This window comes from Marmota monax, unplaced genomic scaffold (assembly GCF_021218885.2).
Source record: "Marmota monax isolate L192 unplaced genomic scaffold, Marmota_monax_Labrador192_F-V1.1 WCK01_AAM20220418_F8-fsc00190, whole genome shotgun sequence".
Classification (NCBI taxonomy): Eukaryota; Metazoa; Chordata; class Mammalia; order Rodentia; family Sciuridae; genus Marmota; species Marmota monax.
This window is the reverse complement of record NW_026693010.1, coordinates 2,028,375-2,167,111: the sequence shown is the minus strand read 5'-3', so window position 1 is coordinate 2,167,111 and position 138,737 is coordinate 2,028,375. Positions and strand designations below refer to the sequence as shown.

The following is a 138,737-nucleotide window of genomic DNA, read 5'->3' as shown; positions in this document are numbered from 1 at the left end:
TCTGGGTGGGGCCAGAAGTGAGGAGCAGGCCCTTTCGGGGGGCAGGGATCTGTGCCACCAAGCGTGGGGCCTGAGAGAGCCCCAGGCTGGCAGTGAGCCAGACTTGTTCTCAAAGGCTCTCCCCGTCCGGGCACTTTCCCCAGAGCTGCCGTCCTCAGGCCCCACCACCCTCGTGCCACCAAGCAGCACTGCCACAGGCGATGTGTCAGGGGCTCCGTCAGGCCCAGACACACACCCCCGGGCAGGGCCATGCAACCGGCTGTCCGTGGACCAGACAAAGGCTGCCTGTAAATTGAGGGCAGTGCTGGCCGCGGCTCCAGGCCTGCTGAGGGGATGTGATAATTGGACCCAGTTCTAAGGTGTCTGTCGGGGGCAGAGGGGCAGTAATTGAAGAAGGAAGGAGAAGAAAGGAGCCGGTGGCCACGGGATGCCAACAGCTGGTAGTGCAGAGAACTGGTGGGCAGAGGGCCTGGCGTCCCCTTGGCTCTCTGCCACTGGACCCGGGAGACCAGCCCCACACGGCACCCATGGGCCTCAGCCAGGTCTGGGGGTCCTCAGCCACCTGCCTCCATCAGAGACAGGAGCATCTCAGAGGCCTCACCAACACTGAGCGAGTGAGTGGACAAAGAAGGAGCAGGCGAAGGCCACCCAGACCCCCGGACTCCAGCCAACCCTCAGCCTCAGCAGGCCTCCTTGCTGCACTGGCCAGTGGTGGCCTCTGTGCGGCCTTCCTGCCTGGCCTCCCCCTTGGGGGCATCCTCACTCACTGGCCTGGCCCTGCCCTCTGGCCTCTCTGCAGCACTGTGATCCCAGTGCCCTCAGCCTCCCACCCCAGACAGCCCTCAGGGACTGCTCGGGCCATTGAGGACCACGCAGGACCTGGTGCTCAGGCCCCAGCTGGGGCCACTACCTCACAGCCCACCCACGGCCCCAGGACCGCTCCTTACAGACTGCAGATGCCCCAGGCCTCATCCAGCTCTGCCTCCTGCCCCTAACCCTTGCTCTTCGAGTCCCCCTGCCCCGTGGCATCCTCTGGCTCTGCCAGGGCACCCTTGCCAAGTGCTCTTGAGACCCACAAAGCCCCGGCCTCCCCTCCAGGGAGGGAGCCAAATGATCAGAACACGAAAAGGCAGGTGCCGGAGCCAGCCCCCACGGTGCCTATCAGCCCCACCCTGTCTGTGGTCACCAGTGGGGTAGGTCCCTTCCACCTCAGCCTCAGTCTCCCCTATGAAATATGCAGGTGCCAGCTCCCTGACGGAGCTGAGGGTCAGGATTCCATGAGACGGTGGCTCTGTGGCCCTTGCCAGGCAGGAGCAGCAAAGAACACTCCAGCCCTCGTCCTCCCCGCAAAGCAGCCCCATCTTGGGCACAGGAGCCCCAGGAGCAAGACCTCTGTGGTCAGCAGGCACAGGCGCCCATGTGGCCAGGCCAGTGGGTGGCTTGAACCCACTCAGCACCCCTGATGTGGGGTCGAGCCCGGGGAGGAGGAGCGACTGCCCCCAGTCTCACCCCTACTCCATTGCCCCTCCAGGGGAGGCCCCCGGGCACAAGTTCCCCAAAACAACCCACCACGATGAGTGGCTGTTCATTTCTGCTTTGAAAACTCAACTTCACGCACACTTGTAGGCATATTCCATTTGCTGCTGTGAAGCCCAGATCACAGCCGCACCTGAGGACTGACTGGTGGACAGCGGAAGGGCCTCGAATCACCAGGTACCTCTCTGAAGTTCTCCTGCCCACTGGCGAGGCTGGGGTGGGCAGCTGAGATGGGCACTCCACCCCCAGGCAGTGCCCACCCCGCACCCTTGTGTGCGGCCAGCTGGGAGGGTCCAACCCCAGCTCATGCGGCGGAGGGTGGCCGCTGCCCCTGCACAGGCCCAGGACCAAGCCTGGGGCTCTGGAGCTGGCCACATGGCCCTGGTGCTGGGGCCCTGTGGGCAGCCACAGTCCCAGGAGCTGCTCCTCTTGGGGGCAGTGGGCCCAGCAACCCACTTCCAGGGCCCCAGAGTGTGCACAAGGTGACAGAGGAGCAGGAACAGGCCAGAGGACAGTGACCCCAGCCCTGACAATGTCAGGAGCCTGCGATGCCATGAAGATGGTAAGGCCCCGGTCAACAGAGGAGGGGCCTGTGGGCAGCAGCTGGACTGTTGGCACCACTGCAGAACTTCCTGGGCCTGGGGACAGAGGTGGGGGAAGAGGGGACACGTGGGGACCTGCAGGCCAGTCAGGTCAGGCCCGAGCCCTGTAGATAGTCTGGGCAGGCAGGGCCTCACCCGTCTGTGGCACTGTCTGACTTGGCACCTGTGACAGGAATTGTGTGTCCCCCAAGACAGGAATTGTGCGCCCTGACCCAGCCCCCACAGAGCCTGCTGCTCTTGGACACTGCCCTTTAGAGAGGGAGACAAGGAAAAGGGGGCCCTGGGAGGACCCCCCAATCCAGCCTGATTGGAGTCCTCATAAGAAGAAAGGATCAGGGCCAGGCGCAGTGACACATGTCTGTAATCCCAGTGGCTTAGGAGGAGGCTCAGTTCAAAGCCAGCCTCAGCAAAAGCGAGGCGCTAAGCAACTCAATGAGACACTGTCTCTAAATAAATAAAAAGTAGGGCTGGGATGTGGCTCAGTGGTCAGTGCCCCTGACCCAGTACCAAAAAAAAAGGGGGGGGGGGGAGAAGAAACTGTCCATATAGGGAGAGGCCTCAGAAGGAACTGACCTGCCCACACCTTGATCTTGGACATCAGGACCTCAGAACTATGAGAAAATAACTTTTGTGCATGTGCCCAACCTGTGGTCCTTTGTGTGGTGGCTTGAGTGGACAAAGGCTCCTCTGACCTCCAAGAGGGCACAGACCTTCCCTGCCCCTAGCCCCGAGGGGTTCAGGTCCCCTGGCTCCTCTGGATACTGACCCTCCCCAGGAGAGGACAGAAGCTCCTCAGCCAGCCCCACAAGTGTCCCAAGCTGGGAAGCCCAGGAACCCATCTTCCCCCAGAAGCTTTGCCTGCCCACGGCCCCTGCCACAGACAGGAACCCCTGGTCCTGCTGGACCACGGAGCAGGTGTCCTCAAAGTCGCTGGCCTGCTAGCAGCCCCTCCTTACTTTGGGAGCTGGGCACAGGAGCACCACCCAGGTCTTTCCCTCCCTTCACAGCTGTGCCCAGGACCCCCAGAAGGGCCTGGCTGCTCCCCACATTCCCCACAGTCCCTTCTTGTCACCAGCCTGAGCCAAGATGTCTCCACCCTGCCCTGCTCGGCAGGAGGGCTCCCTAGGACCGATCCCGGGCCCCCGCCAAGTGTCACGCCAAGTGTGCCTCTGATCAGCAGATTTCAGTGACATCAAAGTCGCCTGGCACGCGGTGGAGAGCCCAGCAATGCAGCGCTGAGAAGGGAATCAGGCTGTGGATGGTCCCTGCCTCATGCTGTCACATTCCCTCGAAGGCTTTTACCAGGGCTCTTAAGAGGCCCAGCAGTTTCACAAAAGAACAAATTACGTGCAAATCAGGCTGCTGCGGCTTGTTCTCCCCCCACCCTCCTTAGGAGGAGGGCGGGCAGCCCCAGCACTAAACCTCCTCCAGCTGACGCTGGGAGCCCGAAGAGCTGTCCTGAGGGCCCTCCCTGCCCGGGTGCTGAGTGGGTCAGCAGCCTCCCCAGAAGGAGGTCCATCCACCCCAGTCACACCAGGGCCGCTGTCACCTCCCATCCTAACAATGCCTGCAAGTCATCGCAGTGCAGGAAGCCCCTGGCCTACTCGTCAGCACCTGGAAGCCCCCACTGACCCTCAGCTTTGCTTGGGCTGCCACCACTCCTGGCCTGTCCTTCCCAGCCACTATGAGGCAACAGTCCTGGCCAGCATGCACGCCCAAAGCCACCACCAGCACCCCAGCACTCCCACACAGCACTTCCCACCTCCCCTCTGGATGACCCTTCCACCCCACCCTCTGCACACAGAAAGAACCCAGGCCTCTCAGTGCCCGGAGCACATGGCCCCAGGGCCAGGGCTGCTCTCCTGAAAGAGAAGCGGGTAGTGGCTACACCAAGGTAGTGGTCTGCTTTGAGGGTGAAACACCCCCGAAGGCCTGGAGGTTCTGCCTGGCTGCGGGGGCCCCATCCACAGCTCGGGGTCCTGTACGAGCTCATGCTCTGCAGGGTCCCCGAGCAGCGCCCACCTCAGATGCCCACCCTTCCCAGGACACAGAGCCTTTTCCACGATAACACACTCACACTCTCACACACGCAGGCGCATGCACAAGCTCCTCTTGCCACCCGATTTCCCTGACAGGGCACCCATGGCCCCAGCTCCTCTGAAGGGGCTGCCCCGCTCAGGCCCAGGCCTGACGGTCCCTTGCCCACTGTGGAGTGCTGGTCAGCCTCCTGTGGCGGGCCCTGAGCCAACTGGGCGCAGGCCCAGGATCGCCACGGGACCCCTGAACCCGGCACCCAAAGGGAGCGACAAATCGCTCTGTCCCCCGTGTTCTCTGTCTCCTGCACAGCCCTGGGCCACTCTGAGCCTACACCAGCCTACGCTCAGGTCACCTGGTTAAAGTCCTGGCATCTGAGTTGGGGCAGCACCTGCTCCTTGCTGCCTCACCAGCCCAGCCCCAGGACAGCTGCAGAGAGCCTGCTGCCTGAGTGACGCTTCGCACTGACACATTAGACAGTGTCTCTCATGTTCTGCCCAGTCCTTTGTCCCCCCTGAAGACGCAGAGTGTGTGGACGGTGTCATCCTGCAAGGGAGCTCTGGGCAGGCCATGCAGCGCGGATGGTAGAGGGCTGGGAGTCAGCCCAGAGTCTGCCCACCGGCAGGAGCGGTGGCACCCTGTACCTTGATGTCAAGGCAACTTCCACGGAGCTCTCCCAGGGGAAAGGCTCATTCCATCCTGCGAGCGATGTAACTGCTGGGGTTCTGGGTTAAGGCAGCCCGGAACCCAGAGACCTGCCTTGCCAGTTCCCGGGGCCTCGGTCTCCCCATGGACTGGGACTTTTCCCCTGTGTGCAAGTGTTCTTCCAGCCATCGACGCTCACCATGCAGCCACCCAGCTCTAGAAACTCAGCACACGGTGACACTGTACCCTCAATGTGAATGTGCTGGGGCCCCAGGAAAGGGTCGAGGCCGAAGGCAAGGGGCTCAGGCCACCCCTTCCCCTTGGCAGGCAGATGGTAGCAGCTGGTTCCGAGTCCAGGCAAGCGTGTGAGCTCCCCAGCCAGAAGCCACCCTCGGCTCCCGCCTTGGCCCTCATGAAGGCCCATGACCTTGGGCAAGTCACCTAGGACTCCATGCTGATGGTTTGGTGGTCCAAGGCTGTGGGAGACCAGATGGGCTTCTCCGTGGACATAGCTTAGGCTGTGCCTGGTCGGGTCAGCTCTTGGTCACTTGGCTGTTACTACTACTGCCCTGCACATTGTTGCTGTGTCCACCTGTCTGGCCATCCAGGATGGAGGAGGAGGTCAAGGTCAGCGGCCATGGTGCATCCTCCATTGGCTCTGCCCACCTAAGGAGTGGGGAGGGCCAGGGGAGGAAGCAGGAGACCCAGGCTACTCTCAACCCACCCTGGGGCTGGTCTCACCCGCTCTTCAGAGCTCAGGGGAAATGCCACCAGGAAAGAGCCCTCGCCTGCTGGGGGCCGGCAGGGAATCTTGCCAGCACCCCTGCACCCCTCCACGCCTCTGCCCCTGCTCAGTCTGTCTGCCTCAGGTAGCTGAAGAGGCTCACACCAGACCCTGTCCCCATGACCTGAGAGGCACCCTTCATAGACAGGGACCGGACTTTCAATGACCCACTGTCCTAGGCCTGAGCAGTCATCCTGCCTGGGAGGACCAGGGCAGTTGTGCCGGCCACCCCACCCAGGGACCTGCTTGCCTCCCGTGCAGGGCAGGGACTCCATCTCTGTATGGAGAGGAACCAAAGATACGATCCCAGCAGCTCCCCCTCAACAGCCAACCAGAGCCCCCGCAGCGTCTGCTCCTTCCTGATGTACAAGTCCGCCCGCTCCCCCGCGGCTCCCCAGCTGCTGCAATCAGGGGAGGGCTTGGGGCCAGAGGAGCCATTGCGGGAACCAGGGCTTATTTCTGACCTGAGCAGGAATGGGGGTCTGGGAGGAGACTGGTCACGGCCAGAGCCTGGCAGCTGGCAGTGGAAGGAATGCCCCCCGCGGAGACATGTCTTCTGATTTGAGCTGCTGAGGGCACGTTCTCTGACATTTATGAGGCCCAGGCTCCCCGTAAACCCAGATTCCAGAGAGGCCGACAGCTGGCCCAACCCCTGGAATCTGGGCTGCGGGCTGTTGTTTCTGATGGGTACATCTTCAGCTGCCCCACCGGGAGGACTCCTGCAGCGGGGCAGCTGCAGCCCGACTGCGCACTGAGTGTCAGCTCAGCACCTTGAGAAAAGCAGAGTACCTTCCCCTGGCAGCTGCGGGGACAGAGGCTCTCAGAGGCTGGGTGGCTTTGCCAAGGCTACAAGCCAAAGACAGCCAGCTGGGGTGTCTGCCCAGAGCAGCCCTCTCTGTGCTCAGCACAGGCCCAGGGCTGACTTCCTTATGCATCAAATAATAAGATTGGAGGAAAATTCCCCAGTATGTCGACAGAGCGCCATCCCACGGTGGCAGCCTTGAGGGATGGTCACGTTATCTCTTCTACACTTTTCATTTCTTCCTGCAGCGGCCACCTCGTTTTTACAACAGGAAGTAGGAGACGTGTGGGTGCAGGACTGTGGCTGGACCAGCCCTTGCACCACAGATGCCTGGTAGCTGCACACTGTCTCTTTATCATCTCTAAAGCATGAAGAGAAAAGCAGAAAGCAAAGGGCCCTTCACCTGTCCAAGCTCAGAGCAGGTGAGAGCCCAGCCAGGTAAGCCCAGAGCCCAAGTGCCGCACAGAACAAGGTGGGCTGGCAATGGACCCTCGATGGGCAGGTGGGGCAGAGCCCACTCATGGGCCTCACAAGGGCCTATCATGGGCATCTCCTCCCAAATCCAAGTTCAGTGTGTCGCTGAGCTGAGGGCAGCCGCCGTGGGAGCTCACACCACGGGGACACGCAGACGCTGCCAGTCAGCCTATTCTCTCCCCCTCGATGACCAGTTGCTAAGCACCTACCAGCACAGCACTGGGGACAACAGGGTCAAAACCAGGGCTGGGACAGCTGAGAGTCTGACAATGCCCCGTCCCCAAGCCCAGAGGCCGCACTCTCAACAGAGGAACCAGAGGCCCAGGAGACCTTGTGTGAACTTGCCATAGTGGCCAGACTGCTGTGGCCAGGAGACCTCATGGCCTGGACTCCATCACCACAGCTCCAGGTGGACAGTGCCTGGGGAAGCCACCAGGACCTAGAAAGCAAAACAAACCTGTAAAGAAAAATGCATCGTCCAAGCTCAAATGGCCCTACGATGTCCTCTTCAAATACCATGCCTAGCGCTCAGAGGGGACCACACTGGGAAGGAGGTAGACACGAAGGTCAGGGGCAAAAGCAGAAGGCAGGACCAGGGCAAGACGGGGCTCGAGGACGGCGGAGGCCGAAAGATCCCAAGGTGTCCACAGGAGACCAAAGAGAGATCTGAAAAAAAAACAAATCCAAGGTCTAAAACAGACACTTAACCAACAATGAGAACAAAGTGCAGATTTCATGCAGCTGGAGAGAGATGCACCGTCCAGAGCACAACCCGAGAGGACGGCGGCAGCAACCGCACAGAAGGGAAAGAAAACGGAAAAAATTCCAATTGTATTTAAGCATCAATGAGCAAATATAAAGTGTCCTTTACAAGCATCAAAGAACACTGAGAGTCTAGGAAGTTATATGAGGTCAACAAGAGAGCCCAAAAATCATATTGAGAGAAAATAAAGAACACCAAACAACTACAGAGAACCTGTGGCCAGGTTTCAGAAGGCACAATACTGTAAAGACAGGCGCCCGTCCCTCCCAAATTGCTTGGTTCAATAAATCTCCAACCAAAATCCCAGCAGGGCTTGTTTCTGTGTCTGTGGGGAACTCCTTCGACTAACTCTAAAATGTGCACGGAATTACAAAGAGCCCAGAACAGCCAAACACCACAAAATATGGAGGCTGTGCAGAGAACCAGCTTTCCCGGAAACCAGGGTCATCCTGACTGGGGCATTGATGCAGGGGAGGCGGGTCAACCCAAGGAGCAGGGCAGGGAGCCAGGACGGGCTTGGAAACCTGCAGCCACTTCTTCTGTGACAGCGGCAGGCCCTCAGAGCATGGTGAACAGATCGTCTTTCTGACACTATCAACCAGCTGGCCACGTCGGGGGGAAATGAATTTGGAGCTTTAGTCACACCAGGAGCAAAAGTAATTCAAGTAGATTCACAGATCTAAGTGTGACAGGCAAAGTAAACAGCTGTCGCATGGCCAGAGGGGGTGTGGGCATCGTGACCCCAGAGGAGGGACAGGATTTTTAAATAAGTCACTAAAAGCACCAACCCAAGGGAAACTAAGAAATACCGTTCCTGGGAAGACCCTGCACAAGAGTGGAAAGACAGCCGACCCACAGCCCAACGCACACTGCAAAGGCACCGCGTGCAGGGAGCAGGACGCACAGCCATGATCGCCAGAAACAGGAGAAACCCAGAAACGTGGCCCAGAGACCACCAGGCACGTCCAAAAGCGAGAACCCACACATCACCCACCATAAGAAAGCGTCCAGTCCCCCAAGTCAAGGAAATGCACAAGACCAGGTTTCAGAAGGCACGATACTGTAAAGACAGACGCCCGCCCCTCCCAAATTGCTTGCTTCAATAAATCTCCAACCAAAATCCCAGCAGGGCTTGTTTCTGTGAGACCACAGAGAGAGCCGCCACCTGCCATCGATCCGCAGGAATCTACATTCTGGAGACACTGAGCATGGCGCACGGGGAAGTCCCACCAGCACTGGAGGCTCGTCAGCCGAGCCGCCCCTTGGAAGGGCAGACTGGTGGAGTGCAGGGCTCTGAGGGTCGTGAGCCTGTCCTGGACACTGCTGTCAGGGCCACGCAGCATTAAGCACTTGGCAAGGTCCCAGGCTGCCCCAAGCTGAGGCATCCTCTTGAGAACTCGGCCGTAGCCAGGCACGTGCACCAACACGGCTCCTCGGTAGTTGAAAATGTGCCTCACTGGGCTGGGGTGCGGCTCAGGGTAGAGCACTTGCCAACAGCCAGAGGCCCTGGGCTCCTTCCCCAGCACTGAAAAGGGAAGACAAGTGCGGGAGGGACACAGTGAGGACCTCGGGGACACTGCGGGAGGCAGCCAAGAGCAACTCCAAGCTTGTGATCAATTTTTCCATAAACCTAACAGTGCTCGCAACAGTATGTGAATTAAAAACAAAACAACCCTCTCCCCTCAAAAAGAATCCGAGGACAGAGCCAGATTGGTGCCCTCTGAAGGGAGGGCCAGCAATTCAGCTCCTGAGGTAGGAGCCTGGGGTGCCCACGGGCACCTGCCATCAGCCACGTATTCGCAAACACCCAGACTTCGTCATCAGCAGAGCAAAGTCTGTTAGGAAGCTTGGCTGGACGTCACAACAAAGGGCAGGTGAAAGAAGCCTGAAGCAGGGACCACAGGGGCCCACTGAGGGCTGAGAGCTCCAGGACCCCCCAGGGGGTCACAATGGCAGGGACAAAGGGCCATCAGAGGGAGGACAGGCTTTGTGGGCTTGGGTTGTGGCTCCCCAGACGCACACTCTGGAGTTAGCTGGCTATGGTCTAGGCACTCTCCTGCGTGTGCCTCCCTGGGCTGGGGTGCAGCTCCTGGGGTACACCTGTCACAACAAAATAAGCATCAAAAATAGAGACAGTTACTTTACGCTGCTTATTCTGAGGTGAGAACCGCGCACCCACAGCTTGGGCCACATCCCCCCACCCCAGGGCTATCACGGCCTTGAGCACCTCTGGGCATTTCTGGAAGAGGGTGGGCTGGATAGAACCTCAGCATGGCCACCGAGCACCCTCTGGGCAGGGGCTGCCGCCTGACTCTCCTGCCCCTGCAGAGCTAAGCCCACGCCAGCCCCATCTCCTGCTTCCGGGCCTCCCGCATCTGCATGGAGATGGTGGCTGATGGGGGTGTCGCCATCACCCCAGGGCTCCTGCTGCTCCTCCAGTGCCCACAGCAGGAGGCCAGCGTTGGCCAACAGGAAGCAGCAGTCGAGCGCACGCAGAGCTGACCGATAATTAATGTGAACATTAAAAGCATTTTCTGCGCCTGACAAGTGCTGATTGCTGCTGTCTCCAGGACCCGGAGCCCCCCTCCTCCTGTGGAATCCTCCAGGCAACCAGGCTTCATACCAACTCCCACTGCCTCTCTCCTCCTGAGGGGCTCTCAGGACCTCAGCCCAGGAGAAGGAGAAGGGGAGGGAGGGACAGAGGGAGGACGCATCACCTGGACCCACCCAAGCCAGGACTCCCCGCCCCAGGGCCATCCTCTTGACCCCTCCAGCCCCAGCCTGGACACAGACAGCACCCTCTCTGTGCAGGGAGTGGCAGGCCTGTCCCTGGTAGCTGCAGTTCCTCTACCCCACTCCAGGGAGCAGCTGCAGGGTGGGCCCTGTCTCCTCAACACAAGTGCCCGTCCCCACCAGCAGACCTCACAGCAGCAAGCACACTCCGTGACCTAGCCCCTGGGCTGTCCCCATGCAGCCTACCCAGACCTAGGCCTGGGGCAGCGGACCAGCAGCTCAGGCTGTGCTGCCTGGGACCTGCACATCCCTGGATCCTGGAAGCCAGCGCCACCTGAGGAGCCCAGGGCCTTGATCTCAGACAGCCTCCACCACAGGCTGGACACGGGGGGAGGCAGTGATGAAGGAATTAGTGTGTTCTCTACGGAAAGAGACCAAAACGACCTTACTCACCAAGATGGTGACAATGGTGAGGACAAGAAAGACAACAGCAAGAACAAGGACAGCAGAGGAGGACTGTGATGGTGACGATGGTGACGATGGTGACGATGGTGATGGTGACAATGGTGATGGTGGTGACGGTGACAATAGTGATGGTGATAGTAATGGTGACTGTGATGGTGGTGATGGTGACAGTAATAGTGATGCTGATGATGGTGATGGTCACAATGGTAATGGTAACAGTGGTGATGGTGATGTGACAATAGTGATAATGATACTAATAGTGATAGTGGTGACAATAGTGATGATGATGGTGACAATAATGATAGTGATTGTAATGGTGATGTGATGATGGTGCTAGTGACAACAGTGATGGTGATGATGGGAATGGTATAATGATAATGGTGATGGTGATGGTGACAATGATGACAGTGATGGTGATGGTGACAGGATCTACAGTGACAGTGAAGCTAGTGCTGAGGGTGACACTGATGTCATTGATAATGACAGGAATGACCACCAGCCAGCAATGACAGTGGAGGTTGTGTGGTGATGGAGTTGAGGATTACGGTTGGGATGCTGGTCACATGGGCCACCTCTGCCCATCAGCTGCATGCTGAATGTCCTTGGCATGCACCTGTTTGCGCCTCATAACAGTTTACAGGGGATGGCGTTCCCTGTCCCGTGGGCAAGACTAACAAGGCCCCAGACAGTCGATGTTCTGCAAAGCAGTCACGGGCTCAGGCCAAGCCTGGCTCCCGACCAGGCCTGCAGCTGAGCTCTGGCTCTGGGCCGGAGCAGACGAGCCCTGGTCATGGTTCTCTGGATTCTCTCAGCTGGCCTGGATGGACCCTGACAGACTCCACAGTGATGGGATCGGGTCCCAGACATGCTCAGTGCCCCAACAGAGGCCCCAGCTCACTGCAAGCAACATGCCTGAGGGCTGCAGGGCATCTGGGTGCTGGGAAGGAAGGAGGGCCCCGCCTCTTCTCTGCCATTTGAACAGGAGTCCTCCTGACCCAGGTGTAGCTGGGGAGGCACAGGCGAGGCCCAGCCAGGATGCTGGGAGCCTAGGGGGTCTGGCCTGGCTGGTCACAGCCCTGTCTCCCATTCCTGGGCTCCTGCGCTGTGCTTCCCCAGTCCCTCTGGCCAGACCTCTAGGACCTCCAGTGGACCTGGACTAGGGCCTAGAAGCTGCAGACCTGGGAGGGAGGAACAGGGTGGCACTAGAGGTTGGGCCTCTGCCAGGGCAGCCCAGACATCCCAGACAGTGACAAGGGAAGGCTTGCTAGCCCGGGAGCATCGGCTCATTATCATTGCTAATGCGGATCAATACTCACCAGCATCTGACAAAAACCCGAGGCTCCCAGGCCATCCCTGCCTCCAAAACATCAAAGACCCCCTGAGCTGCCACTAGCCCAGAGCTCCCGCCCAGCCCTCTCCCCACGCCTCATCTCCATATTGTTGCTAATCAAATCATGAGCAAGGATGCCAATCAATAGGCCCTCATTGATCATCTCTTCTCTCTCCACCCCAGCGACATGTGGTCAGCCCTCCCCCACCACCAGCCAGGCCAAGGGGGTCCCGCCCCCCACGGGGGTGGGCTCTTGAAAGGCCCTGATTGCTCATCCGCCAGCCTGTAGCAGCCAGGGCCACCAGCACGGCACCCGCCGCACACCCTGGCTGTGTCCCATGATAAACAGGATTTCTCTTCCAGCTCAGCCCTGGTCCAATTATCCGGCCTGGGGCAGATGATGTGCCTCCCGCTGCTGGCCAGACGTGGGGGTAAAGAGAGGCCGTGAATGAGGATCGCCAGGTCTCCCAGGTCAGCGGCTCCCTGAGCTCAGACACACAAAGGGGCCAGGCCCACCGTCAGTGTCTGGTCCTCGTCCTTGTCAGAGCCAGAGGAAGTCCCCAGGACAGGTCCCTTAGGCTGGCCCCTGCCTCCCTGTCGGTTTCCACTGGGACGCCACCCTCACGGGCCCGCCACACCCTCGGGGACCACACAGAGCAGACGTCGGTGACCGGGACGTCGCACAGTTGGTGCTGGATGGACAAAGCTGGAAGCCAGGCCGGCTTCCCTCAGCAGTGTGACTGTCCACCACTGGGCGTGGTGTGGGCACGCCATGTCATGTGGCACTGCTCACACCAGAAGAGAACCTGGAGCAGGGTGGCACCTGGAGGAGGTGTGTCCACCTCAGGCCCCGCACGCTGGGCAGTGCCCTTTCTGCCGGCAGAGCTGCCACAGGAGAGCCTGGCAGGCTCCGGCCAGCAGCATGGAGAGTCCAGCGGCTCCACACAGCACCCCAGCAGTGCCCCCGGCCAGGCCATGGCCGCCATCTAGGGTCTGGGGCAGCAAGTCAGTGACAGGCCTCGGCAAAGCCCCCCAGGAGATCCAGCTGAGTGCCTCATGCACCTGTCCCAGGGAGGCCTCGAGCTCCCACTCAGTAACCACTTGGGACCAGAAGGTCACCTCTGGAGAGAGGGGAGGAGGGGGTGGGGCCACATGGGGCCTGGGACAGTCTGTGAGGGAACCTGACCTTCCCCAGGGACATGGGGTCTGGGCCACTCCACCCCACTGCAGATAGCAGGGGGCTTTGTGTGGTGGCAGCCACCTGGGGGAGTCCTGCTGCGTCTCTGGGAGGAGGCACTCCCACAGTAGCACACACAGGAGGTGGCCTCAGGGTCTGTCCAGCCTGTCAGTTAGCTTGGTGGTTGCATCCTCCTATTGTCCCCCAGCAGGCCCTCTGAGTGACAGAAGGGCAGGGTCCAGCTAGGTTCAGTGAGGAGCCACCACACAGGGGACAGTTCATAGCACAGGATCAGGTCAAGGGTGGCCAGGGCACTGTGGGGTCGCCACCCACCTCAGGCAGGTCCTGCTTCACACCAGCCCCCCTGGGCTGGGCACAGTGTGTGGGCCTGTGGGAGGAGCCAAGAGGCAGTCCCGGCCACCCCAGGCCAGGGGACAGGAAGCCACTTCTCCCCAGAGCCCTCACGGGGCCCAGGACTCCTCATGCAGGCACCCTACCTGTGGCTGCTCTCCAGGCCACCCCAGGGCCACTGCTGTCTTCCCCCAGGGCACCCCCTTGACCCTGCTCCTCTCTGGTTTGGCCACTCACCAGGTGGCCGGGGCACCTGGGCAGATGTGAAGTCCACTCACCAAGTGGCTGGGGCAACTGGGTCAGATGTGGGGTTCAGGCACGGGGTCGAGTCCCAGCTGAACAGTCACCTCCCATCAACCTCAGTGTGTCCCAGTAAGGGGACAAGCCAGTCCCCCAGGCAGAAGGGACACTCAAGAGAAGGCCAAGCGCCTGGTGCAGGGCTGCTTGCGGGAAGAGCAACCTGGGCTCACCATGAGCCACCAGCCTCCTGGTACTAGCAGGGCTGAGGCCAGGACCCGACAGCAGACACTCTGGGAGCCTCTCGTGGCCACAGCTGGGAGTGGGTGGTCTCTGCGACCCTGAGAAACAAGAGCAGGGGCAACAGCGACCCCAGACCCAGCTGCCTGTGCCTCCCGGGGAAGGTGCTCTGCCCCTGAGCTCCAGGCCCCACCCAACCCTCCTCCCAGTGGCTTGAGGACCTGAGTGTCACCCCTGCAGTCACCCCTGTTCAGGCCATCAGCAGCTCTCCACGACCCCTGGACTGAAGCCCAGCCCTCTAGTCCAGTACCGGGAGCCCACCCTTCCTGCCCCACTGGCTCAGAACCTCGACGAACAGGTTCTTCCTCCCAGGCAACTCCGGTCTCCAGGCCTCTCCCTAAGTCCCCATGGCTGCCCAGTGAGCTTCTGTTGATACTGCAAGACGTCTAGGAAACACACGCGGGCTCCCCACCCCTTCCTCTGAACTCCCAAAGGGACCACCATTATGTCCCACTGAAAACTGCCTCCAGCAGTGGGGACTCCATCGCTGTGGCAAGAGCTGCTGTTAGTAGAATGTGAACCCATTGCCCCAACCCCAGCTGGGTGGCCCTGGGGAGCCACCTGACTCAGCTGGCCCACAGGAGCCTGTCCCCAGGGTCACAGGAGCCAGTTCTGGGGAGAGCCCTCTCTGGCAGCCAGAGGGGCAAGGTGCACAGTTGGGGCCCAGCCACGTTGGCCGCATCCCAGGACGAGTCAGGAGACAGCTGAGCCTGGCCCGGAGGTCAGCAAGCATCCCACTGCAGGAGGCCTGGCCCCCGGGGGTTCCACAGCGAGCCCAGGTCTGCTCCAGCAACCCCTCCCCGCCAGCTGCTGTGAGAATGTCCCTGGCCTTGGGCAGTGATGTCTGCCAGTCCACCTGCCCTGGGGGAGTCCCCTGGCCCCTCCCAGAGGGCCACGCAGGCCCCTCACTCAGGCTGGCTCTTGCAAAGCTCTGGAAACAGTTATGGTCCTATTTTTGTATTCTCCCCTCAAACTGCACCTGCTTGTGGCCCATGGGGTGCGTCAGTGGCTACTGCGGCCTGCGCACCCAGGGCAGGCCTGGGAGTGGGCATGGGACCCCATCTAGCCGCCCAAGTGGGTAACTAACTCAGCACTCCTGGCCTGGGCCCTGGGTGGCACAGCACAGAGGGCAGGACAAGCAGACCCAGTCCCTGGCCCTAGCAGGCGGGTCCCGAGGGCTTCCAGCCACAGGGCCAGGTGCACTCCCAGGGCCAGGCCACTTCCTTCATGCAGCGCTGTGTCCCCCAAGGCCATCACAGCAGACCACCGTGCCCAGCCCAGTAGTGGGGAAGTGCCCTGCCTTCCAGGTGTGTGGGCTCTTAGGGCCCCTCAGAACACATGCCCATGTCTGCCCTGTCCCTCACCCACATCCAGCCACTGCCCCTGCCAGAGGGGGCCTCCAGCACTTTTCCCTGGTCCATCCCTGGACCAAATCAAATCCAGCCCCTCAAGCTTCCTGCAGAGGAGGGGGTTGGTGGGGCTGGGAGAGGAGAAGCTCCACAAATCTCTTCTGAAACATTTCTCCAGATATCAGACCCCAAAATCTCATTAGCAGGCTGAACTCAAGGGAGGGACATGGACAATAAGTGTCCACAGGCACAGGCCTGAAAACCCACAGAACCACGGAGCAGAGGCACATGCTAGTGAGACGTGTATGCATGTGACCACGGGGTTTCACCTCTTGGCTGTGGGGTGGCGGGCTGCAGGCCCTTGACCCGCAGGAGGAGAAGCTGCTGCCCCAGGAGGTGGGTGCAGGACTGGCCCTGCCTGCTGCTGCCTGAGAGGCTCCGGGCACAACACAGAGGTGGCAATCCACTGGGTTCAGCAAAAACGGTCACCCAGATGCCACCTGATTTCCTCTCTGTGCCAGGGTCTCAGGATAGCTGGGGCCCTTCCAAGGCTGGAGGACCCCCCAAGGCCAGCCCATACACAGCCAGCCATACTCCTGCCCACCTTGGGACACAACCAGGGGCCGATGATGACAATGACACATTGTAGCTTCATCCAAGCTGCAGCAGAGCCCCCAATGCCCACACACTGGGCTCGGCAGCTGGTTCTGGGAAGGCCTAATACGGCAGGCAGATGGGCGGGGGAGGGACTGCAGGAAGGCTGCCCCTTAGAGTCAGTCAGGTTGGGCACGCCCTCTACCACAGGGGCCTGCACAAATTACCAAAGTGGGTGGCCTGGCAGCCCTGCCCCCCTCAAGGCCACCAAGTGCCCTGGGCAGCAGTACAGGATACCAGGCCAGAGGAGGGTGGTCAGGGAGGGGACGGATCAGGAAGGGAGGCGGGCCAGGGCTAGGAAGTGGATGGAGCCCCTGTCCTGCTCTCTGCGGGCACACAGCACGTCCCAGAGCAGGGACATGGCCCTTGGCCCAGGGTGCACCTGACTGTACCCAGGGATGCAGCCACCACCAAGCTCAGCAGAGATGTCAGCTGGGGAGCCAGGGGAGCCCGAGACCACGGAAGGAGTGTGGGGGGGGTGTCTCTGACCGCTCCACCTGGCTCTGGGCAGGGGCAGGGCCCAGCCCATTTTGGAGGGTCAGAGAGGAAACAGCTGCTCTAAGGGATCCCAGAGGAGCCTCTGGTCTCCTCTGCACCAGGCCCTCAGGACAGGCTGCACCCTGGGAGCTTCCAGGCAGAGGAAGCAGGGGGCTGAGCTCAGCCTCTTGGGGCTGCTGAACAGCACAGGGCCCGTGCTGGGCTGAGGAGTCCCCAGAGGCGGCCGAGGGAAGAGTACCGCACACTGCCCCTCCTTAGATGCCCGGGAACCACCTGCCTGGGTCAACATCACCTGCCATCTCTGGCTGAATGGAGGGGCGGGCTATGGGCTGCGCCTTGAACCTGCAGAGACCAACAGCCACTTTCCCTTGGATGGCAGGCCACAGCCCGCGGCTGGGCTCAGCCAGTGTTCACAGGTCTGGCTCCTCTCTGGAGCAGGCACCCTGCCCCCTCGAAGGGGTGAACCGCCAGGAACCTCGGCCCAGTGGGGGTGCTCACACCACCAATGGGCCACAGCAACAGGTCAGGGCTGCGTAGGGTTTTTGAAAGATGGACGTCCGGTACACACTGACCACACAGAAATGTCGTGGGACTAACTTGGAGCCATCGACCTCTGCCACAAATTTTTACACACAGAGAGGACTCCGCGGATCATCTGCCTGCTCCTTTTGGGTCAATTCACTCCCCCTCAAACATGCTTCTTGAGGCTTCCTGCGTACCAGACCCAGAAATCCAGGTGGAGGACCCAAAGGGCAGTCACCAGGGCACCCCTAGACAGTGACCTCAGGACATAGGCAGAAGCACTCCCCAAATATCCTCAAAGATTCCCGAGAGCAACCTGAGGCCATCTCCTACTGCCCCAGGCCTGTGCACAGAACCCAGGGGTGCCCAGCGCTCCCCGGTACCAGGGTGACACCCAAGCTGGCGCAGAAGCCCTGCCAGGCAAAGCCAGGCCTGTGGAGCCGAGGCGCGGCTGGGGGCAGGTGACGACGGAGCAGAACTGACCTGAGTGCAGAGGGAAGCAGGGAGGTCTTTTTTCCAATTACCCTGATTCTCGAGCCTGGTTTTCCATGTCAGAGAACAAACGCTGGTTTCCTTATCTCTCCTGCCAGGCCCAGAGGGGCTGCTTCCCACAGCCTCAGGCGGCGTCTCCATGTGAAGTGATCAGAGCCGCTGGTCTCTGCCACCACGGGCTTGCACAGCCGCCCGCAAACCAGCATGTGACGGCAGCCCTTGCGGGACAAGGTGGGTATCTCAGAAGAGAGCTGCCTGGTCCCTGTCCCCAGAGGGCAGACTCCTAGTAGAGCCAGACCCCTGGTCAGACGGCCTCCAGCCTGCCATGCCAGCCACCACAGAGGGCTTTCTGAGCCACCCACCAAAGTGGCCACCAGCTCTCGGCCCCACAGAGAGCCCTCCCAGGGCGGGTGGGTGGACTCTCACCTCTGCTCCAGGCTCCCTTGGGGTCCACCCCAGCACATCTCTGTACGCCCACCAGGGCTCTGTCCTGCTATGCTGTTTGTCCCAGGCTGTCCCCCCACGCCCCTTAGTGCCCCTGCTCTCCCACCCTGGACAGTGCAGGCTGGGGCTGCCTACCCAGAAGCCTCTGCCACTCCCCAGTGCCTGTGCCCACCCGCCCTCACTGCCTCCCCAGCACCCACAGGCAGGTTCACAGCCAGGACCTGGCGCTCAGGGAACAGAGCTCCACACAACAGGAAGGACCCGAGCCCAAAAAGGACCCGGGGTCCCCGACATGACAGGCCCCCTCCTCGCCAGCTATCAATGCCCACAGGGGGTTCCTGAGCTCCTGGAGCCACCTGCTGCCTGCAGTGTGGCCCTGGTGGCCTGCCCCACATGGCCACGCACCCTCTGACCAGCCACGACCCCTCCAGGGCCCCTGCAGAGCCTGTGCTGTCAGGCAGCTCAGGGACACTTAGAAAGGGCCTCCAGGGAGCCTGGAAGAGGACAAGAGTGGGCTCTGGGCCTGGTAGGGCCTGGGCTCTGGGCCGCAGCCCAAGGAGCTAAGGGAAGAGGGACCCAGGGGCCTTGGACAGGCACTTGAGGGGTTCCAGGAACCTCATCTTCTGACTTTCCCCAAAGCACTGCCTTGGTGCCTACAGACAGGCCACGGAGGCTTGGGGCACTGGTGGGACTCCCAGGGACCGAGGGGAAGGGTTCCCTGGCCTGAGGCCTGTCCCACCCTGGATTCAAATCTGTTTCACAGTGTAGCAATACCCCCAGCCCCACCCAAGGGCTTATTTCCTTGTCCCTCCTTCTGCTGCCACAGAGCGGGTCCCTGCCCCACTGTCTCATGCCCAGGGAAGCCTTGCAGCCTGTGGAAGGCTGGGGAAACCTCAGCCGCCCCCATGGGGCCCACCACAGAGCACAGCAGCAGAGGCTCCCACCATCCCGAGATGACCTTGTTCTTCAGCTCCCTTGAGGGTCTCCTGCATCCTGGATGGAGCAAGTCCACCTTGAGAAGGACCCTGGGAGGCCCTGGGGCTGACCCACCTACTGGGAGCAAGCCCAGGCCCCCTCCCGCCTCCTCCCCGAAGCCAAACCTGACTTGGGCTGAGTCAACGAAGCTCCAGCCCCTTCCTGAAGGTGATAAATCCATGGGTGGAACAATCTCCGAGCCCAGGACCCTCGTATGTAGAGGAGCTGGCTGTCAGCAGCCACGGCCTCCTCGGCCAGCTGTGGCCCCCACACAGGCCCTATCGCCATGGGCACAGGCCAGGCCCCCTAAAGTGCTGTTATTTATAGACACAGCCTCCGAACCAAATTGACTCCTGTCCGCCTGCCTTGCCACCCCTCCCATCATGCGGGACAAGGCGGGAAACACACTATATGTTCACCCTCGGCCCCTGGAACCTGTCACCGCACCACCTTATCTACAGTCCCCGTCACCAGCCAGCACAGCTTCAGTGCCAAAGTGGAAGCTTAATAGAATCAGACGGGGATGAACTTCCGCAGACAGACGTGCGTTCCCAAGGGGGCAGGAAGCCACCTGTGCTGCTGTGGCAGCCGGGGTCCCTGCCTTGTGTGACCCGTAAAGGGACACCACTCATGGCCCTGGTACAATGGAGGTTCTGAGCAGCTGCTGAGCCAAACTAAAAGCTGCCTCCCTGGGTCTCTCCAGGAGGCAACCCCACCCCGGCCTGCCTGGCCCCAGCCCACCTCACGGGCAGGCTTCCTGGCCGGCCCCAACCCGCCTCGCATCTGGGACCCCCAGCCGTAGGCCACTCCATGTCCTCTAATCCTGAAGCCCTGACAGAGCCTTTCAAGTTGTTAAAATTCATCACTGCTTCCCCCCCTCGCTCCTGCCACCACCGCCCACCCAATCACCAGCCACCAGGGCCTGTGCGGGAGGTGACCTGTGATTCCGGCCCCTGCGGAGACCTCTGTCGCCACAACAGAGAAGGGGCCCAGAAGGACTTGCCACCAAGAGCATCTTGTAGCCTGTTGTTAAATATTGATGACAGGCAAGAAGGGAGAGGGCTATGCAAATTATCTATCGATGTTCCTGCTACCGAGGGGCCCAGGAGCCGTGGGGGCTGGGCCGCTCTCCTGCCAGCTCTCCTAGATGGGCATCTGACAGGGCCTGCATGGGGCGGGGCTGAGCGGACCCAGGAGACACGGCCAGGCCGATCTGCAGCGGCTGTGCTGAGCTCCTGCCCTGTTGCCCTGTTGCCCTGTTTGGTTTTTGCAGTACTGGGGATCGAACCCAGGGCATCCAGGCCCAGCCCTGCACTGCTGTCTTAAGTGGAAGCATTTGAATTTTTTTAAAACCTTAAAACAATTTTTTTAAACCTTAAACTCCATCCCCAGGGTCCCCTGTAGGGGGTGGTTTCCAGTATCAGTGGTGACATGTGAGCTACTGAAAACCCCCTACAGGGGACCCTGGGGATGGAGTTTAACTTCTACCTCAAAGGCCAGCAGTGCCCCCGGGGCAGGGGATGAGCCCCAGCACTGCAGGCCAGGCCCAGACCTGGCGGGGAGAAGCAGGGCTGTGCAGCTGGGGATTCCTGGGAGGCCCGCCATCCTTCCTGGAGAAGGGCGATGCTTTCTGAGCATTCCCACTTCCCACCGTGTGGCCTTGGGTGCTGGGCACTCTACACACCCTCTCCTCAATCCTGAAACCCTGTGGCCTGACCAGCACTATTGTTCAGCTCACCAGTTAGGCTGAGATTATGCCACTGGGAAAACCCACATCTGCTGGACCCCAGGTCCCTCCGCCAGGCCCTAGGTGCTATGCCTTCTATGTCGGAGGCTCAGGCTTCCCTGACTAAAGGCCAAATGGCCCCTTTCAGCAGTGGGGACAGAGCTTGCCTCCAGATCCACAGCAAAGGACATGGCCCCTGCACTTCCGCCCACACACCAGGCCAGGCTCCATGCTGCTCCCTAGGGTTTGGATCTTGGGGCCTCCACAAAAGGGAGCTCCAACCAGGCCTCCCCAGGGTGAGTCAAAGCCAGCTGATGGAAGGACCCCTTGCCCTGAGCCAAGAACAGCTGGATTCACAAGGCTCATCTCCCAAGATGACCAAGAAAGAAACTGGGCACAGCCACAGGGGTGCTGACTGTGCACCAGCTAATCCGGGCACTGACAGCCCCCAGGATGCAGGGATCAGAGAAGCGCAGTCACAAGCCCAAAGCTGGCAAAGGCATGAAGGACCCCCCAGTTTTGGAAGAGCACAGGTACAGGCTCCCCAACCCCCACTTCCTGCCACAGAGCTGGAGTTCAGACCCCCTCCCAGTGCGCCCCCAGCCCTCCTCCGAGCCAGGCCAAGAGCTCGGCTGTCAGACCTCTCCACCCCCCTCCTCGGGAACCCCCCAGGCCCACCCAAGCCCTGAAGGTCACAGATTGCAGAGCCAAAGGCCTGAGCTCCAGCCCCAGCCCCAACCAGTTGTGAGGTGCAGGCGGGCCCCAGACCAGAGCAGCCAGTTTTCCCAGTAAGTCATGGAAACTGGTCTCATTGTGGTCAACTAGATCCTTTCACCCCCTGGTTCCTCCAGAGCTTTCTCTTGCCTGGGGTGAAGAACAGTATTTTCTTCTCCAAATCTCTCACAGGAGCAGAATTGTGCCTGAAAGGTTTGGACATCTGCCTATTGTCTGTTCTAGCCCAGGGGAAGGAAGGCCCCGAGCACAGAGCAGCTTGAAGCTGTGCGTGGCCAGTCCTGCCAGCAGATCTCCCACCCAGGCAGGAATCCACTGGTGTGCACTGTGCTGGCCAGTGTCCCAGGGGACAGGGATGGAGTCTGCTGAGCACCTCTTCTCCACTCAACCTGAAGCTCCAGAGCCGCAGGTGGCCAGGCTGCTGGGAGAGGGGCAGGACCAGCGAGCAGGTTCTGGAGAGCAAAGGCTCCAGGGCAGACCCACCAGCTGAGCAGCTGGAGCATGTGGCTGGCAGGGTCAGTGCCTCCTGGACTGGCCAGCCACCCTCCCAGTTCATCCCACGGTGTTAAGAGACAGTCCCAGCAGACAGCTGCAGGCCTGAGGTTGAAGAACACGAAACTCTGCGCTTCCCAGAGGCACCCCCTCCCAATGACCCTATTTCTGCATACCAGGACCTGCCCTTTGTCCTATGCACAAGGACCCTAAGGTAGAAATAATTAATACAAAGCACAACTGACAGCAGCTGAAACCCCAGGAAGACGGGGTGTGACTGAACACAACCTGACAGGCAGCTTCTCACCAGCTTAGAGCCGCAGGAGAGCCCAGCTCCAGGAGAGCAGCAGGCATGTGCACCCATCCGACACCAGTCAGGATACACGGAGACTCAGGCAAGGAAGGCCCAGAGCGAGGAGAACCTGGGGAAAGACGGTAGAAGTGGCCATGCAATTCTGCACAGAAAATGGATGAAGAAATTCAATCCTCTTTGAGACTGAATGGAGGTCCCAAAGATATTAGGTCCCCAGCCTGGGACCCCTGCACATGACCTTATTGGTTAAGAGTCTTTGCAAATGTGATTCCGTTTTGGATCCTGAGACAGGGAGGTGATCCAGGTGATCCTGGGTCATCCGGGTGAATCCTAATCACAATCACATTCCTGTTATGCACTGTCCACAGAGGAAGGCCACGTGAAGACAGAGATCCTTCCTGGAGAAGCCACCAGCCGCAAACTAGAAGGGGCAGGAAGCACCCCATGAGCACAGCCGACAGATGCCCTGCCGGGACCCGGAGGCTGAGCTGGTCTTCCGCTGTCTAGAGCTCCGTGCTTGGCATCTGCTCAACAGCCCAGGACAGACAGAGAAGCCCCTCCAGGGTGCTGGGCTACCTTCTGCTGCTGTGTGGCTGACCACCAGGGCTTGTCCTGGAGCCCCGGCTAAGCTCCCATCTGTAGGCCAAGGTCCTGCGAGGCACGGCTGGGGTTCTCTGCCCAGGCACACACCAAGCTGCTGGCTACATGGGGGCCTCTGGAGGTTCTGGGATAGAAGCTCCCAGGCCCAGCTGGGGGACCAGGGTCAGCAGCCGCCGCCCACCAAGTCCTCTGGCCTCAGGTCCCTGACCCGTGAGCTCCTGCCGCCAGTTGGAGGAAACTCTGGCTATAGATGACCTGTGAGGTAAGATCAGGCCCACCACAATCCCCTGATGGCGTCTGCAGATTCCTTGTCCCATGGAACCGTGGAGCTCAGGAGGGAATGAGACCATGGAGCCATGAAGACAGACGTCCCTGATTGAGGAAGCTTCCAACTTCCGATTTGCCAACTTTAGGAACAGCGATTCACATGCAGCAAAAACTGTAGCTTGGACTTGGATCTTTTCCCGCTAGTGATGTGCCATCCACCCTCCTGCTGCTGGGCGTCAGCCAAGATCTCAAGGGCAAGCAACCAGGACCCCACAGGGCGCCATGTGGCTAAGCCGCGAGGAGTGGGGTCCATGTGTTCAACGCACCCTCCACCTAGAACACTTTTAATTCCTGACGGGCTTGCCGGGACGCAGCCCTGTGACGCCGAGGCACGTCTGTGTTCACAAAACAGCCAAGTGTCCCAGGGCCCCACGTTCTCTGCCCATCTTGTGCAGGCCGAAAGCAGAGCCGGGCCAGGCTACATGGGCAGTCCTGAGAGGCTCAGGTGTGGGGCTGGGAGGAGGCATCTCCTCACCCAGATGACCCCACAAGTGGAGGCTTCCCTGGCAGGGTCCTAGCTAGGTGTCCCACAGTCCTCCATGGGCACTGATCCTTGTGGTAGGAATCCTGTGACCACCTGAGCATGAGGCCAGAACTTCCCCGGCAGCCGGGCAGGGCACTCACAAGTCACCTCCCATGATTCTCCAGCCAGGACCTTCTCAGCCTGGTCCTGGTCCATCTCTGGTGGGGCCTGGAGGCCAGAGGCCCAGCTTCTGCTCCAGCTGGGCTTGGGAGGCACCGTGGTCTCCATTGCCCTGGCTGATGTGCCTGCTGTGCCAGGTGCCGTGTGCGAGGTGCATGCAGCCACCCCGGGGTGCACGAGGCCCCTGCACCCTGCACACCCTGAGTTCCTGGGTGCTGCTGGCACCTCAGGGTGACCTCTGCTCCCCCTACTCCCCATGAATGCAACTGTAACTCCACCTGCTACACACCTGGGCCACACGTCTGGGAGCTGCCTGTGACGTCCCCCAGGAGGGGCTGGGGTAGGACTTGCAGGCGAATGTCCCTCTCCCTGTCTCCTGGCTGGGACAAGTTGGCACTCTGCACTCTGCCCAGAGCCTGCAGGGGGCTGCACTCATCGCCAGCCACGTGGACAGTCCACTGAGCCTCCTCTGCTGGCTGGCTCCTTGCACATCTCCCCCACCCCCCGCTTATGTACCCGAGCCCCAGATCATCCCAATTCACCACCTGCCCTGGGATCTGGCTGTCAGAGCTCACCCATGTGAGAAGCCACCCTATTACTCCATTTGGTCCTAACAAGGGCAGCCCCTTTTACAGTTGAGGAAACTGAGGCTGAGAAGCAAGATGAACTGCCAAGACCACCGCTCTAGTGGTTTCCAAGAGCAGCAGCGGCTTCGGGCCTGGCTCCAAGCCTCACCACCACCCCAGGGCCCGCTGCTCTTCCATGGCCGGCTTTGCCAGTCCTTCCTTCCTAGGCTCTGCTTCCCCTGGACAGTCAGTGACTGGCCCTGAATGTCCACTTCCTTCGAAGCAGCCAGAGTCCTCGGACCAGCTTGTCCCTGTTGAGCACAGGCTGACCTCGATCTGACCCAGGCACAGAGCAGCCGGCTCCCTGCCCACCCTGAGCTCCCCGAGGTGGTCACTGGGGCCTGGGCTCGTGCCACGGCCATGTTGCCCTCCGTGGTCACCTGTGGGCTCCTCCTGGTGGGTGGGCAGGGTCATCTGCCAGGCTGGAGCCACAGGGTTGGTGCCCTAGAAAGTCCGTCCTTGAACATGTAGCAGTCGCAGCACATGCTGCATGATCAACCCGCCCTCACGCAGGACCTCTGCTGGCCCCGTACATTCTGCCCTTCTTTCAGGGATCCCAGTCCCATGGTGGGTGCCTGAGAGGAAGGTGGGACAGTTGCACCCGCTGCCTGCTCAGAAGGGACCCCATGCACCATGAAGAGGCTGGTCCATCCCTTGAGTGAGACCCCCGGGGCCCACATCTCCAGCGATCCCCACCCCGAGGAGCCTTCGTCAGACACCTCCCTGCTGAAGGTCCCAGCAACCTAGCCCCCAGCACAGGGTCAGCCCACCCAGGTGGCGTCAGAACCTCAGCACCCTTTGCTGGGTGCTGGCTCTGACTGGGGACCCCAGAACTACCCTCCTGGGTCTCCCCATGCTACCCGGCTCCTGGCATGGCCTGTCCCTCTTAGGACCCTGCACCTTCCTAGGCTGGCTGAGACTTCCTGAACCCTCCTCGGCCCACCCAGCCCTGGCCTGGGGCTCTGCCATGTGGGGACAGACCCCTGACTTGCTGCTGGCCTGCCCCTCCAGAACCTGCTCCCTGAAATTCTAGATCACAGGGCCCCCAGAGCTTCTCCGCAAACCCCCGATGCCGCCACCCTCTGGAATGGGGTGGGGACCCTCTTTGGGCCTTCCAAGGCCCCAGTGCCCTGTCCTCCCTGTCCTCCTGTGAGACTGCACAAGGGCTGGCTACTGGCAGGGGGGAGAGCTGCCGCTTGGCCCGGCACACAGTGACTGAACCCTCACGGTGACATTTTTTCAGCAGAGCTGTGATTAAGATGCGTTTGGGAAGCACTTACGAGTGCTGATTAGACTTCACGGTTTCCATGGGGACTCCCTTCAGTTCCAACAGGAGCATCGCCATCCACAATAGCAGGCCCTGGACAGAGGGACAGTGCAGACAGCTGGCCACAGCTGGCCACAAATCCAGGATGCCCTCCCTGATACTGGGAGACCCAGGTGAGGCTGGTCGGCATCTAGGAGGGGCACCCAGCCTCCTGCTGCCCAGGTGAGTGGGCACCTCACATAAAGGCCAGACCCCGAGGCTGGTGTGGGGCTGGGAGAAGGCAGCATGGGGATGGCAGGCCCCGGGAGTCCTGGCCAGCATCTGGGGGCAGTGGGGTGCAGTCCAGGAGCCAGAAGGGGTAATGGAGAGAGCCTGCGGGTCCATGAACCAAGGCCCGTCCTCCTCTGCTCTGGGCTGACGCTACCTACAGAGCTAGCACAGGGAGAGCCCAGTAGGAGGGAGGTCTCCCTGTCCCTGAGCCTAGCCCTCTTCTCCCTGCCGTGTCAAGGCCCTGTGGCACGTCTGTGCCTTGGGTCTCACCTGGCAGGCGTGGGGGCTGAGCAGGCTGTGGCTCCTGGTGAGGCAGCAGCCCTCACCACACCGTGCACACACATGCTCATGTGTTTCTTTACGTGTCCACATGTGTGTGCACTCACCTGCACGCGTGCGGAAGCACAGGGACACACAGGCACACGGAGCAGGCCTCCTCTGGGCGGCGGGGAGGGTCTAATTGCTGAGTTTCCATTAGGCTGCCACCGCCCAGGCTGGACACATAATTGGACTTGGCGCTGCGGGTGGCGGAGGAGGGCTGCCTTTGATCCCCGGCTGGGCGGGCGCAGGCCTGGGGAGGCGCTCAGGCCTAATTGGCGTCTCCTCCCTCGCACTTGGCCCGCTGGGTGCTTTCATCTGAGGACAGGCAGGATGCACGCTGTCATCTCTCCTCCCAGGCCCCGCGGTCCTGAGGAGCAGGAGCTCCTCCCTGTCCTGCCCGGAACCTGTCCCCACCTCCCGCCCGTGCGGGTCCGTGCGGGTCCCCACGGGTCCTGCCTGCTGCCCTCACCCACGCCGCACTGAGCCTGCAGCGCCTGCCCCAGCAGAGCAGGAGTTATGCTTGGGCTCTCCTTGCTTACTGGCCAGCCCTCAGCCGCACTGTCCACTCCACAGGGCCAAGATGGGTCTTCGCAGTCATAGCTGTTGCCCTGGGGTCTACAAGAGCAGCAGTAGGGGCCGGACCAGTCAATGAGTGACCACCGCTGCCAGAAGGGGACGCAGAGTCCCAGAGGAAAGCACGGCGAAAAGCCCCAGGGGGTCAGGTCAGCCCCAGCCTGGGCTCCAGACCTCTCTGTGACCAGGAACAGCATGGGCCCAGCCTCTGGTCACTCCTGGCCAGCCCACTGTGGTGCTAAAATAGTGTTCCAACCCAGCTGGGCGTCTGTTCTGATGCCCCCAGATTCAGCCACCCAGAAAACCAAGCCTCGGACATGCACAGATCCCTGAGCAGAGAAGTGGCCCGCGGACGGCCCTCCCACTGACTCGCCTCCTCTGAGCCCTGCAGTTCTCCTGACACTAACAGAGTCAAGGGCTGGGGACTTCGGATGGAGGGAAGAAGTAACCCAGGGCCTCTCTCTCACTCCCCTCTGCCTCAGCTGCTCTGGTCAGCTTCTGGGATGCAGCCCTCCTGGACAGCAGCCGAGAGCCCTCATCCACACTCCATCCCCTGGAAACACACATGTGGCACAACAAGTGACAGAGAGAGGAGGGGTCGGCAAGGGGAGGGTGCTGGCCCCCCCGGGCCTCCTCCCCATCCCCCACTGGACTTTCCAGTAACACCAGCTCAGGTCCTGAAGCCACTGCCCAGCTAAGCCCACTTGAGAGACCTAAGACAGAACCAGGGCAGATGTGACCACAGCAGGGGGCCCAGTGCAGGACAGCCCCCTCGACCCCCACACTCCTCCCAGCCCTGCCCACTCTCTGCCCATTATCTCCAGTAGGTCCAGCTATCGCTCTGTCCTCCCCAGGACAGAGCCCCAGGTCTCTCTAAGGGCCCACAGCACTCACCTACAAAGGCCTGGCCGTGGGATCCACAGGATGGGACCAAACCTGGGCAGGGTCTTGTTGACAGAGGTGCTGGGTGGACGGAAGGAGGGGAGCACTTGGGTCAGCCTTCGGCCACCAGCAGCAAGACACAGACGGAGTAGATTTTAATGAAAAGAATCTTAGGGGCCACATCTGGTGGTGGCCTTCTTGCTGGCAGAGCCCTGAGGTGGCCTGGGGCACCACAAGGCAAGAGATAGGGTTCAGCGTTGGTGCTCCACCCTGAACTAATCCTGTCACCTCCCAGAGGTCCCACCTCTAATGCCTAGTCAGATCAAATTTCCACCTTCTTAATACCTCACAATGGAGGCTAGATTTTAACCCATGAACCCCCGGGAACAGTCAAACCATGTCCCAACCATATCAGAAGGATGAATGAATGGATGGATGGAAGTGTGGATGGGTGGATGGATGGGTGGATGGAGGTGTGGATGGGTGGATGGAGGTGAGGATGGGTGGATGGAGGTGTGGATGGGTGGATGGATGGAAGTGTGGATGGGTGGATGGAGGTGTGGATGGGTGGATGGAGGTGTGGATGGGTGGATGGAGGTGTGGATGGGTGGATGGATGGAAGTGTGGATGGGTGAATGGAGGTGTGGATGGGTGGATGGAGGTGTGGATGGGTGGATGGAGGTGAGGATGGGTGGATGGAGGTGTGGATGTGTGGATGGAGGTGTGGATGGGTGGATGGATAGAAGTGTGGATGGGTGGATGGATGGAAGTGTGGATGGGTGGATGGAAGTGTGGATGGGTGGATGGATGGGTGGATGGAGGTGTGGATGGGTGGATGGAGGTGAGGATGGGTGGATGGAGGTGTGGATGGGTGGATGGAGGTGTGGATGGGTGGATGGAGGTGAGGATGGGTGGATGGAGGTGTGGATGTGTGGATGGAGGTGTGGATGGGTGGATGGATAGAAGTGTGGATGGGTGGATGGATGGAAGTGTGGATGGGTGGATGGAAGTGTGGATGGGTGGATGGATGGGTGGATGGAGGTGTGGATGGGTGGATGGAGGTGAGGATGGGTGGATGGAGGTGTGGATGGGTGGATGGATGGAAGTGTGGATGGGTGGATGGAGGTGAGGATGGGTGGATGGAGGTGTGGATGGGTGGATGGATGGAAGTGTGGATGGGTGGATGGAGGTGTGGATGGGTGGATGGAGGTGTGGATGGGTGGATGGATGGAAGTGTGGATGGGTGAATGGAGGTGTGGATGGGTGGATGGAGGTGTGGATGGGTGGATGGAGGTGAGGATGGGTGGATGGAGGTGTGGATGTGTGGATGGAGGTGTGGATGGGTGGATGGATAGAAGTGTGGATGGGTGGATGGATGGAAGTGTGGATGGGTGGATGGAAGTGTGGATGGGTGGATGGAGGTATGGATGGGTGGATGGAGGTGTGGATGGGTGGATGGATGGGGGTGTGGATGGGTGGATGGAAGTGTGGATGGGTGGATGGAGGTGTGGATGGGTGGATGGAGGTGTGGATGGGTGGATGGATGGGGGTGTGGATGGGTGGATGGAAGTGTGGATGGGTGGATGGATGGAAGTGTGGATGGGTGGATGGAAAGGATAGGTGGATGGAGGTGTGGATGGGAGGATGGATGGAAGTGTGGATGGGTGGATGGAAGTGTTGATGGGTGCATGGAGGTGTGGATGGGTAGATGGAGGTGTGGATGGGTGGATAGAGGTGTGGATGGGTGGATGGATGGAAGTGTGGATGGGTGGATGGAGGTGAGGATGGGTGGATGGAGGTGTGGATGGGTAGATGGAGGTGTGGATGGGTGGATAGAGGTGTGGATGGGTGGATGGATGGAAGTGTGGATGGGTGGATGGAGGTGAGGATGGGTGGATGGAGGTGTGGATGGGTGGATGGAAGTGTGGATGGGTGGATGGATGGGGGTGTGGAAGGATGGATGGATGGGGGGATGGATGGGGGGATGGGTGGGTGGATGGATGGATGGATGGATGGACAGATGGATGGATGGGGGTGTGGATGGGTGGATGGAGGTGAGGATGGGTGGATGGATGGAAGTGTGGATGGGTGGATGGAGGTGAGGATGGGTGGATGGAGGTGTGGATGGGTGGATGGAGGTGTGGATGGGTGGATGGAGGTGTGGATGGGTGGATAGAGGTGTGGATGGGTGGATGGATGGGGGTGTGGATGGGTGGATGGAAGTGTGGATGGGTGGATGGATGGAAGTGTGGATGGGTGGATGGAGGTGAGGATGGGTGGATGGAGGTGTGGATGGGTGGATGGAGGTGAGGATGGGTGGATGGAGGTGTGGATGGGTGGATGGAGGTGAGGATGGGTGGATGGAGGTGAGGATGGGTGGATGGAAGTGTGGATGGGTGGATGGAGGTGTGGATGGGTGGATGGAGGTGTGGATGGGTGGATGGATGGGGGTGTGGAAGGATGGATGGATGGGGGGATGGATGGGTGGGTGGATGGATGGATGGATGGATGGACAGATGGATGGATGGGGGTGTGGATGGATGGATGATTGGATGGAGAGGTGAATGGGAAGGTAGATGGATAGATCAATAGAATGAAGGGAGAAAGGAGGAGAAGAGGGAGGAGACGGGATGGTACCGGGGGAGAGACTTCCTGGAGAAGGCCCCCCTGACAGCCTCTCCTTAATGGCCTTCTTGCTGCCCAGCCCCCAGGAGACAGGGCCTGTAAGGCGCCCCACCTTCCACTGCAGCTGTCCTCTGACACCGGCTTCAACACACCGAGTTCTGTGGGCCCAGCAGCTCTCTGCTTGTTTTCCCATGTGGTGGGACAAAGGGGACAGGGAGAGTCCCCCAGAACCCCAGCAGCAAGTGTGTGAATCAGGCCTTCAGAGGCCAGGGCGATCACCAAGGGGCTTGACGTCACCTCCGTGAACACAGGACCACGCTGGCAGCAGGAGCCCCAGGCACGGCCAGCAGTCAGCTCCCGCCAGCCCAGGGTACCCCAAACCCAGCCCCTGCTGCCCCTCTGCTGCCTCCTGGGCAGGGCTGGCTGTGCCCTGGCTGGGGGTCCCACATCTCAGCCTGGGGACCCAGAGACCCCCCATGAAGGGAGCCTCTGATCCAAGGGTCCCAGGAGGTGGCATCCTGGTCCCACCCTTCCAGCCTTCTATTCACTGCACATCTCCCAGGGAAAGGCCAGGGGCAGAACTGGGTGCAGGGAGGACAGAGTGACCCAGGCACGTGACCTTCCTGGGGGAGAAGACCATTCAGGCACCTCCAGCACAGAGGTGGTCAGACCCGGCAGTGGGCTGGGCGGGGGCCACACTAGGGGAGCCAGGCCTCCTCTGGGACCTCCTGGGGGCTCTCAGCAGGACTTGGCCTCCTTCGTCCAGCCTCTCCAAGGACAGACCTACCCCGAGCCAATGATGCCACAGAGGAGCCAACTGAGTGGCGCTGGATCCCAGCTTGCACATGGGGGACTCAGGCTGAGGATGGGCACAGGCAGGGGTGTCTCAAGTGGCATCACCAAACAGCCTGTGGCCAGGGAGGGCTCCTCTCTACCCGGGCCCAGGATTCCCCGAGGCCCAGCTCCCCCTCAGGTGCTCACCTAGGCAGCACAAGATAGGTGGGCAGGGGCCTGGGCCTGGGCCTCCCCTGGCAGGGGAGGACACAGACAGCTCCTGCCCTGAGCATGACAGTCCCAGGCCCAGCACCTGCCAGTGGGCCAACCCCATGCCCAAGCAGGTGAGACCCCAGCCCAGCAGGTCCAGCTGCAGGTACCAGGTCTTTGAAGTATCAGGCCCAGATCCTCAGAGGCACCTGGCAGAGGGGGGCCTACAACTGCCCAGGCCTTTGTCACCACCAGGGCCAGGCTCCTAGGGCCACCTGAGCCCTGGCCACACCCTCCCCTGTACTGTGGTGGTGCTGAGGCTGCTGAGCAGGGGCTCAGAGGCAGGCTGAGGGGCAGCGAGGGAGCTGGGGGGGGTCTTCCAAATACAAGTCCTGGGACCACCACCCCCATCCCTCCCTTTAAAGGGTGCTGCAATTGGAAACCCAGGATCCCACAGGCCCAGCTGCAGGGACACAAAGCACCACTTTCGATCCTTCAACAAAGACAAGGCTGGACGTGGCCCCCTAATCCACATCCTATCCCTGGGGGCTGCCCAGGTGCCCAGCTGGGCCAGACCTCACTAAGAGGCCCTAATTGGCAGGTCTGGCCCAGGGTGGGTCCCAGGGGTGTCTCATGGGGGACTGACGCCTGGAGCGCAGGTGGAGAGAGTGACGGGCTGAGCCTGGGCAGGGCCTGTCCCCTGCCCTGGATGGAGGGGGCCTCTGGGGTCAGGGACCCTGCCACGCAGCTGTGCCTCAGACCCTTGAAGCTCCGCTATGGTTCCAGAAGTGGGGGTCCATCAGCACCCGTTCAGTCCCCTAGAAAGGGTTCAGGAGCAGTGGACTGTACTTGGCCTGCTCTTCCCTTGGTGGTGAGGGCAGAGCAGGGGGTCTGCAGCTCCACAGGTGTCTTAGGCACCCAGCCCTGCCATCCAGGGAGACCAAAACTACAAGGTTCCCTGCTTGAGTCCCCTTCCTGGCCAGCTGCATGTCTGGCTCTGAGGCCTGCAAGGGTTACTACCCAAGATGGCACAAAACCCTACCCTAGGCTCCTAGGCCCCAGGGGGCCCCGTCCTTGGCACTGCTACCCTCACACCAAACCCCACAGGGACAGCCCCTGCATTTCCCAGTCAGAAGCCCAGGGCTCCTGGCCCCTCCCTCCCCCCAGTGCCCAGAGGTCCCTCTGTAAGTGCTGGCTGATCCCATCTCCTGGACCCATGTCCCCTTGCCAGCCTCTGCACCTGACTCTGCCCAGCCCCAGCCCTAGAGGCCACAGCAGGTCCAGAAGGTCATCCCGGAACACCCCCTTCCCCACCCGCTGAGCTCTCCCACTGCATCCAGTGCTGGCCACATTCTGGGGACTATCCCAGAGAATATGCCAGCCCCCATGTTCCAGAAAACAACCCCCAGCTCGCCTCTGCCATGGAGGAAGCAATGGGCCACCTGCAGGCCCAGAAGGTCCACCCAACCCAAGCAACCAAGAAGACCTTCAAGGCAAGCGACCAGCAGGAACACACCCCCGCATGCACACGCAGGCACACGCAGGCACACGCACCCAGCACACAGAGCCAGACACCCTGCCTGCTGGGACACAGGAGGGACAGGGCCCTGGCTGCGTGCTCAGGGCAGCCCCACCCAGCCCTCTGTGTGACCTGCACAATCCCCCACTAGGGTCTCCAAAGACTGGACACCCCAAGTCCCCCCTGCCTCACCTGGTGGGTCTGTGGGCATAGCACTGGTGACCCTCCCAACAGGGCACTCAGAGGAGTCATTGATCATCCTAGGGCAGCTGGAGGGGCACTGAGCCTGGGCAAAAACCTCCTCCTTCTGTCCATGGCCCACCTGGACAGCACCCACAGTGAGACCAAGGCCACACGCTCCTTGGCAGGCACGATTTATCCTCCACTAATGCCCCGTTGACCTGACCAATTAAATCTCTCAGATTTCATCTGTCTCTAATAGTTAGCAGATGAAGGGGGAAAGCCCTCCACTGGCCTGACCGTCCCAGCCCCGGGAGCGAGTGCACAGAGCGGCTCCGCTCCCTCTAGGAGAGGAGTGTTGCTGGGGACCCCTCCCTCCCATGCAGATGCCCGCGTTTATCTGCGGCTTACAGGCAGGTCACCAATAGGATTAGGAAAACATTTCCTGAAATGGAAAGGAACAGGATTTGATGGGAAAACCCAAAGATGGTCCAAGGCCCATTTTTCTTTAATGATATTTCTGGGCAGGGGGTTCTCTTGAATGGCCTCCTGGGGTACGCCCCCAGGAAACCCCCCACACACAGGACAAAAGCCAGACAGAGCTGGGGACTTGATAAGAGCGGAACCGAGGTGAGAAGAAAGAGGTCTGCGCCAATTACACCATCGATCCTCCGGCAAAATTCACTTAACGGCTTCACTGGGGGCTCGATTGCCAGCAATGACTTAATCCTTTGCCCTGGAAGTCCATCCTGGGGCCTCTGGGAATGGCCCTTCAAGCCCTGGCCAAGGAATGACCAGCTGGACACACTGGAGCTGCCAGATGGCACGTGGGCCTGCTGTGCTCTCCCACGGGCTGGTCACCTGCCCAGGGGAGTCTGATTCATGGGGGCTGGCCCTGGCAGCCCCCACAACAGCTGCAGTTTGGCCCCTGGGGTCCCTGGCCCTGAGTGCCGTGGGTAAGGCCCCAGAGTCTCTGTGGCAGGTGTCCTGTGCCCGCAGTCAAGCCCCAGGTCCATGGCAGGCTCGCCCGCTGCGCTCACCTATCTGGCCAGGCTGTCCTCACTCTCGGCCAGACCAGCAGCCACCCAGGCCCGCACGCCAGCCTGGGCCTCCTGACCTGTCTCCTCCAGCCCCGCCATCTCCTCTCCGTGCCCAGCCCACAGGTCCTGTCCTCTCCCCATCTAGAGGGAGTGCACCCTGCAGTTCTGGCCAGACAGCTCAGATGCCACCTCCTCTGGGCACCCTTTCAGCTCTGTCCCTCAGTGGAGGCCCTCACAGCACCGGTCACACTCAGTCCCTCCACCAGACATCTGCAGCCACGGGAGCCTGGAGCAGGGGTGGACAGTGTGCTCGGAGCCTCAGGCCACGAGACCCAGCCCAGGCCTGCCTCCCTCGGGGTGGCCAAGCTTCCACTTCTGGCCTCCTCCTCCCCACATGAGCCCCAAGAGGGTCAGTCAGGATGATCTCAGGCCCTCCCGACCCCAAAGCCCCTGAGCCAGGTCTGCCTCCACCTCTCACCTGCCCAAGAGCCCTTCCACACCTTCTTGGCACATGCCATCGTCACCCTCGGGGCAAAATCCCTGGAAAGCAGATCCCTGGAAAGCAAAATCCCTGTCCCCAGATGTGCTGTGTGGGGTCTTGGCTGTAGGCTGGGCAGATGCAGTGTGGGGCCGTCTCACAGGGCAGGGAAAGAGGCCACTCCAGCAGTGGCAGGCCTGGCAGGGAGACCAGGGGTCAGAGCCCCAGGCAGGGCAGGGGGAGGGCAGGAGGCACCCAGCCAGGGGCAGCATCCCACAGGCCCCTGTCCTGCTGAAGTCCGGGCATCCCAAACACAGAGGCATCCGACAACTCCCCAGAGGGCCAGGGGCCTGGGAGCTCCACTGCGGCCTCGCCAGGGTGTCCCCCAGCTTTCTGTCACTGTGACCAACATACCTGGCATAACCTAAGGGAGAAAAGATTTATCTGGGCTCATGGTTTCAGAGGTTCCGTCCACGGTCGGCCAGCTCCATTGCTCTGGCCGGAGATGAGGCAGAGCCACGTGGTGGCAGAGGATGGCCACTCAGCCCACGGCAGCTGGGCAGCAGAGAAAGCAAGAGAAGAAGGAGCCAGGTCAAGAGGCAGTCCCCAGGGACACACTCCAGGGACCTTCCTCCAGCTACACCCCACCCAAAGCATGCCTGCCAGGGCGGTGGGAAGAAGCAGACCCGGCCACACCTTACCCTACAGCAAAGGACCGGGGACCTGGCTCTCCCCAGTGTCGCCTCAGGCCAACCCCGCTGTATCCAGCCAGCCGGAGGCCAGAGGCCACAGAGTCCTGGCGCCCAGCAAGACCAAGACGGTGGGGGTCCCCACTGTGCCCTCACCACAAAGGCCAGGCCCACACGGGGATGAGGGTGAGGAAGGTCAGGCCCCAGCCACACAATGACACCATGCCTGTGCACCTCCCCCGGGAACAGCCTGCTGCTGGCCTGGTGTCAGGCAGGAGGACAGGAAACAGGCTGAGTTTGGATATGGTCAGGGGTGGTGACCTGGACAGCTACTGCCCCAGGCAGAGCAGAAAGCAACAGAAGAGAACATGACTCCCTGTGGGCTCTGCCCAGGGACAGACAGGTCCTGAGCTGCTCCCATCCGCCCCACAGAGGGGGGACCCCCACCCCGCCAGGCCTGAGGGGAGAGCCTCCTGGACACAAAGTTCTGCGTCCACCATGCAGCCAGCATTCACTGCTCAGGACGAGTCCGGCTCCAGCTGCCCCATGTTTGCATAATCAGCATCTCACAACACCCCAGCCCGCCTGGCTCGTAGCACCCAATGTGCGGTGCCGTGAACACGCAGGAAGCTCTCCCGGCTGCAGCCAGGCCCCCAGAGCCCCTAGGCCCAGAGTGGAGTGTGGACACCTGGCACTGGCTCTGTGGGAGGGGAAGGGAGTGTGGGAATGGGTGACCTGGGGGCTGGGGCTGCACCTCAGCCCCCAGTTCCTGCCAGGACTCCCGAGCTGGACCGGCACCCTCCACCACATCCATGGGTCCCGGGCCTCCTGCTTCTGGTCCCGAGCTCAGGGTTTTCCATGTCCGTGAACTGGGCTAGTCCTGGGCAAACAAGGAGGGGCCTCAGGACCACAGGGAGCCCAGAGAAAAGGTGGCAGCCCCACCTGGCACCTCCAGAGCCCTGCAAGACACTCATTATGGAAGTGATTAGTGACAACAGCTTTGAGCTGGAGCAGGACGGGCTTCTGGACCAATTAACCCTAACGATCCCCAGGCGCTGACCCTGCCCCGCCCACCACTCCAGGCCAGGAAGAGTGCTCCGGCTTCCAGGGCCCCAGGATTCCTCCAAGGACCTGATCTTGGCCTGGGGGCAACAAGTCCCTGGCCCTCTGGGAAGGACTCTGGGTGGACAGCATACACATTCAAAGGGCAAGGGAGGGCGTCTCCCTGAAGGGCAGCTAGCTGCTCCTGCTGCCCTCGGCAGGCCCCCCCCCACCCCCGCTCCACCGCTCCACCGCCCACATTGCCACATGGGGGATGCAGCCCCAGCCCCCAGGTCACCCATTCCCACACTCCATGTCCCGAGGGTCACCCTCCTGAAGGGGACCCCTAATCCCATCTCAGGGTGAGACAGAGGTTGGGCCTGCACCCGTGTCCGGCCCCTGCCCACCCCACGCTGAGGCTCCAGGCAGGGTGGAGGTGGCCTGGCAGGGCTGGCCCACAGGCAGGGTCTCCACTGCTGCCCTGCCCAGGCAGCATGATGGCATCCACTATCTGGCGGGGCTGCTCAGCTGGCAGGGCCCTGAGGCGCCAGGCCCGGAAGCGAGTCTGGGAAGGGAGCATGGGGAACCCCAGCTTCCCGGCCTACACTGAGGGGTGAGCAGCATGGGGCAGACCCAGGGCCCAGGCTGGGGCGAGGCCAGTTCTGATTAGGCTGGGCTGCCATTGAGGCCCTGTGGCGGGTCCAAGGCACAGGTCTGGACTTCGAGAAGCATACTCAGCTGGAGGAGGGTGGGATGGGGCGCACAGGTACAGCAAAGGTACCGCTGAGGGCTGTCATGTCCCAGGCTTGGGGACACATGCAGGGGGAGGGCTGGGTTTCAGGAAGTCTCAGGACTGCCCATTAGTCCTGCTGCCAGTTCTAGCCCCTCACTCCACTGGCTTCTGACGGAGCCCCTGGGGTGTGGGGTGCACAGGCTGGGGATGCAGCCAGGCCCGGGCAAGGGGACCGGTTCCCACAGTCCCCAGTGTAGAGGCAGTTGAGGAGGCTGGATCTGGAAAAGGCTGGCTGGACCTGGACCCTGAAGGCCAGGCAGAGGGCCACAATGACCATGTGGCTGGTGCTCTGGGCCGAGTTAGGCCTCCTCCCCAATTCCCATGTGGAAATCCTGACCCCAGGACTGCAGATTGTGACCAGGTGACTAAGATAAACTGCAGTCACTAGGGGCCTGTGACCCAACATGGTGTCCTTATAAGAAAAGGCCCAGACACAGACCTGCCAAAGAGAAGATCCTGTGAGGACTCGGAGAAGACACATCTGCCCCAGGAAAAGGCCCCAGGAGCCGGGCTTCGGCCTCCAGGACTGAGATGAGCCCAGTGTGTAAGCCAGGCCAACTGTGGCAGACAGCGGTACCAAGAGGTACCAAGGGAGGCTAAGGCTGCCGTTGGCCAGTGAGAAGGCTCACGCCACTCTGGCTGGGGACCCGGCCCAGGCCCCCTGGGAGCCTCCTCTCCCTCCCACCCTCCTCTTCCGATCCTCTCTGAAGTCCCTGCTCTCAACAGGGCACAGTCACACCCGTGGCTTCGCCCCTTGCCCTGCCCACCCCACAGCCCAAGGACCTGTCCAGGGAGGCAGAGGCCAGTCCCCAAGAGCCCCATCCAGCCTGGCTCCAAGTGCCCAGCAGGGGAAGGCTGGGGACAAATCTCCTTCCCTGGCCCACCCCAAACCAGCCTCTTGCCAAACACAGTCAATAAATTATTCAGTTTGCAAAATGCCATTATGTGTGAGTTTACTTAATTGAATAGAATAATTTATGGTAAAATCTGGGGAGAAGAAGATCGATGAGGAGTGGCATAGAGGGATGATTGAGTTTCGGTGAAGGCAATTTGATTTTTATCCCTCATTATAATAATGTTAAGGGGAAAACATCAACTTGGGTCAGAATCAATATTTGCAGAGTGGCTGGACCATGAATTTTAACTGGAGGTGGTGAGGAGGTGGCCGGGCGCATCAATAATTAATGCCGCGTCTGCCGCCGCACAGTGCGGCTGGGTTTGGGTACAAATGCCTGCTACCCGCGGACTTGCTGGTGATCATAAAAGATAATTTAGGAACAAGTCTGTTGATGACGCGTGTGCAACACGCCCAGTGTGATTCAGGACGCAGCTCCATGGCTGCCCCACAGACCACCCCAGACAGATGGTGCCCAGAGCACTGCTGCTCCTCCTGCGAGGAGCCCTGGGCCAGGGAGCCACGAGGCCCGGCCACCAGTGTCAGGTCCGATTCCCAGCTTAGCCCCTGTCCAGACCCCATCCCACCTACCGCCCTGCACCCCTCACCCCCAGAGGCGCTGGACCGGCAGCTTGGCGGGAAGGCAAGTCTGAAAGGGGAGGAGCACAGGGGCCAGGCAAGAGCACAAGACCCAGGGCAGGTCACCTGTGCTCAGCAGCCTCCATCCCTCCCCTGGAGAACAAAGTGGCATCCCTGCCACCCTGGCTCTGGGTCTGAGTGCTCTGGCCCCAGGAACTTCCTTGGCTAGTGTGTTCTGTCCAGACCCCACCCACCCCTGCCGCAGGTGTGCGTGCTCACACCTGTAGAGAGAACACAGGCGTGGGAGATCCCCAAGAGCAGCTCACTAAGCCCAAGGCCTCAGCATCCTGCCCCCTGCACCAGAGCCTCCCTCCACACCCCACAGCCTTTCTGCACCCCATTTGCTTGTGGCTGCCCCCAGGGCACCATACAATTTGACTTTAGACCTGACGACAGCCGTCCCCTTTCATAGATGAGAACACTAAGGGCCAAGGAAGCAGAGGGCCTTGGCACCAGCCTGGCAGAGCCAGCCTCAGGTCTGCAGGATGCCATCTTCCACCCTCATCAGACAACCTGGCTTCCCCAGCGCCACTCCCCAGGGGCAAGGCTCTGCTCTAGAGTGGGGCCACCACAGCTCTGCTGACCTGGCAAAGAGCCCAGTCACCATTTCAGGCCCTCTTGGGGACCAGGGTCCATCTGCCCCATATGGAAAGGAGCTGCAAGCTATCAGCCTTCCTGGGGAAAGGCCTCCAGGGGCCTGGGCACACTGGGTAATGCCAGGCCCTCTCCCCAGCCCTGGGTCCAGAGTGAAGGAAGTCTTGGTTGTCAGGACTAGCGGATGCGGAGGTGGGTGGATGGGTGGTAGACAGAGGGAGGAGAGATGGGTGGATGAGGGATGCAGACATGGTTATACGGGAAATAGGTGGGCAAATGATTGACAGAAGGAGAAATGAAGGGTGGGCGGGCAGGTGGGTAGAGGGGCATATGGGAGAGAGGACTGGCCCTAAAAGGACGCGGACCATACTAGTGCAAGCCCCTCAGGGGGGCTAGAGGTGGCGACCCAGCCGCCCTCCCCAGCTTCTAGTGGCCTTCCGGCCAGCCAGCATGAAGCAGCCTTCGGAGGAAGCCCAGTGTGGCCGAGAGCGCTGCACCCCTCCACCTACACCGGTTCTCAGCACGAGCAGGCAAGGGTGGGCCAGGGTGGGCAGATGCCAATAAAGGGAGCCCACGCCACTGTCACCTGTCACACAAAGGATGAGAGAAGCAGGCAGAAATGGCCTGGAGGGAGACGCGGGGCAGGGCAACGGCTCCAGATATGAGAGACCCTTGGTCTCAAAAAGGGAACAAAAGCCACTGAACCAGAGCCCCTCAACTGCTGACACCATAGTGCCCCGTGACCCTGGGCCCTGACCCTGGTCACCCCTGGCCCATCCCCTCCTCCCCCAAACTTGAGCCCCCTCCCTGGAGAGCTCTGTCCCCACCTGGAGCCCCCATTCCCCCACTGTCCTCCTCTCCCCACCCCCGCCTGCATCCCACGCACACCGACCCTCCCGGCTGTTTCCCGGGCCCCTGATGTCACCTTCCTCCTGCCCCGCCAGAGTGCGGCGCACATTCAACCACTAGCTCTCCGAGAACAGCACCTCACACACAAGTTCAGTATCAATGTCACTGTGGGAAAGGTGCATGCACACAAATCACAGACTAAGAACAAGTGGGTTCGTGGCCATGCCTGCAATCCCAGCGACTCTAGGCTGAGGCCGGAGGATCCAAAGTGCAAGGTAAGCCTCAGCCACTTAGCAAGACCCTATCTCAAAATAAGAAATTAAAAAGGGCCGGGGTGGAGCACTACCGGGTTTGATTCTCAAAACCACCAAAAAAAAAAAAAAAGAAGTAAAAGGAGAATGTGTACCATACTCTCCACTGTGGACTCCACCTGCCCGATGGTCATAGGGACTGGCGGATTCACGTCTTCACAGCCAGCCCCGTCGCTGCCATAAATGTGATCCGACAAAGGAAGTCACATCTTTCTTTCAAATGAAGTCATTGTCACTAAATGTGATGTGTGACTCACTGTTCGACCATCTCCAGCCTGCACACAAATTTAATTCATTCAACCAGCGCGCCGTGCCAACCCCCCAGACTCTAGTTAGCTTCCACGCTGTAGCAGGGATCGGGACATGATTTGATTCCACGTTATTTAATGACAAATGTGTTTAGCAACTGGCTTGAAAAGCTTTAAAACATCACTGCGTCTTGCCAGCCAGAGGAGCTGGCGCCCAGCACAGCTGCCTGCAGAGGAGCACAGCCTGTGTCTGGGTGCAGAGGCCCTCCCAGAGCTGCCCTCAGGACACCACCTGGGGCCATCGGAAGCACCTCAGCCTAAGCAGGTCCCCAGACGGGGCTGCCACACCAGAACCGTAGGGCTATGCCGCCCACCAGCTGGGCCTCCTCCACCCCTCCTGGGCCTGGCACCGCCCACTCTGCCCATCTCCCAGGCTGTGCACTGCCTGCTGGAAGCTCCCAGCCCCACCCAGCTGCCAGCTCACCCCCAACACAGGCCTAGGGAGTTAGAGCAGAGCAGGGACACTGTGGCCTCTGTCCAGCCTCCTGCAGAGCAAGTGCCCAGGTGGTCTCACACGCTGACCGCTGCGTCCTTAGGCAAGCAGGAACCTCTCCTCCATCCTGCAGAAGAGGACATAGCAGCCCTGCCAGTTTAGGGCTGAAGACCCAGTCCAGGCCACTCCAGGGCCCATGCTGGGGTGACATGGAGCCACACACCTGCTGCTCTCAACCCAGGTGCCCAGCCAGGTGGCGTCAAGAGGGACTACTGCTCCAGGAGAGCAGAGCCTCCCTCCTGAGCTGCAGGGTCGGCCGAACCTCTGCAGAAGCCATTTCTGCCACCGTGGACTTGACCCTTTACCAAGTGCCCACGATAAATGCCCAGGTCTCAGCCAGAAGCCACAGGGGGCTCAGTTTTTTTTCCTTAAATAAAAGAACATCCATAAGAGACATAAATCGCCTTCCTCCTGCCCCTCCAGGGGTGCTGGAGGTGGCCTTCCGGTGAGGCGCGGGGAAGCAGGTTGCCTGGTGAGGTGGAGGATGAGATAGGTGAACAGCCACAAGAAACATGAGTCAGACCAGCCAGGAGGCAGCCGGGGGCCGACCGGCCGCAGGAAGCAGCTCGGAGCAGGCCGACCGCAGGGCGGGCAGGGTCTCGCTTCACGGTGAAGGGATGTTCTGAGTATTTTAAATGGAAAGCTGGGTTATAAGCAGAGCGTGGCCTGAGGTTTTCGGTGAAAGACCTGCCGTACCCTGGCCCTGGGTCTCCCTGGGCTTGCCTGAGAGCCCAGGTCCTGACCTCCCCTTGGCAGTAGGGTCTGGTTGGAGGTGCCAGGGGACAGAGACACACTTGGGCACTGTGAAGAGGACAAGGTAGCCCCCTCTGGGTGGGGCACACGGAAAGAAGTGAGTTGGGAGGACCAGGGAGTCCACAGGGCCGAGGTGCAGAGGCCCAGGGCTGATGGGATTGAAGGTCTGGGGGACAAGGTGCCCCCTGGGGAGAAGAAGCCACGGGGCAGGGCATGTAGAGTGCTGAGGGCCCCCTGAGGCCGAGCGGGCAGGCCCAGGAAGTGCTCAGGGGCTGAAGCAGCCAGGGAGCGTGGAGGAGGAGTGGGGGCCAGACGTCAAGAAAGGGCCAACAGGGAGCCTGGCTTGGAGGAGGCTGCGAGAGCTCAGTCCTCAGACCTCGAGGTGGGAGGCAGGGCTGGCGGCCGGTGCCGGGGACCCTCCCAGCCCCCTAGAGCACAGAGGCGCCCTGGCTGGCGTCCAGGAGCAGGACTGGGACACACACCAGGCCTCACTCTGCCAAGGCGGTTTTCAATGTCCCCTCCCGGCTCTGGGTTCACATCCGTATATTGACACCCAGGTGGGCTGCTGGGTGCCCTCCTCACACCTGGCAGAGAGGGGCTGGGGGAAGGGCAGGCCAGCATCGACCGCCACCCGACACCCAGAGGACGCCGCCCTGAGGCCCCTCCCCAGCCCTGGGCCTGCCCTGGCTGGGCTTCACAGACCCGAGGACCCCCGCCCAGGCCTGCGAACAGCCTCCCTCTTTCTCTCTGAGCCTGGGGCCGCACCGCTCCTGTGAGTTTCGCCTCCCTGGACTATAACACAGGTGACTCTGGTACCAACTGGGCCTGGACCAGCAGGGCTTTCCGATGCCCATGGCGAGGACCTGGCAGAGCTTCCTGTGTCCCTGCCTGCACCCTGAGCACTTTAAGCATATTTTTCTACTTCCCAGATTGGGAAGGGAGCTCAGAGAGGGTAAGTGGCCATCCCAGGTCACACAGCCAATAGGTGCAAAGCCTGCTATGGACCCACACAGTGTCTGCCTCTGCAAGGGTCACTGACTTTTACCACCTGCCAGGCCCTGCCAAGCCCCTCACTGAAGTCACAACCTTAGCTGACCCGGGAAAGGTGTGTGGGTGCTTTTCTCTATTTTCAAAGGAGCACACAGTGGCATAGAGAGGTTCGATGGCATCCCTGGGGTCACATAGCTGAGAGGAACTTGTACCCAGACAAGCCGCGGGTCCAGGTACTGAGGCCCCCCCTGCCTGACCTATCTATCTATCTGTGACCTTGGACGAGGGGCCCAGGGACGGTAGGCAGACACTGGCAGGCCCTGGAAGGTGGGGACCCAGGCTGAGCCGCTGCTGCCCAGGAGGGCCGCCTCAGGCTGCCTGGTCCACACCCTGCGGGGGCTGAGAAGCACCGCCACACACCTGCCTCAGTGCGGGGACCCTGCCCAGCCCTCACCCAAGACATCGCAGGACCAGGGTCATAATTTGGCCAAGGGCTCAGCGTCCGGGCCACACCCAGCTCTAGCAGGGTGTAGCTGAGGGGGCTGTGACCCCTGGGACTGCCCCCAGGACTCCCAGTTTCCCCCGCACAGCTGTCAGCCGTGGGGAACAGACCCCAGGCCCTCCGCCACCCCACTGAGGGGCCTCCCGGGGACCGGGACGGGCAGCAGCAGTGGCGGCCTCCCCTCCCTGCCCCTCCTGGGCCCTGTCCCTCCGCCACCTCACCCAGGTGTCTGAGGCCAGGGGTCTCCCTTGAAGCTCTCCAAGGCAGGAGCACAGCTGGGGAGAGGGGACAGCCACCAGGACCCTGTCAGGGAGACGGATGGGGACAGAGAGGCTCCCCTCCACCAGACAGAGTGCGGCCCGTCCAGGGCGGCCCAGCACAGGTGGGCTCTGCTGCTACAGGAGCTGGCCCGCAAAGCAGAGGGCCGATCCAGGGCACCCTCAGCCTCCCAGCACCCCCAGCAGGCCCTGCGCTCCTGCAGAGCTGGAAACCTCTGCTGTGGGCAGTCCCGGCCTCCCCAGGACCATGCTCCTCAGTGGGCAGTAGTGGAGGGCCAGGCAATTGGCCATTGAGGGCCGCAGCTCTTAAGCTGTGAGAGAGGTGGTCCTGCCCACCCCAGAGAGCCTGGAACCATCCAGGGGCAATGAAGCCAGCTCACCCCACCATATGGGGGCCAGGAGAGGTGCCACAGCACCCCCCATCTCTCCCCAAGCAACACACGGCTCACCAAGTGCACTCACCTCCCATAGGCACCCAGGCCGCACAGTGGTTTTCTCCTAGGGAGGACTCAGGGCTCAGAGAAGCCAACTCATTCCTTGACATCACACAGCATTGCGAAGGAACCAGGCTGTACACCAGCTGTATGGAACTCGAGTGCCAAGAGAGGACCTACGGGGTGCAGCCAGCGAGAGTGTTGACCGAGCCCAAATCCCACCCAATGAAAGCCACACTCTTAGGTAGAAAGAGAAGACCCAAACAGGAACAGTGGCCACACCTGCAGTCCCAGCAACTCGGGAGGCTGGGGCAGGAGGATCACAAGCCTCAGCCACTTAGCGAGGCCCTGAACAACTTAGTGAGATGCTGTCTCAAAACTAAAAATCAAAAATACAAAGGTCTGGGGACGTGGTCCGTGGTCAAGTGCCTCTGGGTTCAATCCCCAGCACCCCGCAACCCCACCAAAGAAAAGAAAAAACACAGCAACTGCCCCTTGCAGTGCTCAAAGCAGTCTCCCCTGTCTGGAGGGTGGCTCGGGACCAAGATGGCGGTGTGAACATGTGCTCGTGTAGGCACAGGAAGCCTGAAGGTTTGGAGGGGCCAGGGGGCCAGGGCCAGGGGTCTCCCTTGAAGCTGGTCCAGGCAGCTAGCCACTGCAGGAGCCAATGAGGCTTCTGTGGGGCTTTGAGGAGGGGCCTCAATGGGATCCAAACAGGGGTCAGAGGCTGGGCACTCCAAATATTGCCCGATGGTGACCAGCAGAGAACCAAATGCGAGCCCAGTGACAGCGTGCCTGAGAGCTCAGCCATGCCGGGGACAGGTGACCTGCTAAGGCCAGCTCCGGTCCCAGGGCTGGCCTGCTCTGACGTGTGGCATGGCCCTGCCCACACCTCAGGGACACCCATCCTACATCCTCGGGGGCCTGGTCCCAGGTGGCCCTCTCTCACCAGCTCCGCCGCCTCCAGCACCAGTGGCTGTGTCTGGCCGGCCCTCTGCCTCCGCCAGGCTCGAAGCAGCAGTGTGCCCCAGACAGGAGCGACACCGACACCACCCTGGGCCCTGCTCTGGGGAGGGCAGAGGGCAGCCTTGTTGGGAAGACAGAGGCTGGTGCTGGTGGAACCCCTGGCACCTGCGCAGGACCCTGCCCTGTGCAGGCCTCACTCCCGCCTCGGCTGCCGCTCCACAGGGTTGGGGCCAGGGCTGGACCGCCCCGCGTGGAGCTCACGGGTGCAATCCTGAGGCCCCACCAGTGGCTCTGGCTGCAGGGGACGGCCTCCGCGGGTCCACTGCAGGCCAGGACTAAGAGGTCCTTCCTGCCATTGGGAGGCCCCACCCCCTGTGCCCTGGGAGCCTGGGTTCCCTGCAGACAGGACCAGGTCTTCATCTGCCAGCTCTCGGCTCAGTGCAGCCCAGCGCCCAGCCTGGGCACTGGACTGTCCCCCAGGTGGCTGTGAAAACTCCCTTCTGAAGCCAAATTCCAAGGCTCCTGGGAAAGTGGCAACTGGAAGCCAGTGCCTCCCGTCCTCTCGTCCTCCCGTCCTCCGCCTGGGTCCAGATTGAAGCTGAGCAGGCCTGGCTCCAGGAGGCCCGGCAAATGCTGGATGGGAGGCTGGGGTGGATGGGCCGTAGATCACGCCAGCTGTCCCCATCTCAGCTGAGGCCCCTCGCCTCATAAAGATGCCACAGGCCTGCGCCAGCTCAGCCAGACCCACAAATCATCGCCGGGTGTGGGATTTAGAACGTCACCCTCTGCCAGGCGGATCCGCTCCCCTGGACGGCCACCGAGGCTGCTAGAAATACAGCCTGTCTTCCCCGGTGCTGGAGAAAAGGGAGATTTATTCCACACCAAATAGCCCGGGTCCGACGGCGGGGACGACAGACGCAGCCCGGCGGCTGCTCCTCCTACAGGAAGGGAAGTCAAGGCCTGGGGTGGACAGCACCTGCCCAGACCCCTGGTGCCCTGGTGTCCAGGCCCCACCCAGCCTCCCCCAGCACCCCTGGTCCTGCCAATCTGTGCCCGGGCCACCAGACCCGGGTGCGGGGTCTCTGTGAACAGCAGTTCTCTTGGACAGGAAGGCCGTTCCACCCCCTGCACAATACGTCTTCCCAAATGGTGACGAACCAGGGACCACAGCAGGAGCCTCGGGATGGGAGCAAACCCAGGGAGAGGAGTGGCCTGCTCAACCCGCCCTCGCCCTGCGCCAGGGCCAGGGGACACACCAGGATATGGTCTGGCTGCAGGTGGGCTGGCGGGAGGCCTTGTGCCCCAGGCAGCTCATCCTGTTTGACCTCACAGTCCCAGGAGACGAGGTGACGAGGTGACAGCATGGAGACTGCCACAGGGCGGTCTCACAGGAGCCGCCCCTGGGGTTCTCAGGGACGTCACTAACCCTCCTCCAGCCTCAGGGCAAGGCTGGACTGCCCAGACCACACCAGCAATTAGACTCCATGACGCTGGCACAGTGGCCAGCCACCACCTTCCATCCTGCCCTGCCCCCCACTCTGGGCACCAAGTTCACCATGAGGCCCAGGCCTGGGCCCATCAGCCTTGGGCAGCCACCCAAGACTCCTCCCTGTTCAGGTGCCAGGGAACAGACTCTGGACTTCAAAGACGGAGTGAGGGGCCTCTGCTCGTGGAAACCTAGTCCTGGGTGGAACAGTCCCCACCCCCAGGAGCTCCCTGCTGTCCAGGGAGCCCAGACCATGGGGACAGGAAGGCCTACACCACGTGTTGCTCCTTACACCTGAGGGTTCTGAGGCCTTCGCTTCCCAGAGGCCTCAGCCCTCCTGTCCACTCAAATCTGTCACTCCAGAGACCCCAGCAGAGATGACCAGACCTGGGGGCTCAGCTGTCAAGGAGGACCCTGCCGAGGACCACATGGGACAATGGGTCTGAGTGCGGCCTGCAGGGCTCAGAGCCCAGGGAGTGGGGCTCACCCCTCAGAGGCCTGCAGGGTCCTCGTGTCTGCAACAGGCTGGGCCAGAGAAGGGATGCTGGCCAATGAGAGGGCTCCCGATGGCCAGAGCCGGAAGCATCTTGCGTATGAATGTAAGTCGTGCGGGACAGAACTCAGAATAGGCAATGAATGCCCACAGACCCCACGGAGGCAAGCAAGGAACCGTACAGCCCATGGGAGGAGAGGCTCGGGAACCCCAAGTCACTTCTGTCTGTGTTCCACCCTCACAAACTGTGGGGTCCTGGCTGGGGTCCTGGGCCAGAAGGACACAAGACACTGAGGCTGCCTTCCGTGCTTAGCAACGCCCCTTCCCTTGGTCAGCTGTGACATGTGCGCCTCGCTACTGAGGGACACGTTCTCGGGGCAGCGCCTGGGTTCCTGGAGCGCTGCACAATCTTCAGAGTTCCTCTATAAAAGGAAAGGAAAGTTGATTTTCTTAAAGATGACTGAAAAAATACAGCACAGCAAAGGCGAAGGCTTGATGCCCCTGGGGCGGGTGAGAGCCTTGGGCAGGGGGACGGGGACTGGCGACTCCCAGCAGGACATGAAGGGAGGACCCCTGGAGGGCCCTTCCCTGAGGCCACTGCTGTCTCCTGCCTGGACTCCATGGAAGGAGACTCTGCCTCCCTGACCTGTCCTTGTCCCAGGGAGAGACAGACCTGGGCTTGGGCCTCAGTGTCCCCAGTCATAGTCTGGTTGGGGACAGGGACTGCAAGGCCACCCAGCCGGGAGTTCTGAGTGGGTCCCACCACACAGGCCTGCGGACCAGGAGCCTCTCCTGGCTCCCAGCCACCTGCCCAGGACCCCGCTGCACGCCACCCCCACGCCTCCGCTGACCCACAGGAAGGCCTGGTCTTGGCTGGCCTGGGGAATTCCTTCCCGGCCCCCTCCCAGCCTCCAGGGCTTCCTGTGTGGAAGTGGGCCTGGATCCCGCCTTGCTAAACACAATATCAGGAGGGAGAAATCTCCTCTGGACTTCCTGTTTGCTGGGAGCCGATCCCAGGGCCCGGCCCCAGAGCTCCTGTCCCAAAAGAGGAATAGCCACCAGGCTCTTCACCCCAAGAGGGGCCCTCTAGTCACGGAGGGTAAAATCACAAGCAGAGGTCTCTGCAGATTCCCCTGGTGCAGGGCCATTTTGTCCCCTGCTCAAGCCTAGGACCACAACCACAGAGCCAGAGCACCATGCACCGGAGGCAGCCAGCACTGGCACTGGGGGAAAGGCAGGTGGGGACAGGCCAGCGTGGACACACACATACAGTCTGACACTGGCCAAGAGGAAACCGAGGCTCCCTCCCACCCCTGCTCCAGGAGGGCATCTGCCGCAATGACCTTGCTGATTACCGGGCCCATCACCTGCCTGCCCAGGCTGCCCGTACTCGGCGCAGAGGGTCAGAGCCCCGAGAGAACCCCAAGATTTGCCTTGCTGCCCTTCCTGGGGGACAGGTCAAGAGGAAAACCGGCCTCCTTGCCCCCAGGGGCTCCCATCGGGCAGGGAGGGAAGGGAGCCTAGCTGCCCTCGGGCTGTCGTCTGCCAGGCACAGGGCTCTGCTGCCAAGTTGGCCACCCTTCCCGTCCATCCCCAGAGCCCAGTGCCCGGCACCATCCCACCATCTCTGCTACTTCCATCCCCACTGCCCCCAAGCCATCTCCCCATGGCTGGTGCTTTGGGTCATGTCTGCCACTTCTGAGATGGTGAGCCTGAGAGGAGCTCTCAGGACCTGAGGACCAAGCATTCTCCCTGGAAGCACACACTGCCCCCTGGCACCGGGATGCCACAGGGTCCCCAGCCCTCTACCCCAAGGGAGAAGTCTGCCTGGGGCATGGGGCCCTGGCTCCTCCTCCTCCCTGCTGACCCGTCCTTGGAGAAGGGAGAGTAGCCCGCTGGGACAGCAGGCCTGGGGCACTGAGCAGGACCAGCACCTGCAGCGTTCTCCTTACTCTGGGAGTAGGAAGGGCGGGCAGCTCCCAGGGCCCCCCACAGTGTGGCTCCTCCTCACCAGCCTGCCCCCACCCCGGCTGGGGCCTCCTCCCAGCCCCCCAAGGGCCCTGGGAGCCCCTCCCCACCACACCCCATGTGTCCCCCAGTGCCAGGGCTGGGGTGGGTAGGGCAAGCGGAGCAGGCCCTGACTCGCTGGGTGAGTCAGGCGGGCACCTCGCCCCAGGGGAGCAGATGGCCTTGTGCCAGGCCAGCACTGTAGCCGTGAGAGCCACCGCCTGAGCTGCCTCCCGCCTGAGCCCCGCACAGCCCAGGCAGGCACGTGCCTCCCCTGGGCCCTGGGTCCCCGGCCAGGCCCCTGCCTCCTCCCAGACACTGACTATCAGCAGCTGGCTCCCCGCAGCCTTTACACCTGGCCAGACTCCAACCCGTCCCTGCTTCACGGAGGAAGACACAGGGAGGGGGCTCGAGTGCTCCCTGCACCTCGGCCTCAGCTCCCCACCCCGTGTTCAGGGAGTGGGATGCACAGACTCCTTGCAGGTGGCATTAGGCGTCCGCGCTGGCTTCAGCCACAGTCAAAAGCTGGGTCCTGGGTGGCTGCAGCTTTCCCATCCATAAAATGGGTGCGCTGAGGTTCCGTCTGCTCCCCACGGGGTTCCCAGTCAGTAATGACAGGGCTGAGGACTTTGATGTCCCAGATGAAAGGCCACTAAAAGCTCCCAGGCCAGCCCAGGACAGGGGATACCTTGTCCAGAAATGCAGACACCACCCTCCTAGACCCCGCCTGGGCTGTGGGAGTGGGCTCCACCTGGCCAGCCCCAGGGCCAGCCCACCCCACTTGGGCCTGACCATAGAACCCCTGGGCCAGGACAGGCAGTGTGGATCAGAAGTGGCTCCCAGAGAGAAGTAGAAGGACAGGGGAGGAGGCTGGGTGATCTCTGCAGAAGGGGGGGATTTGCCCAGGCTCCTGCCTCCCGTGCAGCTGCACGGGTGAGCCGTGCCGGGCAGTGCAGGCTGGGAGCAAGAGCCCAGACCCGACTGCAGACCAAGGGACGGGCAGGCCCTATGTTTAGCCAGCACTGTCCCCGAGTGAAGGGCCTCTGTGCAGAAGGTCAGTGGTCAGCACAGGCACCAGTCACAGGAGCGTGGGCTTCTCAGCCTCCCTCCTGAGCAACGTCCTGTCCCACCCTGTGGTCCACACCCTGAGCTCTCCTCCCACTGCAACCGAGTCCTCCAAATGCAGACAGAGCAGCTTGGATGGCATTTGGCTGGTGACGAATGACCTTCCCAGAAGTCTGACATCTGCCAGAGCCAACTCTGGCCTCAGAATGGGAGAACGGGGCCTGGGAGTAGGGCCAGCCCTGTATCAGCTGCAGCAGGGAACTGGGGTGGGGCCCAGGAGTGGACAGCCCTGCGACCTGAGCCACAGTGGCCACAAGACCTGGACCTATTTAAGGACAACAGAGGGTTCAGGGTAGGTGTTCTGCAAACCCTCAGGTGTGTCTTGGGCTCCTTGGGCTGCTTCTGCCCAGCCAGACCTCCCTAAGGAGACTCAGCCACTCAGCAGTTGTTCGTCCTTCCTTCAGCAAGGGCCCCTGGCCCCACTGGGGCCCAGCCTCATGCTACATAGGGGTGTAGGAATAACTCAGACCCCACCCCACCCGGAGGGCCCCACCGAGGCTGGGAGATAGGCAGAGACCACACACAGTGTGTAATGCCACAGGGAGGGGCCCAGGCAGCAAGGCCACCAAGGAGAGGCCTGTGCTTACCACCTAGAGCCAGGAGAGGGGCACCCAGCTGAGCCAGCCCTGGAGCAGGGGCATCCTGGGCACAGGGGCTGCCAGGACGCAGCTGTGGGCAAGGGGCTCCCTGCCCTCACCCTTCCCAGAATCTGTGCCAGAGCCTGGGGGCAGCAAGTGGTTGCCCAGGGCCAGGACCAAGGTCAGTCTCAGGTGGAGCAACCTGAGGCCAGAGGAGCACAGACGGGTGGACACCCCATAGCAGCCTCTGAAGGCCTGCATGTGGGGACACTGGTATGGGCTTGCAGGAGCACACAGTGAGAGGGCACTGGAGGTGCCTCAGCCAGGTGGACGAGGAAGTGCCCAGGCCAGGGAGTGAACGCTCAGACTCAGGTCAGTGAGCTCCCGAGAGCCCAGCAGGCAGAGGCCACGCAGCCAGGCCTGAGCCTCCCTCCCTAACACAGGTGCTGGCCCTGCAAGGCGGGGTCTCCTGCCGGCTCTGAGTGTCCACAGGGGTGAGTCTGTCTCCCTGGAAGGCAGGCAGGGAACAAAGAAAACCCTCCGAGGGGCTGGTGTCACCTGTTTCAACTGCCGTCACCAGAAGAGGGCTGAGAACCGGCCCAGCTCCAAGCCTGGCTCCCCACCCAGGCTCCGGACCCCACAGACTACGTGGGGCTGAGAAGAGGGCAACTTGGGGGGTCAGAGAAGAAGCACGGTTTGAGTCCCAGCCTCGTCACCTGACGGTGTGCTCACCTGACCGTGTTCCAGAGTCCCTGGGAGCCACAGGTACGTCCCTCCCATGCCCTGTGGCCTCCTCGCCCAGTGACTCCTGGAGGTGGCACCCTGGGGCGAGGGACAATGAAATGGAACCTGGGAACAATGGGTGCATCTTTTATTCACAAATAAGAACTGTGGCGAGATGCCACCTACACGCCTGTACAGAGGCCTGAGCGCCCACAAAACGCACAGTGCCCAGGAACGTGGACGTGCCGGGCGGGGCATCCCTCGGCTTGGCAGGCACCACTGCTCTGCGCTTGGTGCCCCCACCCTGCCCAGGGTGCCCCTAGAAAGAGCCCTCTCCAGCCCAGGAGACCTTCCATAGAAAACCATAAAAAAACATAGATCATTTGTCTTCAAATTCCCACTGCAAATCCGTGTTTGTAAGCAAAAACAATACAAAAATAGGAACCCAACAGAACCTTACAAAACCCACCCTGCTGTCGGGACTGGTTTTTTTTGTGTTTTTTTTTTTTGTTTGTTTGTTTGTTTGTTTTGTTTTGTTTTGCTGTGGTTTTGGTAAGAATTCCTGCCGTGGAAGAAGGCAACATGTACCCGTGGTTCTGTCCTCGCCCGTGCCCTCGCTCGGGACACAGCAGGGTCCTCGAGGAAGGGAGGGGACTCGAGGTCGGTCTTCCCACTCGGGAGACCCCACTGGCGCCGACCACTCTGCCAAGAGGAAAGGCTATGAAGGAAAAGGACCCGGTACTGAAAGAGCTGGTGAGCACAGGTCGGTCCTGCTACAGAACTGCTTGCTGCAAGGGAGCGGGTCAGACGCAAACGCGACTGGCTGCAGCGGAGGCCACCAGGCCGCGGCCAGAGCCCACACCCCGTCTGCTGGTGTCTGGAGTCCATAGCACCAAATGTGAAAAGAAGCAAAGTCCAACTCAAGGTCAAAGGCACTTGCATGGCTGTTCCGTGGCGACAGTCTTCCGGTCTCTGCACACCCACTTGCTGTCCGCGGCCAGACGGCCCTTTCCTCCCCACACTCCGCCTCCCCTCTGAGCCCCCATCCTGCACAGACCCCACATCCTCCTCCCTCTAACCCCCAGACATCCTCACGCCATCCACGTCCCGTCCTCACCCCCTGAACACCCCCCTATGCCCCGTGCCCGGCCTCAGACGTCCACCTCCTGCGGCCCTGGCACGGCGGCGGCGGTGGCAACACTGATGTCGAAGCAGGTGACCATCATGACATGGGCTTTGCACAGGTTCACACACTGTTCCAGGGCAGCTGTGGCCCGCTCCAGGGCCACCAGGTACTCAGCGGACTCAGGCTCCAGCTCCGGGTCCACCTCAACTGGAAGGTGGGACAGCGTCGGCCAGGGGCCAGCAGCGACCAGGCCCCACCCCAGTCCCTGGCAAGGCACCCGGGCCCATTAGAGCCTCCCCCAGCACTGGAGGGCAACTAGAGGGCAGGGCACAGCTGGGGAGGGTCCTGCTGCCCAGCAGTGGGGGGGGGGGGCACTCACACTGCTCCAGCCAGCGGCCCGGTTCCACCATTAGTCGGCCCTGGGTCTCAGCCAGCTCCTCGCACAGGTGGTCACGCTTGGCCTGCACCTCCCGAAGCCGCTGCTGCCTGCGCTCTGCCAGCCGCAGCTTGGAGCTGACACACACGGGGCCCTGGCAGCAGGGGACAGGCAAGAGGCCTCAGGCCTGGCCCATAAGCAGTCACAGGCAGGCTGTGGCTTGCTCCCAGGGATCCCAGCACCCGGGCCTTGGCCATGGCCTCCCTCCACCCACCAGGCACACATGGGGGCCTCACAGACAGGGTAGGACCTGTGGGGGCCACGCCCAGAGCTCCTGGGCAGACAGCAGGGACCACCAGAGGCCCAGGGCTGGCAGGGCTGGCTCCTACCTTCTCCACATCCTGGGGGGGCTGTGGGAAGAGAAGGCGAGGTCAAGGGTCACCCATGCCCCAGAGGCTTGGCGAGCCCCAAGGATACAGGCCACCCTGGCTCCCAGTGTCCAGCCCCAGGCCCCGCGAGCCCTGACCTGGGCAGGGTCTTCCCGCGGGGGTGGGCGGTGCCGCTGCAGGCGCTGCACATCGTCGATCTCATACACCTTAATCTCAAAAGGCTCCTTCAGAGCGCCAGCCAGCGGCGGCAGGTCCACCCACTGCCCGGGGAGGCTGGGCTTCCGGCCCAGGGCAGCGGCGTCAGGCAGTGGGGCCGGAATCAGCCGTCGCCGCTGCAGACCTGGAAGGGAGAGCCAGAGCCAAGCGCTGGTGAGCAGAGACCAGGGCCCAGCTCCAGCCCTCCGCCACCCGAATAGCCACACCACTGCCCACAGCAGCAGCCACACCGCCAGCCTCCCCCGGGCTACTCTCCAACCCCTGACTGGCCACACCACCCTAGTAGCACTCCCTGGCCCCACTGCCCAGAGTCAGGGATGGGCCAGAACACTGTTCCCTGCAGCCTTGGCCAGGGTTTCCAGGTAGCTGGGACATCACACCCAGGCTCTCACCTGGCTCCCTGGGGCCCAGCCAGGGGACTGTGCTTGGACAGGGGTGAGCCCACCTCAGGCATGAGGATCAGAGGAGACACACACGGGTGTACCAACCAACTGGGGGCCTGTGCCCACCCTGTGCCAGGACGTCCAACGCTTAAACTGCCAGGGACCTGCATCTGTGAAGACTCCTTCCGTCTGTCCAGTCCCTGCTGACCTATGAACTGCCCAGGCCCCCATCCTATCCACCAAATGCCCCAGGGGTGCTCGCAACTATCGGGGCTGCGCAACTGAGCACCCTACAGGCCATGCCAGAGACCGCAGCTGTGAGGTGCCCCTCAGGGGCCCGCCGCACGGGAGCCAGCACGGGCTGCTGGGAAGGCAGGAGCCTGGCACGGGGCGGGGGCAGGTGGCACCCCAGCGGCACTGGCGCCACCACCCACCTGTGGCCCTCTTCTTGGGGGACTTGAGGCTGCGGCAGCGGGCGCCCGGGGAGGCGGCCCCACTCTCGCTGGTGGAGTCAGGGGCCGAGGAGGCGCTGCCCGTGGCCTCGCTGTCACGCATCATGCTCTCATAGCCGCTGCTGCCGCCGCTGTGGTAAAAGAGCGCGGTGCGGCCCATGGCGGGTGGGAGCTCCCCACTCAGCACGCTGCTATTGTCACTGCCGTGGCCACTGCTGTAGCGCTGGGGCCTGCGGGGCGCGGTCACCTTGCTGTAGGGTGAGGGCAGGGCGGGGCCCACAGGCGGCCGCTCCTCAGCCACGTTTACGCCGCTGTCGTTACCACTGTCCGAGTCGGCTGACCCCCATGAGGAGCCTCTGCCAGGAGCTCCACTGGCCGCCAACTCATGGACACGGCTGTGGGCAGCCCGGAGCGCCTGCTTGGTGCCCATGATGGTGCCACGGCCAGCCTTGGCCCCGAGGCCAGGCGCAGCCCGTGGAGCCATCCGGGGACCCATCACAGGGCCACCAGGGGTCCTGCCCACCGCAGGGGCCAGTGGCTTCACTGATGCTCCCAAGGCCCGAGACCCGCTGGCCATGAGGCTACGGCCCTTGGCCCCACCAGTGGGGGGCTTGGGGGCTCCCATGCCCTTAGCCGGGCTGCCCCGACAGGCAGGGACAGGCCCAGGCGTGGGGCTGGTGGGCGGGACGCCCAGCCTGGGCACAGCCCTGGGTGGCCGCCCGGGGGCCTCCCTGACCTTGCTGCTGCCGTGTGCCAGGCCCTCACTCCGCTCCAGGGACGCGTGGCCGGCGGAACGGTGCACTGCCTCCATCTTGGCAGCTCGAGCTTTCAGGCTGGATGTAGCCCTGGGAATGGAGTGGTCAACCCGGCCACTGGGCCTGGACTCTTCCTCCCCTCGGAAGACGGCAGCTGCCCCGGCCCGGGGCAGGCCCAGGGCCTGGGGAGGGGCCGACCCCCCGCAGTTCTGCTCTAGGCTGGACTTGCGCACAGGTGGAGTGGGGGGAACCGCCCCGCTGGGCCTTGGGAAGAAGCCCCCCTTGAGAGCCAAGCTCCTCTTGCCGCTGGGGGAGGCCTTCAGGCTGCCTGAGCAGATGGCCTCAGTCAGGGTGTCCCCACAGGACACGGCAGGTGTAGTCACACCCAGAGTGGTGGCACCTCTCCGCAACGGTGGGATCCGAGCCACAGCCTCAGGCTTGCGGCCCCCCCTGGCTGCCACCTCGTACCCGTCCACCACCCTCTGGGCACCAACCAGCACGGCCTGTGCCTCAGGCATCCGGGAGATGCCCAGGGTGGGGCTTGAGGCCCCAACGGCAGAGGCCAGCTGCAGCATGTCACAGTCGTCAGCACGGAGCAGCCAGGGGTCCTCCAGTGGGCCTCCAGGGCCGGGTGGGCTCCGGCCGGGGCGGGTGCACCCTGCTCGGCTGGCCAAGGAGGTAGTCCTAGGCTTCCGGGGGAGGCTGGAGTGGATGGTCTGAGCTGTGGCCGCCCCCCGTGGAGACGCGTCCCAGGGCTCCCTGACAGATCGAGCCAGGGCTGCTGCAGTAGCCTCCCGAGGGTGAGGACTGTGGGCTGGACCAGGACAGACGGGCCCACCACGCTCCGAGGACCTGCAGCTGCTCTCCTCTGGGACACTGCTCAGGGGAGAGGTGTCTGCAGGACCAGATCCTGCTGGGAAGTCGGGGCTGAAGGGGGGCCCTGGTGTAGGGCTGGAGCTATTGGCAGTGCACACGCTGACCTCGCTAAGCCAGGAGCTGATGGACTGGCCAGAGCTGCTGCCCGCCCAGGCCGTGCCCTCCAGGGCTCCTGCAGAGCCACAGGGACCCTCAGGTGCCTGCGAAGTGTAGGCATCAAACTCATCGTTGACACTGCTGATGATGCTGACCGGCCGAGAACCCGAGGCCAGGGCCTGCAGAGAGCAGCCGCTGCCAAAGCTGGCCAGGCTGGAGGGCCGTGTGGCCCCTGCCAGCCCCCCCAGGGGCAGCTCCTCCACCACTGTGAACACCAGCTCGTCCTCGCCGTTCAACTCCACGGGCTGCTGCAGGGTCACCGTGGTGGTCAGCAAGCCGCGATCCAGACAGCGGCTGCGAGTGGACGGGCAGGAGCAGGCCACGTCTGGGGAGGGAGGGGGCTGGCCCGCCTGCCCGCTCATGCCCACAGGGGGTGTCCGTACCATGCTGCTGGTGCCCCCTCCCCCAGGATCCGCAGGGGCTTCACAAGCTTCTGGCTGCTGAGGTGGCGGAGGGGCGGGGCTGGGCAGTGGCCTCCTGCCTCCATCCCCGGTGGCCAGGTCTGGGGCAGGTGGCTCGGGCCAAGTGCTATTGTCCTTTCTCTGGTCACTCTGGGCACTAGCCCTGGAGGGCTCAGGGACACTCCGGTGTGTATCTGGGCCAGGGCTGCCTCGAGGGGTGCTGGCAGCCATCGGAGGGCCCAGAGCCTTCCTGGGAGACGCAGCCCCAGGGGGCGAGAGCTTCTTGCTCCCTCGGGCAGGGCTGGCCTGAGCTCCACCAGTGCCACCTGGGGGTCCCCAGGGGCCCTCACTGCCATCGATGCACTCTAACCGCTCCTGCAGCTCTGCGAAGGTGCTGCAGCGGAAGTGGTCAGCGTCCCGAGGGCCCTCAGAGGGCCTGCGGCGGCTCAGCGCGGGGATGATAGGCACGAAGTCGGGCGGGCCCTCGTTGTCAGTGAGCTCCCGGTCTGACAGCGCAGCCCCACTGGGCCCCACGTAGATGACCGTGTCACAGGACTGCTCACTGCTGGATGAGTAGTCAGGGTCGCCAGGAAGGCCCGGCACCGGGCGGTCAGGGTCCAGGGCCACCGTGCGTGGATGGAAAGGCCTCAGGTGTGGGGGGCGGCGGGCCCGGCCCTCCTCGCAGGAACTCTCCCCGCCTGAGGAGCTGGACGCGTACTGGGGGAAGGCAAGGCAGAGCCCATGAGCATGCCCCCTCCACCCCTCCTGGCCTCCCACCCCAGCCCTGGACCCTCTCTACTGCACAAGGCTGTGGTCCAGCTCCTGCCCCCGCCTGGACCTGCACTAGACTTAGGCGCACAACACAAGGTCTTCTGGGCTTCTCTCCCTCCCATGACAGACAGACGGAAATGCCACAGAATGGCCCCAGGATTCAGCTCGGCGCTGCCTCATCCCAGAATGCCCCAAAGGCCACACTCAGGTGCTGTGACTTGTGCCAAGAAGTCCCCTGATGGGGGTGCCCCAGTCCCATTTGCCCTGGGCTTGGTTGGTGCGGGGCCTGCTGCCGGGCCAGGCAAACCCACACCCCACGGGAGCAGCTCTGCCTCTGCCTAGTGCACCAGGGGCTTCAGGCTCAGCTGGCAGGGCTATGTGGATGCTACCCGCGGCCCCGGGACACTCAGACTATCAAGGACAGGCCCCTGCTGCTGCCACCCCAGGCCCCTGGAGGACATCGTAGCCTGGAGTTCCTCGGGTGGAAGGTGGACGGGATCAGAGCCCACCTTGGCCTTCTTTCTGCGCAGGCGGTGGATGCGGGCGGCCAGCTGCACGGTGCTGAGCGTCTCGGCGTGGTGGGCGGGCGCATCTGAGACGTGGGCGATCATTGTGGTCCGACAGCCAGCGGTGGCCAGGGACTCCCGCAGCAGCATGGTGAGGCTGTGGTCCCTGAGGGCCAAGAGGCTCAGAGGCCCAGCCTGGGAGCGCCTCGGGGTAGGAGGCTGGGCGGGGTGTGTGCTCCAGGCTGGAGCACGGGAAGGCTCCCTCCAGGACCAGGGCTGTGCCCAGAGCCAGGTCTGCCTTGCACCCTGGACATGAATGTGGCCAGCTCCCAGGACCACCCCAGAGAGTGCCTGCCCAGGTGCCTAAACTCACCTGTAGGGCACGTGCTTGGCCCCATTGACCAGAGCCAAGATAACGCTGCCCAGGGCCGACAGGGACAGACACAGGGGTCCCCCCGTGGCCTCTCCACCCCTGCCAGGTGCCACCTCACAGCTGCCCAGGTCGATGAGGTGAAGACGGCTGCGGCCTCCAGACACTGAAAGCGCAGGGCGGAGCCTCAGGAGACGCCCTGGGCAGACGGCTCCCGGCACCCCCCACCCAGGCACCTACTTCCTCCCTGGCCGCACTTGTCCACGCGGTACTGGTAGACGTGCAGGGTGAAGAGCATGTGGGAGCTGCGCCGGGCATCCTCGCCACAGCCTGCCCGGCTGGTGCTGCGAGCGGCCAGTGCGGCGTCCAGGTAGAGGGCAGCCTTCTCTGCCGTGGGCGCCCGCAGCTCGCTCTGACTCTGGAGCTGGAGAAGGTAGAGGCCACCACGCCTTTAGGGGCTCAGAGCCATGCAGCCCCCAACCCCGGCCCACCCTCTGACCGTGGAGGGACAGTGGCACAGGCGCACCTGCGACCCACATGTGGGGTCCTCTCGCAGGTACACGCCTGGAGACTGGGTGTCCTGGAGACTGCCAGAGGCCACCTCAGACAGCAGGTCGCGCAGGTTCTGGTCCCGGCCGCACACCTCCAGGGCCGAGACGCGGATGGAGAAGCGGGTGCCCGTCCTCTCCTTGCGCTCCTCCACCAGCCTGAAGAGCCAGGAGATGGCACAGGGCACCACGCCCAAGCTCTGGGGTGAGCTGTCCTTCCCGATCATGGTGTACGACTTGCCTGGGGGCCACGGGGCGTGTGAGGGTCCAGCACGGCCACTCGGGCCTCAGACCCACGCGGACTTGGGACGTGTCCCCTGGGCCCTGCCTAGGATACTCGGGTAATCAGGAGCTACTGAGACCCTGGGGCCTCTTGTCCATGGCAATCCCTCTGCCTCCCGGCCTGGGAAGCTCCGGCTTCCACCCCATGAGACCCCACCCACATGCCCACAGCGAAAGCCACCTTCCTCCACAACCCAGGCGCAGGGCCCAGGGATTGCAACAATGCAGATGGGGGACAGGGACAGGGACAGGGAGCCTTTACCAAGACTCATGTGGCCAAAGGAAAAGATGCAGCCATCAGCCCCGCTGACCACAGACTGCAGCACATCGGCCACTGTCCCCGAGCACACTTCAGCCTAGGGATGGAGAGACCAGGCAGGCGTTCAGGCCTCTGTCCTGGGCACACGCAGGTGGTCAGCCCATGGGGCAGCTAAGCTGGCAGACGTGGCCAGGTGCACAGAGCTCTTGCAGGCACAGGAAGCGTGGGATGTTGGCGAAGAGCAGAGTACATGCAACACGTGCAGGACGCGCTAGCCAGACAGAAGCGCTGCTGCCAGCATGGACATACACCCAGGACACCAGACGACGCAGACGCACGGCCACGCTGCCTGCAGGACCCTGGGGCATCAGGTGTCCCACGATAAGGGTGGAACAGCACCACTCAGAAAGCCTCCTAGGACGGTGGGCTCCCACATGCCCAGCAGCACCCGGGAGACCCGGCCCGGGGAACAGGCAGGGCTGAGGGGTGAAGCCAGGGGCAGGGGCAGAGGCAGCTGAGGCAGGGAGCCAGCAGGCACCGCCACTGGCTCCACTGGGCCCACTTCCCCCTCACCCTCCTGGACACAGCACAGACCCCACCCGTTGTCCCCCAGGCCCCCGGGAGCTACGCCCCACTACCTGCTCCGAGTCCTGGGGGAAGATGGCATCAAAGGCAAACATCTTGGGGACAGCTGCAGTGCCAGCACGCCGGAGGCCCGCGCTGCCTGGGGGCCCGGCAGCTGGATCGTAGAGGGTCACTTGCTTTTTCCGGGGATCCACCTTCAGGTAGGATGTGGACTCGGCCGAGCGCTGGACCCCCTGTGCTGGCCAGATGCGCAGCATGACTTTCACCTGGGGGGCGGGTAGAGCAGGCAGCTGAGCGCCGCCCTTCACCCAGCTGGCCGGCCGCTAATTACAGGGCAGGAGGAGCAGCGTGCGAGTCAGGACAGCGGACCAGGCCTCAGCACGGGCACCCGACACTGCAGGAATGCAGCCGGAGCGCATCCCATATGAGGTCAGCGGGGCAGGAAAGAAACGAAGCCCAGGGCAGGGTGAGGCCCGCAGGGTGTGCGGAGCAGGGACGGGGAAGGAAGAGGAGCAGGGGTGGGGGCCCAGACACTCCAGGAGCAGAGAGGTGCTCAGACCCTGCCGAGCAGTGCACTCTGGGCGCAGGCACAGGGAGCACCCTGCTGCCCCCACAAGCCTCTCCCCAGCGGCCCCGGCCCATGGCCTTCCAGGCCCTCGTGACACCCCAGGGAGACAGAACAGCTGTGTTATGAACAAGCAAACACACCTCAGGGGGCCGGGGCTTGGTGCTTCTGACCCCGGCCCAGAAAGGCACGCTCCCCAAACCCTATGTCCCTGCAGAACTGGGGTCAGCAGAAAGACAGTGGAGATCCCAATACATAGCCCAGTCCCGTGTGGCCCAAGGAACAAGGCGGGGTGAGTGGGATGAGCGGGACCTGAGCTCTGAGCGCCCTGCAGGTGACAGTCAGCCTGGGCTTATGCCAGAACCAGTGGTGTCCCTCTAAAGCACAAAAGAGATCTCCGAATGCGCCCTGAGGCTGTGCCCCAGGCTCTCAGAGGAGCCAGGGCTGGCCTGGGGCCCAGAGAGAAGCACCGCGTGCCATCATGGGTGCAAGGGGGCCCCAGGGCATGTGACCCGGGGGGCAGGCACTGTTCCCCCCAGGGCCACCCTGGGTCAGGGCTCCTTGAGCCAGGCACTGCTCTGCTTTCTGAAGGACACCACTGTCCACTCTCCGATGAAATCTCCGATTTCCCCACGTCAGTGTAAATCAAATTACCCGAGACTCATTTCAGAGCCAATATTTTTCACGGATTTAATTGTAAGTGGCAGATACATAACGCCAGTAAAATTGGTTTACCGCGGAAAGTGCACACAGGCGCCATCCACCCCCTTGGGCATGCGGCACATTGATATGCAGAGCCTCCCCGAGTGGAGTGGGGTGTCCCACCCTCTGGGAGCTGCGAAGGAGCACTTGGCTATTGTGCTCATCAGAACCTGGGCTCCATCAGGCGAGAATCGATGCTTTTATTCCCAGATGACATGAACAAAACTACTTCATTTCCAGACGCTGCTGCAAAGCAGACGAAAAATGTGCACTTCCCAGTAATTTTTGGCAATTTTTTTTCAGCGTGAGCCCCTCACCGCTTCAAGAGCCAAATGGGTCTGGAGATTCAAGAAAATTCCTAGCAGGGAAGAGAGGTGGCAAAGCCCACTTGGGCCCACACCTCCTGCTGGCTGCCTCTGGAGCAGACACTTATCCCAGGTGGGAGGGGACAGGGCAGGGGCTGCACTGTCCAGCCTGTCCCCCCCTCCACCCGCTGCCCCTGTCCCAGTGCCAGGCCATTGTCTGCCAGGAGAGACCCTGTCATTACCACGGGAAATGACAGTCTTCAGGAGGCAAGCACACCAAGCCTCTCCCCCATGTGCAGATATCACAAAGCCCTGAATGGCTGCGGCTGCCTGCCAGAGAAGAAAACCACATTTTGCATAAAAAAGGAGGCTCTGCAGCTCCCAGAGGTGGCCCAGGCAGGGAGGGGGTGCTGCACCTCGCAGAGGGGATGTCTTTTTAATACCACAACATGATGAATTATCTTAAGTAGCACATTAATGTCAGAAACTGAATGTAATCTAACTTCTTTCCTGTGACAGTATTAAATGCTTTTCAGGAGGCATTTCTGACGCTGTGACATTAGCACTAATAACACCAGGCGCGGGAGGAGCGCGGGGCACCAGGAGTAACAGGAGCTGGGGGGCTGCAGGCCAGGGCTCCTGGTCTAGAGGAGGTGCTGAGTGGTCCAGGGCTGCCTGAAGTCCCCTGGGCCTGGCCCTGGGGGGTGGAGGGAAACCTCGGGGCCTGAAATGACACAGTGACAGTAAGAACAGGGCAGCTCTGGCTGCCGACCTCAGAAGGCAGCCCCTCACTTCTTCATGGCCTGCCTGAGGGAGCGTCCCCCCCACACCCACCACTAGCTTTGTAACCTTGGGAAGGTGTCCTTCCATTCAGGGCCTCACTCTGGTCATCTTTAGGGTTCTATGAGAATTAAAGAAGAAGTGACCACCACACCCACTGTGCCAAGCAGAAGCCCAGTGGGTACAGACAGGCTAAGTGACCAGGCCAGCCCGGGACAGAGCCAAGAGCCAGTGCTGGGCTGGGAACCTGGTGCCACCTTCCGTCCCGACTGCCCAGCTGTCCTCCAGGTCTGCATCCCACACGGCCAGGGCAAGGGCAAACCAGCATCCAGACTGCCTGCCCTTCATGGGACTGTCCCCAGGTGGAGACACTGGGGCACCCAAGTTAGCCAGGCTTGGACCCGTCCTCCCTCCTGGTCACGGGATGGGGCTGATTCCTCCTAAGGACACTGCTGGAAGACACAGCTCACATGCACAGCAGGGCCCAAAGACCCGGCAGGCGCAGGCACCGGGGTGGGAACACCCTCCTCCCATTTCTCCCCCCCATGCCGTGCATGAGGCAGGGACAGCCACCTGCACCCCAGCACCTGTCCAGAGGGGCAGCAAGCCACCTCTCCAAGCAGTAGGCTGCCACCCTTGCCCCTGAGCCCAGGGCAGCTCAGACAGAATCAGCAGTTCTAGGTCATGAAATGTCCACTTCAGGGACCCAGAGAGCCAGGCCACCCAGCCAGCACATACGCCACAGGTGTGGTGACCTGGGACCAAGAGGGGACATTAATTTATTTAGATCCACGCAGCTGGTCAGCCCAGAGGTGGGGAGTTCGCCAGGTGACTGCGGGTGCCCGAGGCTCGTGTGCCCACTGACCGTTCCTGACCCTGAGCATAGGGCTGGCCAACCTAGTGTCCAGGCACCAGGTAAGCTTTGTGATGCCAATGGCAGCCTCACTGCCATCGACTTGCCTGGCAGGGGCGGGGCATCAATCCTGAACTCTATGCAGGGTCCTGGGCCATGAGACTCCATAACCGTCCCCAGATGTGGACACTCAGGAGGTCCCTTGTGGGGGGATGTGGTAAGGAAAGGACTCCTGGACCGAAGCGTGTCTAGCCCACGATGCTGTGATGGGCCAGCTGACGGAAGAGAGCTGCCTTCCAGAAGGGGCTGCGAGAGCAGGTGGGCCAGCCTGGGCCCTGGGGCTGGGGGCAGGGCCAGTGCAACTCTCAGCTTCCTGTCCAGGCCCATCCCTGGGGAGCTGGAGCCCCTGGGAGCACAAAGCCTGCTGACGGCCTGAGCAGGGTGCCCGCCTGTAGGGCCTGCCCCTTGGCTGGGCAATGCTGAGCAGAAGCCAGGGCATCCGGGATGGATGACTGGGCTGCAGAGAAGGCAACAGGCCAGAGGAAAGCCCATGGGCGCACATCTCGCTTGGGTCCACCTGTGGCCCCACGCCTCGTGAGCCTGCCCCCCATTTGCCGGGCACCAAGCATCCGCCGTGCCCAGGCGAGCACACAAGTCCCAGCTCGGATGCCCCTCAGGCTGAGGTGAGGTGCTTCTCTAGGCCCCTCAGGGGCAGCAACCCACAGGGCCCAGGGCCAGAGCTCTGGAGAGGGGCCAGGACCAGCCAGCCAGTCCCAGTCAGAGCCCTTGCCTTCTCCAGGCCGCTGTGTCCCCACATGAAACAAGAACCCCCAAATCAACTCCTCTCTCAGTGGCCATGGCTGGGATCTGCCTGGAGATGGTGACTTAGGAGAGGGCATCCCACCTCCCTCCCAGAATCCAGTGAGGACAAGGCAAAGAGGACCCCGGAGCAGGGGTCCCACAGTCCACGACCTGGCTGTCCAGCACATGCCCCCAGGGCCCCCCGACACATAACCTCACACCATTTCCTGCAGCCCTGCCACAGGAAGTCTCCAAGCCTCCTGCTTCCTCCTGGGCGCTGCTCCTCAGGGCCCCAGCCTCCCCATGCGCACCCCTGCTGACCATCTTGCCTAAACTGGGAGAGTGAAGTGGGGCCCCTCCACCGCCTGCACCTTCCCAGACACCCCTGACCTCCCCGCTCCAGGGGCCACCTGACCTCGGGGCTGGTCTACCTTTCCGAAGCTGCCGGGGTTATCCTTGGTCTTGGAGGCAGCCCTGAGAAGGCAGGGGGGCGCCGGGGGTGGCCACAGCTGCAGGACACCACTGAAGTCCGTGGGGTAGGCAGAGGTACCGCGGGCAGCAGGGGCAGGTGGAGGATGGTGCTTCTTGCGCTTGGAGGCCAGGCTGAGCTTCTGGGCAGCCCTGGGGAGGAGAAGCACCAGCAGCCATCTCTGTCACTACAGCACTGTGGCCACACACACATAAGGCTACCTCGCCCTCAGACTCCACCCACCATGCCAGGAGACTCCAAGGAAACGTGGCCAGAGTGTGGCTGCAGGGCCGGAGCGTCGCCTCTCCAGGTGGGACTGCTGGAGCCACAGCAGTGTCCCCTCCCTGGCAGCTAGGCCCAGCACCAAGGCCAGGCGGGTGACAAGGGGTCCAGGCAGACGCGGAACCACTCCCTGCTCTGTGTGGGGCCCTGAAAAGCACTGTCTTTGTCTCCAGTCCTGCAGCTGCTGTGGGAGGCAGGCTGCAGGCCACCACCTTCAGGCAGCAGGACCTCAGTGCCGCACCTGTAAGGTGGAATAACGTGACCCCTGGTAGCCCTCGTGCGGTCCCTTCCAGTTGCCTGCATATACGAGGCAATCAGTTAATGGTGCTACCATGAGTACCGTGCCTGGCCCTCCCCAGAGGAGACAGCCTCGGTCCTTTGTGGATACCACAGTCAGCGGAAGCAGCCCCTGGGCCCTCTGATGGGCGCCCACACCTGCGAGTCTGGCAACCACTGCTGTGGACTCCCAGGGTACCCAGCAGACACGAATCCAGGATGTACCCACATAGGACGGGCCCAGGCACCACAGGCCGTGCCTCAAGCAGACCCAGGGACACATCCCAGGTCAGTCTGCTGGGCCTGGTCTCACCAGTTCCTGGGGTGGGTTTCCTGGCAGCCCCCAGCCCTCCACCTTCCTGCTCTACACAGTCACTCCCCTGGGCACACCCGCCCAGGGCCCACGTTCTGTGCCCAGCACCAGGCCTGCACAACCCACCCCATGTCCTCCAGCACAGGCAACCCAGGGACATCTCCCACATGAAAGTGCACAGGTGACCCTGGCTGAGCCCTTCTCTCTGTGCCCGTCCTGACCTTCCAGTAGAGAAGCCCCTGGTGAGGGGCAGGCCACCAGGAAGTGAGCGGGCTGCAGGCGGGCGCCAGGCAGCACCAGGGACACTCACAGCTCCCCTCCCAGCCCTACCCCACACCATTTCTCCTGCCTCCCACAAAGCCCCCTCCCTGCCCAGCTCCCTGGGTCTATTCTGTCGGCCCAGGACCCAACACAGAAGGGCCCACACCTGGGGCCACTCAGCCTCCGCCCCACCTCCCACCGCGGGGAGCTCTGTGGGCGGCGTGCGAGAAACTCCTCTCATCTTTAATAAGAGTTGTCTTTTAAGAGACCCCGGGGACGGCTTCCTCCTAGCGAGGTGTCACCACAGAAAATAAAAGTAATCTACAGCACACGGAGGAGTCCTCCACCGAGCCCCAGCAGGCACCGTGCGCGCCCAGGCGAAGCACGGCAGGAGACAAGTTCCCACGCCAGGAGTCCTCGGCCTCGGAAACTTGAATTCCTCGGTCCTGAGCTGCTGGCAGCGGTGGCACCTGCGCCCTGGGGATCCAGGCCTGTGTCTACTGCCCTCAGGCCTCATGCAGCACCTGGAGCGCCTCACAGAGGCCTGAGCCAGCAGGCCTCTGCCCCCCCGCCCCCCGCCTGCCCCGGAACCTCACAGCACACCTCCTGCAGAAGGAGGCAACCCTGTTGCCTAGAACAACGGTGCACCTGCTGCAGGGTGGGGAGCCAAGGCGGGGGACCCTAAAAGGCAGAGCCACATCCCACCCCTGGGGAGGCCAGCAGCAGGCAGGCTGTGCCGTCCATTGAGGTCAGCAGTGTGAGCAGGCTTGAATTTCATCAGTCTGTTCCAGGGCTCTGCCGGCCTCCTGCCACCACAGCCCCTCCTGCCCTGGACCACCCTACCTTTGGGGTTACCCTACAGCTTCCTCAGGGGCCTGGTGGGAAGAAGCTGCAGTCCCGCCCCCGATGAAATGAGGCCAGGGCTCGGTGGGTGCCAGAGAGGCCCAGGGACAGGGTGAGCAGGGTCCCAGAGTACCTCCACATCTGCAACCGGTGCCCGTTCCCAGGATTCAAGGGCAGGGTGCGGGCTAGCCCCCCAGGGGGACAGCAGTGGCCAAGGCACACCACCCAGAACCACCTCCCGACCTGCTGGATTCTGCAGTCACTCTGCCCCCAGGCCCATCCCAGCTCCAACCCAGGCCCACACACACCGTGTCCCTAAGCCTGGAGGGGACTCAGAGGCCCAACTGCTCCCCAGGGGAAGTCATGAGGGCTGGAGTGAAGTGGGGGCCACGGGCAAGACTGGCTTTGCTCCTCAGTCACGTGGGCAGCCACAGACAGCTCTGCCCCGTGACCCTCCTGGGAGCCAGGGTCTGTGCAAACTTCGGGCCACCAGGCGCCCGCCATGCGCATGTCCAGGTCCCAGGCCATCTAGGCAGATCCTGGATGGTTATGGCCAGCGTCCCCACCCAGGGTCCCACCTAACTAGAGGGGCCCCTCCTCCCTCTGCCCCGTCAGCCCCTCCCCACCTCCCGGCCCTCAGGTGTCTGCTTTTACAGCTCAGCTCCTGGGCATGAGTCCAGCCTGGGCCAGGCAGGGCGGCCCCAAGACAGGCACTTTCCCCTCTGATGGATTCAGGCCAGGGACAGGTTCCCAGATGTCCAGCACACACTGGCTACCATGCGTCGGCCCACGGAGACCTGCCAGCCCCTCCATGGCCCCGGCCTCAGGGGCACAAACCTGGTCCTGAGCAGCAGGACAGAGACAGCACCACCCCGAGAAGCACGTCCCTGCACCAAGGGGGCCTGAACGGCCAACCCAGAGCTTCCGGGCGGTGTTTTGCTGGGGCTGGCAGGCAAGGCCATCAGGCAGAAGGGTCTGCAGGGCCACCGGGTGCCCTGACCCTGGCTGTGGAGAGCAGCCATGCCTCCCGAAACTGCTGCAGCCAGCATCCTCCACACCACCTGGAGCCTCACCTGGGAGACACCTGTCCACAGAGCCCTCCTGCCCTGGCTTCCTGGCTAGAGCTCCTGTGAGCAGCGCCTCTGCCCAGAGCCCACCCTGGCCCTGTACCTCTGCCGGGCAACCGGGACATCCAGGCAGATGCCAGGGAGCTCAGTGGGGGCTGCCCCTGGTGGCTCCCAGGTCCTGTTGAGTGCAGCACAATGTCCCTGTGCTGCAGGGAAGCACCCCGTCCCCTACCCAAGCCTGCCCAGGAGACGCCCCCAGGGACTCTTCCCAAGACCAGATTCCAGGCTTCCCACCACAGAAAGGGAGGAGGGCGGGCAGGTGGGCAGCACTCTGACAGGGCATCTGAGAGAGAGGAGATGCAGGCTGCTGGGTGGGACACTCTCAGAGGGTGAGAAGGACACAGGGTCACAGAAGGGAAGGGGAGCTCCCATGCAGGCTCGCAGAGCCCTGGGGGAAAACCCAATTACAAGGGCCCTGCCCACCCAAGTGGCCCTCACCATTGTCCCGGGGGGCCGGCTAAAGCCAGTGCCTTTCCACCCAGGCCGCAGCCCTGCCCACCCCTCACCCCTGCAGGCCCTGAGAAGCCCCAAGCTCCAGGCCCCCTCAGCCCCCCAGAGATGAGCACACAGAGGAAGGACAAAGCCTCGCCCGGGGGCTGCAGGACTGAGAGCCCTGACTCCCCCTGACTCCGGCTCCCCTCTGCCCCACTTGGCAAATGCCCCTACCAGGCTCCTACTCAACCCTCCAGCCACCTCCAGTGCCCAAGACCCACCAGCCACTTCCACAGAAAGACCACCAACCCCAGCCTGGAAGGCTCCCAGGGGCAGGGCACGCTGAGGCCAGCTGCCCTCGGTCCTGCTGGGGTAGAGGTGGGAGCCCAGGACATGCCAGCAGGAGCCCAAGTCCCATGGTCTCTTGATGACTCTGACAAGCCCTGCCCCCACCCCACAAAGCCAACAAGCCAGCCAGAGAGCAGGCACATGTGCCGAGAGCACCCCTAATCTCACCCCCCGGGTCAGGGTCTCACCAGGGGTCCCCTGCCAAGACCATCACCTGGCAGGCCGCCCACCCCCAACCTGACCCAGGACCCACCACCTGCCGTGGGCCTTCAGGAAGAAGGGCCTTCACTGTGATTCAGGGCAGCTAATGGGCTGGAAGTAATGGCAGGCGGCAGGGCTCCCCCCTCGGGAAACCTGCCTCTGGTCCCCAGCCCAATGCGCTTGTTTCTTTGTTTCTATGGTAACTTCCCAAGGTCAGCCGCTGAGCAGGCAGGGAGCAGCGCCAGCCTTGGCGGAGACAAAAGGCACAGCGCCCGCTCTGCTGGGGCTCGGGGTCGCTAATGAGCCGGTGTGGGGGACAGGGGACGGACACCGCCCTGCACTCCTCAGTGACAAGACCCTTCCTCAAACACCAGGGGCCTCAGCGGCAAGGTGGCCCCAGGGGCGCGGAGGTGGTTTTTCTTTGCAGGAAGTCTCCTTTCCATTCCCACCTAGGAACAGTCCCCCAGGAGCCCCAGGCCACAGGCCCTGAAAATCAGGACAAGGCAGGGTGGGACAGGACCAGCTGGGCTCTCCCGGGGCACTGCCCTGACCACTGCTGGCACACGCCTAAGCAGGCTGGGAAGGACCCCCACCCCCCCCACCAAGAGGGTCCCAGCAGGGCCCTCTGCACCTGATTGGGGTGGCGGCTGAGGCCACATCCATCAGGAGGCAGACCCGCGCAGCCGCCAGCCTGTCCCTCAGCCCAGCGCGACAATGCCCTAATCATATGCCCCGTCACTCCCCAATCAGGCCTGCAGCCCCCGGAACAGCACTGATAAGGCGTCCCCTCCCGCCTGCCTGGCGTGATTCATGGACAGGCTTATCAGCACCCGGGCGGGCTGCTAATGGGACACTGACCTGCAGCTGGGCTCGCCATTACCACTCATTACCGCGATTACATCCTGTGATCCACATCCCCCAGCCACGGGCCTGGGTCCGCCTTGGGGCTGAGGCGGGGGAGAAGACTCTGCTCCTGCACGCCAACCCCCACCTCCCCACCCTGAGCACCATATTCCCTCTGCAGGAACCAGATCACGGCCATATCCCGCCTTCTGCTGGGCATTCCAGGGTCTGAGCCTGCAAACCACAGCCAGTCACTCCCAGAAACCCAGCTCTAGCCTGGGACAGAAAGCCAGGGTACCAGCGCTGGGAAGCCAGCCACACCTGCGTCCCCACCTCCACCCACTGGGTGAGCAGCTGGCAAGGCCCCATTCTAAGAGGTCATCGGGGGCAGGGGCCCAGGTGCCCTCATCACCCTCCGTAGGACTCTGGTGCACACTGCTGCCCAAACAGCCCCAGGAGGACTTACCTTATAAAGAAGGAGGCTGCGGCCGACGAGGGGCCTGTAGAGCCCCCTGCCGAGGCGCCTGGGGCTGGAGTGACCAGAGCCGATGTGCAGGCCCCCCCACGGCCCCACACCTTGGACACGCCATCAGGGCCCGCCATGGGGGGACCATCTCGGACCGTGTCTGCCACCGCCACAGCAGCCACCGCTGCCTCAGCCTGCAGGGAAGGAGAGTCCAGGTGAGGAGCAGACGGGCAGCAGACATGCCCGCGGCCCAGGCACCACCCCACCCCGGCACACCCCTGCCCTGACTCCTGGCCAAGAGGCTGGGAGACCGAGGCAGGGAGAAGGCCTGGCTCCCAAGGCAAGGCAGGAGGACCCTGGGCCAGCCACGGCGTGCACCTGGTCTGCCATGGCAGGGGCCCTGCAACCAGGGCCTGGTTCTAGAAATGCAGTGACCCCCGAGGTCAAGGCAGCTGGACAGGGCCCTGTACCCCTCTCACCTGGACCACATGCGGGTGCCCAGAGACACAATCAGACAAAAACCACAGTAAGTATCTGGCACAAGCACTAACTGCCCACGTAGGAGGACGTGTTGTGCTTCCGCTGTCTGAAATACTACTCTGGCATTTCCAACTAATTAGCTAAAATAAATTCCAGAAAGGAGACAGCCCCATAATGAAGCTCAAATGTAATTAAATGCTCCCCAGGATGCACCCAGCGGACCCAGGACCAGCTTCCGCTTGTGATTCGCAGCATATCTGGGGCCCTAGACCCCAGGCAGCACTGGTTCTGGGGGGCAGGGGCTCACCTCTCCCCGGGGGCAGCTGCTCCAGACCCTCCCGGCCTCCCAGCTCCACCGAGCGGAGTAAACCTGCCCGTGGCGTCCTCTGTCCAGCTGGCCTAGGGCTGCAGTGCCCTGGCTGAGGACGCAGGTCTAGTCTGGCCATGTTGGGGTGGAAGAGCCCACTGTCCTCAGGGTCTCCCAAGGGGCACAGGCTAGAAGCAGGTATGCCACCCAGGCCCAGGAAGGAACATTCCAGAAAGAGTCCTCCTCACCATGGAGGAGAGTCTCACCCTGCCACGCCCACAGCCAACAATGGCTTCCAAACCCTTTTTAGGACATGGAGCAGAACTTGTCCGTGAAGGATCAGTGGAAGCCCAGCATCCTCCTGGCCCCCAGAGCAGTGGCCACGCCCCACAGTTGCAGGAAAGAAAGGTCAGTGGCAATATACAGGGAAAAGCTTGGAGAAAGGGGAAGCTGGAGCCGCTCGCAGGCACTGTGCCAGCACACCATACCCACCACAGCCTGAGGCAGGAACTCCTGCACACCCCTCAGAGCCCAGCCTGGCCGGCCCTCCCTTTCTCCAAGCCACTCTCTCACCTCAAAGTATTTTTGTATCGCTTTGTTTTAAGACCTGAATTCCCTTGCTGAGCAGAGTGGCATAGAAAAGATTTAATCTTAAAGTCATGATGCTGACCACCAGAGCTCCTTGGAGCAGAGCTGGGTTGGGCTGAGCACCCACTGGACACCCAGCCAACATCCCAGGGCCAGGGGCTCTTAGGTGGGCAGGGGGTTGCCACCCACAGCCCACTTGGTGCTACAGGTGGCTCTCACCAGCCAGTGACGGCACTGCCAGGGGAGCCCAGGCAGCATCCCAGTGCCAGGCCCAGCCACACCACGCACCTGCCTGCCTGCCAGCCCAGGGGGACGGAGGCCACAGTGCCGACAGCTGGGCCCTGGCCCACCCACCTGCTGGCCCCAGCAGGCCTGCTCCGTCCTGCCAGGCGGTGCACACGGGTAGTGGCGGGGCCTCCCCGCACTGACCTGTCTCAGGAGTCCTGCATGCGCCTTGGCTCCACCGTCCCGCGAGCTGCCGTGACAGGGCTCCATCCATCGGGTGGACGGCCACTGCCAATTCCTGCCAGAAGCAGAGCCCAGGCATGCCAAAAGAAGCCGTCCCAAAGCCAGGCGGAGCGGGGAGGGAGGGCCGGCGAGAGGGGAGACCACAACACGGGGGCCGGGACACAGGGAGGGCGGCCAGACAGACAGACAGCGGGCAGGCGCCAGAGCAGCAACGGAAGGGAAAGCACGAGAGAGCGGAGCGTGAGGCCGGCCGGCGGCTAGAGAGCCCGCGCCTCGCTCCCAGCGCCCGACACCGGCCCGCCGGCAGGGCCCAGGCCACCGCTCCAGACCTCCAGGGGCCGCGAAACTCGGTTTAGGAAACACAGAAACACCCATTTCCTACACGCACTGGCCAGACTCCACAGCTGTGGACTCTGAAGGACAGCGTCCACCAGCGTCCTCCCCGGGCACTACAGAGGGTTCTGAGGCGTGGCCGGGCAGTCAGGCTGAACCCACAGACACTACCTCACCCTGCACAGGCGGGAAGGGGTGCTGGAGCCTCCGTGAGCAGACTCCCCCACCCCCTGAAGCTCCTCCCCATCACCCAGAGACCTTGGGCACCTGGAGAGCCCACGCTGGGAAGTCCTACCCCGCAGGGGCCTTGCCCACTCCCACACCACAGAAGCATCACCACAGCCTCAAAAGAGGGCCACCCTGCCAACCCCTGATCCAGGACCTGGGGCTCGCACAGGGCACCAGCAGTAAGTCAAGAAGCATCATGGAGAGCCAGGCCTGAGCCCACCTAAGCCCCCTCCAGCCTGTAGCCAGGGACAAGGGACAAGGGCAGGGTCACCACCAGCCTCCTGCAAGGCTCACGGCAGGGAGCAGGCAGGCCCAGGGCAGGCAGCAGGAACCCCAGGCCAGTGCCACCCAGGCACCAGGGACAGAGAGACTCCCTAGCTCCAGGGGCCTCCGCTCCTGGGCTGTCCTCTGGGGGTATCCACAGGAGGCCAGGGCTTCCACCCCACAACCTCTGGGGGGACAATGAGCACAGGTTTCCTTGGCCTCTGTGAAGGTCCCCATGGGCACTCTCAGAACAGTGTGTCCAGAGCCTGGCAGTCCCAGGAGCAGGCCAAGGCAGGGGGTTTGAGGCAGCCTGCGAAAGTCCAGCACCCCCAGAGCTAGCAAGGCAGGAACAGGCCCAGAGCCCAGTTCCCGGGGCAGCCAGGCTCTGCAGAGCTGCCCCGCCTGACAGTCTGGAATGGACTGCTGGGCCTCCTGCTGGGCAGCTCCACAACTGCCTGGATGCTCAGGAGGTGGAATGGTCCAGAGAGGGCCACACTCTGAGCTTGTGGACGCTGGATGTGGGAGGGGCCCCTGATGGCACCAAGCTGGCCATGGCTGCTCTACCAGGACTCAGAGCTCTCCAGGACAGTCATGGCCACAGAAAGACCCAGAGCAGGACCACCAGGGCAGGCTCCAGCATGGCCTCCAATACTCTGCACCCTTGGAGCCCTGGATCCCCTTCCTCCCACTCCAAAGTCCAGCCCTTCTGGTCAGGCCTGGCCATTCCTTCCCAGCATCCCACACTGGCCTCAGCCAAGATGACAGTGCCCACTGGGCAGAGCCCTGCCCACTCAGTTCCACATCCCAGGACAGGGGGCCGCAGGCTGCCCAACAGCTACGAGAACAGGGGGCCGCAGGCTGCCCAACAGCTACGAGACCAGGGGGCTGGACCCTGGGGCCTCCACAGCAGCACACAGCATGGCGAGTGCAAGGCCATCTCTAGGATCGATGCCCTGACCCGGGGACACACCTCACCTGGGTCCTCGAGTCCTATTTACAGTTCTAATAATCCCCCTATTGATGGCTGGGGCTATGTTCTAATTATAAATCCATGCCTGCCTGCCCTGAACACAACTGACCTGCTTATAAAGCAGGGAGCACGTGCATTACACGCCCACGTTTCATGGCCTGCTGGCCACCAGCGGGGCTGCCCGACCTGGGGCCAGTGCCCCCACTGTCCCCCACCACCGCACCACCACACCAAGTGCAGTCAGCCTCACACATTCCCAGAAAACGCAGGGGATGCGGCCAGGCTGGCTGTGGATGGAGTAGGGTGGGGGAGAGGCAGCTCTGGGCCACCACCTCAGCCTCCAGCCCTTGGAGCCCAGCCCAACACTGCCCCCTCCAAGAAACCTCTCAGCTCAGCTAAACAGAAGTTGGCATCTGCGCCCTCCCTGTCCCAGGGCTGCCCCAGCGTTCTCCTCCAGATGTCAGGCCAGGAGACCCAGAGGGGCTGGCCTCCTCTTGCAATCTTCCTGGGAGGGCGAGTGGAGGGGCCTCCTGTCCAGGCTGGGACAGCAAAGCCAGTCCTACAGTGAGTCGTCACACCCACTGGAGGCCAGCTAACGTCAGTTCTTCCTGAGAGTCTCGTATGCACCCCACCCCAAGGTTAGTACCAGTGGCCCCGAGGGGCAGCCTAGCAGCCAACCCAGGGATGGTCTCAGCTCAAGGAGTCTCGGGCCACACCACATCCAGGCAGCACCATGTCACCAGAGTCAGTGGGGCCAGCAAGCAGAGGTGGGACAGGGCCTGTCCTGTATCAATACTGCCCAGTGGCTGTGGGACCTGTACCTCTGCCTATGTCCTTTAACCACCCTGGGGGTCAGAGGCCAAGGACCCACCTGCTCACTTAAGAGACTGCCAACAGGAGAGCCCATGCAGCTGGCCTGTGCCACCTGGAAGTATACTGGGCACAGCCACCGCAGGACCTTCTGCCCTGGCCCCAGGTGGCTATGCAGGGGGACCCTCCATAGGCCTCCAGCTCCAGCTCCACTCTTTTACTCTTCCTGCTGGGTCCTCCTGCTTTGTCCACCTGGGGAACCCAGATCAACACTGGGCACACACTGGAGGGTCCTCTGTCTCAGTCCTCAACAAGCAAGTGGCTACAACTAAGGGCATGGTGTCCCTAGAAGTGACCCCCACTCAGGTGGGGCTTATGCAGGGTGCTCTTCTGGGAAATGGCCCCCCCAGAGCCCCCACACCTTCCTAAACCCAAACCACATCCTCCAGCCCCCCAGGAGACCCCCAACACAGCAGGCCCCCTACTCTGAGACCCCCAGAAAGAGACTCCATCCAGCAGGCTCCAGGGCCAAGAGAAGAGCAGCTGAAGAGATGGCCACTGGCCATGCAGCTGACCACCTGGTCCCTCCATGAAAGCAGCCCGCCCTAGTCAGGGCGGCAGAGCCAGCTCCAGCGGAGCCAGAGCCCTGGAGAGGCTGTGGGAGGGAGGCTGGGACACCTCCAGTCAACACAGTCTCTGGCCTCCTCCTCCGAGCACAGCGGCCAGCATGGTAGTGGGCTCAGAACCTGGCCACCGGTGAGGCCCCATCCTTCACGTGGCTCTTCCAGACCTGTCCCCTGAGTCGTGCCCCTCTGGGAAGCCTAGTGTGACAGCTCCTCACTGGGAGCCACTCCCTCTGCCCCAACCCAGTGTAAGGACTGGAACTGTCCAGGAGACCTTGGGTCCCTCCGTTGGCCACAGCATCACCCATGACCTCAGAAGCAAGACTAAGATGGTGACAGCCACTCCCGAGGAGGCAGGGGGTGCTGCAGCCAGCACCCCCCAGGGCACCTGATGCGGGTCTCAGGAAGGTCTGGGGACCCCTACACCACAGTCCTCCCTGCAGAAGCCACCCCTACAAGGCATTTGAATGTGGGGGGCCCTGGGAGAGGACCCAGTTCTGACCCACCCAGGACACTCACCAGGCAGGTGGGAGGCAAGAAGCTGTTGACTCTTGAGACGCTCCACATGCCCTCCAAGCACTGCTGGGCCTGGATGGTGACCGTGCTCAGCGCCCCGCCCAGGCCCGCAGGTGCCACAGACACCTGGACACTGGGCCCAGACGGCCAGGCCATCCCCTTCCTCCTGTCAGGCCCCACTGAGGGCTGCCTCCCTGCAGAACCCGCTGGTCCAGGGGCATCCCTGGGGCTGCTCATGGTTCCAGCGCTGGGGGACACGGGGCCTCCTGGAGGGGCGTCAGGGTCCCCTCGGCCGGCAGGGGCCTGGAGCAGGCGCAGGGCCTCCCGCGTGAGCTGGTGCAGGTGCATGGTGCAGACGTCGCAGCGGCTCTCGGCCTCCGGGCGGCAGGCAGACAGGACCCCGGGAGCAGGCAGCTTGTCAAGAAGCAGAGCAGAGAGGCAGGGATCCTGAGGACAGCAAGGGACAAAGGCTCAGTCAGTGCCGGGATGGGAGGGCAGGCGCAGAGCCCACACCCAGGCCTCACCTCTGCAGCACAGAGGGCTGACGCCAGGCCACGGAGCCGTCCATAACTGATTAATAAGCCCCACACAGTTCCATCCACAGGAGCCCAGCGGGAAAACAATTATTGGAACTTAATAGTGAGGTTCATGGTGCCCTTGATAGCCACGCGCCTCTCGCGCCGTCACTAACCCCACAGCTCGCAGCTAACAAGGCGTGCTGGCGGCTCCTGGACAACCGGCCCCTGGGCCAAGGCCTGGCCTGGGTCGGGACGGGAGGCCAGCGGGAGAGGCCACAGGAGCCTCCCTCACTGGGCAGGCGGGCAGGGTGGGGTGGGGTGGGGTGGGAGAGTGCTAGAGACCCTCTCCCTGCCTCCCCAGGACTCCAGCCAGCTGGAGAATGAAGTCGGGCACCAAGAATGTTTGACAAGACCCCGGGTGGGCGAGGTCATCTCCAGAGCAGCAGCAGACAGAGGCAAGGCCACCCACCCCCACAGAGCTGGGGACACATGAGGTCCCTAGCCATAAGAGTGGATCCAGAGGTGGCAAGGACAGGAGCCAGAGGAGCCACAGGCCCCCCACCTAGTCAGAGGGTCCTTCTGGGGGGCCACCTTTACAAAGAGTCAGGAAGGTCCAAGTCTCAAGGTGAAGTTCCCCAGTGGCCCCCTCCCACATGCCCCAACGCCCCCAGCTGGCTCTGCTCCTGCCCAGAGCTGGCCAGCACCCCCATCAAGGGCCTGCCCAAACATAGGACACCTGGCCTAGGCAGCCCCTTGGGCAAACACCAGCCTAGCCGACCTGTGGTAGTGGCCACCCCAGGTTTTCCCAGGGATCACCCTGATAGAGCCCAGGGTCCTTTCCCAGTGGGTAGACTCTACCAGTCCCACCGCCTGTCCCCAACCTGAGCCTCCCTGCCGTACAAGAACCCCAGGGATTTCCAACATCTGGCTCCTATCCAGCTCCTGAAGTGGCCACAAGAGATGATGGCTTCCCCAGACACTCCCATTTCTCAGCTGAGGAAGCCGAGGCCACCACAGAGGTATCTCATTTGCTGAGGCAGCCTGAGGGGTCCTTGTCCACCATGCATGGGAAGCACAGTGGTGAGAGCCTCAGATGAGGGACCCTGGGCCCAGCATGAGCAGGGGTCTCTCTTCTCCTTGTCTCCAGTGCCACCCCACCCTACAGGGTAAGCCCTGTACATGTGACCCCAGGCACACCTCGTCAGATCAAAGGCAGACCTGGCCGGGCCCAGAAGGAGCCGCCTGCTGGCTTGCGGCCCCTGGGAAGGCCTGGATTTCCTCCAGGCTCTGAGGTGCCTGGCAGGTCTGGTCCTGATGGGCCAGCACCCCACTCCCTCCCGCACCCCTGTGGGAATTCAGTGAGCTCAGCCACAGGGAGCCCTGCAGGGGAGGAGGCTCCACCAGAAAGCTCCCTGGGGCAGCTGGCCCTGAAGTCAGGCGCACACAGGTCCACACCAGGAAGCCAGCGTCCCCTCCCAGATGACCTCCACCCAGAGCCGAGGGCCTCAGCCCCCAGCTGCAGGCTGAGGGCAGTGGGGCCTGTTCGCAGTCCAACTCTGATTGCGCCGATCTTTCCACTCGGCAGGAGGCTGTGAAAGGGAAGGAAGTGCCCGCCTGCTGCAGCCATTAACTGACCTGGAAAGGGAGCCAGTCCAGACCTAGCTCCAGCCTGAGGCTCCAGGCCCACTGCCCTTTGTTCTGGGGCTTGGGGACAGGCTGATGACCTCCACCTGTCTTGAGGCCGGAGGCTTCTAGAGGAGCCCTTTACCCGCTTCATGGCCTGTGAGCAGGAGGCAGAAAGGAGAGCCGAGGGGCAGGGCAGGGCCGGGAGCCCTCGGTGACCTGCAAACGTACCAGGCCCTTTGCAACCTGGCCAGGAGAGAGTGGGAAACAAGGTGACAAGCCGAGCAGCCCTGGCCCAGCCCCTGCTGCCAGGCCCCCATCCCACGGGGTCCTCGGGAACTCAGAGCCCTATCCAGGACTCGGCCCTGGGAAGAACCATGGAGTGCAGGGAGAGCTCACCAAGCTCAGGTTCCACCAGGAAGACCACAGAGGCTGCCTGGTCACCTACTCAGTGGTGGCAGCCCCTACCAGGCAGCTCAGCCGGGGACCTTCTCCCTGAAGCTGGCCTGCTTCACAAGCACCCGGGCTGGGCCCCTCTCCTAGAACAGCATCAGGCCCACCGCTCACCACCAGACTCCCACTGGCCCTGGCTTGAGACAGGGGCTAGGCAAGAGAGGAGGAGAGGGCAGCAGGGGTGCTGAGTGAGGCAGGCAGGCCCCAACAGGCTGGGGACAGCAGGGCACAGCACAGACCCCGGAGCCTTGGCTGCTCAGGAAGCATCAGAACTACTGAGCAGAGCACCCAGGTCACTCAGAACCCAGCCTGCTCCAGAGGGACCAAGACTGCACGACCCACGAGGCTACCCCCTTGCGGCAGAGATGGAGCCCAGCCCAGAGCTCCTGGGCATGCAGGGCTATGGGGAGGCGGGGGATGAGGAAGGGGTCCTCACAGCACCAGCTGCTCCCTTCAGGCACCCCAGATGCTACCCCAGCAGACAGAGGCAGAGCAGCCCCACAGCCCCACCCTCCTCCCTCCCCAGCCTGCTCTGTGGGCCCAGGGCAGTGGCAGCACATCCTGCATGTTGGAGGGCTCGGTCCAGGCTGGGGAGGAGGGGGAAGCCCAGGAGAGCCAGCCAGACCTTTCCCCAGGCCAGGTCTGCGTGCCCAGTCGCCCTGGCAGCTCAGGTGTCCACAGACCCCAACCTCTAGGGCTTGCTGCCCAAGTTCAGGATTTTAACCCCCAAAAGCTCCATCACAGGGCCCGTTGCCCTCCCCTTGAAACCCAATGCTTTCAGAAAGACAGTAATTACCCCACTGCAAAATATTACTTTTAATTTTCTCTTTATAGTCTAATTAAACAGATATTTTACTTGCATTTGGAAAAGGTTTTTCTTCATTTGATTCAATTTAGCACTGGGTACCACCCAGCCACCACACCACGGGCGTCAGGGAGCCTCCCGGCTTAGAAATGATGTCTTCCCATCTTTCATTTCACTTCTGGGGTCTCTGGGTTGCCTTAAGTAATCCTTCCATTTTCTCCCATGTGGGAGGCTGCCCTGTCACCAGCGCCAGGAGAGAGGGGACAGAACAGGTGCAGACCAGACCTCCGCCAGCTGAGGCCACTAGGGGGGTGGAAGGGGGCTGTGTCCAGGTCCAAGCAGTCACAGTGTCCTCCGCGGAAGGCCTTCTCTGAGCCCACCACCCTGCCTCTTCGAGGGGGACCCAGAACCACTGGGTGATCCAGGGCCACTACAAAAGCAGTCAGAACCAGGGCCCCCACCAGTAAGAGGCCCCAGACTCAGGGGTCCCTCTCCTGCTCCACCAGTCAGGCGTGAGCAAGTGGCAGCCAAGCACGAGGCCCCCACAGCCACAGTCCCCTCTACATGTCCTCCCTTCCCTTCCCAAACAAAGCCTCTGGGCCATGACCCCGTGCAGCCACGGTTTCCGGAGTTGACAACAGGTCCAGGAAGGGACCCGGACATGGGGCCGATGGCTGCTCTAACAGGCCCTGCTATTGAGGACAGTCCTGTGTCTCCCGCAGCCTGCTGGGACAGGCAGCCAGGAGATGGGGCTCCGTTTTCCAGCCTAGAAACTGGCAGCCAGCTGTGGCTGTCCTGCACCCCAACACTCGCCAAGCACCTCATCAAAGGCTCAGACCCTCCATCTGACCATCTGCAGCTCGTCAGAGGGGCTCTGGGCCAACCAGGCTATCCTTCTCTGCCAAGCCAAGGATGTGGCCCGGCCCACCCAGCACAGACCGGCACGTCATCCCCAGGGCCCTCTGCCAGGCACCAGACCAGCTGGACCTCTCAGGCACAGGGCAGCTCCCCTCCTCCCTCAATGGCCTCCCCTGTTCTCCACCAATGCTCCAGCAGGGCACAGGGAGCCCTGAGGGGCCCAAGGCCAGACACAAGGATGGCCTCGTCTGGGTGGGGTGGCAGCAAGTCATGAGGACACCGGCCACCCCGTGGAGGTACTACTAAGGGTCTTAGAGTTGCATCTGCCCTCAATCCTACCCCCCCACCCCTGTGCAATCTGTAGCGACTGGGCCAAGCACAGGCTCCTGCTGGCTGTTCACTCCTGGAGCCACAGCAGATTCTCACAGCCTGGATGGGCATGCCAACCCCAAAGCCAGGGTTGGAGGTGCCCCTGGCTCAGCTCCGAGCCCCAGGAGGCAGCAGGAAAGGGGTATGTGCAGAATCTGAATCAGCCCTTCCCTCCCAGCAGGTCCCAGGACCCCTGGGAAGACACCAGGAGAGCACAATATGGGTGACCACAGATCTGTCCTGACCACCAGTCCCCTCCAATATGACCCCCCAGAAAACCCAAGGCTGGGTCAATAGGCCTTCAGCTGCAGCTCCTTCACAAAAGGCTTCCTGGGACCCCTAGGCCCCTGCAACTGCAAGCCACACTGCAAAACTGCCACCCACCTGGCTGCCCCATCCCCCAACGCACTGCCCTTAAAACTCCCCAGAGCTCTTGCTGCTCCCACCCCCTGGAGATTCGCTTCATCTCTCCACGGGTCTCCGGTCTCGTTCTAACCTCCCACTAGCTGCACCTCCCCACACCGCTCCCCCAGGGCCCACTGCTCTTTGCTCCAGGCACAAGCCGTGGAGGAGAAGCCACGTTGACAGGCTCCACCGCAAACGGAGAAGCTTGTGGCCTCAACGGGTCACGCCTGGTGCCTTTTCCTCCCTGCTCCGTGAGGACAGTGTGATAAGTGCAGGGGGTCTGGCAACCTGCCACCCTGCCCCACACAGCACCAGTGGTCTGGGGGCTGGTGGAAGCGTTGGCCTTCCCCACCTGCCCAGCTCACCTGCCAGATGGGGCCTCCTGGTCCACAGGGGAGCATATCCACAGGACCCAGCCCAGCCCAGCCACCAGCCCCTATTCTCATCACACCCAACAGAGAAGATGGGCACCACTCCGAGATCCAACACCCACACGCCACTGCTAGGTACCCCTGGCCACCCATCCACCACTCGACAATCCCTGGGCCCCAGCCTCCTGCCTCCATAGGTGGTCACTTTGCTTTCTGGCCACCATGAATATATGCCGCCTTTACAGGCCGAGACTCAGAGAGGCCAAGACACCTCCAGACATACAGCCTGGGCAGCAGAGCTAGAGTGCAAACCAAGCCCAAGGCCCCCGCTGCCAAGCCCTAACCCATGCTTCCTCCTCATCGACCCCTGTCTTGGGGCCAAGCTGACTGGGCAGCCCCCTCAAGCACAGATCCGTTTCCCGCCTGGAGGAAAAGGCTGAAAGCCAGATCTCCCAGTCTCCCAAATCTCCAGCTGGGGGCAGGTGTGGGGACTGGGGAGCCCCAGGAACAACAGTAGGAGGGGACTGCGGCAGCCCACCAAGCCAGCCTGGAATGGCTTGGGACTCCCTAGGCTCTACTCAGGTTGGCTGTGGGACTGGAAGGCAGAGCTGGGCTGTGGCTGTGGCGGAGGCTGCAAGGTGGGGAGAGTACAGGGATGGACAATAGGAACGGGTCCACCCTGCAGCCCAAGTCCCAGAGCAAGGTCCAGGCACAGGCCAGCGCCTGGCACGCTCCACCGGAAACAGGCAGCAGCTCAAGCTGGCCTCCATCACCGGGGTCAGAGGCTAATAATGCACATGGCCGTGTAAGCACATCCATCCAAGGCAGGACACAGCAGGCACGAGGCCTGGCACTGGGCCATGCAGGACTGTAAATCCGTTAGCCCCAGGGGCCCAGTGACTGGTGTCATCCCCAGTTGAAGCAGGAATGCTCCCTGGAGATGAAAAGCAGACATGACTGGGAGCCCTGCCACAGAGCTCTGAAGGCACCCTGCAGCCAGCTCAGGTCCAGCCCCAAGGAGCTGCTCCTGACAGGTGCTGCCCTGGAAAGGGTGTCCATCTGCAAAAGCACGAGAGTAACACCCAGGGGGAAAGTGCCCCTTGGAGAAGCACGAGTAACAACTCCACCATGTTTAACACCCTGCTCACAGATGGGCAAACTGAGGCCTCTAGGTCCCGCCCCAGGCTCCACCTGCCCAGGGGAGTCCTTGGGCACAGCATTTGCCTCAATAGAAACTCAAACCAGAGCTCAGTGGCAGGTGTGGCCAGACCTCCCAGCCCAGCTGCCAGCAGGAACCCCCAGGGCACAGCCCAGCCTCCGGCCCCACCCCTCACAGGCTCCCATTCCCCTGGGCCAGACAGGTGCAAGCACTCAGTGCACTTCTACACTAGCTACTCACAGCCCGCTCCATCTTGCACGAAGACTGTGCTGTGGCTTCCAAGAATTAAACAGTGTAAATCAAAAACAAAACCAGGACACGGAGACAGTCACAGCTGAAACACAGGAGTCATCCGTTCCCAGAAGGGACACAGAAAAGCCTCATGTGGTTTCCAGAGTTGAAGAGGTTTGCTGTGAGCCTCCTGGAAGGCCTCTGTGCTCTCTGTGCCTTTAAGACACACACCAGCTCTTCTGACTCCAAGTATGAGACCCTGCGGGCACACAGGAGGGCGGCTTGGGAAGGCCCCAGACTCCTTTCCTGGCCTGCTCCAAACCATCACAAACCCCTCCAGCTTGACTGAGCAGCCCAGGTACAAGAGTGAGCTCCAGCCATGACTGAGCAGCCCGGGTATGAGGGTGAGCGCCAGCCAGCCTCCTCCATCCCTCTAGCCCTCAGCAGAGAGTGAGGCCAGGGACCACATCCAGTACTGCCCAGCCCCAGTCTGGACACAGCCAGACTCTCGTTGAGCAATTCCCTCCCCCAAGGCATGTGCTCCACAGCCCCCTGCCCAGGCTCCACTCTGCTCCCAGGTGGTATCCCCAGGGCAAACACTCATGCCCCTTAAGCTCAAGCCCTTCCCCAAAGGCCACCCAATCCCTGGAACTCCAGGCCAGCAGCACAAGACAGACAGACACGAGGACGGCTCTGGTCCCAGCCATACTAAGCCAAAGGCAACCTAGGAGCAGGGACAGAAAGCCAGCCCGGGGCGGGGAGGGGCTGCCAGGGCTTCATGGGGGCTCTACAGTGAGGCTGGGACTGGTCAACCTCCTCCCAGTCCCCACCAGTCCCTCTCAGCATCCCGGAGCCTCTGTCCCTACAAGTCCAACCCAGGAGCAGGTCCCTTTAGGCTGATGCACCCTGTCCTTGGCCTGCCAAGCCCAGGAAGCCTGGCCCTCACACACCTCCCCTGGCTGCCACTGGCTGGGCTGACACCTGGCTGGGCTGGGAACCACTTCTGGCGCCAGGACCCCGCCTACATAGCCCCAGGCACACACTGTCTGGCTGGCACAGGTCGCCAGCACAGCAGCACAGCGGTGGCCCCAAAGCGGGTGGAGCTCTGGCCACGCTCCAGACAACCAGGGGCAGCAGCCCATAGCTGGGGGAGGCGGCACAGATCTGACCCCGGGGGGCAAACTTCCAAATCAAATGAGTCAAGGCCAGCCCCCCTCAGGACCACAACCCACAGACTCAGGACTCCCAAATCACAGTGTCACTAGAGATGGGGGTTGTGGAAACAGACACTCCCCATCTATCCAGAGGGCTGAAGATGTCCTGAGTGAAGTGACAGAGGAATGGAGAGCTGGACCCCTCCACACCTCACCCGAGTCTAAGATAAAGGCCCACTGAGGCAAAACAGACCCTGGTCAGGCCACAGTGGCCTGGCCACAGGAGAGCAAGAAGGCTCCAGATCCCTGACCCCTGAGGACTGGCTCCCTGTGTACAGGGGCCACCCAGAGCCAGGGCACAGTATGCTGAGCTGCACAGGGACAGGAGCCCCCAGTGGCCTTGCTCACTGTCCTGCTTGGAGAAAACCTGGACATCAAACACACAGTACCAGTACCTCCCTTGGGAGGCAGAGTAGGAGACCCTGCAGAGATGAGCCAGAGACCTGGGGAGCTACATGAGAACGGATCATGTCCCCACCAGGGCGATCAGCTACTAAGCACTGATATGGACATTTCAAATGTCATAGGGACTTTGGAGAAGTCGTCACCTCTAAATAACACATCTGGGCAGCAGCTGGGAGGACCCCACCCCCTTGCAGCAGGGTGTGATCCTTCCTAGGGCAGAGGGATTGCCACCCTCCATAGCAGTTGTCACCTTGGGGAACACAGAGGCAGAATTTAGCTTCAAGGTGACCACATGAGGTGTGGCTGGCTGTCCCCCCACTGTGCTGGCCACTCAGTCATTCAACAAACATTTCCAAGGCACCTGGACCCCACGCCTCCCCTGGCAGAACTACTGCTTGAGGGTGGCACCCTCGACTGGGGTGGAGGCAAAAAAAGGGGTGTGGTGGAACCTGGGGACTACTTCTCTGTAACAGCCTACAAGTGGTGGTCACTGTGCTGCAAGACCCTCAGGGATCCTCAGAGGCAGGGATACCCGGAAAGGGGCGCAGAACATCAGAGCAGCATGACAGCAGGGCCTTCTGCCCAGGGAGGCTGGGGGTCCGGGAGGAGGGGACATCTATGGCAGGGGAGGGAGGGAGGCATGAGGTTCCGAGGGCCAGAAAAGGCCCATGGAGGCCACAGGAGGCCAGTCAACAGGTGGACCCCAGGCCAAGCAGGATCCTGAAGCAGTCACCTGGGACGTGAGGCCTGGGAGAGGTGGCACAGTGGGGGCCATCCTAGAGAATGCCTCTCCACACCCAGGGCCCAAGGCCCTTCTCAGATCAGCTCCGACCTGGGCTGAAAGAGAGCCTGCCCTCGACTTGGTACCCAGAGAGGGTATGAGGCTCAAAATGGGCTGAGGGCACAGTCCCTATACATGAGGTCCCTGGAGGCCCAGACAAGGAAACCAAGGAGGTGCAGGGAGAAGAGGCCACACCATGGCAAAGGGAGGCAGGCCTTCAATGCAGGCCGCCAGCCAGCCAGCCAGGCCCCAGCCACTATGCCAACACCCGTGGGCCCCCGAAGACCCAGGCACAGTATGACTCCCAAGCCTGGGTCTCGTCAGTAGCTGGGGTATAAGGCTTACCCTGCCCGGCCACACCCGTGAAATCACAGGCACAAAGGAAGCCCCATGTTACAGATGGGAATCAGAGCCTACGGGAGCCGTCTGCTGGCAGGAGGGCTTTGAGGAGCCAGCAGAGATAAGCCCTGGCAGGGCCCTGAGGCCAGCTCAGGGAGCCCAGCTCAAGGCAACCCACCAGGCTGTCCCTCCACCACCTCCCTCCCTCCCCCCACCAAGATCAGGCAAGGGCACCCAAAGCAAGGGTTCCTAAAAGCCAAGCCAGAGGCACTGACGAGGACTGGCCAGTGCAAAGGCCAAACTCAGGGAACATGGAGATGAGTGGTCAGAGGCTTTGCTGACTAGTTGTCTGCAGGAACAGATGAGGGAGGTTCCCCTTAGAGGAGGGATCTCAAATCTATCAGAGACTGGACCAGGGCCAGCACCCCCAGCCCACCTGTGGCCAGCCAGACCAGGTTCTTGACTGGCCAAGGACCATGGTTTGGGCCTAGGCAGTGGCAATAGGCAAAGCCCACTGTAAGAGAGGAAGACCAGGTCAGTTACTAAAGCCTCTCTGGCCTCGGTTTCCTGAAGCCCTCAGGACCTATCCCAAATGGCCCTCTCTGGGATCCTCAAAGGTCCCTGCTACCTGCTGGCTGGACCCAGACCATCTGGGGCACAGAGCCTGGCAAAGGCTGCAGCCTGCTCAGGGCAGTGGACACTGCAGTGTCCAGCCACACCCAGGGTAGGCCCACAGGTCCCCCTCCCCAGGGCCACAGAAAGAGCAGCAGCATCCCACCCCTGGCTGACCCCTCAAGGCCGACAGAGGGCACCCAGGACAGAAACCAGCCTTGCTCCTGCCTCATCCTGCCCTGGCCCAGAAGGACACACAGGGTCCTGTCTCTCTCCACTGCTGTCATCCCCCAGACTACTCAGGTCTCTGTGAAGAACTATATTTAGATTCAATGAGGATTATGTGGACTTCCCAGAAACTCCTTCGAAAAGACTGAAGGTCAGGCTCTCAGCTTCCTCTGGAGACCCCCACCTCCCTGGCCTGCAGACTTCCAGGGCGCATTGTTCCCTGGAACAATGGAGCCTGCTCCTTCCAGGCGGGGGGCAAGCCCACTGGCCGGAAAGCCCAGTGGAACCCTCTCCCCACAAGCACCAGTGCAGCCTGGGAAAGCCAGAACCAGCAGCTCACTTCCCACATGGGTTGCCCTGGCCTGAGAGGCAGAGTCCCAGATGAGAGGAACACACAGATTGTACCCATGACACCCAGTGAGCGGCAGGCAAGAACCAAGCTGCGGGGGGAGGGGGGATTGTCCATCTCACCCTCCATGCCCTCCCAACACCTGACTCACCTGGCTGCGGGCCCAGGTGCCCCCAGGGCCACACTGCACCAAGTAACCTCTAGCTGCTGGCAGGGCAGGAGCTGTCCTGCCCTGGGTGGAGTCCCTGCCAGCAGGCTCTCTCTCCTCCCCCTCCCAAACAGACAGAGAGGTTCCAGCTGTGGGACATCTATGGCTGGGAGAGAAACCCACGCCCAATTCTCTCTGGCCCACACAGCACCCCCTTAGAATGAGCAGCCCCAGCTCATACATGGTGTTACAGACAGGGAAACTGAGGCCCAGGAGGGGCAAATGAAAACAAACCTGGTGTGGAACCCTGCCTCCCTCCAAGCCGCAAGGTCTCCCAAGCTCCACAGAGGGAACAGCTTGGGGAGGGATCGCTTACCCGGATGGGCGTCCCAGGTCCACTGACCAGCTTCCATGCCTGCCGTTTGAGCTCCACGAGCTTCGTGTGGCAGTGGCGACACCAGCCACCCCCGCTGGTCGAGTGGCTTTGCTCTGCGCCGGCCCCGGCGCCCTCGGGCGCAGGGCGGCTGCCACATGGGTCCTGGTCCGGCCCCGAGGGCAGCCTCTTGCGTGGGGACACTTCCAGCAGCGGCAGAGGCTCCCGGGCCGGGCCACTCTCGGCCACCTATAGTAGATGAGGGAGAAAGGAGACAGTTAGCTGGGCAGCTGGGCTGCTGGGCGGAGCCACTACAGAAGCCCTCACCGGCGACTCAGTTCCTGGCCCGCCCGGCCGTAGAGCGACCCTCTCGCCAAAGTTAGAGCGCTGGACCGAACCTGGAGCCCACCCTCTCCCCGCACCGCGGAGGCCCCGAGTGTGGCAGCCCCAGCAGGAGGCCGGCGTCCCGCCGCGCCCCGCTCCAGGCCCGACCCCCAGAGGGCGCCGCCACTCATCCAGCCTCCTAAGCGTCCCGGATTCCGTGCTGGGTGCCCGCCTGTCCCCGCCGCCCACCGCTGGTTGCCCGCTCCGGACCCGGCCGCGCGTACCGCGGGCTGCGCTGCGCACATTGGGGCGCCGCGGCCGCCCATAACTGGGACGCAGGAGGGGCAGCGCTGGCTCTAGGGGCGCCACAGCTACGTGATCCGGCCCGGGGGCGCCCCCATGGCCCTGCCCGCCGCTCCGAAGTTGGCGGGGCGGGCAAGTGGCGGCTAGCGTGCGGTGGCAGCGGCGGCCGTACTCTCGGGCGGGCTGGGCCGGGGCGGGCCGGGGGCGGGGCGCCGGACGGGCTGCACGGGGCGGGGAGCCGGAGCGCCGCCCCCTACCTATTGCTGCACGGAGCGTGCGGGAGGGGGGGATCCTGCCTCCACGCGCGGCCCCTCCCACTCCAAGGACCCAACCTGTAAGGTGAGCGCCAGCCGGGGGAGGGGCGCTGGGGGTCGCGGAGAGGCTCAAGTTACACGCGCGCATGCGCCTCCAGCTACGCTCCTGGGACGTCCAGGTCTGCGCGCCTTTTGCAAGGAACCCATCCACTTCTCTTTGCACGCAGGAAACAGGCCACGGAGGGGAAGGTCTTGCCCGAAGCCCTCACAGCCAAGTGGGACAAAGAAGGGACTGGTCCCTGTGCCCCAAGCTGCCAATCGCTTTCCCAGCGCACTTTGTGTGTGGCTGGCCACCCTTAGGTATAACTGCCTCTCTTGGGTGAGTGTCGCCGCGATCTGCGCCTCAGGAAGTGCCCGGGCGAGTATCTGTGTCTTGGCGTGTCTGCAAGCGGCACGCGTGTCTGCAGCTGTGCATGTGCCTGAAAGTGGGTGTGCAAGCCCTGCCGCCGGGAAACTAGAGGAAGCGTAGCGGATGGCCCTGGGGGTGTGCGCGAGACCTGTTGTCAGCAGGCCTGGCAGATGGGAACTTAGCTCCGGAATTAATTGCCTGTTTGTCTCCGGCTGGGAGGTCGCTCCCTCTTCCCTGGCGACCAGTTGCTCCCGCCAAAGCCCAACACCAAGTGTCGCCGCCACCCGAGGTCGCAGGCGATTCTGTTCCCTTCTCTGGGTTAGTCTAAAACCCCAGGTCTGGCTAGGCGGCCGCGGTGGCTGGGCTCCCCGTGACGCAAGCGCCCCCTGCCGGTCGCCGTGCGCACGCGGCTTCAAAGGCGCGGAAACAACACGCCACAGATGATCCGGGCCGGAGGCGCACCTCGGAGGCCAGGACTGCAGAGCTAGCATGATCCAGCCGACACCCCGGCCTGCCGCCTCTCTGCCCACAGTCGCAGGACTGAGCCTTCAAATCGACCTTTCCTTTCTGCTTAGCCCATTCCCCTTTACTTAAACATCCCCCTTTACTCCACTCCTACACACTCCCCAACAAAGTGGGGTAGGTGATCCTCTCATGGTTTTCCAGGTCGTCAGTGGACTGAGGGGTTTGCTAATGCGGCGGGGAGTGAGGAATAAAGTGGGCAGGGGGCTCCCCGATCTGCCTCTGCAACCCCACAGCGCAGGCCCCTTTCCACACACCTGGGGGACTGGAAACTCCTCCCCCGGCTAATCACAGCCTCACTAAAGAAGACGTCATCCCACCCCGGGATCTGGGTACCCCGGACACCATTCCCTACCCCACCCCCAGGGCCTGCAGACAGCACCGCCCCTCTATTGCCCTGGGACACACACCAGGGCAGAAGCTTGGCTCGCACATCCTCCATATCCACAAGCACACACAAGCACTCCTCTCACGGACCCCGCAGAAACAACGCCAGGAGCCTTTGGTGCAGCGCCTACTGCCAGCCACACCCGAAACTTCACCGCATCCCAAGGCTCTTCGGGAAGCTCACGCGCTCACCTTACACCGGGTTCTGCGAGGGAGCCCAGACAGTCCTGAAGAACCCTGAGGTGGACGCAAGAGCCAGGAGTCACCTTAGGGACTCAGAATCAACCAGGGATCCTTGGAACCGCTGCCTCCCCCACCCCAGCAAGGCGCAAGGTGAGACCAGGGTCCCTGCGCTGTGCTCCCCTCCCTGGCTGATTGCCTCGGGCTCGGTCCCGTCAGGAGAGAGAAGCGGGCGGCACCAACCGAAGAAAGTGCGCCGGGACCTGCCGCCTCTTCCACGCGCCGCACCCTGAGCGCTGGAGCCGCGCCTCAAAGTCCCGGGACAGCGCCTCCGCCGCTAACCCAGCCTCGCCGGCCCTCACCTTGCCTCGCCGCCGCAGGAGGTGGCTGGTGAAGCCCAGGATGATCTCCGAGTCCAGACAGAGCGCCCCCATCTCCAGCAGGCTGGGAGCTTTGCGGGGCGCGCCGCGGGGCGGCTCGGGCGGCCGGGGCAGCGCCATAGAGCAGCGGAGCGCGGGGAGCGGCCCCGAGCGCCTCCCGCCGTCGCCGCCGCCCCGCCCGCGCGCTCACTGGCCGCGCGCCCGCCGCCGCCGCCGCGCCCCGCACGGCGCAGGCCGCCCGCCAGGCCCCCAGTCCTCGGCGGCCCGCGCCCGGGGCCCTGCGCTCGCTCCGCGCGGCGCGCCCCCGCGCTCCGGTCCCGCCCGCCCTCCCGCGCCTACAGCGCCCCCTCCGCCCAGGCGGCGAGCCGGACTCGCGGACCGGAGGGGGGAGGGGCCCCGCCCGCTGCGGAGCGGAGGATGGGGGGTCGCGGAGCTCGACAGGGGCAGCGCTACTGAGCGTGGATCCGCGAAACCTCCGCCGGTAGGGGGCATAATCCCAGCCATCTCCCCTCCAATCTGTCCCGGTCCCTGAAGACGTTTAATGGAGCCAAATGACCGTGTGCTCCTCACCCTGCAAGCTCCAGGACACCCCTGCCTGAGCGGCTCTCAGCCCCATCCCGCGCCCAACCTTGGCCGGTGGGCCCCGAAGCGCCAGTGGCAGGGCGCGCCGGCCCCGCGCCTCCACTCTGGGTCCCCAATTCTGCCTTTTCCAGCGGCCTTCTCTGGCCCGGATCCGATGCCTCCGGCAGCTCCTGGGACTTCTCTCGGAGTGGGAGATTCTGGCTGACCGCAGGGCGCAACCAAATTTACTTTCAGAGTCAGGAACACGGGGCAGGTGCAGGCTCTGCCCAGACCCATACTCAAGCCGGGATCCCTCGATCCTATGGCGCGGCACGCCGGGCCTGGTGTGCGGTGGCCGGACACCAGGGAGAAGATGGCAAAGCAGCTGGAGAGGGTCATCTAAATTTCCCAGGCCCATTGGGGAAAGTCTTTGGGAACTAGAGGGTGTCGGGAAATGGCCCGGGGGAGATGAGCATTGGAGTGCACCTGAAAGGGAAGCGGGCAAGGAAAGGACCCGCTCAGAAGCCTTAGCACCCTGGGAAAGACGGGGATCCCCTGCCACCTGCTCCACCAAAGCCAAAGACCTTCAGGCTCTCGGGGTGCTTCCCCGATTCCCCCCAGTGGCAACTGAAGGACCGGAGCCCAGCGATTCCGGTGTCTCCCAACAGGCTGCTCAGGAACACTTTATTTGCAATTTACACCAGCCTAGCCCCCATCCAGGCTTGGATTCAGGAGAGAGGCCATGGAACTGACATCGCTGGCCTGGGAAAGAGATCGCTGGCAAGATTACAAAGGGCACCAGAGGCCCTGCCCAGACCCTCCTGTCAGCTCCCCTAGTCTGGATTTTCCTGGGGCTCCCCTCCTCCCCCGCAGGGGCCTGGGAGGAAGCTTCCTGCCCTCCTAGTCTTCCACTCTGTCTGCTAGCGGAGCCGCGGGTATCCCTCCAGTGTACTGAGCCTTCTGGGAGGGGGTCATCTGCCATCTCTGGATTGATTAAAGTCGTTGTGGGATTTTTTTAACATTTAATTTACCAGGCCCGCAGCGGCTGATCAGAGCTGTCCCCAGGGAAATCTAGGCCAAGGGAGCAAAAGAGAAAAAAAAAACTCCTGCAATTGAGCGGAGCCTCCCCGGGATTAATTGCTGGAGCTCAGCCTCCAGTCAGACCCTGTGTGGTAATATTTCAGGGAGGTTGGAGTGGTCAGGTTCCTGCACTGGGCATGTGGAACCCCCGCCCCCAACATGCTGGTGCCATTGAGGAGCCCTCCTCCCCAGGGAGGCACCTCAACACCACACAGGAAGTCCATCTGAGCCCAGGGCCCATGGTCATCTCTGCCTTCTTCTGTCCAGTCTTTAGGAAAGAGCACAATCCTCAGAGCCTGCCACTGGAGGCCAGGAAGACTTGGTCCCAGGGTATTCATAAGAGGACCAACTCCTGGCATTGGCATGAGAAACAGCCGACTCTCAAACTTTATCCTTGGTGATAGTGGGTGGGTGGCAGTGGGAACTGGGGTCTTGGAATGATGGCCCAGATGCAGTACAGGGGCGGACACAGTGCAGTGTGGCCGTGTTATATTTCCAGGGACTATTTGTGCTCACACAGTCCTGCATCTTTCCAGGTAAGAGCATGAGAAGTGAAGCCATTGCCCTGGGGAGAGGGCAAGGGGCCTTTGCTTCCACTGCATTCCCACATCCATGTGCTTCTGCTCCCGTGGCTGTTTGGATCACTGTCATGGCATTTGATAAAGAGGTTGGGAAGGTTTGCTAGAGATTCAAGTGGGCCCAACACACTGGGTGTCCAGCAGACCCTCACGCCTCCCGGAGTGGGGATGGGAAGAGCCCTTGCTCAACCCCAGGGACCTCAGCCCCTCCCAGTGCTCCCCCAAGCCTGGTGGCTCACCAGCCCCAAGAGGGAGGGGAGGCCCAGATGCTGTTGGGTGGGAGGCGGGAGGGTGCCTCAGGAGAGCATCCAGCCTCTGACCTTGGGCAGCACCCCTCCTCCTCCTCCTCAGCACCAGGGGCATCCATGGGTTCCAGCGATGATGGAGGTCGCCAGCCCCATCTCTTCAGGGGTGTCTGAGTGCTGGGAGGGTAGCCCATTGGGGTTCGCAGTCACTGGTGCTCACTGCGATCTGGGCTCCATGTCACCCACGGGACGGTTCTCACTCCTTCACACCTCACCATGGTGCTAGAAGAGGTGCACAGGTAGAACACAGGCTGAGGGAAGATGTCACCAGCCAGAATTCATCCCTGAGTCTGATGGAGTCCCGGCTCCTCAGCCCTCAGTGCTGCAGCACTCTACTCCAGGGGCTGGCCTCAGGGGAGCAGAGGATGGGGATGGACCTTGACCTGCAGTTCCTGCGCCAGGGACAGACACAGGAGCAATGGGTGGTCAGCTCACAGAGGGCTGCAGGTGCCTGGCCAGGATCCTGGGAGGACACTGAGCCAAAGGCCTTCACAGAGAGAGTCCAGATCTGGCCGCTGCCTGTAGCATGGGGACCCTCACTGGTCCCTCCCTCACACTCCCCCTCCCCGGCTGAGCACTGGCACTACTGGCACGGTGACTTCAGCACCTTGGCCAATTCCAGGGAGGGCCTGGTGCTCCACAGGCTGCAGTGCTCCCCCGTCAAACTGCTGGGTGAGAAGGGAGAGGGAGGAGGCCGCCTCACCCTCAGTTCAACCACCCCCAAGTCATGCCTGACACCTCCTCACTTCCCACAGCCCAGCGTCCACCGGAGGCCTCTCTCAGTCTTCAGGGCCTCGGCCACCCACAGGCTCCCTGCAATAGCCATACCCAAGGCTCTGTGCCCTCAGTGCCCCCTCCCACTGGTCTCAACACAGCAGCAAGGGAGAGCTTTGAGAAGGCAGGACCTCTGCTTCCCATCTTGCCCACTGAGGCAGGGTGCTCTGCAGGGCCTGGCTGCCCTCCCCCACTCTGCCCCAAGCTGGACTCCATACCCAGGGGCCTCCTCACTGGCCCCCAGCAGCAGCCCTTGCTCTGTGGTTGCCTCAGTTGAGGGTGGGACCTGCCCCCCGAGTTTCGCCCCAAGTGTTTTCTGAAACGCCACCTGCACAGCACAACCTCCCCGCCTGCCTCCTAAAGCTCCAGTTGGCCAGCACCACCACCCCCCGCTATGCTTCCCTTTCCTCCTGAGCACTCAGTGCTGGCTTGCTTAAATTCTCATCCATCTAGAGTGGTGTCCACAGCCCACTGTAAAGTCAGCTCCCAGGGGGCAGCATTCTGAGCTGGCACAGAGCAGAAACCCACTCAAACCACTGGGGAAATAAAAGAATGCCCAAGGCCCTGGGCAGCTCTGTCTGCTCATTCCTACATGAGCCCTACAGCAGAGGGGCTCCTGTCCTTCCCACCACACCCAGAGCACAGCCACAATGTTAGACCCTCCTCAGTATGACTTACCCAGGACCATGCAGCCCAGCCCCAAGAAAGAGTTGAGCCCATGTGACTGCCAGATGCCCCAGCCTGAGAACACTTCCCTGGCCAGTAGAAGCCTTCCTGATCTCGCTTCCCAGCTCCAAGGAGGAGATGTGCATGGCACCAAGTGGCCCTCTCACCCGACCAGGGCCTCCAGCCCATGTGCCAGGGCTCCCTGCCCTGGTAGAAATTCAGACCCTTTCCAGGGTGCCCCACCTGGATTCCCTATAGGCTCGGCACCCCCACATGCAAAAGCCTCTCTGTACACCTCCAGCGCTCCAACCCTGCCAGCTGTCCTGCTCTCAGTCCTGCTCAGCTACATCCAGAATCCGGACACTGAATTTGAGACCAGCAGGTGGCGCACCTTGGCCACAGTCCCTGTGGCCAGAGGAAAACTAAGCAATCACTTGGTCCAGTTTCCCTCCTACACAGATAGGAAAACTGAGAGGGGCAAAGGCTTGACCTGGACTCCTGAGAGGCCTTAACCCAGTGCCCCCTCCCACTGGTCTCAACACAGCACCAAGGGAGAGCAGCAAGGCGTGCATCCCAGGGCTCCTGCTTCCAGGCCCCTAGGCCCTGCCAGACCTGCTGCTGCTGTGTCCCCTCACCCTTCACCCCACTAACAGGCCTTACTCCCCCTACCCCTGACTTCCTGTTCCTGCTCCCTCTCTCTCTGCCCCTCCAAGACTGGACTCAACCTCCATCTTGAAACAGGCAGTGTCCAGAGGAGAGAAACACATTGAGGCAGGAGTCCTACCCGTCCCAAGCAGCTTCCCTGGGTGCGGTTTGGAAACCCACAACACAGAGGCATAACCTGTGGAGCCCTGAGCACCCGCACGCTGTGCCAGAAATGGCCCTGCTCGCTCCCAGATGGCCCTGGGTAGACCTCACACAAGACACCCTCTCGCACCTCTCAGGGAGTTCTCTAGGGTGAGGGGAGTCCAGTTGAGCTCTGGACCCCAAGGGACCAGCACTGGGCATGAAGGCGGTCTTGTGAATGCAGGCTCTGAGTGGGGGGGTGTGAGCAAGCAAGAGGGCCACATGCAAGAGTGTGCAGCTGTGGGGTGCCACGCAGAGCATGGTGACGGCTTGCTCTGAAGTGCTAATGGAGGAAGATGGATTCAGACAGCACTGCTGACCACGGTGCTCCCCCAGGAACCACCATCTCCATGGCAACTGGTCCTGGGTGAGGTCAAGGAGTGTCCTCAGAAAAAGAAGATACTGAGTTCCATGAACTCACAGGCAGATGCAATTCAGAAAGCAACCAAAAAGCACTTGGAAGATGAAGCATGACAATAGAAACACAACTGAAGAGGACTGAAAGACAAAGACAAAGAAATTCCCCAGAAAGCAAAGCAAAAAGACTTGGAAAAGAAGAAGGAAGGGGAAAAATGACAAGACAGAATAGGAAGTAGAATTTCTGGTTAATGGGAGCTGCAGAGAAAGAGGGCAGGAAAAACATGAGTGAGGAGATAATACGAAAATTAAAAATGACAATTCCAAGAACCCTGGGCTAGGAGTCTTCAATGCCTAGGATAATAAAAGAAAAAAAGTCAACATCTTTGCGAAAATTCAAAACGACACCAGGACAAATGGAAGATACTAAAAGGGGAGGGAGGGAGGAGTCCCCACCTACAGGACCAGAGAATGACTGGCATCCGACTTCTCCACAGTAACAATGAAAGCAGGCAGACGGTGTCGTGTCCAAAGCTGAGGGGAAATGACAGAATTCTGTACCCAGCCAAACTACCCACTGAGCATAAAAGTGGATAAAGAGAAAAACTTGGCCTTTGTTTGTTTCCCCCTTCTTGAGGGTCTTGGAAGATGAGCTCCCCAAAAACAAAGAACAAAGCCAAGGAAAAAGAGGCTATGGAACCAAGGACATAGGGTCCAACCAGAAAAAATAGAGGGCGTTTCTGGCTGGTGGGGAAGGGGGTTCAAGGGTGTCACATTCAGCAAACATTCAGAGACGTCTACAGGGAGGCCTTGATGGGGAGGCAGAGAGTAAACAGGTTATTTTTGTAGTTAAAAACATGTAGAAGAGTAATTAAAATTTCTATCAATCAGCCTTGGAATTATCCACAATATCAAACTATGTACAGTTCTAAGAGGGGCACTCATTTTAAATGTTTTAAAAGAAAAGCAGTCCCAGCAAGGAGCTGTGATCATGTGTGCTACTGTGGATTACATTTATGTAGCTCATGAACTAATGTAAATTCTTCTATGGGCTTAATCAAAAATTGTGACCAAATTGTAGGAAGGATAGAGCTCAGGATAGAAAATGGTCAAAGTTGTATAAAACCCTCAGCTTCCATAGTAGATCTCTAAGTGATACATGAAACTTGCAGGAAAAGCTGATTATTTGAGCAGAAGAGGGAAGAGAGACACCCCAGGCTGAGCCGAGGGCACCACTGAGGGTGGCCTCAGCCAAGGGCACTGCCTTCAGCCACAGTCCTTGCCCACGCTTGCATTCATGTCGGGGGCTTGAGCTGAAGGAAGGCTGGAAGGAGAGAGGGGTGGGGAGACCTAGGGAGCTCCCTCAGAAGGGACTGAGCTCTACTACCCAGGTGCCATTAGGTGTACACTTGGAGTGTCTAAAATGGTGAATTTTATCATATGTACGTATGTATGTATGCAGGTGTATAGGCATGTGTAAGTGTATTTCCCCATAATTTGTTAACATTTTTAAAAATTTTAAACCTATACTGAGAAGGTTTGTGTTCCCACTGCCCAAGATTAAGAATAAATGAATAAATAAATAAGCCTTATCATTCACAGGCACAGTATAGAGCACTCAGGAAGTCTGTCTCATCGGAGCAAACTTTCTTGTGTAAAAACTAGTCCTATAATGAAGGTTTAACTAGCACCACCTAAAAAAGCAAAAACAATCTTCCCAAGGGTCAAACTATTTACAAGTAACTTAACCATGTCCCAGAAAAATATTATAAGAAACAAAATTACCCAGCACCCTACAATGTTTAGAAGCCAATAAACAACAACCAGGCTTGCAAAGAAACAGAAAAACACATGACGAGGAGAAAAATCAGTCAATAGAAACAGACCCAGAAATGAAGCCCATAATAAGAATTAACAGACAAGAACACTAAAACCATGTTATAGCTGATTTTCAACATGTCCAAAAAGATAGAATATATAAAACAGAATCTATAAAACAGATTCAATCAAACTCCCAGCGATGACAAATGTCATGCCCGGCATGGAAATGACAGTGGAACTGATAGCAAATTAGACCCTTCACAAAAAGCCATTATTGATATAGAACTAGAAATTACCCAACATGAGACAAGGAGACACCAAGACTGCCAGTGATCTTTGAGACAGCTTTAATTGACCTAACACACATGCGATTGGAACCCCAGAAGGGGACTAGGGATTTATAAATTGGACCATGGGTTCAACCCCCAGTAATGGACGGGGGGTGGGGGCAGTGGGTGATAATTGACTAAGTCAAAAACAACACCATATTGGGCCGTGTTTAAAGAGGTGATGACTGAGAACTTTGTAAGTTTAATAAAAATAGTAAACCCACAGATTTGAGAACTTAGTGAACCCTAGTCACAAGAGCCGTGAAGAAGACCACGAATACACAGAAGAAAGTTTCAGTGATGATGAGAAGAAAGCACCCCGTGGGCAGGCGGGAAGGGAGGCATGAATGGACAGAGGAATGAAGACAAGGATGACCGTGGGGGTCTCATCAGAAATGACGCAAGCCACAGACAAGGGGACAACTGCAGGGCAGTGAAAGAAGATGCTCTGCAACCTGGAAACCTGTGGTCAGTGACAATGTGTCCCCAGACCATAGGTTAAACAGCCAAGTGAATTCCTCTCCGGCAAACCTGTACCACAAGACGTACTGCAGAAGTTCTCTAAGCAAGTGACACCAGGGGGAGTCTGGTCCCCACAAAGGAGGTAAGAGCACCCCAAGTGGTAAGTAAGCCAGCCAGCAGAAACTGTCTTTTATATTTTCACACCTCTTAAAAAGAGAACTGATGCCAGGCCAAGGGCACACCTGAGATCCCAGCTACGTGGAGGCTGAAGCAGAAGGATCACATTTTTGAGGCTACAACTTAGGGTCTGGATTTGAGGTGTCCCTGAAAGCTCCTGTGTTAATGCAGGAGGTGAAGTGATTGGCTCCTCCCTCTCTCTCCTACTCTCTCTCTCCCTCTCCCACCCTCCCCCTCCCTCCCCCCTCCCTCCCTTCCTCTACCTCTCTCTCTCTCTCTCTCCCTCCTCATCCCAGTCACCATGAACTCCACCATTCCCTTGTACCATGATATTCTGGCTCACTTCAGGCCCAGGCCAACACAGCCAACCAACTGAACCTCTGAAGCTCTGAGCCCAAAATAAACTTTTCCTCCTGAAAAATTGTTCTGGTCAGGTATTTTGTCATAGCAACAAAAAAACAGACTGATACCGAGACTCTGTCTCAAAATAAAAAATAAAAAGAGCTCAGTGATAGAGCGCTTGCCTACCATGTGCAGGACCATGGGTTCGATCCCCAGTAGGCTGGGGATGGGGGATAATTGACTAAGTCAAAAATAATACCACATTGTGCCGTTTATAACATGTAGAAATGAAATAAAAAATAACAATAGCACAAAACCTGGGGGTAGAAATATACTATTATATATTTGTAAGGGTTTTTTTTTTTACTTCATTATTGTTTTTGTTTGTTTGTCTCTACATATATTAGAAATCGAACCAGGGCCTCATGCATGCTAGGTGAGTGCTCTACAACTGAGCTACATTCCTAGTCCTTTTTATTTTATTTTGACAAATAGGCTGGTCTCAAACTTTTGATCCTTCTGCCTAAGCCTCCTGAGTAGTCAGTACTACAGGTGTGCACCTCTGCACCCACATGTAAGGCTTTTATATAACTATACATAAATTTATATATTATACATAAATGGCATGTTACTTGACAATAGAATATGATAAGTTAACGATGTGCATCATAGACACATATGTCACATAATGACATTCCATTGATGACAGATTGAATGCACAAAGGTGGTCCCATAATATTACATCACCTAGTAACATCATAACTGTATTATTTGGTTTAAGGATATTTTATAGTGTTTGCACAATGAAATTACCTAGGAGGCATTTCTCAGAATATGTCCCTGTTGTTAAACAACATATAACTGTATATCCAATGAGAGAACCCAGCAAAGAAATGTAGCTAATAAAGCAATAAAGAAAATAACATGTGATCACAAAATAAATCAATCCAAAAGAAGACAAAAAAAGGAAACAGAAAGAACAAATAACAGATGAGGAAAAAAAGAAAACAAAGAAGATGATAGAAGCTGTGACTGTAGCTCAGTGGTAAAGCACTTGCCTCGCATGAGTGAGGCGCTGGGTTCAATCCTCAGCACCACATAAAAACAAATAAAGATACTGTGTGTTCATCTACAACTAAATAAAAATCTTGAGACTAGTATCAACATTATTTAAAAAGAAGAATAAGATGATAGATTAAAATCCAAATGTATCAGTAATCACAGTAAATGTAAATGACCTAAGCATCCTACTTAAAAGGCAGAGACTGTGATTGCATAAAAGAACGAGATCCAATTATGTGCTACCTAAAAGAAAATGCATCTAAAACCTTATATCACAAGATTGAAGGATTATAACTTGAATCATGTGAAGAGAGAAATATGTTAACAGAAAAAAAGATAGAAAAGAAATGCCACACTGACTATTCAAAAGCAAGATGGAGTGGCTATATTAGAAACAAAAAGTTAAGTTTCAGAGTAAAGAATCTGATCAAGGAGAAAAAGCTTATTTCAAGAAGAGGACAAAGCAATTCTAAATGTTTATTCACCAAATAATAAAGCTTCAAAATACATAAAGCAAAAGTGGATAGAACTGAAAGGAGAAATAGGCAGATCCATAATTGCAGTTGGAGACTTCAAAACTATAAATAGGCAGATCCACAATTGCAGTTGGAGACTTCTTCTAATAACCAGACAGAAAATCACAAGGATATTGTTGGCTTGGACAACACTATCAACCAACCCAGCCTGACACACAGATGTCTTTCAAATTATGAGGGGGGTTACCTCCTGATAAACCCACTGTAATTCAAAAGTAGAATAAGTTGAAAATACATTTAAATACCCTGATCAACCCATCATAATTTCTTTCAGTTGTAGATGGACACAATACCTTTATTTTATTTATTTTTATGTGGTGCTGAGGATTGAACCCAGTGCCCCAGACATGTGAGATGAGCACTGTACCACTGAGCCACAACCCTAGCTCTCATCATAGATTTAGAAAGTCATAAGTTAAGCCGTTGTAAGTTGAAGATCATCTATATAGAGAGCAATACACCCAATGACAGCAGAATAGATACACAGAACACTTACCAAGACAGACCATTTTATGGGCCATAAAATAAATCAAATAAATTAAAATTACTCAAAGAGTATAGTCTCTACTCATAATAGAATTAAATTTAAAAATCAGTATCAAAAAATAAAAATAAAAAAAAATAAAAATCAGTATCAGAAAGATATTCCCAAATATTTTGCAAATAAATTATGCACTGCTAGGTAATCCAATGTCAAAGAGAAATTTAAAATAAATAAATTTAAAATAATTAGTAAGTATTTTGAATGGGTTAAATGTGAAAGAAAAGTATGCCTAAATTTGTATTATAAAGTTAAATCAATTCTTAGAGATAAATTTATAGCACTAAAATGTCTACATTATAAAAGAAGAAAGGTAGTATATAGAAGACTTCAGCTTCTACCTTAACATACTAGGAAAAGAAGTTGGGGAGATGTCAGCCAAAAGATTAAAAAAAAAATAGGAGGGATAAGTTCAAGTTCAATATTGTGAAACATACAATGTTAATAACAAGGGTTAATGACAATATGTTGAGAATAGATTTTAATTGTTCTCACCACGAAAAAAACCTATAAATGTGAAGTGATCTATCTGTTAGTAGTTTGATTTAGCCATTCCACAATCTATTTAAAAACAAGCTAAACAAATACATAAGATTTTTAGATGTCAAGTAAATAAAGTTTTAGAAAAGGAACTAGAAAAAGAAGAGTAAATAAAACCCAAAGACAAGAAACAGTAAAGATCAGAGTGGAAATCAGTGAAGTAGGGAACAGAAAAGTAACAGAGAAAATCAATAAAACCCAAAGTTGGTTCTTTCAGAAGATCAGTGACGATGATAAACTTTTAGTCAAACTGACCAAGGAAAAAGAGAAAACATGTGTCACTAATATCAAGAATGGGATGTGGGACATTGCTGTAGAGTCTACAGAGGTTACAAGAGAGAAATGGAGTGTCACACACAACTCTATACCAACAAATTTGACATCCTAGGAAATCTCTTAAAAGAAACAAACTCCTAAAGTTCACAGGAGGAGAAATAGATAAACTAAGTAGTCCTGTACTAGTAAAGACAATGGAATTTGCAGTTAAAAAGACTTCCAACAGTGGTGGGGCTGGGGCTCAGTGGCAGAGCACTTGTCTCGCATGTGTGAGGCCCTGGGTTCAATCCTCAGCACCACATAAATAAATAAAAATAAAGGTATTGTGTCCAACTATAACTTAAAAAAAAAAACAAAACACCTTCCAACAAAGAAACCCCTAGAAGTGGGCAGGAGGGGGCCTGTGGGAAGAATCACCCAGGGCCAGATTACCCTTAGGGGGGGTTGCACGCTTGAACCATGTGTCTCAGGGAATGTCAGCCAGCCGCCAGCCTGCAACAGCAAGTAGAAAAGTGCCCCCAAGATAGAAGGCTCAGGCCAGGTCACTTCCTTGGGCACCTCCCACCTCTTCCTGGTCCTCTGCCACAGCTCTCAGAACCCCAAGCATATGCTCAGGAAGCCAGTCACAGCTGGCCCCATTGCCCTCCAGAGTGGACAGATGTTCCTCCACAGGCTTCCCCAAGTCACCAAGGAGGCAGACAGTGAGGAGCCATCCTCTGACCATCTCCACTCTGAGCATGATAGAATGAGACCCCGCCCACACCTGTGCAGGCCTCCTGCAGACCAGAGCCCTGTAGTGTCACCTGTGCAGTGGGGGCCGGAGTGTGGATGCCCCTGTGTCATGCTTGGGCTACCCTGGGAGGGGTGCAGGGGCTGGGAGGGAGTTTCTGCTCTGGACTCCTGCTCTGCTTGGACTAGGAGGCACGGGGCCTCTTTTGGAGAGCCACCAGTGCAGGGTCCTGCCCCCTTGCTTTCCTAACTCCCTTCCCTGGCTGGAGTTTGCTGTTGGAGATGGTGGCCCTCAGCCTTGGACATTCACCAGACTCTCCTGGGACTCGCATAGAGGCAGATTCAGCCCATCCACGTTCCCGGAGCCTGGGCCTCTGCTCCTTATGAGCCCCACCTGTGAGTCAGCGGCCGCAGCCTGGGAACCCTGACTTAGCCGACTGGCTGAGCAACTCGAGCAGACACCAGAGCAGCAGTGGCTTTATTAAGTCAGAAGCTTCATTTCTCCATGGGAAGGAAGGACAGGCTGGAACGTGGCCTGGGTGGCGAAGGGCAGGAGTACCGGGTCCTTACCCTGGGCCGATTCCCAGCTCCCGTCCTGTCTCTGGACTTTCAATGCTAACCCCAGAAAACCCCAGCAGACCTCGGCAGACTCACGGTCAGTCACCCAAGGACGCCTGGCTGTGCCCCGGGGTGTGGCCCTCCCTGTGCTCAGCAGAGCGGCTCTCGCAGCCTCCTGGCTCTGCTCAGAGGCAGAGGAGGCCGATTATGAGGACCTGCAGCCATCTCTGTCAACGCTCCCTGGGCAGAACTGCCTCTTAAGTCCACAGCCCAGGGAGGCTGCTGGGAAAGGAGACCTGGGTGTGGGGCGGGAGGTGGCAAGATAGCGTGTGGCAACTCCATCACCAGACGGAGTGGACACAGGGGACCCTCCGCATCCTCTGCCTGACTGAAAGGTACAGAGAGACTGGGGTGCCAGGAAGCACAAGTCTGGTGTCTGCAGGAAGAGCTGCCTGCCCTCCTCACAGCTCTAGGGACAAAGGGGCCTGTTGTGAGGCCCCTCCCCATGGCAACCCGAGGCCTTCCATGGACCCTCCAAGACCCTGGCTGCAATGAGGACCCTCCAGTGAGCCCCACCAATCTTCCCACCATGATGCAGTACTGGTGTCTATGATGGGTCTAGCTCTGCCCCAGATGCTCGGGGATTGGTTGCACAGTCTCAGTGGCCCCTCCAGGGATCCCCACTGCCCTCTTTGCAGGAGAACAAAGGTACTCCCAGAGCTTGAGGCACTGGCCAAGGCTGCTTGCTTGTACTGGTAGAACTGGGGTTTGGACCCGCCACTGACTCTCAGCTCCCTGTGCCAAGGGAGGGGGCGGCAGGGTGGGAGCGGGCCCTCTCTCCTCAGCCCCTCAACCATTCCCTTGGCCCATTCCCATGCCAGGTCCCCAGGGCTGGCCCATGGCCTCTAACTGGGGATGAACAGGAGCAAGCAGAGGGGCTTCGTCAGGTGAGGCAGGAAGCAGACTGGAGACAGCTGGAATTGGGACCCCCTTGAGGCCACCCCAGCCTGCCTCCTTGAGGCAGCAACACCTGAAGCCCCAGAAGGCATCTGGCCCAGAGGCCTGGCTCAGGAGGTCAGATCCAGTAGTCTGAGCCCCCTCCCCAGCAACAAGAAAGCTGGGGGCAGACTCAGCCCATCCAAGCAGGGGCTGGAGGATTCTCCGGAGACCAAAGGGCCAGAGGTAGGACTGGGACTGGGAAGCAGCCCAGAGCAAGGACCTCGCTACCTGCCACCCTTGCCCACTCTTGTGATTAGCTTGGGAAGGAAATGCCACAGAGATGAGGCCCAGAAGAAAAGGACAGCCAGCCTCAGGGACACAGTGATGCTTTGAAATATGTTTATTTTTGCAAATCTAGAATACACACGCTTCCCCCACACAGAACGCGTTAAAGCTGTAGAGAAGGCTAAAACCCAGCACTCCCCAGCTGAACCCCAACCGCTCTCCCTGAGCTGCTGAGGGCCAAGCAGCTGGCAGAGGGGAAAACACCATAAAAAAATGCAACTGCCACCAGGTGCCATTGTTGGGGAGACCCCCTGGCCCCACTAAGCACCATGGACCCCAGCACCCAAGCATCTGAGAAGTGGTCACACGGACAACAGGGGAAGGTGCTGACCTAAGGTGGGGGCCCCTCAGAGAACACCATTTCTTCCACCTGGGTGGCCAGGGGCCCCGCCCTGACTGGCCCTCTCCGGACAGCCCACCACATTTATCTCCTGCGTCCTTGCATCGGCCCTGCCAGGAGGAGGACACGGAGGTGGGGCACAGAGAGAAGAGGCAGCTGGTCCAGGGCCACCAAGCCAGGAAACGCCCTGGTGGGCCGCAAATCCAGGCCTGTCAGATTGCCCAGGCTGTCCTGCAGCTCCCCTGAACATGTGCCCCGGAGGGAGGGACCCAAGGGGGCATTATCCAGGGAGGTAGGGCCAGACCAGCAGGCCAGGCAGCCCCAGACAAACAGGGCTTCCCAGAGCTTCACATTAGCACCCCCCGCCCCCAATATCCACCCCTCCACACCTCAGAGGAGCCTGAGGCCCCAATAGGGACACTCTGGTCCAAAGGTGGCAAGCCACCAACTCTACAACCAGGCTTCGGGTCTGTCACCACATGTGGTTTCCAAACTTCCTCCGCGTCCAATTCTGGTCCTTCCTTAATTCCACCAGCACTCACTGGACTCCCGCCCCGCCCTGCGGACCACAGGCCCTCGGGGAAGTGAGAGGGCTTAGGACAGGCAGACTTCCCAGCTCTCTCCAGCGCGCTGTAGGGTGCGGCTGCCACTGCCCCAGTCACCAGCCCTTAGGACGCCCAGGGCAAGGAGCGCTCCTTAACCCCGCGAGACCTACTGCCAGGTTTTCGCTGGGAATTCGGCTGAGTTTCGACAAGGGTGGGGCCCTGGGCGAAGGAGGGTGGCGATGGCGTCTCCTGGTCGGCAACTTGCCAGGAGCGTGGGCGACCCAGCTCGCCCCGACCCCAGCAGTTCCCAGAGCTTGGGGAGGCCCCGCCCGGCCACCTCCCTGCTGCTCTCGGATCTCGGGCTGCTTGAGCGTCCAGAGCCGCCCATTGCCAGCCAGGGGCCTCAGGTCCACAGCTGGGGTTGCCAGAGCCCCGGGACTGCCGGGCGCCGCGCGCGGGGTTCCACCTGGCTGGGATCGCGCAGCCAGGTGCCTGGGCTCCGGTCGGGCGGTCCCTGGCACGCCCCTGACTCTGACCTTGACTGAGAGCGGCGCTTGGGACGCCTGGTGGTTGCGGTCGCGCTGCCAGGCGCGGCGGGTCTAGTGGTCCTAAACATTTCACAATTGCGCTACAGAACTGTTGAACTGTTAAGAACCACTGAACCCGGCGCGCGAGTCCGCTGCACCCTCGGCTCGACGCCCTGAGAGAGAAACCCCCGCTGCTCTGGGGACCGCCGGCGTCGTCCGGGAATTCCAGGGTGCCCAGCCCCTGCCCCCGGGGCGCCTCTCGCCGTGCACTCCGCTGCCCGGCTGCAGTCCGCACCTCCAAGCCGCCGCGGACGCCCGGGGCACCCCAGACGCACCGACCCGCGCAGGGCAAGCGCAGACGCAGGGCCCAGCCCGCTTGCACCGCGCCTCATCCGCGAGTCCCCGCCGACCCCAGCGTCCCCTAGTCCCACAGGCCCCGCTTGGCCCGGCGGCTGCGCTCCGTGCGGCAGCGGCCCGCGCGGCGGCGGCTTTTATGCGGCGCGGCCGCCCTCCCCGGCGCCGGAATGCGCCCGCGCCGCGCAGGCCTGACCGGTTTTTCCAGGCGGGGCGGCTCTTGGGCCTGCGGGTCGCGCGGCGGGTCGCGCGGCAGGTCCACGGCCCGGGACCTGCTCGGCGCGCCCGCGCGGGGGTGGCCCTGACTCACCCGCCGTGCGGCCCCGCCCGGCGCCCCCGCCTCAGCGCCCAGCCTGGGCGCACCTGGCCTGGGGCTGGCCGGGGGCGGGGGGGACAGCTCGCCGTGTCGCCCCGACCCGGGCGCCCAGGCTCACTGAGGGCTCCACACTGGCCGTTGGTGGCTGGGGTGGGCGAGGACCGAGCCTGCCCGGGTCTGCACTCTCGGCGGGCGGCCGCCGGGGCTGGACACGCCCACCCCGCGCCGCTCACTTCAAAGCTAGCCTGTGGTGGGGGCAGAGAGAAAGTGAAACCGGCGCGGGCGGAGGAGGGCAGGTTTCTGGCTGCGGGACACTCGCCTCCTTGGGGGAGGGGAAGGGGCAGCCCCAACACCAGATCACCAGGCGCCCCAGCCCGCCTTTCCCGGTACCACCCCTCCACCGCGCAGCGGGAGCCGGCACCTTGCCCTCAAAGCCAGAGCCCAGCGTGCTGCGGCAACCTGGAGGCGCTCTGCGCCCTGCGGACTGGAGGTGCTGGAGCCCAGGGGGAGCTCCCAAGAACTCTGAACAGAGCAGGGACTGGAGCCAGTGGGGAAGGCTCTAGGTGACCCCCTCAAGCTCCCGCCCCCCAGTCTGGAGCCCCTGGTGGGCAGCAGAGGTGGTCATGATTCATTCAAGTGCAGGGAACTACTTAGGGTTACCCCAGGGGAGACCCACGTTCTCTGCTCCAGAGCCACAGCTTGGACCTAGGTCAGGGCCAGCCGTGAAGCTGCGAGGGAGTCCCTGGGCAGTTTCGCCTATGCGGCGTGGAGTCTACCTATTGCAAAACGCCCTGGAGAGTGAACAGTGAGGTTTTAATTTATTCATTTTGCAGTTGGGAAAACTGAGATTCAGAGAAGAGCAGTGACTTCTCCGATTCGCCAGCTCCCATTGTAGAGAAGGGGCTGCGTCCTCCGCTGCTTGGTCTGTAGGGCTGAGTGGGACTGGGGTCAGAGGACTGACATGGGGGTGGGTAGTGGCCTATGACCAAGAAGAGGAGCTGAGGAAATAGGGCTCCCAGCTGCCTGTGCAGGAAGAGCCCACCTCCTCTCCCTCAGTGCGGAGCCCTACAGCAGCCCCATGGGGGGCAGAGGTGGGCTGTCCCCACTCAGCTAGGGTGGGTCCTGTCTCAGCGCCAAAGGGGTCCATTGTGTTGAGGTGACAAGTACAAGGCCCTGTGATTCCCTTGTAGCAGGAAATACCACGGAATGGCCAGAGGAGAACTGGGCAGCACATAAGAGAAATCTGGCTCTTCATGGGTCACTGGGGTGGGGTAGTCGTCCTGGGGGGGGGGGTCAACTCTGGAGTCCAATCCTAGGTAGAAGATACTGGGAAAACAGACTGTGGGTTCGGTGAAAGGGAGATGTTCCCCAGAGATAACTCTGGGACCAGAGGTTCTGGACGCCCTGTGGGAGCAGAAGCCTCCCCAGAGATTACCAGGTGTGAGTAATGCAGCCCTCAGGGGCCTGGCCCTGGGCTCAGCCACCTCCCACGCAGCAGCAGAGTTGAGCGGAGCCTTGCCCACATCTGACCTGATCTCACACCTGTCCAGAGAGGAGCTGGGGCTTGGACAGGCGGATTCAGCCCAGCTTTGCCAGGTGCCCGGGCAGGGGCCCTGGGTGCAGGACTGCAGAGCTCTGTGACTCAGTCTCTTCATCTGTAAAAAGTAAAGTGACTCAGTGCCTTCTTCAGGGGTCCAGAAGGGAAGAGGAGCCAACACACAGCAGAACGCGAGCACTCCAAAATGGCCATCTGCCCGGCTCTTCCTAGTGCTCCCTGAGGGTCTAGGGCCCAGCAACGTGCTCCCGGAGCCCAAGCATGGCCTGCCCTTCTAAGGGAGTCCCTGGAACACACCCGTAGGGCCGGGATGGCCTCTCCCCAGGGACCCCCAGGAGGTTTCTAGACAACTACCTACAACTTCCCACAGTTCTCCAGACGATCGCCCCATCCAGGGGCTGTGGGTCAAGCTGTGTTCCCACAGTGTGCAAGGGCCCAAGAATGCAGTTTGGCCTCCTCCGGGCCTTGTGGGGAGTCCTGCTCCCTGCCCTGCTGTCGAAGCCCCCTGTACCCTGTTGCCCTGAGAGTCTCTGTGGAACCCTGTCTGACCCACTTGGGGAGATGCCAGCTCAGCAGGGCTGTCCATGGACACCAGGGTTAGTGGGCGTTTCCTCACCAGCGGTTGCTCATCCCTGGCCCCAGTGGGCGTTCCACTCTGGCAGGTTGGCACCTGCTCTGGGAGGGTCCTGCCATGTGGGGTAACGTGAGCCACCTGTGGCTTTCACAATCTGGGGCTCTGCAGGCCCGAGAGAAGTGCTGAGTGTGTGTGGCCTAGAGCGATGGGCCTCCTGGTCCCCCAGGAGCAAAGAAGGGGCGCTCAGGAGCCACAGCTTGGACCCAGGAGCAAGAAGGCTGCCGTGTGGGCATCAGGGTGGCTCAGCCATGTGACCCCAGGCTGGGCTCGCCCCTCCTCGCTCCACAAGGCATTTGTCTGACTGTCCCTCCATGAACCCCACCCCCCACAGGTCCTAGCCCACCAGTGGCCACAGGGCTCCCGGCTCTAAAGCTCAGGGGCATCCCTGTGCCGCGACCTCTTCGCAGGACAGGGGCACACCACAAGGGGCCAGAAGGCTTGGCTTCCTCTCTGGAAGTGGCCCCGCTCCTGGCACGGCTGGTCTGTCACCTGGACCCAGGCCCAGCTCAAGCCAGGCTCCCAGGCTGCTGCCTGCTGGGAGAGGCAGGGAGGGCCTATGTGGTCTACTGTGCCCGCCTGGGTGAGGGATGGGGTGCAGGTGCCCATGGCAGGGCGGCCCCCTGCCCAGAGAATGTGGCTTTCCGAGGCTGGTGGGCAGCCACATGTCCCATCGGGGGCCTGGTTGAGGGTGAAATCAGGTATTTGGACCCCAGGAAGTTCTTGGTCCAAATGTTACGTTGTCCAGCAGGGACAGAGCCTACCCCAGGCCCAGCGCCCCAGCATGAATCACATACAGCCCCTGACCTTCCTTGCTGGGCATGAGAAGCTGCCCCTGGCCTGGGTACCTCTCTACCTCATGCCCACGCGGATTCCCACCTGTCTTTCCATCTGCCTGGCCCTGGGCTAGGGGATATGGGGCAAAGGTGTGACCCTGAGGGCTGACCCTTGGCACCTAGGTGGGCCTGGCAGGGCTGCTCCGCCCACACCTTGGGCTCCTCAGCCTGGTTGAAGGCCCTGGTTGGCACTGCGCTGGCAACCACCTTGCTCCTCACCCAGACACTGGGCCTGGCCTTGCACAACCAGCCACATGAGCACGGCAGGCCCGGGGGCTTCTAGCCCACACCCTGTTGAGCCCTGATGGGTGGGGGTGCGGGATGGGGGGGACTGAACAGACTCAGGTGGGGCAGAGGCATGTGGAGGAGGGAACGGCCGGCACAGGTGCAGGGAGGCTGGGAAGACGGAGGCCCGGCCTCTCCTGTGCCACCTGGCAGGGTCAGCAGCCTCTCGGTGATTGGCTGCGCACCCCCTGCCTCCAGGGTGCAGACATTGCACTCTGCCCGAGAGCCTAGGGCCCAACCACACACACAGCTCCACAGCTGCAGCCAAGACAGACCCATTGAGCTGGGCTTTGGGGACCTGAGGAAGCAACTGCCGCCACAGCACTTTATTGCCATTCTGCCCAACAGAGGGCTTTAGGCTTTGTCATGGAAAGAGATGGGGAAACAGAGGTGGCAGTAAAAGCTTCATCCCAGTCAGAGTGGGCAGGTGTGTGCCTGAGGTCTGTCCAGAAGGTCACAGTAGGCAGGAATGGCATATGGTTTATGCAGCAGGATAGCTTCAGGTTAGACCCCAGGCAGAACTTCCTGAAAGTATGAGGTCTCCTGAGAACATGTGGAGGCACAGGTAGTGTATAAGCCTTGTCTGTGGGGCCCAGCCTTCCCTGGGGGGTAGCAGGACCCTAGCCAGCCTTGAAACTCTCTAGGAGTTCCCCTTGATGGAGTGGGGATGGGGTGTCAGCTGGGACCATGGCCTGAGAGGCAGGGGGGAGCACCCAGTCCTGTGAGTCTCCAGGCCAGGATGGGCAGCAGGGTGTGTGGCTGGTGGTCTGGAGCTGAGGCCTTCAGAGCTCCTGCAGGCTGGGTGGACAGAATGCCGGGCAGGGGTGGGCCTGGGTGGGCCCCTCCTTCCCCAGGCTACTCTCCATGGCGGGAGGAGACTGCGGACCCCGACCTTGGCCATCTCAGCCCCTGGACCCTGTCTGCAGCCTGCTCTGAGAAGCACTCGGAGCCACAGGTGAAGGGAGCTGAGTGAGGGGACACCAGAGGGGGGGACTTACTGGACCCCGGGCCTGGGCACCAACCGCACCCTCCAGGCTCTGCAGGAGGTCGGTCACCTCCGGGTTGCCAGCTGCTTCCACCTGTGGGGGAGCATGGGGAGGGGCTGCCTTGGACCCCACCACACCTGAGAGCCCGCCAAGCAGGACGCCCTGGCCTCACGGGACCCCAGAGTCCTCCCTGCTCATTCCCCAGCTCTGGGCCCTTCACAGAGGACACACGACCACCAGAGCCGGCATTCCTGCTCCTGGGAGCAGCAGAGGTGGGACACTCAGGGAGGCCTTCCTGGAGGTGGCGCCTCCAGAGAGGCCACGGGAGGCGGGGCACTCACAATGTGCAGGGCACTGCGCCCATCGTAGCCGGGCTGCCCCAGGTCAGCCCCTGCCTGCCACCACACCCGCAGGCCTTCGCTGTCTGCCCGGGAGGCGAGCCTGGGGGCGGAGGGGAAGCGTCAGGGCGGCTGGGCACCCCGCCATCAGCCCACCCCTCCTGGGGCCCTGGGCACTTTAATAAAGGCAGCCCCAAACAGCTGACCCAGCAGCGCCCGTCCCTGGGGCAGAGTCGCGGGGACCGGCGCGGCCTGGAGTCTGGTTTCGCCCAGTGGGTGTGACTGACTCAGGTCAAGGGCTCCCAGGGCACACGCACAGCGCACACATGGGCACGCACACGCCCCGCCCGCGAGCGCCCTGCAGTTCCACATTTCACAACAGCCCTGGTAGCTCGGTGGAGGGGGGAGACGCAGGAGGGGCCTGGGGGGTGGTCCTGGGCCCCACCAGCTGCATGGGGGTCCTGGCAGGAAGGGGTGGGGCCCACCTGCCCTGGAGCAAGCTGGGGACACCTTGTACCTCACCAGTGTCCCCCACCCTGGAGGACAGTGTGGGGCAAGCCCAGTCCATCTGCCCAGGTGAGCAGGTGGGTGGGCGGAGGCCCTTCTGAGGACCCAGGGACTCCACTCCTGACCAGGGAGCCGCAGCAGCAGGCACCGCAGTGGCACCAGGCAGTTTGGGTGTGAATCTCGCTGGACGGTCCCACTGGCCCTTCTTGGAGCTGTGCCCATGCCTCCCACACAGGCCTCCCAGGAGAGGCAACTGGTCCCTTGAGTGGGCCCCTGGCAGGCCAGGCTGGGCCCCCAGCCCCTCCGGCCACGCCGCTCGGAGGATGGTCCCCCAACTCCCCTGGACTCTCTGCCTCAGCTCCCCATCTGTCCCTGGAGCCAGTGTGGCCTGCCCAAGCCACCCAAAGCCAAGACTGGCTCCAGTCCTCCCAGGGCCCAACCCCAGCTCCTGTCCCCTGAGAAGGGCAGGCGGTTGGGGCGGGGGGGTATCAGGGAACAGCACTGAAAACTTCAGGGGGCCCAGGGTGGGGCCAGTGGGTCTGGCCACCCAGCCCCACATTGAGCACTGGGGACACTGGAGCCCACAAAGACCTTGCTGGGGCCAAGATATGAGGGATGGAGGGCCCAGAGCCTCGGGGTCCTCACCCACCCTCCTGTCAGCCTGAAGTCTACAGTGTCACCCACTCTCTGGGCCTGGGGCTCCCGATGCGCAGGGACTCAGACCCTGCACCCCACCCCTCCCACCCTGCACTCCAACCAGGACGTCTCCTGCCTGTCTTCCCATTCCTGCCGCACCCCTCCTGATCCCCACGGGCACACGCACATTCACTGGACTGTCCTCCCAGCTGGGAGTGACCCCGTGATGTGCTCCAGTTCAGACACCTCTGCCCGTCAGCCAGGCTGGTGCCCACGGGCCGGGGCACAGGTTCGCCCTCCTCAGCCCCCACACCTGGGCCCACCAGTCCCTCCCAGCAGGCCTGGCTTCCCCTCCTGGAGCCCTGCGCCTACTCCCCAAAACCACGCGAGCTCCAGCCGCTCTTACCTGCACAGCTCCGTCCCTGCGTCCTCCAGCTCCTGGGGAGACAGGCAGGCCCCAGCGGCCCGCAGCAACCCAGTGACGCCCCGGTGCCTGCCATGAGAGTGAGTGTGCTGGCCGTGGCCCTGGCCAGGCCCGTGCCGCCCAGCCCGCTCCTCGACACCAGCAGCACCTCCAGGCTTGTGCACAGGGGCCAGGGCGAGCCCCTGGGACCTTGGGCCTTGGCCAGCAAGGAACGCTGCCCTGACCATTGGCCTTGGCTTGTGGGATGCCATCCTGAGGACCCACCTCCTCTGTCTCTCCTGGACACTTCCCAGGACATCTGGGGTCTACAGGGCATGGTCAGCACCCACCAAGTCAGAGGTCCAGACAGCCCTGGCTGAGCAGCACCTCCGTGCAGACCATGAGCCCCCATGAGGCTCCACTGTCCTGCGGGGTCTGCCCTGGAGGTTGGGCTCCCACCCCGAGCCAGCCAGCCCACTGCACCCTGAATGTTTGTCTCACACGTTGAAGGTGACCTGACTGCCCTGGCCAGGCCTGGGGCTGGCTCTGGGGAAACTGAGTCACTTGTGCCCCACATCTGCCCTTGGATGCAGGTCCTGCAGACCAGAGGGAATGGGACGGTGGCTGGAGCCCGAAGCCGACTCCTCCAGTGGCAGCTCAGGGAGCTAAGCTGTGGGCCGGGACAGGTTCCCACGGGCCACAGGAGGAGCCCAGCAAGGCCCAAGGCTGTGGCAAAGCACAAGGGGTGCCAGTTGCGATCTGTGCCCCTGGGGGTACACTCTAAATCACACAGCCACCCCAGTCTTAAGGAACCTTGGAGGAGTGTGAGGCCGTGCAGGACTGGGCGGAGGTCTTGGGGAGTGTGGCGACAGCCAGGCAGGACCGAGTGAGCTCATCTCATCGCCACGCCACCCACCCACGCCTGAGGTCCATCTAGCCCAGATCACAGAAGCATGGGGCAGAGGTCACTGTCCACCTCCAAGGCCTGTTCTGGGAAAAGAGTTGGACCCCATCAGCCCTTCACAGGGGTGACATGCCCCACTAGGGGCTCTTGGCAGGGCAGGGCCCGGGACTGGCCACCACAGTCTGGTGACCCTGGCCTCAAACACCTGCCTCCTCCTGAGGCAGGTGAACCCGCCCCCAGTCCCCCTGGGCTGCAGGCCACAGGCCTCCTGGGAGAAACCCCCGGGGAGGCAGGTCTGCAAGATGTAGGTGGGCACAGACAAGCTGTCAGGCAGGTCTGTCCCACCGTGAGTAAGCCAAGTCGCCTCTGCTGGGAGCCACGGCGGGCGGGGTCCCTGCCAGCCGGCAGCCTCCCATGGGCTCTCAGGACACTTCAGCCCTGCTCCAGTGGTGCTCCACGCTGTGGGCACTGACACCAGCGTGGCCACATGGTATGGCCGGAGGACCCCTGCCCTCGGGTGTATCTCCCCTCCCTCCCCCTCCATTTGTGGCTGGGTCTTGAGACCACCACGTGCCCACTCCTGGCATCTCTCAGGGTCAGGCCTGGACTACTGGGACCAAGGGCAAAACTGAGAGGTGGGCACAAGGTAGGAAGAACCTGGCAGAGCTTGTCCCCACACTCTGGGGGCTTTCCATTCTTGCAGGGACCTGGCCTTCCTGCAGGGAGGATCGGGGTCGTCTCCTGCACCTGCAGGTGTTCACTCCCAGGCACCAGGCCAGAGAAGCCCCACATCGCTCTCCTCTTGCCCTGGCCACCTGGAGAGCACCTGCGAGTCCCCTTGTGCAGCCAGTGGCGTCCCCTTTTCTAGGCAGCGTCAGCCTTCCTGGGTGTGCTGGCTCAGCTGGGAGCTTGCCTCTGCCATGAAGCCCTCCGGGATCGTCCTGCCAAGCCTGGCCTCTCTCTGGCCCTGGTCACACCCCACACAGCCCTTGCTCACACCAAAGAGGTATCCTCATCCGGCGCCATTCCCCCGTGCCCACCGCAGTGCCCAGAATCCCAGGTACCTGCCCCTCACAGCCAGCAGCAGTGGGCTGAGGCCATCCTGGTCCCGGGCGTTCACGTCCACTCCTCTCTGCAGCAGCATGGCAACCACACCGGCATGGCCCCTCTGGACTGCCACACGCAACAGGGTCTGACCAATAGGGTCTTCCAGGCTCAGGCCACTGCCCTGGGTGACACAAGGACACATGACCCCCAAGAGAGGGCCAGGGAGCAGGCAGAGCACAGGAGGGGAAGGGCAGCTCTGGGCACCAGCACAGGTGGTCAGCAAGGCCACTGTGCCTGCCCCTGCGCCACCACCACCAGGCCCCACTGCTGGCCACCAGGCTGGCAGGCAGGGTTCAGCGAGTCAGGTGAGACCAAGCAAAGTCAGAATGACTTTGGCCCAGGTGGCAGCAGCTGGTCCAGGGCAGAAGCAGCTCACCAGTTCCTCAAGAGCTTGCAGGGCCTCTAGGTCCCCAGAGTGAGCTGCAGCAAGGGCCAGGCTGGGTATCAGAGCATCCCGCAGAGCTTCAGCCTCCTGGGAGAGGACGGAATCACCTGAGCCTCATGCCTTATTCTGGGGTCTGTACACAGGTGGAGCTGGTGTCCCCAGTGCTGTGTGAGCCTGCCTCCCCCACGCAGTGTGCAGTAGGTCCCACCCCACAGGGGAAAGAGCTGGAATGGCCACACTGAAGGCCCTGGGCTCCCATCTCACTATTGGACACAGAGGCCACCTGGCCCCCACTTCCTGGGAACAAAGTCAGGAGGAAGCCACCACCAGCCTCCTTTCTTGCCCGATGTGTGACTGGGGCCTGCCACCCACCCTCCAAGGTGTGCGTCCTCGTCTGTCCCCACTGCTGTCAGGGACAGAATCATAAGTCATCTCAGGAGAGAGCAGAAGTATGCGGGCCCCTCCTGGAAAAGGACCCTGTTCCCACATTGTACATTCCTGGAAGGGCCCCGTCCTCCAAGGGCTCCCAGCTGCATCCCGTCTGTGGGACACAGAAGACCCAGCCCCAGAGGTGCCGCCTCGTCCAATGCCCACAGCCCGGCCTGATCACAAAGCACTTAAGGCCCCCGCACAGCCACCCTGATGACAGGCCACACAGCCCAGGCCTTTTCATCTGACCACGGCTCGCCCACAGCAAAGCCACGGGAGGTTGGGAGGTAGGCTGTCCCCGCATGGGTGGGGTCCAAGCCACTGTGCCTGGCCCTAAGCTGTACCTACTGCTGGCAGGCCAGCAGACCCCAGCCCCAAAGTCAGTCAGGCTGGCAGGGTGAGGGAGGTCCAGCCTGAGCCCCCGGGGAAGGTGGCAGCAGCCAACACCAGCAGGCTCACCAGGGCGGCTCTGCCCAGGGAAAGAAGCTCCTCAGGCCGAGGCAGCCCAGGGAAGCAGCGCTCTGCTCTGCCGGGCTCCCACACCAGGCCTGGTGCTTGGCCCAGAGGCCAGGTAGGCAGGTGGACGTGTTGGGGCAGGGTCCCCAGCTGACCTCCCCTTCCTGGGTCTAACACCCAGGCTAAAAGTGGGGAGGGGAGCTGGAGGTTGGAACGTGCCTCCAGGTAGAGGTGAGAGACCCCAGCAGGCACCTACCCTTCTGCCCCCAGGACAGGCAGCCCATCACCCCATTTAGGTGCTCCCAGCTCCCAGGTAGCCCCAGCCCTGAGACCCAGTGCTGATGTTCCCTGGCCATGTGTCTGCATGTCTGTGAGCTGGGAGGTCCCTTCCCGAATTCTGCTCCATGGGCTCCTATAAATCCTGCCCACTATGAGCCCACAGACCCCTGGGCCTTGAACCCTGGCTTGAGCCAGCTCCTGGGCTGGAGAGCAGCTGTAGTGGCTAGTGTCTGGCAGGTCCTGGGTAGGGGGTATCCCAGGGTGTCTCGAGCCCCCTGCTGCTGCCACCTGCACCAGGCAGTACCTGGCTGATGCTCAGACGGAGGAGCCAGGACACCGCACGGCTCAGGGTGCTGCCCTGAAGTGAGGACCAGCACTCATCCACTGCAGGCAGCGTCATCTCCCCCCGAAGGTCCTGGGCTAGCAGCTGCAAGAGGATCCAGGCCAGGGGCTCAACCAGGGTGGGACCAAGGCGCTCAGACCAGCTTGCAGGGCCTGAGGGGAGCCGCCCGAAACTCCACCACTCTGCTCCACCAGGGGCTTGAGCATGATCTCTAGGGTCCCCACACAGGCCAGTCCCACAGCCCAGGGCCTTCTAAGGACCAATAAGGGCTAAAGCCCAAGGACCGGGGGTCGTCTGTGTGCAAGCCCCACTTGGGAAGGACAGGCTTGGGAGAGGATGTCTGAGGACAGTTGGGATGGCTTCATCCTGAGCTGGCATCCAAGACCCCCAGAGTAGTTGGAGGAAGACATGCCTGGGCCAGGGCTGGACAGGCTGTGCTGAGCCCCAGAGCTGGCCCTTCCCTTCCACAGGGATCCCCACATCCCTGCCCTACCAAACCACGCACATGTCCACCCAGCCAGGCCCCGTTCTTCTGGAGTCCCCTGGCCTGCCCTCAGGAGCCGTGTGTGTCCTCAAGCCTGTGGCCACAGCCCAAAGGACACACACACCTTCTTCCTGTCATCCAGGCTCAGCCCTGGTTGGCCCAGCACATAGGACAGCTTGGCCAGGGCAGCCTCAGACGTCATGTCGAAGCCGGAGATGACGCCAGCTCCTGCCAAGGCCTGCAAAGAAGGGGCACATGGGCCAGAAGGGGCAGTTCACCTCGGCCCCTGCCCTACGGCTTCCGTGCTCCTTCCCAGAACCTCCCCAACATGGGGGTGGTCAGGGCCCAGCCTGCGGTGTCCCCAGGCTCGCCCCTCCTCCTCTAACCCTCTTTCCCACCCCTACCGTGCCAGAGGCATAGTCTGAGGTCACAGTCCCCTGAAGACAGTGGGTACAGTTGACAATGACCAGGCCACGCTCAGTTGCCGCCTGCAGCTCTTGTAGCAGGTCCGGCTTGGTGGGCCCATTTCCTGAACCGAAGGTCTCCATGACCACACCCTTTAGAGGGGGCTGCAGAAAGGCCCGAACCTGGGGGCAGCAGGGCAAAGGTGCATGGTGAGGGTCTTTGCTTTCTGCTCCAGCAGGGGGGACCCACAAGGCTTGTCCCAGGCCCCTGCACCATGCCCAGGGTGGTACTGCTCTGAGCAGGCCTGTGTGGTAGCCCTGGGGAAATCTGGGAGGGCTGTCCCTGCCATGTCTCCCAAAGGGAAAACACGTCCACAGTGTGTGGGGCCGGAGGGGCAGGACTGGACACTGTGGGAACGTGCTGGGAGGTGGCAGACCTCCACCAGGAGGCCCGGGCGCTCAGGAGCTGGTCCTTGGAGGTCAGCATGCTGCGCTAATACACACTCAAGGCTCCCTGGGACCCGCCCACATCCCACTGGCTGGAAAGCTCCACTTAGGCCACAGAGCACAGGGCAGGGCCCCCATTAGCAGCTTAGAAAACAGGACAGGGAAGCACTGTGGCCACCGCAAGGACAGCCGGTAGCTGAGAGGCCAGCAGCAGAAGCAGACAAAAGACCACCAAAAAGAAGTGACAGGAAGGAGCAGGGAGTTCTGAGGCTACCCCAGTCAGCCTCAGAGGGGCTCTGTGTCCCTGGGCGTCCTCCAATATCCACAGGCAAGACCACTAATAAGGTGAGCGGGTCTCCAAGCCTCAGCTGAGACAGCAGGGAGGATCCACAGCGTGGTGCCCTTGTGTGTCAGACTCCAGCCCAGGAAGGCCGCCTCCAAGCTGATGGCCAAAGGATGTCCCCAGGGTTAGCTCGTTGCTCATGCCTGGGCCTGAGAAGGGCCAGGGCAACAGGAAGCAGGGCAAAGCAAGGGGGCCACACTGCAGTGCCTCAGTTCCAAGTGGAGTCTGCACCAGCCATCACAGGCACTGGGGAGCCAGGGGGCAGAGAGCACCCTGGGCATCAAGTGAGGCCCCTGGGGGCGTGGGAGCCAGGGGGACACTGGGACTGCAGCCCCTACCAGGGAGGCAGGAATGCCAGGGAAGAGGCGCAGCAGGCCCACGTCTCGCTCCATGCGGCTGCACACCACCAGCCGGTCCTTGCTGCTGGCCTTCCGCACCAGCTCCCTGTTGACTGTGAAGACAGAGGGCTGAGGGGGCAGGCAGGGTGACCTCTCTAGTGTCCTCTAAGCCTAGGCCCCCCTGCCCCACCTCCCCTCCAGGCCCACCCTCCAGTCCTGGGCTGGCCCTGGTGGGCCAGGGGAGCCGGTGCTCTCCACCCAGAGAGAAGGACTGATGATGGCAACAGTGGTAACCCAGGTGACACCGATGACTGGGCTGGAGAGGAAACATGGCAGGGAGCCCCAGTTGAGCCTCACAGGTGGCAGAGGTATCTGGGGGGGCGACGGCGCCCGGGCAGGACCAACATGGCACACAGCTGAGGCAGTGTCCTCTGGGAAGCAGCTGCCCTTGGTACCCACCTTCTGTGCTCACTGCCTACCCCATCAACCAGTGAATGACCCCTCATCCTCGGGGAAGCAGCCTCTGTCTCTTTGCCCCCAAATCCTGGAGGTGTGGTGTGTTCCTGTCACTCCCACCCCTCGCCCAGGGAGGGTGACGTGGAACCCCAGGCCTGCGGAAAGTGGGGGGCAGGAACTCAGGGTCAGCACGCCTTGAATCCCCCCAGGGTCAGCCTGTCCACAAGTCTGAAGGCCACCTCTCTGCCAGGCCCCCAGCCATGACTGCCAGCAGAGGTCTGGAGCCCGTGGCTCATGTGGCCTCCAGCCAGCAGAGTGGGACACTGGGGACTCCCCTATGCTAAAGGGTGCCAGGAACAGGCTTAGGGAGGGAAGAGCCTTGGCTGAGAGGCAAGGAGTCAGCCGCAGGGTGCCAGGACCCCAGGCTCAGCCCCCCACTTCCCTGCACCTCACTGGGGTGGGAGCCCCTGTGCCTCCTGCCATTTTTTCCAGTGTTATTCACATATGATCATGAACAGAACATTCTGGACTTGCACATGGAGGTGGGGTGAGGGGAGGGCAGTGAGTTTTCCACCCACCCCCCTGTGGCAGAGGCCATGGGGCCCTCCATGCCCACCATGGTAGGAGACATTCTTCGCCTTAGGATTGTGTGTCTGCTCTCAGGCAGAACAGGTGGGGAGGGGGCTGCTGCCTCCCAGAGCGTCAGTGAAGAGTCCAGGGAGTCCTGGCATGGGGTACACAGCAGGGTAGGCCCTGGCCCTGCCCCTCCCCCTCCCCAGGGGCCCAGCAGCCACACCCTGGGCACTTGCTGAAGGTTCCCAACGCTGGGTGTCAGAACCGGCCCAGCAGCCTGACATCAGCCAGGGCAGGCAGTGCCGTTTCCCACCCCTGGCACATGCGGGAGCAGTGGAAGGTGGGCAGGGGCCTGGGGCTGGGGCGGGAGGTGGCCTCAGCTCTGTGCTGGGGTTGCTGCGGTTGGGCTGGGACTGAGACCCCTGAGCTCCGTGTGGGGCAGAGGCCCTGAATCCAGAGTGAAGGCCCCTCTGCCCACGGAGAAGCTCCAGTCCTGGGCCCTGGAGCTATGACTCCACCACACCTCCACCCGCTCCTCCTTCCCAGCTGCAGGGGCTGGTGCCACCAGCCAGCTCCTGTGCTGCCACCTCCAGTCAGCCTTCGGGACTGCTCCGACCCTGGGGAGCATGGACCCCTGCCCAGGCCTGGGAGTCCCGGGTGAGCAGGATGCATGTTAGACACCAACAAACTCCTGGCCCTGTGCTCTCTGGAAGGTGCCAGGATGGATGGCAGGGGAGTGGGTGGGGTCAGAGCTCCCAAATGGTCAACAGGGCCCAGGGCTGAGGCCCCAGAACTCCTGCCATATCTCTGGGGAACACTGGGTGGTCAAGGTCCTGGCTGCCCCCAGCCCATCCCTCTCTCAGGGGGCAACTGCTCCTTTCTAAAGTGGGGTTTGGGGGTCAGCACCTGCTATACCAGGAGGTCCCCCAGAACAGCTCTCTCCAGGGCCCAGAAACACCCTGTGCCCAACCCACAGGCTGGCAGTGGCCCAGGCAGAAGCACAGCGTGGGCAAGGGACACTGCCACCCTCCAAGAGGGCTGAGACACTAACAGTCACGTAGTCAAACAGGAACAGCTGCTTTGCTTCTAGACAGGCAGCCCCGCCTGGGGAACCCAGCCCTGGGCAAGGTACCAAGACCCCAGTGTTCCCAAAAGGAAGGCCAGCTCTGCTGGACAGGTCCAGAAGAGATCTCTCTAGGACAGACCCCTGAGGTAGGACCCCATAGACAGTAGGGCGGGGACACAGGCCCCAGGGCCTGGGCCCACACCAGCCCTGGAGGGGCAAGAGCCAGAGAGAGGCAGGAGAAGGTGGCCCCACGTCCAGGAAGGTAGAGACCCCTTAGGAGACTAGACCTCTCAGGTGGAAAGACGGTGGTCCTGAAGTGACTGCCCCTTGGGCCATTACAGTGACCCTGAGTCTCCAATATGGCCTGACCAGAATGCCAGCCTGACACCCAGGGCAAGGAGAGGCTGGTGGGGCCTCCCTGGGGAAGCCCAGGACCAGCTTAGAACATCTGTTGGGCCCATAAGGACAGCCTGAGGGCCCATAGGACAGAGGACTCCCTAGAACTCCTGGGGACCAGACATACCACAGGGGCCCAAGTCTCGAGGAGGGCTGAGCTGTGTGGCAGAGCCATAGACAGCCACCAGGGAAACTCCTGAGTTTGTGGCCACACGGGCAGGGAGATCCCCAACCTCTCGAGCCCCGGCTCCTAACATGTGGTGGTCTGTTGGGGCCTCCCACCTCCTTGGCATGTGGCCCCATGGCCCACCCTCTCCAAGCAGCCCTCTGGCTTTGCCGTAGCTCGGGGCAAAACCAAGCACTGTGCCCTCTGCCAGTTCAGGGAGCCCTCGCCAAAGCCCAGCATAGCCTCCCCACAGCAGCCCACACAACCCCCGTCCAGGGAGCGCTGCGGCCAGAGGCCCTGCCCCCGGATCTGCTCACTTGTGATGTCCACACCCACCGTAGCTAGTGGGGGCAGGTTGGGGGAGCAGAAGGCTGCAAACCTCCGATTGTCCACCTTCGTTGCCCGATTGCCCCGAAACAGTTGATTCTGGAAGAACAGGCATACCTGCAGGACAGAGAGGCAGCAGCTCGGAGCTGGGGGGACTGTCTCCTCCTAGCGCTCCCCACCACACTGCCATCCGCAGGGATGCTCAGACCTGGGGGCCAGCAGAGACCTGCCCAGGAGCAACCTCTGCGGATGGCTGCTCCCCTCAGGCCCCTTCCTGCCCCACCAACTACCCATGGGAAACAGCAAGCCTGCAGAGCCGGGCAGCATGCGCAGAGGGTGAGCAGGGGCTCCAGCCAGCTTCTCCCCCAGGAACTCAGCCCACAGGGGCACGGGGCACAGGGACTCCAGAGACCCCTTCCAGGACGCACAGGGAGCTGCCCCGCCTCTGAGCTGCTCAAGAGCTGTCCCCAAGGAGGGGCTGGACCAGAGTGGGCAGAAAGATGGGCCTGGAGACGCTGCATTGTGGAAAGGCCCTACCTCTAACCCCACCTGCCCGGGGAACCGCTCAACAAAGGCAGCTCCTCATCCTGGCCCCAGAGGGACAGGGAAGCCTGCAGTCCTAACACTGTGGAACGGGAGAGGTGGCCACCTGGGAAAGGGACGGACTCCCGAGCTATGCGGGGAGCCCTCTGTGTTCATGGGAACCCACACACACATCTGCAGCACAAGAATGAATGCTTGTGACAAAGACTGGAAGCACATGTGCCAGAATGATGACACTAATGTCTCCGAATAGTGACTCTGGGTGATGGTCTCCTCCACAGCTCGTGACTGTGTTTCTTGGAACATGAGGTAAACCTTTAGAAACCTACCAGGCCCCTGGCCTGCAGGTGCCATGAGCGCCGCACCACAAGCCCCTCTCTGTGCTCCTCAGAGCTCCAGGGCTGCGTCACCCCCTGTCCCACCTTTGACCTAGGCAACCCCACACCAGACCAGGCAGGTACCTCTGGGATGATGTACTGGCCAGCCATGAGCAGGGCCCCCAGTAGGTTCTCCCGGCCATCGTTCCACAGTGCATGGATGGGCACCTGGGGAGAGCCACAGGTTGGGGCTGAGTCCCAGGAAGCACAGGGGCCACCTGGCCCCCCTCCCCAGTCAAAGTCCTCCAGCCTGGGGGAAGGAGAAGAGTGGGCAGGTGTGGGCTGGGGGCAGGGACCTCTGGAGAAGAGCAGCCCATTCCAGGTCCACCAGCAGTGGCTCCTGCTACAGTGCCAGCCCAAGCCCAGGCCTTGCTCCACATAGGTCAGATGCCCAGTGGGTAGGGGACACTTCAGCTCCTGAGGACACTACAGCTCCTTGCTACAATAGGAGCCATGGGTGGGAAGGAGCCAAGGGTGGTGCCCTGGCACAGTCCAGCTCATCGTTGAGCTGCCAGAGTCTACTGTGCACAGTTCCTGGGGGACTCTGAGCAGTGCCCAGCTCCTCACCACTCCTGACCAGTAGGTGGGCAGGACTGTTTTGGGGTATGCAGAGGCCAAGGTCTGCTGGGGTGTGGTCATCTGGGAGTGGTCAGCACAGGGCCTTTGGAGGGAGAGACCACTGGCCCAGGGGATGAAGCCCTCGGTCCTCCGGAGCTCTGCCCCTCACAGGGTGTATGGCTATGGGTGAGCCTTGCCCAGAACCTCAGTTTCCCCTCCAGTACTCCAGGGACATAGGATGCCTCACGACAGGCTGGTGTGAGCCGGAAGAACATGCTGGGTGCTCCTGGGGTGGCAGTGCTCTCCAACCCTCCACACCCCGAGAGCTATATGGCATTCACCCCCCTGGTCTAGGGAGCAGCTAGGCAGTTGGCCCAAGTCCCGTCTGCCTAACAGGGATCCAAGCTAGGGACATAGTTGTGGAAAGGAGCCAGACAACAGCAGAAGATGCTCAGCAGCCAGCAGGTGTGCTCAGTGGCCTGGGGCCTTCCACACAGGGCGCCAGTACCCCAGGAAGCCTCCGCATAGCCAGGGAGACCAAGCTGGAGGATGGCGGAGTCACCTCAATGGCACCTGGCAGCCCTGGCAAGAGGGTCTCCCTAGAGCCTCATCAGGTTCTGCTGACAGGGACATGGGGACTGGCTCCCAAGCTCAGGCCTCAGCCTCCCAACAGGGACGGATGCTGAGGGGCTTGGCTAGGATTGGCTCCAAGAGCCACTGGGGCTCCCTCTTATGAAGCCATCTAAAGGCAACAGGGACCCCCAAGTCAGTGTCTAGCAGGCCCCAATGGAGGTGCAGACCTCCTCTGTTCCCTGACCTCAAATATAACCATTTTCCAGAACATTCCATCAGCCTTGGCTTTGGCGGGGGTGTGCTAGCTTAGGGTAACAGAGGAGGGGGCACCATATGTTGGGTCCATGGTAGCAAGAAGGAAGAGAAGAGCAAAGGCTGGGAGTGGCCTGTCCTTGGAGTGGCCACCATGCTGAGTGGACAGCAGACTTGAAGCCCATTAGCAAAAAGAGAAAAGGCTTCATTGAGGGCAGAGCTGTTGGGGGTGGGCTCTGGGTGCTCCTGAGGCCAGACAAAATCACCAGCAGGCCATGGACCTCCAGCCACAGGGACTGCTGAGATGGGCCCCCGGAGGTGGAGCAGGAGTGAATGGGCCATGAACGGGGCACACAGGGGGCCTTGCTCTGTGGCCTCAGGAGGCCTGGGCACAGCAGGGCCTCAGGCCCTAGGTTACCTGGGCACCAGTGAGGATGACGGGCTTCTGCAGGTTCTCCAGCATGAAGGAGAGCACAGAGGCAGCAAAGGCCATGGTGTCAGTGCCGTGGATGACCACGAAGCCATGGTACTGGTCATAGTGTCTCTGTGGGGGGAGCAAGCTCAGGGCAGGTCCAGGCCTTCCCCTGTCAGCCCTGCTCCTGGGAACAGGTGCTCAGGTCAGGGTGGCATGTCCCCTTCAACCTGGGAAAGAAAGGAAAGGGCCCAGAAGGCAGGAAGGACTCAGGGAGATACCAGATGACCACCCCCTGCAGGCCCAGAGGGCCTCTCTGGAAGGCCAGCCCTGGCCTGAGCCCTGGCTTGTGGCTTGCCTCAGAGCATGGGAGAATGTGGGTCCTAGGGAGCCCTGGACTTTCCCTAGACTCCAGTTAGCATCTCCCCAGGCAGGGCTACCTCAGAACTGGGCTCCCTAATCCTGAGTGCTGGCTGAGGGCCCTCTGCCTCCAGGGCCACAGTGGACCTTGCTGCTTAGAGAGAGTCAGCATGGGCACAAACAACCAACACAAGGCCCACCCGTCCCTGGGAGCCAGCAGGTGGTGGGGAGGAGCGGACCAGTTAGGCAGGCAGGAGGCTGGTGGGCAAACGTCCAGGGAGGGCCTTCTAGGCTTAGCAAAGGCCAGAAGCCCTCCCAAGCACACTGGACACTCAGCAGGAGCGAACTGGCCACGAGGGGATGCCCTGCAGAGGGCAACTGCCCAGGCTGCGGCTGCCAGGGGCACAGCTCTGGCCACACAGGACCCTCCTGGCCCACTAAACAGGAAACCAGGCCAGCCTAGGGATTGCAGAACAGCTGGGAGTGGGGCGGGCGCCCTCTGCTGGCCAGGCCAGGCTACAGGACTAGGAGGCCTTCCTGAGGCTGTGGGGTGCAGAACCTCGAAGGACCACAGGGCACCATCTGGACCTCAGCCCAAATCAGGCCTGTCCCCAAGGGTGCTGCAGCCACAAACAAGGGACACGGTCTGGACCTCCACAACCTAGACCAGACATGCCCATTGGCAGCCCCTTTCCTGGAATGGGACAGACCCAGGGCCACATACTATACTGAGCAGCTCGCAGTTGGTGGGGGTCAGGGGCCTATTGTGCTTCAGATAGAAGGAAACAAGCATGTGACCCAAGTGACCCCACACAGGGGACCATGGGCTTCTTACGGGAGGCAGGTGAGAATAGGGACTGGTGGGATGGCAAGATCCCAACCCAGGGAGCCCAGGACGTCTTTGTGCCAGGAACTGAGGCTGCGATGATGGGGAAGAACAGACCTGAGTTGTGACAGTATGGGGTTGTTCTGGCCTCAACTCCCTCGCCAAGAACATGGACATGGCCTCCATTGCAGTGGAGTGTTCTGCGAGAACCTGTCCCACTCCGGGGGCTGCCACTCCCAGGTACCACCCATATCAGGCTGGGCCTGCCTACTCCACCATACAGCCCCTGTCCTCACCTGCCCAGAGTGCTCCTGCCCACCCCCAGTCCCGTTGGCACTCCCTACCTCTATGGTCTGGGCGATCTGAACCCACTCGGTAATTGTCATGTCACTGGAGTCGAAAAGGGGCTGGCACTCCAGCACGGTGTAGATGATCCTCTGGTCCGGGCCGGCAGGGCTGCAGGAAGCAGAACTCTGGCTCCCACTCTGCCCCTCTGGATTCTGACCTGCTCTGCTCTCCTCTGGCCTGGCGCTGGCCCCTGCACCCAGCGACATCTGTCCGCGGGCTCTGCATATTGCTAAGGTCCCAGCGACCTGAGTACAGGGTGCAACCTTCCTTCCATCTGGAGTCCCCAGAGGAGGCAAGGATGTGGCCCAGGACAGGATGCCCCCAGCAGGATCACCTTCCCATACCAGCTCGGAGAGGCGGGCTGGGATCAGCCCACCAGCAGCCACCACAGGGAACTCCCAGCTCAGCCTTCCAGCCCCCGAGGGCTCCAGGCAGTCGGACTGGAGCCGGGAATAGAAGGACCGCCACGCCCGGGAGGGAGAAGTCACTGGGCCAGCCATGAGACAGGGGTGCCCTCATGCTCAGTAACCCAGTGGGCTGAGCAGGCACCAGGAGCAGGCTGGGGGAAGGTGGCTCCGTGAGTCCAGGGCCCAGGCTCTCCTGGAAGGCAGCCCGGGCAATTGTGAAGCCCGCAAAGCAAGGCCAAAGACGCCTCCTGCAAATGGCAGGTCACTGCCGGGAAACCAGAGCCTGCTCCCTGGCCCCCGACAGGCACATCCAGGCTCAGGGCTGCCCTCCCTGCCCCCGGAGGACCCATACTCACGGCAGCACCAGCGTGTCGTTGGGGAGGCTGCAGACCTGGGCGTGCTCCTGGTCATGGAACATGGGCAGCCCTCTCAGGATGGTGGCCAGGCCTCCCCCTGGGACAAGCACTGCAGGTGGAGGCCAGGCAGAGTGGGGTCAGGGCTGGCGTTGCAAACAGCCCTCAGCCCACACCCTCCCCTCCTGAGTGCCAGGCCCTGGGCAGAATCAGAGGGCAGGACCAGGATTGGCCCAGGAGGCCAGGAGGACCCAGACATAGCTGCCACTAGAAACCTTGGGAGCATGGCAGCTGGCAGCTGGAGCCAATGCTGATTCCTTCTTTGGAACCCAGCCCCAGGGCCTCTGCTGCCACTCTGCCCAGGTCCTATCTCTGCTCATACTCCACCAAAAATGCATCCACTGACCCCACTGAGCTAGGCCCTCTCCCAAGGCAGCCATGTGTGCCCACCCAGGTCCACCCCACCTCCACGAATGCCCAGGATGCTTTGCTGGTGCTGCCTCAAAACCCTGCCCCGGCTCCACTTCTCACCCAGCAGGTGCTCTGAGGCCCAGCCCAGAGTATCACCTCCAGGAAGCCCTCCTCAATGCCAGGTAGTGTGCCCTTCCCACAGGCTGCCTTGCTGGTCCTCATGCTCCCTCAGGGCATACACTGTGTGACTCCTCAGGCTCCAGCTTCCAGCCTAGTCCCTGCTCCGTCCAGTGAATGGGAGAGCCTGGCGCACAGCAGGTGCCCAACAGGTAGGCCCCACCAGCAGCCGTCCCTGCCAGCAGCTTCTGCCTCTCAGAAATGTGCACCTAAGGTGGCACTGTGCAGAAACGGCATCCTGTCCTACAAGGTCACAGGTATGTTTTCTGAAAACAAAGGCTCCTGGCCAGTGCCCCGAGCTGCTAGCCCTGTGTCCTTGGGCAAGTGAGCTAGCCTCTCTGGGCACGTTCACTCCTTATCACAGTCTGTGAGCCTCCCATGTGCCTGGGCACTGGGACACCTTGGCAAGGACAACAGGGTCCTCCAGAGAAGCCTCCTTGATTGAGATGTGAGGTCAAGAGGAATCGTGTTCCTGGGCATCACCTGGTCCCTGCTCTCACCCTCAGGTGGCTGGACAATTCCCTGTTGCTAATCACACATTGCCACAAACAGGGTGCCTTAAACAGCCTCCATATTATCTCCCAGATCTGGGGTGAGAAGCCGGGCAGGCTCAGGCATCAGCAGGGCTGTCCTCCCTGTTGGAAGCTCTGGGGAAGACACTCGGGAACCTGGTGGAACTCCATCCCATGTGAGGGACAGCAGAAGTGCTGCATCCCCGGGGCTCATTCGCAGCGCACTCCCCGCTGTGGCCCTGCACTCCGTCTTCAAAGCCAGGCCTCTCTTCGGCCTCATCCCCCTGGCTGCCTCCTCCTTGGCCAAGGGAGGAATCCTCTGGCAAGGGCTGATGGGAACTGGCAGGCCCCCCAGACAGCCCCATTGCACCTCCCATCACAGAGTCGAGTCAGGACCTTGATCACACCTGCTGTCCTTTTGCCATGGGAAGGTCCCCACTCACGGGGGGGGGGGGGGAATGTGGATGCCCCAGGGACCCTGATTCAGTCACATGGGACATTGTGGGGGGACAAGGAGAAGGAGGAGCCCCCATCTCTATCCCCTGGAATGGACAACAACAGACCTGGGGTCAGTTGGCCCTGGCCTTCCTTCCATGTCCCACACCCTGACCCTCCGCTGCCTTCACAGAGTGCTATTGGTCATTCATTCGCAGGAAGTGCTGCTGGCACCCACGGGACACACAAGGAGAATGACTGGCACCCCAGCGTCCCCTTAAGCAGCTCACAATCACACTGGCCTCACAGAGTGAAAGCCTTGCCAAGGTGTCAGGGTTGGGGTGCCAGCCTCAGTGCCCACCACAGCCTCAGTGCCCCCTCCTCCGATCGCTGTGACACGGAGTGCCCAGCCTTTCACCCAGCTAGACCTGGCCCTCTCTCCCCCATATATAGCTCTGGCCACAGACACATGTCCCCTCCTCCCCCAGCAGCACCTCCCTCTTCCAGGCCCAGCGCTGCCAGCCTGTCACAAATGAGCAATGGACTCAACCAATCCACAGCACCCCAGCTGGTAGCCAGGAGCCTGGCAGGCTTTGGAACTGGCGGCTGCTCCTCATCTGCCCCACCACAGTTTTCTCAGTCCATTCGCATCTCCTGCCAAACCCCCGGCCCCAGCCCGGCCCCTCCCCAGCTCCCAGGCCCGCAGGCCTGTGGGGGGTGTGGCGCCATCTTTCCCACTGGAGAGGAGCACTGGCGTGGCTCCTCGCCCACTCGCTCTCCTGGCCTGGCCCGCAGCCCTGCAGGCCCCGGGGCAAACCGGCTGAGGTGTGGCTGCTTGCGAAATGTCACGTGAACAAGCCTAGCAAACAGATGTGGAAACCGCAGCCCGTGAGTTCATCAGCCCCGCTGACGTCCAGAGACACCCCAGGTGTGACCAGGAAGTGGCCTGCCGCCACATTCAGGGGACACTCTGGCCACCAGCACTGGGGCTCAGTGTCCCTGTCCATGTGTGGTGGGGTTGAAAATGAATCCTATGAATGTCCTAATCCCAGGGCCTATGGATGTCATCTTCTGTGACAAAGTCTGCAGGTTCCATTATATCAAGGGGATCTAGAGAGATGATCCTGGATATTTCAGGTGGGCCCTAAATGCCACTTCAGGCATCCTCATAAGAGGGAGGCAGAGGGGGACCAGATCTACACGGAGCAGGCTGTGTGCTGGTGGGGAGACGGGAGACGCTGGCCTAGAACACAGGAGGGATGTGGCCCCCAGCCGAGGACCCCACAGCCACCAGATGGTGGGGAGGCCGGAAGCTCCTCCCTGGAGCCTCAGGAAGAAGTATAGCCCGGCTGGTGCCTCAGCCCGGCCTCCTGAAACAACTCAGTCTCTCCCCTCCAGAGCAGAGGCAGTGGACTCAGGGGCTTTTAGCTACTTGGCTTGTGGTAACTCGTCACAGCACCCTCTGACGTCTGGAGACACCCCAGGTGTGACTGGGATGTGGTCAGCTCCTGTCATGGCACCATCCCGTGGTCCCATGGGGTGCACCATGATGACATCCACAGTGGGGAAGGTGAAGCAGAGGACACCTGGCCTGGGTTGGCGGGAAATGCTCACAAACAGCAAGGCACCTCTGTCCACAGCGGGGCTCCTCCAGCAGGAGGGGGCACACACAGGCCCTGGTGTCCCCACTCAGAGGACACGTGGGTATCACAGGACAAAGGGAAGACCTTACAGCCTTTCTCTCCAGGCAAATTCTGCAAATGTGCCCTTATGCTCTGAGAGCCAGAACAGGCTGCCAAGAAGCACCGTGGAAAGGAGCCCGGAAGGCAGGCCTGGGGCTTACTGGGCCACACTCGTCTCTGCATTCCAGGGAATCCCTTCTGATCTGTAAGTCGCTGATTTCCTTACCACTCTAAGTCAGTATCGCTCTCACCCCCAACTCGGACTGCACAAATCTCATTGCTCTTCTTGCTGAGGGTCTCCCAAGAGTGTCAGGCCTGGGCAGCCTGGACCCTGCCCCTGCTGGCCCTTCCTGTATGGCAGGCACGTGACTGACCTCACCAGAATCTCTGGGCTCCTTCCCCACATGTTCAAGTGGGGATGGGGTTTGCTCCCAGGGCAGTGAGCCTGCTCAACCACCCAAATGTGAACTGGAACACACGCAGCCACCAACGGGAGGGAGGTCCAGGCCGTGGCTACAGATGTCATGCTGCGGTGACCATGAAGCCGTGGGCATGGCCCCAAGTCTCAGCTGTGGCCAAAGGTGGCCACAGGGCAGGATGCCACTTATAGGGATGCAGCCTTGGACCACTATTCCCTGGAGCTTGGAGTCCACAAGGAGTCAGCTCCCTAGTGCAGCAGGTAAAAGGTGCCACAACTGGACATGGGAGCCCCTGGGTTCCCCTGTGGCCTCTGATGCAGGCTGGGCCAAGGCTAGGGTTACTGAACTATAAAGCCTCTTGGCTAAACTATGAACAGAACTAGATACAGGGTGAGCGCTGTACCATCACCTCTGCCCTCCCAGAACTCTGGCAGGGCTGGGGAGCGTGCTCTGCCCTGAAGGACATTGTGTACACCAGGCGCAGAAGCTGTTACAACAGCGACAACCCAAACAGCTTGGCTGTGGCCATGCCCCCACTCCCACCCATGCCCTTCGTGGGAGGCCAGGGCCCAGGTCAGCAGAGCTGAGCAAGTTAATCATTGGTGCTTGTGGGGCCGCGACTCCAGGGCAGGCAGGCAGGCAGCTATCAGTTCAACCCCTCCCTGGCGGATCAGAAAAGGCTTGCCTGAGGCCTTCTGCCCAGAGCCCCTCCAACTGTCCCCACCTCCCTGGCCTTGTGAGTGCTACCTCGTTCCTGGAAGCCTTTCCACTTCACACACATTTTTAGGCAAAAAAGCCAAGGTGCCCAGTCACATCTGTATGTCCCTGAGGCCAGAGTCCAGGGCCTGGCTGCAGCGCCCTCTGGGGGTCACCAGGGGCCAGACCTCACTCTCTTCCTCCTCCTCTGGGGCGAAGCTCCCTAAAGCCTTTCTGAAGGAGAGTCACAGCAGCAGACCCTGGGGCTGCCAGAAGCGGGGGGGTCCTTTCTGGAAGTGGCTGGTGTGGGGACCAGAGTCCTTACCGCAGTCAGAACTTCCCTGCGAGCTGCCTGCATCTTACCAGGGCTCCAGTACCTGGTTCAGGCAGGATGGGCCACTGCTCTGAGCTTGCCGGGTGGGGTAGGCCCCCCAGGAAGGGGTTTAGAGTATGGGTATGTGTCTGCTGGTCCCCCTTTCTCACCAGGCCTTGAGGACCCCAGGGCCCAGAGCTCCTGGGAATCTTAATAGACTTTTACCTGCCTGAAAATCGACACCTGCTATACCCCATCTTTCGGGCTTCAAAGTCTGGTTCACCTCCAGAAGTGTGGCTTCATACCTCCTGCAGAAATGTAGCCTGCTCCTGGAAACAAGCCCATGAGGCTGCCAGACGGGCACAGGGAAGAGGGCACCGTGTTCCTTCAGGACTGTGCCTCAGCTTGAACCACAGGATAACCATGTGTTGCGCTCCAGAGAACTGGAACTGGCATGTGTGAAGCCTGGAGAGGCAGCACCAAGGCAGTGGACAGTCCACAGGGCCAGCCCTGCTGCCTCCTCTCTGCTCCAGCCCCTCACACTGCAGCTCCTGGCCTGGCTTATTCACACCCTGGCCAGGGGCTACTCCTCCCGCAGCCCTCGTGCCCTCAGAGGGGCCCTCTCCAGCAGCCCCAATACAACTCGACCTGCGGCCCACTGGCAGAACCCAGCCCTCCTGGGCCAACCTCCCATATGTGTGTCATGACTTTTTTTTTTTTTTTGGTACTGGGGATTGAACTCAGGGGCACTTAACCTCTGAGGCACAATTCCAGCTCTTTTTTATATTTTATTTAGAGACAGGGTCTCACTGAGTTGCTTAGGGTCTTGCTAAGTTGCTGAGGCTGGCTTTGAACTCAAAATCCTCCTGCCTCAGCCTCCTGAGCCACTGGGATTACAAGCGTGCATCACCACACCCAGCTGAGTGTGTCATGACTTTTAATGTCAGCCTTGCTCTTAGTGCGAGTAGTGATCCCTGTCACTCCTTGTCCCTCAGTGGCATCTGCCAACCTGTGAACCATGTCCCTGGTGCCTGAGTCCCTGGGGGATAGGCTCAATTCAGGTATGTGTCCTGGGGCCTGACACAGGAGGGGCCTTCAGGGATGTCCGTGTATTCTGCAGGGACAGAAGACTGAAAAGCAGCCCTTGGAGCCACTGGGAGAGGGACAGTGGCTTCTGAGTACCCACTCCAGTGGAAAGGGGTAACCAGGAGAGCGCTGAGTGCCCAACAGGCACTATCAAGGTCTCACAGAGAAAGGCTCTGAGTGCCAGGTGTGTGGGCTGCACCTGAGCTGCCGGGCATCACAGTGGACCCTTTTCCAGGTAGGGGCCTGGAGCTGGCCCTGGGGGGCCGGTGATGAGGGAAGGCTGGGGCTGGGGAGGCAACAGAGGCTCCTTGGGGAGAGCGAAGCAGGGGGCAGGCCCAGGTGCTCTGAGGCTGTAGGGTGGTCCCAGCTCTGGGAGGGACACTCACAGGGGACACGCTGTGCCCCAGCTATCGGTGGCAGCGAGGTCCTGAGGGATTTCCCTCTCTTTTCTCTCCAGGTGGCCGGCCCTGGGCCTCCCGAGGCCTCTTGGGGCCGGAGCCTGACCCCTACGCACGCATGCGGCACAGCTGAGCCCTCCACCCGCGACTTCTGCCAGGACCCTTTCTGGCGGGCGAGTAACCCGAGGCTCCCAGTCCAGGCTCAGGACTCAGGTCGCCGGGCCGCGACTCACCGCCTTGCTCGCTCCGCATACCGATGGTGCCGCCGGTGTAGACGGCCAGCACCCGCCGCTCGGGCCCCGCCGCGCGCGCCATGCTAGGACCGAGGGCACAGCTGGCGCCGGGGACAAGGAGGGTTGGTGACCGCAGGGGCGGCGAACGCAGGGGCGGTGGTGGCGAGGGCATGTGACGGCTGGTGTGGCCTGGGGGCCGGGGCGGCGCTTTCCGGCGGGCGGGTCCTGAGCAGCCTCGGCGCCCAGGCTCTGGTGCAAACGCCGCCGCGAGCCTCGCGGACCCGAGCGCCCAGGACCTCCACAGCCCTGCTGCCCCGACACCCCGGAGCTCCCCAAAGCCCGCACCTCCGACCCGGCCCTGGGAGGCTACTCAATGACGAGCTCGGGAGCAGGCAGAGTCTGCCAGCGCACTGTGCAGGGCAAGAGCCAGAACACAGGCAAGTTCAGGGTGTCATGAGGTCTCCAGCAGCAGGCTAGGTCCCTGATGCAGAGAAACCCACCCTGGCTGTCTTGGGAATGGCAGGCTTGGACTGCTGAGAACAGAGCACAGCACTGTCTGCAGGAAGAGCCCCTCCAGCCTCTGATTCCCAGGGGAAATCATGGAGAGGATCCTGCCACTGATAGGCTGGGGAGCCCAGTCCCATTAGCACTCTGTGCTTATTTGTTTGGTCTACCCAAACATTTAAGGAAATACCACAGCCTGCAGGCTGCAGTGTGAGGTTCACCTGTATTCCCAGTGAGTAGGGAGGCTGAGGCAGGAGGAATATAAGTTGGAGGCCAGCCTCAGTAACTTAGTGGCACTCTAAGCAACTTAGCAAGACCCCTATTTCAAAATAAAATAAAAGGGCTGGTGATGTAGCTCAGTAGTAAAGCATCCCTGGGTTCAATCCCTAGTACCAAGAAAGAAAGAACAACTTCACAAGCTGGATGGCTCCAGCATAAGGTAGTGTGTCACAGTGCTGGAGGTCAGAGGTCCTAGATCTCAGTGGCAGCAAGTTTGGTTCCTTCTGGCTCCTCTCCTTGGCTAGCAGATGGTGCCTCTCTGTGTCCATGTTTCCTCTTTTATTATGACAGCAGGCATGCTGGGTTAGGGCCACTCTACGGGCCTCATTTTAATTTAATCATCCCTTAAAGACTATTTCCAAATAGTCACATTTAGAAGTTCAGGGGATTACTACAACACAGAAACTTGAGGTTCAACAAGTAGCAGCCACCCCCTGAACACCTAGGTTGGCCTCGGATGGCACATCTTTGACTCTCCGGACCTGCCACTGTCCGTTCTCAGGCTTCGCCATTGGCCTCATTCTGACTGGAACACATGCTCATTCTCCATCTGGGCAGGCAGCTTTGCATCCCTGTGACCAAATACCTGACGAGAACAACTTGGAGAAGGAAAAGTTTATTTTGGGCTCATGCTTTCAGAGATTCAGTTCATGCTCAGTCAACTCTTGTGGTCTGGGCCTGAGGGAGGCAGAATGTCAAGGCAGAAGGCCTGAAGGAGTAGCATTGCTTAGCTCAATACAGCTGGCAAGGAGGGGTGGAGGCCAGACTCCACAACTTAGTGATGCCCTAAGCAACTTAGCAAGACCCCTATTTCAAAATAAAATAAAAGGGGGAGGGGGAGGGGGAAGGAGGAGTGGGAGAGAACAGGGGGGAGGGGAGGAGGAGAGAGGGGGAGAGAAGGGGAAGAGGGGGAGGGAGGAGGGGGAGAGGAGAGGGGGTGAGAAGGGGAAGGGGGGGAGAGAAGGGGAAGAGGGGGAGGGGGGGAGAGGAGGAGAGGGGGAGGGGGGAAAGGGGGAGAGGGGGAGGGAGGAGGGGGAGAGGAGAGGGGGAGAGAAGGGGAAGAGGGGGAGAGAGGGGGAGAGGAGGAGAGAAGGGGGAGAGGGGGGAGAGGAGAGGGGAGGGGAGAAAAGGGGGAGGGGAGAAAAGGGGGAGAGGGGGAGAGGGGGAGGGAGGAGGGGGAGAGGAGAGGGGGAGAGAAGGGGGAGAGGAGGAGAGGGGGAGGGAGAGGGGAGGGGAGGGAGGAGAGCCAGGGACTGCAGTGGTCCAAGGGCACACCCCCAGGCTATTCCCTCAAGCCTCGCCCACCAGCCTACAGTCACCACCCTGCAGTCCCTTCATGCATTCCATCAAGTGGGTCAATTCACCTATGAGGCTAGAGCCCACAGGATCCAATCGCTTACCTCTGAACACTGCTGCACTGACGCGTGAACTCTTCAGGGGACGCTTTATATCCCAAGGACACCATCCTGTGAGAGTCACAGTTTGCCCTCTGGGAATCTTCCTTAGCTACCCACTGCCATCACAAGCCTCAGGAAACCTGTGTGGGGCTGGGCAGGCCTTTGGTGACAGTCCCAGCTCTGGGCTCACCTGGCTCTGTCTGGCTCCAGCAGTGTGTGAGCCGTACCAGGCTCTGTAGTCCAGAACCAGGGCAGCCAACAGCTTCACCTGTGGCACCAGCTGGTCCTCGGGTAGCTCTGCTGTTCTGCTTTGTGTGGCGCGTGCACCTCCACCTCAGGTGTTCTCTGGTTGCCCAGCCATGCCGTGGGCATTCTCAGACCTGTCCTCCTGGTCTTTATCCTCTGGCAGGGAATCTCTGGCAGAAGAGAAATAGAAATGCTAGTGTCTGGTGGGCTGAGTGGCAGAGGAACAACAGGGAACAGTGACAGATGGAGGTATCTTCAACAGGGTAGACTCAAGGGCCCTCTGAAGGACTGCATTCCTGCAGAGCCAGGGCAGAGCACAGGTTGCCAGGCAGAGAGGAACAGGTACCCAGGCCTGAGCCAGTCCACACGGCGGTCAAGTCAGCAGGCAGGACATTTTCAGGGAGAGTACACTGGCTAAGAAGCCATGGGGCCAGCCAGAGACTACGACTGTAACCCTGAGTGTGACTGTCAGTCCCTGGAGGACTTTGGCAGGTTTGTCACAACCTCTGACTGCTATGTGGAGAGAGATGGGGCAAAGTGCAAGGCTGACCCCTGTGTTAGTCAGCCTTCTGTAACTGTGACAAAATACTTGAAATAAATCAATTTAAAAGGCAAAAACATTGTTTTGCCTCGTGGTTTCAGAGTTTTCAGTCCATAATTGGCTGGCCCTGTTGCTTTGGCCCTGTGGCATAGTGGAGGAGGCTGTTCATCTCACTGTGGCCAGGAAGCAAAGAGAGAGGAAAGGGTGGCAGTCCCAAGTCCCCACTGAGGCACACCCCTGTGACCTAAATTCCTTCCATTAGCCCCCACCTCTTAAAGGTCCCACCACCTCCTGATAGTGCCAGAGGCTGAGAAGGAGACCTTCAATTCAGGGGACATTCCAGAGCTAAACTGTAACAGCTCCTAAGTCTTTGGCTAGAGCACCCTGCTTGAGAGGACCAAGTTGAGAAAACCTGGGCAATAATTTGCCCCACTGGTCCTGCAGCCCTGCCTGCCTGGCTCCCTCTCCAACCCACTTTCTTGAGCTTGGAGTGCAGGCTCAGGAGCATGAAGTGCAGCCCCTGGTACAGCAGAAATTCAGGAACTTGTGGAAACTGCAGAATGTCCAGGCCCTTCCCCAGGCCCCTGCCTCAGAGACGCCAGCAGGCCCAGGAGCGGATGCTCTGGCACCCTCTGGGTGATTCTCACAGCTGTGAATCTGAGAACAGGGGCCAGCAAGCTGTGGCTCTGGGGAAAACTGGCCCTCCTGTTTTGTAAAGAAAGTTTCATGGGAATAGCTGTGCCCGCTCCTTTGTGTTCTGGGTGGGGAAGGCCAGGTGATGGCCAGTGTAAAGAATCTGTGGCCACGTGGGTGGAGAGTGGAGCGGGGCAGGGACACTCAACACACCCAGTGTATGTCTGCACAGGCAGCCTTTGTCCCTAGGGTGTCATCTCTGCCTCGAGGCTCAGGTCCCACTGGTCACCAGCAGTGGTCTGGTGGCCCTGCTCGACAGGGTCAGCCACAGAGACTCCATGAGGCATGAGCTGTCCACACACACACAACTCCCTTGTGGGAGTCCCTCGTGAGGCGCACACAGAGGTCCTCTGAGCTGTGGCTTCTTCAGGCAAGCTCTTCCTCCTGCTGTGCTGTCCAGCTTCTGTAGAGCCCCCGGGGCCAGGCACGTTCACGGCACCTGTGTATGCCGATTCCGTCACCCTGTAGCCACTGTCTGGCAGGTGAGGGAGCTGAGGCCCACAGAGGGCTCCACAACACTGACCGGTGAGCTGGGCTCGGGGACCCACAGGGGTGCATAGTAGCTGTGGGGAGGCCAGGTTGCTGGGTCCTGGGCTGGGATTCCTGTGTCTGGAGGGGAAGCCAGGAGAGGTAGCAAGGAGGGAGGAGGAGGGCCAGGGGCGATGGCCGTGCTGGGGACCCAGCAGAGGGAGGCCTAAGAACCTGAGTGGGGGAGAGGGCCTAGGGCCAGGCAGGGAGCAGAGAGTCTTGGGCTGAAGGCTGGCTGGGAAGGGCGAGAGGAGCCCCCAGGTCTGTGCAGAGAGACCTCGGTGCTGCACCTCAGCATCTTGGAGGCCACGGTGGGCACAGACACTGAGCAGTCAGGGCAGCTGCTCTTTAGACCTGGACTTGACCACCCACTGGAGGGAGGGCAGGCAGCTCTGGAGCAAGGCCACCTAGCCTGACCATGACCTCAGGGCACTCTGAGATGTCCCACAGCCTGGCAGTGCCATGGCCTCTGGACACTAGCTTCCTCTGAAGGTGGGTGAGGCACTGTCTCTCCAACAAGAAAGCCTCCAAAGATCATGACAACTGAGGGCCGCTGTCCAGTAGCCCCAGCAGCAATAGGACACTGTCATTTCTGGGGGGAGCCAGAGGGGCACCAGGACATCCACCATACCACTTAGTAGCAACCGGATGTCTTCTCAATAAACGGGGAAAGGGAAGCCTCACCCTCACCTCTCCAGCATGGCTGAGAGGGGTCCCAGCCCAAAGGGAAGGCCAAAGCCATGACATTTCCAGGAGAAAAGAGAAGATTTCAACCAGAGAAGACAAAGATTTCTTAGTTAGGAAACTCTGGTCACCAGCCATAAAACAAAATTTAACAATCAACAAAACAGACTATTAAATCCCAAACTTCTGGCCAGGAACTGTGGCACATCCATAAGCCCAGAGATTTGGGAGGCTATAAAACGGTGGTCTCTGGGGCCAGGAAAAGCAGGGAACGGGGCTGTCCCACGGGCACTGTCCCACGGGTGTGCGTGCAGATCCAGGTGTGCCAGATGGAAAGGATCTGGAAATCCTTTTGCAACGACTAGAATACACTCAACGCTAGTGAACCACATGCCTAAAAATAGTTAAGGTGGTCAATTTTCCATTACACACAAAAAAGTGAATAGGCAAGGCTGGCCCAGGAGAAAATATCACAAAACACGTATCTGATGAAGAACTTGAATTCTGAATAACTCCATAATGAAAAGGCAATGAGCCCCCCAAATGGGCATAAGACTTGAACAGACCCATGGCAAAGGAAGACGTGGACGCGCTTAGATACAAAGAATCGTTAACTAGCGACGGGGAGAACTGTGCAGGGGGCGGAACTGTGCGGGGTACAGGCCCTATCTCTAGGACCCCTTGGCCGAACAAAGCCCAGGAGGACCGGGGTGCTCTTGGAGGCTGAAGCCCCCTGTGGGCGGAAGGCACAGGGCCAGGAGCCACTCTCTGCTCTGTTGGCAGACCTGACACTGCTCAGCGGGCAGAGGAACACCTGCAGGGCCAGCGCCTGCACACTCATGGCCCAGGTGGACTGGGGGCAGAGAGGGCAGCCCCAGCCACACGAGAGCAAGCCTGCAACACGCAGAAAGTCGGCAGTTTCCTAAGAAGCTAAGTGGCCACCTGCTCCATGGTGCAGTGACCCTATAGCCCCAGGCATTTGCCCAAGAGAAGCCAAAGCGCGCACCCTAAAGGCCAGTTCAGGGAAGCATAGACGGAACAGGCAGAGTGGACTCATCCTGCTCTTCAGGACCAAAGCCAGACCAATGGCCAAGGACAGTGAAGGACAACCGACTCACAGGGGCCTAAGGAACCTTGGGAACCCTGCTGGACATTGGCATCCCCACATGGACATCTGGCTCCCGCCACACCCAGAGCACTCCCACAGAGACCACAACCCCTGCAGGCCTTCTGGGGACACAGGACCCTGGCGGGGAGACCACCAAAGCTCTGCACTGGGATTCAGGTATGCTCCTGTCCTGCCTGGAAGTCACACCTCAGACGATTTTAAAGGGGGTGGGGACTCAGATTTTTCAGTGTTTCATGAAAAAAGAAGGGGATGCCAGAAAGGCCAGCCATGCTGCTGTTGTGTCTCTCATCCTGGTGGCATCTTTTAGTTTCATATCATCCCAAATCGAAGTGGTTTTATAAGCCCAAGCAACCAATAATACCAAACGACAACCTGAACTCAGCACCTCTCCGGGCCCCCCGGGGCAGGCTGCTCTCGTGGCCTGCCCCCCCCCCCCCCCCACACACACACACACACCGACCCTGCACCCTGCCATGTAGGAAGGCCTGGCGCTCTGCCTGCTGGGACCACCAGGGCGGAGGCAGGGCCTGCGGTTCCCGGTGGAACCGGCTAGATGGCAGTGCTGTGCTCACTGCCAGCTCCGTCTGTGAGGCAGAAAATGTTCCCCAGTCAAAGTGGTTCACAGCAACCAGGGCCTGAGTAGCTCTTTGTGAAGCACAATTTCAGCAGAAACGCAGAAACATCGTGTAAGCGACAGCATGCCAGTTTCTAATTACAGGTCTTCAAAAGCACAGTCTAATTTCACTCTTCTAGAGCCTTTGT

The 138,737-nt window shown here is 61.0% G+C and overlaps 2 protein-coding genes and 1 long non-coding RNA gene across 8 annotated transcripts; all 3 read right to left on the bottom strand.

Annotated features, from left to right (window-relative positions):
* Positions 1 to 51,843: 51,843 nt before the first annotated feature.
* Kif26a (kinesin family member 26A) lies at positions 51,844 to 87,656 on the bottom strand. Of its 2 annotated transcripts, XM_046453149.1 has the most exons (16): positions 87,467 to 87,656; positions 86,862 to 87,107; positions 75,621 to 76,064; positions 70,031 to 70,224; positions 64,601 to 64,790; positions 60,217 to 60,429; positions 59,582 to 59,675; positions 59,016 to 59,278; positions 58,730 to 58,913; positions 58,493 to 58,655; positions 58,123 to 58,285; positions 54,637 to 57,559; positions 53,741 to 53,943; positions 53,604 to 53,624; positions 53,218 to 53,368; positions 51,844 to 53,045 (listed from the first exon to the last, which is right to left on the bottom strand). In XM_046453149.1, exons 1-16 carry the CDS (start codon positions 87,506 to 87,508, stop codon positions 52,864 to 52,866), a joined length of 5,676 nt encoding a protein of 1,891 aa, XP_046309105.1. In that variant the 5' UTR covers positions 87,509 to 87,656; the 3' UTR covers positions 51,844 to 52,863. The 2 variants fall into 2 exon arrangements, with proteins under 2 accessions (XP_046309105.1, XP_046309107.1); XM_046453151.2 differs by lacking the exons at positions 86,862 to 87,107; positions 87,467 to 87,656 and adding an exon at positions 71,835 to 71,928 and having other exon boundaries at positions 75,621 to 75,751.
* Positions 87,657 to 109,127: 21,471 nt separating this feature from the next.
* Positions 109,128 to 132,140, bottom strand: Aspg (asparaginase). Of its 5 annotated transcripts, none has more exons than XM_046453142.2 (16): positions 131,975 to 132,140; positions 125,616 to 125,724; positions 124,849 to 124,960; positions 123,325 to 123,450; positions 121,608 to 121,691; positions 120,594 to 120,720; positions 117,620 to 117,732; positions 116,492 to 116,674; positions 116,212 to 116,325; positions 115,565 to 115,687; positions 114,088 to 114,183; positions 113,669 to 113,832; positions 111,704 to 111,790; positions 110,158 to 110,257; positions 109,829 to 109,909; positions 109,128 to 109,373 (listed from the first exon to the last, which is right to left on the bottom strand). In XM_046453142.2, exons 1-16 carry the CDS (start codon positions 132,054 to 132,056, stop codon positions 109,335 to 109,337), a joined length of 1,740 nt encoding a protein of 579 aa, XP_046309098.1. In that variant the 5' UTR covers positions 132,057 to 132,140; the 3' UTR covers positions 109,128 to 109,334. The 5 variants fall into 5 exon arrangements, 4 of the variants coding, with proteins under 4 accessions (XP_046309098.1, XP_046309099.1, XP_058438251.1 ...); XM_046453143.2 differs by having other exon boundaries at positions 109,128 to 109,355; positions 131,975 to 132,139; XM_058582268.1 differs by lacking the exon at positions 131,975 to 132,140 and adding an exon at positions 130,563 to 130,923.
* A 917-nt stretch (positions 132,141 to 133,057) lies between these two features.
* On the bottom strand, positions 133,058 to 135,103 carry LOC124098260 (uncharacterized). The gene is made up of 3 exons (XR_006853525.2): positions 134,345 to 135,103; positions 134,158 to 134,223; positions 133,058 to 133,356 (listed from the first exon to the last, which is right to left on the bottom strand). It is a non-coding gene; the product is annotated as an uncharacterized LOC124098260 (long non-coding RNA).
* Between the last annotated feature and the right edge of the window lie 3,634 nt (positions 135,104 to 138,737).

What these genes read in the sequence shown, in the direction of transcription:
- Kif26a (XM_046453149.1), bottom strand. Translation starts at nt 87,508, where the DNA reads ATGGGCGGCCGCGGCGCCCCAATGTGCGCAGCGCAGCCCGCG. An exon ending in ACCCCGGCAGCTTCGGAAAG is followed by an intron (nt 60,430 to 64,600) that starts GTAGACCAGCCC and finishes CCCGCCCCCCAG; the next exon opens with GTGAAAGTCATGCTGCGCAT. An exon ending in CTTTGGCCACATGAGTCTTG is followed by an intron (nt 59,279 to 59,581) that starts GTAAAGGCTCCC and finishes CGTGGCCCCCAG; the next exon opens with GCAAGTCGTACACCATGATC.
- Aspg (XM_046453142.2), bottom strand. Translation starts at nt 132,056, where the DNA reads ATGGCGCGCGCGGCGGGGCCCGAGCGGCGGGTGCTGGCCGTCTACACC. An exon ending in GCCAGTACATCATCCCAGAG is followed by an intron (nt 120,721 to 121,607) that starts GTACCTGCCTGG and finishes TCTGTCCTGCAG; the next exon opens with GTATGCCTGTTCTTCCAGAA. An exon ending in GGTGGGTGTGGACATCACAA is followed by an intron (nt 117,733 to 120,593) that starts GTGAGCAGATCC and finishes CTGTCTTCACAG; the next exon opens with TCAACAGGGAGCTGGTGCGG.